This window comes from Trachurus japonicus, chromosome 6 (genome assembly GCF_045865225.1).
Source record: "Trachurus japonicus isolate A0001 chromosome 6, Traja_1.0".
Taxonomy (NCBI): domain Eukaryota; kingdom Metazoa; phylum Chordata; class Actinopteri; order Carangiformes; family Carangidae; genus Trachurus; species Trachurus japonicus.
This window is the reverse complement of record NC_140912.1, coordinates 32,958,543-33,101,628: the sequence shown is the minus strand read 5'-3', so window position 1 is coordinate 33,101,628 and position 143,086 is coordinate 32,958,543. Positions and strand designations below refer to the sequence as shown.

Genomic DNA, 143,086 nt, shown 5'->3' with positions numbered 1-143,086 from the left:
CCGTCTCTCTCGCGCGCGGCGCACACACACAGATACGCACACACACACACACACACACACAGTCACACATAAACACAGGCACATGGACAGGTGGCGCTGTAACGGTAATAAAAAAAAGCACCTTGCTTCGTTTGTGACTCGCTCACTCACTAGCCTCGGCTCAAATTACAATGCGGCGACTTTACGCGGCGACGTCACCGCTGCCGGCGGCGTAAAATGAAAGTACCGGTCCCATCTAAGCGCAGTATGGTACCGTTTTAAATGTGTCAGTACCCCGGTACCACTCTAGTACCGGTATACCGAACAACCCTACAGTGAGATGACCTAAGTCTTGGTGGGTTGATAGACGGTAAAATGACCGGTCCTTACTGCTGCTCTGTACATTGTCCAGTCGTGTCGTTGAACAGATGTTTTATCCTCCTGCGCGAGTCACACGTCACTGAAAACTCTGAATGATCTTTGTGACTTCTTCTCTCTATTATCTCAGAACAGTTTAAATCCAGACATTTTCTGATATTTCCTTTGAAATCGATACCAAATACTGCCAGGAGCATGGCTGGGAGTGAAAGCTTGCCTGGCGTAGCAACAGTAACCAAGGGGGGCGGGGCTTACGCGAAGGGTCAGTTGCATTAGGAATAAAGGAATTAAAAAAAATATTACGATTTGCCCTTGGTACTTTGTAATGTCGTCTACCAGAGGGAAGAAGTTCAAACTCCCTATTGAGAGGATGAGAGGGATCGTTTGCTATTTTGACATCTTTTTTCCTAAGCACTTCCTCCTCGTACATATACAACTTAATGGTTTCTGTCTCGTCCCTATGTGATTTTTGAGGCTACTGTAGGTTTACTATTCTCTGCAGCTTGCTTCTTCCTATTATGTTTAGATTACTGTAGCTACCACATTGCCATGGTAAAAGTTAAGTTAAATACAAAAAGAAAAGGAAGTGTGGTGAACAGAGTGAAGGAGAACAGGCAGCAGCAGGATCGGGTCTCGGTAGGAAGAGGAAGATAAACACTCTGCTGCTTTTCTTAACCTCCACTCTAGAATTACTAGTGTTGCCAAAATGGTCCACTACGTCTCCAGGGCGTGTGTGTGTGTGTGTGTGTGTGTGTGTGTTTGGAGATCTCCACCCTGGTGATAATGACAGAGTCGCTGTAACCCCGGCGCTGCATTCACTGACACCACAGGCTCGTAAAGAAAAAACAACCCACTCGTCGGCTGTGTTTTAAAAACCCTACACACACACACACACACACACACACACACACACACACCCCTCTAATTTTAGAGATGACGACACGGCACGAAGGGCTGAAGGGAGGGAGATACCGTTACCAGCCAGCCAGCAGCTGGTTGAAGGCTTTAAAGGGATAGTTCAACATTTTTGGCCCAAATTGTGCCCATTGCCATAATCCCTATAGTCATAGCAGTAGGTTCGTTATACCTTTTTAATTGTCGGTGCAAGCTGTTTTTAGAACGGCAGAGCAGAGCCGCGAGCTGCTCAGAGCTACGCTACAGAGGAGGCTCATTATGGGATTTCTTAGTTGGTTTCCCTCATCAAACTCATCAAATACACAATCCAACAACTCTACAACGCTCTGGTGGACAAGTTGTGAGCTGCACATTCACCACGCTATGAGATAATAACAGACGTTATGAGACAGAGTTGTTTTAGAGGGAAATTCATGCAAAACCGCTGATGCGCGTTGCCTTCAGGGACAGTTTTTCAGCAAACAGACTCTGTATTTACCTCAACAACACGGCAAAATGTCACTAAAACTGTTGCAGATACTGTTTAACCAAAAAAGAACAACTTTATTGATTCCCAGAGATACAAACAAGCTCCCGAGGAGTTTACTTTTGGTTTTAAAAGAGTCTCATAATGTGGATGAATCGTTACCCACTTGTTAATGGGTCCATTTTCGATAGATATATGGTTTTGTCTCTATAGTTATTTTGTTATTATTATTTAGTGGTCAGCTCGCCCAGCATTTCCTACTTTCGGTTTCCCGTACGCTGTCCGGCGGGTCATGGGAATAACACCGCCCGATCGCCTTGTTTGATCAGAACTACGACGGTATCTGATCGTCTTTGAAACCTCCGACTTTCATTCTTGATGAATGAAAACATTCTTGACAAATGTTTTCGCTTTCGTTGTGTTATTATCTCATAGCGTGGTGAACGTGCAGGTCACAACTTGTCCACCAGAGCCTTGTGGAGTTGTTGGATTGTGTATTTGATGAGTTTGATGAGGGAAACCAAGAAATCCCATAATGAGCCTCCATAGCGTAGCTCTGAGCAGCTCACGGCTCTGCTCCACCGTTCTAAAAATAGCTTGCACCGACAATTAAAGGTAACAAACCTACTGCTATGACTATAGGGATTATGGCAACGGGCCAATTTGCCGAAATGTTGAACTATCCCTTTTAAGTTACTACATCCAGTTGTTGTCCTAATACCAGGAACACTTTAGAAATAAATGGACAAAAGCATCTTGTGGTGTAACAAAGGCTGGAAACCACCCGCCCCGTTAGTTAGAGCCGTTTACACCATGTGCTTCCTCTGGTTCCTGCAGAAAAAGCTCTCGCTGCCAAACTCCAAATCCAAACTGGGTCTCTTAGTCCAGCGGTTCTCAACTAGTCTCACTCTGGGCTCCACATTGTCCCATGGTCATTAAGTCGCGACCCACTTTTATAGAATTCAAACCAAGAATTGTTTTTTTTTAAGCCTTTAAAAACTCATTTTGCTCTTTATTGAGCAAAGTGCATTTCAGAGCACATGAATGAAACTGAGGAGTTACCATGACAACTGCATGTATGGAAGTGAATAAAAAAACATAAAACTGCACAAAATGGAGACCAACAAAACGATATATTTGACTTCTAATGCATCTCTGCATTCAGAGCATATTCACAAAAGTGAATAAATATCAAATTGCACAAAATAAAGACCCACAAAACAAAACAAGATTCACTGCATTCAGGCCACATTAATAAGAAACTGATATCTTTGCATTCAGAGCAAATGGAGCAAATAATAAGAAACTGAGGAGGAGCATTACAACTGCATGTGTTCATGTGATGCGTGCCTTTCAATATAAGTTATTTTTCAAAATAAAAGACATGTCCAACATCAGATGTAGCGTAGCTCTGAGCAGCTCGCCGCTCCGCTCCTCCGTTCTAAAAATAGCTTGCACCGACAAATAAAGGTAACGAACCTACTGCTATGACTATAGCGATTATGGCAATGGGCCAATTTGCCAAAATGTTGAACTATCCCTTTAAAAGGCATTGAATTCATTAATCTAAAAACAAGGCCTTAATTGGCATTAAAATGTCTTAAATCAATTTTTCAAACGTCTTAAAAATGTTAACTCTTGGTAAGTGGTATTTTATGGTTGTAATTAGTCTCAAATCTCAAAATAATTGGTAACATTCAGACATAGAGAAGTTAGTGGCGGCCGTCACCAGCTCCCGAGTCAGTGGTTTTTTTTTTTTCGGACTTTTTATGCATTTATTTTGAAAGGACAGCTGGAAAGAGACACAATCCAATGTTCATGTAGCAGTCGCTTCACCTGGGATCACATAGGAAAGTGGGTCAAATTGAACCCTATGTGTAATAAAACCCTATGTAATTGATGAGGTGTTTTTTTTTTTCTTTTTTCTGCATTTGTGTTTATTATGAAGTCGGTCTTAAATTTCATTTCAAGTGGCTTTAAAAAAGTCTTAAAAAGTCTTAAATTTAACTTGGCTTAAGCTGTAGGAACCCTGTAGTAGATTTGCATTTTAATTCTGCATTTCAGAACACATTTTGTTTGAATGCAAAGTCAACATTCACCTGATCGGAGCAGGAACTTGCAAATCTCTTTAGATGGGGATGCATCATAGTATTTGCATCTTTATTATCAGGCTGCATGATGAGTGCATGAGCTGCTGCTGCTGACTGTTACTGTCCCCCTCTCCCTCAGGTATGGCTCCCTATGTCGACGGCAACAGCTGGAGAACGGCCATGTTTGACAAATGGGTAAGGACAGAGGACGCTGCTGCTGCATGGAAAAAAAGACTGGTGGTAGAAAATATGGTGACGCAACTGTGTGTGTGTGTGTGTGTGTGTGTGAGTGTGTGTGTGTGTGTGAGAGTGTGTGTGTGAGTGTGTGTAGGGAGGAGGAGGAGGTGTAGACATTAGACAGTGAGTTAAATTCTGTGGCTTTTCCAGGTCAGAAGAGACCAACAGCCCAACGACAGGGAGGATCCAGCTGCATGGACCAGCAGCTACGCTCCGCAGCCATGGAAACAAGAGGTGTGTGTGTGTTTGTGTGTGTGTTTTTTTGTGTGTTTGTGTGTGTGTGACCTCTCTTGAACTCTGCTTCACCTGCCCAGACCTGCCCCTACCCCGCTTCACTGTGTTGTTTCCTCTGTTTCCTGTTTGACCAGCGTCGGCAGCTCCGCTTCGTTTCTCTCCTCAGGTTTCCACTTCCACTTCTGTGACGTCATATTCATCAATCCACCAATCAGTCAACTGAACTTTAATTTTACAGCACTTTCATGCATAAATTGGAGCCCAAACTGCTTTACAATTAAAAAAAAAAAAGAAAGAAAATAAGGAAAGACCCCACCCCCACCACACAAACACAATCAGTGCTCATGTTACGTCCTGACAAAATGAGGAAAAGCTGTGTTGAATCTAAAAATGAGGAAACGCATAAAAGTAAATAAAATTAGAAACTGTAAAATAGAATAAAATCAAATAGAAAAAGACTGAAATAGATCACACAACATCAAAAGAAAACCTTCAGCTATGTTAAAAGCTACGATAAAATAATCTAAAGTAAATAAGATAATAAAAAATGAAGCAATAATCAGCTCAAAAGATAGATAGATAGATAGATAGATAGATAGATAGATAGATAGATAGATAGATACAATAGATACAATAGATACAATAGATACAATAGATAGATAGATAGATAACTTTATTCATCCCGAAGGAAATTCTTCTGCCAGGATGCTCCAAAGGGAAAGGTGCAAGGAAGATAAATAGGATACAAAGGGGAAGTACTGTATATGATAAAGTATATCCTATAATGTCTAAAACAATAGAATATACTACAAGTGCAAAGGGAGCAACCTAGACATCGGTTAAATACTGTACTACATCCTTTAAAAATGACATAATACTAATGCAAAAGGGTCAAAACATAATTTAAACATTTAAAAATGAGGTGTGTTGTTGTGCTTGGATATATAGCCTATATATAAAAGCCTGATTGACAGTATTTATTCATATTCCAGCTGTTTGCTGCTGTAAAATCACTGTCACGTACTGAACTGTAACAGTTTAGTTCATTTCAAAATTTAAAAAGTTTCCATCATCATTTAGCTTCAGCTTTTACTGTAGGAACGCTTTATGAAGATTTTAGATCTTTTTTTAGATACAAATTTACTGTTGATTGATTAACAGCTTTAGCAGCTTTAAAGGGATAGTATCATTTTTTTTAAAGTGGGGTTGTATGATCTACAAATAGCCCCTAAGTACTTTAATTGCAGTAGAAGACTCTCTGCACTCCTCCCGTTAGCAACGCCAGCCCATAATAGCCCTGCCCAGAGATTTACAACATACAGTGTTGTGAACAGACCCAAAGAAACGGCCTATTTTCGCGGCCTAAAAGAGGTTTTACGTGAAAAAAAATACCCAGTTCCATTGTTCGCTATAATATAATTTTTTCCAGCCCTTCAAAGTGCAGGAAAAACACAGTTTTTATTTGGACCTAACCAACTCACGTATCCCTCCGCCCAGGGTTAGCGCCCGCCGATCAGCAGTTGGTTAGCTCCAAATAAAAACTGTGTTTTTCCGCGAAAATAGGCCGTTTCTTTGGGTCCGTTCACAACACTGTATGTTGTAAATCTCTGGGCAGGGCTATTATGGGCTGGCGTTGCTAACGGGAGGAGTGCAGAGAGTCTTCTACTGCAATTATAGTACTTAGGGGCTATTTGGAGATCATACAACCCCACTTTAAAAAAAATGATACTATCCCTTTAAACGATCAGCATCATATTAACAACAACACATTTAGGGAACGTCTCAGACTTGTTGCTCATGTGTCTCATTTCAAACAGTGGTTTCCTTTAACTGCAGCTGCTGCTGCAGTGAATTCAGACTAAACAGTTTCTGCTTCATCCAGAAGCCGAAACGGCGTCCAGGTGAAGGACAGACACACAGAGACACACAGACACACACACACACACACACACACACAGACACACACACACACACACACACACACACAGACACACACACGTCCTCTCTGACCTTCCACAAACAAATGAAGCTCCTCAGATTCAAATGGATTTTAATAAGACGTAGAAAATGAAAGTAAAGAGTGAAAGAGAGTGGTGATCGGTGGTTTGACTCACTGAGCTGAACTGACAGTAACCTGATCAACAGGTGGACACACACACACACACACACACACACACACACACACACACACACACACACACACACAGAGGGTGAGATCAGATAACGCGGCCTCTTTAGCAGATGTCACAGTGGTGTGTGTTTACAGGACATCTGGGAGTGTGTGTGTGTGTGTGTGTGTGTGTGTGTTAGTGTGTCACACCTTCCTGTTGGCTTCCAGTGAAGTGATCATGTGACTCCATTGTTGCTCCACTTCCTGTGATCCTCCTCTTCACCTGTGAGTAAACAGATCTGACTCTGAGCTACCGACCGCTCCAGTCTGCAGTACAGACCGCTAACTAACCCGTTCACACCGGTGGAGATGTGAATACGTGACAGACGTGACAGTTGTTATAGTTTCTCTTCAGGTGGTTCTTTGCCTCCGTGTATAACACACACCTGCTCAAAAACAAATTATTGCCTTAATGCGACTAGAACTGGACAGCTGAAGTGCATGTTAACGCGTTAGTCGACTAATATCGGAGTTCTTCAGCTCCAGTTAGGACACCCAGATGATACGATTGGAATGAATGAATGAATTTATATTTATTTACGTGTCGTGCACCAATGAAGGCGCCCAGCCTATAAGGGCTTAGCTACAAGACACATTATCATCATATTTAGACACCAAACAAAATCATCAGAGCACAGACAAAACCAAACAAAAACAGAAACCACATGGGATTCACATAAATAATTCACTTTTTCTTTTTGACCAGGCACTTTTTATGAAAGTAGCTATAGTAAAGACTTCTTTTCTGAAGAACCATTCCAACTTTACCTCATCATCATCAACCCAAAACAACTCAGGCTTCACATTTTGCATTTTCTGAAACAAAAACTGCCTGTTCTGGCTTCGTCATATAACGGACAATGAAACACAAAATGCAGTTCATCCTCAATTACATTTAAATTACATAATGTGCAGAGTCTTTCATCCTCAGGTACTGAGTTAAACCGACCAACTTCTACTGCCAGAGGGAGAATCCCAGCCCTCAACTGGGCACATAAAGATCTCTTGGATCTATCCAATGGCAAAGTCACATCAGGTTCTGAACAATATACATTTTTCAGTTGGCAATAGGTTCTGAGCTTTGGTTTAAACCAGATATCATTAGCCCATGTTTCTTTATACTCAAGAAATAACTTATTTTTCACAAAATTAACATTACAACGCAAACCATTAGTGAAAATATGTTGGAAATCAGTTTTCTTCTGTGTGTGTTCACCTTTATCGGACTGAAACTGGACAACGCATGTGTTGATGCATCACAACAGTAAAGACGACAACACGTGGAGCACAGAAGCCGGTCTGAACCCAACATAGAAAACTTTTTAAAAAGCGGTGTCAGCACCGATTGAGCAGTGCATTTCACACAGTGCAACCAGCAAGAAAATGTGTTTTATAAAAGAAAAAAGAAAAAAGAAGAAGCCTATGGACCGACCCGACCCCGGTCATGTGTATTGGCTATAACCTACAGTGTTTTCAGCCTGAACCAGCTACATGTCTGGTCGGGAGCTGAAGTTGAGAACTCTAAGGCTACGTTTACACGGAAACGATCTGAACAGAAAACACAAAAGTGGCGTTGCGTTCTCACTTTTTATTCCGCGTTTAGACGTTTAGCGTTTTTGGGGAGGAAATCTGCGTGCACACGGTGACGCAAAAGACAGTGGAATTCAATGTTGTATGCACGCCAGACACACAAAACACACAACACCACCAAGTCTGCACGCTTCAGGTCGTAGCAATCGGAGCGGACTATTGCGTTTTCAACCTTTACACGGGGACGCAACGGCGGAGCGTCTTTAAGATTTCCACTCTGGAGGGTGGTTTCACTTTTTTGCGTTTTGAAGCCCCCAAAACGCTGTCGCCATCTAAACGAAAGGCACATCCAATTAAATATTTAGCCGTTTTCATCCACAAGCGTTGTCGTGTAAACAGCTAGGGCAGGGGTACTCAAATACATTTGTCGAAGGGCCAGAAATTTTCTTAACAGACACCTTGGGGGCCGCACATTCAAATAGGCCTAGATTGAAATTAAATTCACCTTTTTCGTCTAATAATTTATTTTTATTTTACTTGTAAGCACATAATTTTTATTTATACACTTCATGGTGTTTTGTATGATATAAAATGAAAAATCTTGACATTATCATATCATTTACATATCATGCTGGAGCTTTACACTGCTGACTTGTATCCTCAGACATGCCCTGTGATTTTCAACTTAAATATGACCTGACCATCACAGGACGTCTGACTCTGTTCTGAGGATACAAGTCATTGGTCCTGAAATGTGTGTTTCTCTTCGTCTTTCCACACATGGGCTTTTCAAACGAGGCAGAGCTCAGTGGGAAACAGTAGGAGACACAGGCCGATGGAACCGGGACACAACAGTGGGGGAAGCAGGTCGTGCAGCTGTGCGCCGCAGGTGTGCACGGAAAAACAATTGCGTCTCATCAAATGCGCGCGGCTACGGCTGTTGAGTTGTGAGCGTGCATGACGCGCGGCTACATTGAATGGGTTTGAGCGCGCGCAAAAGACGCTTCATCTGAACGGCCCCCCATACATGATGCACACACAGTTGAACCAAGACGGCGGTGAAAATCACCCACGGTCTCTGCAGACAGGCAGGGAAAACCCTGCAGTCCAGCCCGCTCCCCAAACACTCGCGCATGGTGATTTGGGTTCGTCGGCGTTTCTGTATCCCAGTGCAGCGCCTCACAGGCACACACAAACGCTCCGCACGTGTTTACATGTCCCAGCGCTTTGACTTACAGGCGCACGGAGCCCGAGAAATACAGTATACAGTAATATGTAAACTAGTAGAACTCAGTCGCGGGTCTGATTGGAAGGTTCGGCGGGCCGGATGCGGCCCGCGGGCCGCCTATTGAGTACCGCTGAGCTAGGGCCTGAGTTACTTATTCATGGGTTGCAGTGACGTCACGTCGAAGGGACCGCCGCCATATTTGTGTCCGATTTGACAGGTCTCCTCATATGACAGCATGCAAACCACAGGATGGAATGACAGTTTCTTGACAAAATGACAGGGTTTCATACATCCTGTCTGGGTTTATATCTCTATAACAACAGACTAACTCTATATTATCCCACTTATTACACAGTTTATGAATTAACTAATTAATTTGAGACGTAATGTTGATCAAAGTCCTTAGTCCGGTCACTTCTCCGCTGTTTGCTCCTCACCCTCCTCCTGTCGACTCGTGTAGTTGTTTTCAACGAGCTTTTGATAATCAATCAGTAGATTGATGAATTATCATGTAAATGTTACGATGTGGACATTTATGTCGTCCTGTCTGTCATAAGAGATGACGGTTACGGGACACGTTTGTGTCACGGACTCGCGGTGGCACAGACACAGCTGGTCACAGCTGTGACACTGCGCTGGCCCGTCCGCTCTGTCCACTCTGATCGCAGGTTTGGTTCCAGCAGCGGTGAGGGAGGCAGAGAGCCTCCACTCTCCCTCTAACAAGCTACAAGTCATTTTTCTAACATCACAATTAGTCTGAAGCTGGTCAAAATGAAACACAAGGTAAAAATCCTTATAGTTCTTCTGCCCTGCTCCGCTGATCAGAGCGGCGTCCCTAGCAACGGCCCGTTTTACTTAGCAACGGTCTGTTATACAGAAATAAAAGACCCTAAATGCAGAATCAGTGAGTAATTAATAAGAAAGTAATCAAAATGCAGAATTCAATATATCCATGTTATTAAAAAAAAAGTGAATCCCCTCTTTTTGTGAGACTTGTCACAGCCCATGCTGCCACTGATAGACTGCCTGCAGTCAACCATTTATTCCGTCTATAACTTTACGTCTTTTGGGATGGAATAAAACTGCAGTCCGGGGTTTCTTTGGCGACTGCTATCACAGTCAACAGCACAATATAATCCTGGCATCTTTCAAATAACGTCAATTTTCGGTCTCTTGCTGATTTCCTCCTACTACTCCACTTGTTCTGGTAACGTGACGCTGTGATCTGTGCCCAGATCGCCCTGATTCGGACACAAATATGGTGGCGCAGAAACACAGTGACGTCATGTGAATCTAATGAATATCCAGTTTTTTACTCAGTGACAGAAAAGTCAACTGGACACCTGTTTAGAGAGGATGAAAAGAGCTGTGATGTTTGATCCTTGAGGTATTTTGACCAAAGCATGTTACAGACACGTCTTTAAGAAACCTGGGAACTATTTTAATTTGTGGAAAAGGGGCAGAATATGTCTCCTTAGCCACTTGTTGAGGTGACCCCACTCTGCAGCATCTTTTTCCGTGATGAAGACAAGAGTTTGAGTCATTTCTCACGTCCCCTGGTCTGTAAGGGCCTCGAATCACTGGACAAGAACCAGCTCCCAACAGTCCATCCACACAACAAACTGTCAGCAGCTTCATGTGAGGATGTGATCGTCTTTGATTCATCAGCACTTCACTCACTGTGGTGGAAACCCTCGACACACACTCACACACACACAAATACACAGACACACACATCTCAAGTTTCAAATAAACCACAAAATCTGCAAATCTGCACAACAGAGGTAAAAAGTTGGTGAGCAAAGTGATTCATGTTCACACACACACACACACACACACACACACACACACACACACACACACACACACACACACACACACACATACACAGACACACACATCTCAGGTTTCAAATAAACCACAAAATCTGCAAATCTGCACAACAGAGGTAAAAAGTTGGTGAGCAAAGTGATTCATGTTCTCACACACACACACACACACACACACACACGGGACAAGGAAGGAAACCTGTTGGGTGAAAGTTAAAAGCCTTACTCTTATTTTTAGAGTATCTTACACTGTAAAAAAAGACTGTGGTATCACACTGGCATAAAAATGGTTTGCCAATAATGTTTTTTGTTTAGTTTTTTTTGTAAATTTGCAGTAAATGGCTGTAAAAAGAAAAGAAAGAAGAAAGGTTTTGGTTGTAAATCAGTTACAGCAATTTATTGTATTTTTTCTTTTCAAAGAAAAGCCGTTGACTGTAACTCAGTTTATGGTGTTACCTTAATACTACATTAATACGACAACAAGTTTTACAGCTTAGCAGGCAGTGTCGTGTCAGAGTAAATAAAAGAAAATGACTGTAAATGCAAAAAGAGTGTAAATGTTTGCAGACAGAGACTTCCTCTGTGTTTGCAGACTTCAGTGTGTTGACACAGCGCTCTGTTAAAACACAGCTACATGTCTTGGTAAAGATTAATCTGTCAGTTGTGTCAGTTGGTTTCAGTCCAGCCACTGGTACCAGAAGTTATTTGCTAAAGAAGCGGGAAAGTGCATGAGGTGACATCAACTGAACTGTAAAGATACAGTAGTCTGCAAGAATCTATCGCATTGTGAATTATTTGCAGCTAATTATTAATTAATGTGACTGGAACAGAAGATAAGATAACGCCGTGAACTGATTTACAGTCAACTGCTGCTCTGTAAACCCATAATCTTCTGTTTATGACGGTTAAGACTACACAAACACACACGCCGTAACATCGTATATGTTATGTAACGTTATCCACCGCTCCATTTATTGATTTATCGCCGGCTTCATTGGAAACAAATGCACATGGAGGAGAGGAGCGAAACCAAAACAGCGGAAAAGCGAGCGGACTTGCATAGTTCCACAAATCTTCCGTGTACTGTCAATGGATTCTTGTTGCGGCCTTGTAAGCTGATCTGGATTCTTTTAACTTCCCTTCAAACCTTTTAAACCTTTTAGCGATTCGATTTAAATTGCGATTCTACGATATTATTGCCGATTCTCTTGATTTTTAGTCTGCATTTTTAACATTTATCTGCACACAAATACTGTAGAAGCCTATAAATTAACATACTCCATTATAAAGTGAACTTAAACCCTTTTCAAAACCTGTATGTAAAAACCTGTACCTCTGTATGTAAAAAAGGCTAACAAATGCACATTGCACAATATTAAAAAAAAAATCAAAAAGAAAAATCAAATTTTTTGAATTTTTTTGAAAAAAAAAAATCAATTTAAAAATCGTCAAAAAAGATATTGCGATATTTATGTGAATCAATTTTTTCTCCCACCCCTATATCTCATGTTACAACATGAAAACCTGCGACTTATGTTCAAGTGCAGCCAATATATGTACAAAATGTATTTTCTTTTAAAATGTAGCTGGTGCGGCTTATACTCAGGTGTACTCAATACTCCTAAAATTATGGGGGTATTAGCAAATCATATAGTTGTTTGTAATAATTTATAATATTCCAAGGTTTTTATAGCTTTTCTGTCTTTCATGTTTTGTAGTAGCTGCATGTAATATCTGGTTTCTATTTTAAATTCATGAAAATGTGTTTTTTTGGATGACCATTTGCATTTATGGATTGTGTGATTGAGTTTGACACAGTTAAACACTGTAAAATGACATATGACAGTAAATGATTGTAGAGTGTTACTGTAGAAACCTCAGGACTTTGTCTCAGTGACGTCGTCCTCTGTCCTCTGTCCTCTGTCGTCCTGCAGTACATGGGACAGGTCAACCTTCACGTCTTCGAGGACTGGTGTGGCAGCTCTACGGACCAGCTCCGCAGGAATCCACACTACCCGCTGTATCCTCACGTAAGTCACATCTCTGTCTCAACAGCGACTCGGCTAGGGTTGCAAAATTCCGAGAATTTTCAAAGTTGGAAACTTTCCATGGGAATTAACGAGAATATATGGGAATTAACAGGAATATATGGGAATTAACAGGAATATATGGGAATAAACGGGAATAAATCAGAAATTTACAAAATTGAAGGTTGGCCCTTAACAGGGAACTTAAATATAGTTGGGGAAAATATATTGTAGCATAATCTTGGCTAAAACAACCAGATTTAATGCAAGTGCACTTGAATATCTATATGCTATTCCTCCATCACATGCACAGATGATTTCTTGAACCCTGGACTCCTTTCATTTAAAGGGACAACGAGGAGTTTTTGAAAGTGAAGTGTTTTCACACTACATTTCCCATGAGCCTCCGTGCACACGGTGAAATTCTTGGACCGGCGTAAGACGGACGAAAGCGAAAACATTTGCCAAAAATGTTTTCATTAATAAAGAATGAAAGTAGGAGGTTGGAAGACGATCAGATACCGTCGTAGTTCCGACCATAAACCGCGATTCGGTGGCGTTATTCTCATGACCGGCCGGGCAGCATCTGCAAAACCAAAACTAGGAAATGCTGGGTGAGCCGACCACTAAATAATAATAATAACAGTAATGTAGTTCATCCACATTAATATGAGACTTTTTTATAACCAAATAAAAACTCCTCGTTGTCCCTTTAACATTTTGAATGGGATTTTTTTTTTCAAACAAGAATTAAAACTTGATAAAGTCCTTTTAATTGTATTATTTTGCACGGATGTCTGCTTATGACAAAACTAAATACTTACAGATATATGTTTGGATATGATACAGCTTGTTTAAATTACCCCCAATTTCTAGTTAATTCCTATAAATTCCCAATAATTCCCATACATTCCCATAATTCCCATAAATTCCCATAATTCCCATAAATTCCCATAATTCCTGTGTAAAGTTTCCAATTTGGAATATTTCCAAAATTCCCCAGCTTAAATTTTCCGCCCCTTTGCAACCCTAGACTCGGCAAAACAACCTGCCATTGTTCCCTGTTTCTCAGGTATCGCTGCATCTGTGACGTTTCATTCCGTGTAAATAGAGACCGTCACGGTCCACGGAGCGCTCGGTTTTGAGAAGTAGTGCCAAAGACAATTCACAAATAGACAATCAAAGTGCTAAACCCTTCACCGCTTGGAGCCAAATATTTAGAAATCACAGAAGGTATTTCAACCAGTGCTGGAAGATGAACACGCTTTGGCTTCTGATTGATATCTGACTTCAAATATAAAACTGGTTTCTACAGCAGAGCTCGGTGCAGATGGGCAGTCAACACTCGCTGAGTCATGATCAGTCAACGATAACGTGAAGTGCTGCCATTGTTCAGGTCACTGCCACATCAAACGCTCTGCAGTGTTTTCAGAGAAGACGTTGCTGCACCGAGGTTATTACAGTTCAGACATTTTCATCAGTTTTTATTTGTTTGTTTGTTTTTATTTCATGTTAGTTTTAGTTGAACCAGTGATGAAGCAGTTTTAAATGAGCTCGGTGGTGTTTTCTTTCTGCATCTTTAGCCATTTCTAGCAAATCAGGAAATGCACGTTCAGCTTTTTTTCTTTCTTCTCGTGGTTTATATAGCAGCAGCTGATGGAGGCAGGATGCAGTGTTGAAGGGAGTTAGTTTTCCTTTGTTCATTGTAGTTTTTATTTAGTTTTGGTCTTTTTAAAGGGATAGTTCAATTTCTTTTTCAATTTGGACTAAGGGCTGGGAGAAGTTTCAGAGTCCTCCGTGGCTTCTCTGAGTTACAGTGGGGCTCCGTGCAGCACTGCATGTCCATATGACGGTTGAGAACGGAGCTCACTTTTCTTCATCCAAAAAGACACACCAAAAAAACATCCAAATACCTCCATGCTGCTCGTCTGTAATGTCCCTCTTGTATTGAAGCCCCAACATGAGAAATTGTTCCTTTACTTTACTTTATTTGTTTATTTGGATGGGACAGTGCACATCAATGTACATATAAAAACATGTAAATCTGCCGGATTATAGGATCAGTGCTAATTTCCATCCGCCGGTCTGTGCAAATCGCACGAGATTTGCACTGACACAGGCAAAGCAGTGAACTGAGACACTGGGAGCTTCCGCTACAAACAAGCTTAAAACATAGACCTATTTAAAACATAGACCTATTTAATTTTTTTCGGAACAATTTCTCATGTCGGGGCTTCAGTACAAGAGGGACATTACAGACGAGCACTATGGAGGTATTTGGATGTTTTTTGGTGTGTCTTTTTGTTACGAAGACAGTTGGTATCCATTCGCAACCGTCATATGGACATGCACTGCTACGCCGAGACCCCCTGTAACTCAGAGAAGCCACGGAGGACTCTGAAACTTCTCCCAGCCCTTAGTCCACATGAGGGGGAGTAGATAATGAGTGAAATTTCAATTTTGAGTGAACTATCCCTTTTAAAGCTTTCGTTTTTATTTTTCTTTCAGTTGAATACTTCAGATTTTTGCGTTTATATAGGCCTACCGAATTAAAACATGTTTTTCATACCCATGTTTGTCATCTTTTTTTCCCAGCACAGCCTCACCTTAATGATCTGATGATTATTATTTCACTTTAATCGACTTTATGATCATATTGGACCCAAAAATACACAAAGATCACTAAGAGTAGTATTAGCTGCCGCCATCTCGTCACGTTACATGTTTCTTCTATTGTTTTAAAACCATCATATCTCTGGTTTGACACGGTCTATCGATGTCAAACAAAAACTGGTTGAGAGTTTCACATCTGCAGTTTCCAGTGAAGTTGATGGCAGCGCTCCATGTGACCTTGTGTTTTTGTTACGGAGCTTTGAAAACGTCACGTGATCTGATCATCTGATTCACCGCTAGTTTTAGTCTTAGTTTTCCAACACACACAAAATAGTCCAAGCAAATGTGCCGGAGAAACCAAAAAAACCCTAAGGGCTTTTCAAGTGGTCCTCCAAAAGACAAACATTCAACATAAATTTAATTTACAGAATGAAAAAACAACATAAAACAATTTAAAAAAGAAAGAAAATCAATATTGTGTGAAAATTCAAGATAAACATTCAACATACATTTGTTAAGATAAACGTTCAACATAAATTCAGTTTACAGTCATGTGAAGAACAACATAAACCAATTAGAAAAAGAGAGAGAGAGAAAATCAAAGGTGATGTAAAAAGTATGAGGATTATGCATTGCTCAATTGGGCCAATAGAAAGTGAATTATTTGTTTCTTAAATTAATTTATACTTGTGCAGTTTCTAAGGTGGATTGGTGATGAATTCCAAAAGTGCGGAAATCCTCTAAAGCTAATTGAGAACTGAGAGACTTGAAAAAAGTGGGATGAAGATTATTTGCTGACCTAGTGTTGAAATTATGAATCTGGGAATTGAACTGAAATACAGTTTGGAAACAAATTGGAAGTAACTTGTGAATAGATTGATTGATAAACAAAAATACATACTATTTGAAAAGTATTTACAGCAAAAACAGGAAGAATACTCGAACCGTCATGGCTGCTTCTCCTCTTGACTCTTTCAGACCAGGACCGCGGTGCAGAAACTGGCCGTCTCGCCTCGATGGAGCGACTACGGCCTCAGGATCTTCGGTTATCTGCACCCGTACGCTGACGGTACCTCACCTGCTTTTACATCCAGTGTCTAGTCTGCTACCACACTGATGTGCCCTACATGTCCCCATGATGCTGTAGGGGTGGGCATTGCCAAGGACCTCACCATACGATACGCATCACAATACTTGAGTCACAATACGATATGATATTGCGATATCCAAATTTTGCGATTTTGCCAAATTTGGCTCCAAGAGGGCACTTTAACACACGTTTTGGCTCCAAGAGGGCACTTTAACACACGTTTTGGCTCCAAGAGGGCACTTTAACACGCGTTTTGGCTTCCAAGAGAGCACTTTAACACACGTTTTGGCTCCAAGAGGGCACTTTAACACACGTTTTGGCTCCAAGAGGGCACTTTAACACACGTTTTGGCTCCAAGAGGGCACTTTAACACACGTTTTGGCTCCAAGAGGGCACTTTAGCACGCGTTTTGGCTTCCAAGAGAGCACTTTAACACACGTTTTGGCTCCAAGAGGGCACTTTAACACACGTTTTGGCTCCAAGAGGGCACTTTAGCACACGTTTTGGCTCCAAGAGGGCACTTTAGCACACGTTTTGGCTCCAAGAGGGCACTTTCACACACGTTTTGGCTCCAAGAGGGCACTCTAACACACGTTTTGGCTCCAAGAGGGCACTTTCACACACGTTTTGGCTCCAAGAGGGCACTCTAACACACGTTTTGGCTCCAAGATGGCACTTTCACACACGTTTTGGCTCCAAGAGGGCACTTTAGCACGCGTTTTGGCTCCAAGAGGGCACTTTAACACACGTTTTGGCTCCAAGAGGGCACTTTAGCACGCGTTTTGGCCCCCATGAGGGCACTTTAACACACGTTTTGGCTCCAAGAGGGCACTTTAACACACGTTTTGGCCCCCACGAGGTCACTTTAGCACGCATTTTGGCTTCCAAGAGGGCACTTGAAGGCGTGTTTTGGCGTTTTGCCAGGGGCACTTTAGGGGGGGCGACTGCCCCCCTATCCCCCCCAACCCCCCCAATGCACGCCACTGGTCACAGGTAGCAGTACAGCGACACCTCGCGGAGCAGAGGTGTGGAAGTTGTACTGGATTTACGTCTGAAACATGATTTATTATTTGAAAAAAATCGAAATTTTGAATATCGATATTGTATCGCGATACAAAATATTGCAATATATTGCCGTATATGCCAATATTTTTGCCCACCCCTACCATGCTGTCTGTCCCATCATGTCTTTGTCTCTCAGGGGAGTTTGTGTTTGCTCTGAGCTCCGATGATAACTCCGAGCTGTGGCTCAGCACGGACGAGTCTCCCCTCAACCTGCAGCTGCTGGCCTGGGTTGGAAAGGTAAAAAGCCTGTCTGTCTGTCATTGTGCGTTGATTCATCGGTGCGTTAATCGTTTCCTCATTTCTGCCTCTGTGTTTTCATCTGTTTGCATGTGTGTGGTTGTTTGTTTTTTTTTTATCCAGGCTGGCACAGAGTGGACCGCGCCTGGTGAATTTGAGAAGTACGCCAGTCAGACCTCCAGACCAGTTCGGTGAGTTTACTGACGGTTCACTCAGGCGTAAATCTGTCAATTTGTAAAAAGTCTTTTCTCCACCAAAGAAGTTCCTGGTCCTAGAATTTAGGAGGAAGAAACTTTACAGGTCCACGGCAGAGTAGGACACGTTTATAAGAGTCTTGAGGCGATGTAATAGTGTTCTTCTTCTTTTACTATAGCTTTTTAAATGTGACGCTTATTGTGTCACTTAAAGGGATAGTTCAACATTTTGGCAAATTGGCCCATTGCCATAATCCCTATAGTCATAGCAGTAGGTTCGTTACCTTTAAGCTATTTTTAGAACGGCGGAGCAGAGCTGTGAGCAGTTGTTTTAGAGGTAAATTCATGCAAAACCGCTGATGCTCGTTCCCGTCGGGGGCAGTTTTTCATCAACAGTCTCTGTATTTCCCTCTAAAACAACTCTGTGTGGTAACGTTGTGTTATTCTCTCATAGCGTGGTGAATGTGCAGGTCACAACTTGTCCACCAGAGCGTTGTGGAGTTGTTGGATTGTGTATTTGATGAGTTTGATGATGAGGGAAACCAAGAAATCCCATGAGCCTCCGTAGCGTAGCTCTGAGCAGCTCGCCACTCTGCTCCGCCGTTCTAAAAATAGCTTGCACCGACAATTAAAGGTAACAAACCTACTGCTATGACTATAGGGATTATGGCAATGGGCCAATTTGCCAAAATGTTGAACTATCCCTTTTTTTTCTTCATTGTGTTTGATCGTTTACATTTCACCTGGTTGAATGTCAGTGTCGGCGGAGATTGGAGCTGAAATGACCTGCAGATATCACATTAACAACCTGATTCATGCTTCTGACAATGTGCCCTGTAATTAACAGCTCCAACTCTTTCACAAGAACTTTCACTACTTTACAATTAGTGCACATGAACCAGTATGAAATAAACCTTTATCTGTGTGTAATTATATAATTATCTCACGGATCAGTTTCCTATATGGGAATAGGATCGAGCATTTTCAAGAGTTTCTCCCATCAAGTCGAATAAAATAACATAAAATAAAACGTATCTACTTCACCAGCATCGATTATTCTCCTCTAGTGTCTTATCTCTCTGCAGCTCTGCTAACCACACTGACACGGACGCCTAAACACCAGCGTATCTAATCTAGAAACAGAAGTCTGATGGCTTACTGGGAATCGAAACAAGCAACATGAATGTGGTGGAAAAAATGAGACTAGTGTGTGGTTTACCGAAACAGGGCCGGCAGCGTTTTACACTGCACAGATAATGAAACTATCAGCAATTAAGATCAGCACCAGATTACAATTTTTCTAGTGCAAAAGTTTTATTTAACAAGTGTGTTGCAAGTGTTTGATTAGCAAAACAAATGACTGTGTGTTTTCTTTAAAGAAGTACATTATGTCTAGAAGTTGTAATTTAGGGCTAAACCCAATTTGTTCTTTGTTTTTCTTTTTCTTTTCTCCCAAAATAACATAAAGTTCATACAAGGTTACCATTAAAGTGCTGGGTACATAGTAGAGTCATATTAAAACCATTCTCATTACAAAGAGTTTACTTCTGTTACGTGACCATAGAATCTGTCTGTATGCCAACAACACTTTGTTTTACCCCTCGTCTTTCTTCAAAAAGTCAAATCTGAATTCCTATTCCTCCACATATTTTCTTATTTTATTTAAATGGTTACAGAAAACCCCCGAATTTGGGGCGTTTTTAAAACTTTTACCACTTTCTTCTAGATTTTTTAAACTTTTTTTTTTTTTAATTTTACCACTTTTTCTAGATTTTTTTTGTACTTCTTTTGAGAAATTTTACCACTTTTTCCTAGATTTTTAAAAACTTTTTTTTGAAATTTTACCACTTTTTCCTAGATTTTTAAAAACTTTTTTTTGAAGTTTTACCACTTTTTCCAGATTTTTTTTTAACTTCTTTTGAGAAATTTTACCACTTTTTCTAGATTTTTTAAACTTTTTTTTTTTACCACTTTTTCTAGATTTTTTTTTTCGTTTTACTTTGAGAAATTGTAATTAAAATTTTATTTTATAAATTTTTATTTTATTTATTTTTTATTTACCTTTTTTTCCAGAAATATTTTGAATAAATTCACGCTATTGGCAATAATTTGAACGTATACAACGTTCAAATTAACGTTCTTCAGTCTCAGAGCAAATATTTGTGTATTTCTGGTGTTTGCTTCAATATGTTGTCCATTGGGGGTCCGTGGTCTAATTTGTGTCATTTTAAGGGTCTTGTCTACTGTTTCTGTTGTGTGTGACAGGCTGTCTGCTGAGAGGAGGTACTTCTTTGAGGTCATCCACAAGCAGAACGACAGAGGGACGGACCACGTGGAGGTGGCGGTGAGTTTCTCTCTCCTCTCAGCTCCAGTCTGCTCTCCTTCCTGATCCTGACTCTCACTTCCTTTCTGCTTTGTTTTGTTTTGTTTTGTGTTTCATCACAGTGGCAGCTCCTGGACCAAAGCCTCAGGTTCATGGTGATTGACTCCAAACACATCTCCCTCTATGTTAGTAAGTGCTCAGAAGGCCACACACACATCACTCATCTACGTAACCCCGTTTCCACCCAGCTGGTTCCAGTGCTGGTCCAGAGCCACAGCCGGACTGACCTGGTGCCAGTTCTTTGCTGTTTAACGGCCAAAGCTCCGGCTGCTGGCTCTGAAAACTGTTTCCAGACAAGCACCAAGTCCTTGCTGGTCGATTAACGTCTCACCTCGCAATCAGCTGTATGACCATCTATAAAGATACTGTAGATGTTACCAGTATTTTATTACGTTTGTCTAACTGAATTAAAACTTCGCTCCTCAAACGTGGTCGACCAGACCAGACCAAGTCCAAGGCCGAGACCAAACCAATGCGAGACCATCTCCAACACCATCACTGTGTTCAGTCCCAGTCCTCATAATAATCATGTGTCTTGATATTCACATTATTCCTCCTCAGCTACAAAGAAAAGATTTATTTATTTAATTTATTTATTTGGTTCATTTCGGGCATGTCAATTAGTCATCATCATCACACATCATCTCAATCCAATTAATACAATACACATGACCGAAAGGGAAAGCGGGAGAAGCAAAAGCTTATCTAGTCCCGCCCCCAATACTCACATATTCATTTTTTCTGCATGTTACATTTTTGACATAACATTCTTCCAGTATGATATAAATGTACAATCTAAACCATATAAAGTTTGTATTGAACAGAAGAACACAGCACAGAACCTGCTGAAGTCTCCTCCCACTGTTCAAACTGGTGACACCAAGTTGTTACCATGGTTACACAAGCAGATACTTTAGTACAACTATTTGAATTATCTTAAAGGGACAACGAGGAGTTTCGGAAAGCAAAGTCTTTTCACACTAAAAGCAAAGTCTTTTCACACTACATTTCCCATGAGCCTCCGTGAGCACGGTGAAATTCTTGGACCGGCGCAAGACGGACAAAAAAGGTAAAACATTTGCCAAGAATGTTTTCATTCATCAAGAATGAAAGTCGGAGGTTGGAAGACGATCAGATACCGTCGTAGTTCCGTCCATAAACAGCGATTCGGCGGCGTTATTCCCATGTCCCACCGGGCAGCGTCCGCAAAACCAAAAGTAGGAAATGCTGGACAAGTCGACCACTAAAATAACTATAAAGACAGAACGATATATTTATTGAAAATGGACACATTAACAAGTGGTAACGTAGATTCATCCACATTGATATGAGACTCTTTTATAACCAAAAGCAAACTCCTCGGGGTCTCTTTAAAGTTATTGAATTACATGACATAAACCAAAGTGAGAGAGTAGATGTATAGAAGTAAGATGCCATGTCATGTGCAGCTGTGGTCTTGACTGGTCTGAGTCCAGCTCGACCAAGAGTGAAACAAGACCGAGACCTTGAAGACGCGGTCTGGAGTAACGCCAGTGGACCCGGTTCAGCGCTGGCACCAGCAGCTGTTTGTTGGTGGTCAGGGGGTTTGAGTGGATCCTGTCCAGGAGAGTGTCTCCTAATAATTGTATTTATTTATTATTTTTATGTACGTTTGGTTTGGTTTTGCTTGCACCTTACTTAAAGGGATAGTAGCATTTTTTTTTAAAGTGGGGTTGTATGATCTACAAATAGCCCCTAAGTACTTTAATTGCAGTAGAAGACTCTCTGCACTCCTCCCATTAGCAACGCCAGCCCATAATAGCCCTGCCCAGAGATTTACAACATACATTGTTGTGAACAGACCCAAAGAAACGGCCTATTTTCACGGCCTAAAAGAGGTTTTACCTGAAAAAAAAAAATACACAGTTCCATTGTTCACTATAATATAATTTTTTCCAGCCCTTCAAAGTGCAGGAAAAACATTATTTATTTATTTATTATTTGGACCTAACCAACTGCTGATCAGCGGGCACTAACCTTGGGCGGAGGGATACGTGAGTTGGTTAGGTCCAAATAAAAACTGTGTTTTTCCTGCACTTTGAAGGGCTGGAAAAAATTATATTATAGCGAACAATGGAACTGTGTATTTTTTTCAGGTAAAACCTCTTTTAGGCCGTGAAAATAGGCCGTTTCTTTGGGTCCATTCACAACACTGTATGTTGTAAATCTCTGGGCAGGGCTATTATGGGCTGGCGTTGCTAACGGGAGGAGTGCAGAGAGTCTTCTACTGCAATTAAAGTACTTAGGGGCTATTTGGAGATCATACAACCCCACTTTTAAAAAAAATGCTACTATCCCTTTAAGTGCAAGGTTAACACTATTACTATTATTATTTTGAGACGTTATTGTTACAGTCCATTTTGTACTGTCTCTATTGTCAATTAATGAGTCATGTTTTTTGGTTGTAAACATTTGATCACAAAAAAAAGACTCTGCTGTGATGCACGTTGTTCAACACTCAGTTCTCCTGTGTCTTCACTCCTTCACTCCACAGACGAGTCGACCTTGTCCATGGGCGACGCTGCTCATATCCCCCAGACGGCTGCGAGCCACCAACGCACCGCAGCCGCCGCCGCCGCCGCCGGGCCCGGCCCTGCAGCAGCAGCAGACATGAGGAGGGACGACCCACGAGACTTCCTCTACAAAGGTGTCTATCTCTCTCTGTCTAACTCTGTCTCTCTGTCTTCTGCTTTGTTTGAGTCACCCCTCTGTTTCCTCTGCACCGCGCCGGATGGAAAGTCTTGCGCAAGTTGTTTCCCCACTGCAACGTGTCGAGCACACGGCGTAATCTCCTGTCTGATCTGTGTGTGTGTGTGTGTGTGTGTGTGTGTGTGTGTGTGTGTGTGTGTGTGTGTCTGCAGTGCCTTTGATGAGCAGCGAGTTCCTTGGGGGTGTGTTGCCCGACTGCTCCTACAACCCCAGCTACACCATCAAAGACTTCCCTCTGCTGCGCTACCAGGGACTGCAGTTTGTGCGTAGTCATTCATGTCCTCTCCTCCTCCTCCTCCTCCTGCTGAAGCTGCACAACTGTTTTTGTTGTTGTTTGTTTGTTTGTTTGTTTGTTGTTGCCTCGGTGATGGCAGAAGGAGAAGAAGATAGTTCACCCAAAATTCAAATTTCACTCAGATTTCTCTCAAAAAATAAAATCGTTTAAAAATTATAGAAAAAAAGTGGTCAAAATTATAGAAAAAAGTTTGTTTTTTTTTATTCTAGAAGTGGTAAGATTTAAAAATAAAAGGAAAAATTAAAATAAAATAAAATAATAAAAAGTGGTCAAAATTTCTCTCTCAAAAAATAAAAAGGTTTAAAAATTATAGAAAAAAAGTGGTCAAAATTATAGAAAAAAGTTTTTTTTTTAATTCTAGAAGTGGTAAGATTTAAAAAATAAAAAGTAAAAGTAAAAATAAAATAATAAAAAGTGGTCAAAATTTCTCTCTCAAAAAATAAAAAGGTTTAAAAATTATAGAAAAAAAGTGGTCAAAATTATAGAAAAAAGTTTGGTTTTTTTTATTCTAGAAGTGGTAAGATTTAAAAATAAAAAGTAAAAATAAAAATAAAATACAATAATAAAAAGTGGTCAAAATTTCTCAAAAAATAAAAAAGGTTTAAAAATTATAGAAAAAAAGTGGTCAAAATTATAGAAAAAAGTTTTTTTTTTATTCTAGAAGTGGTAAGATTTAAAAAAATGAATAAAGTAGAAGAAAAGAAGAAAATTTAATATAATAATAATAATGAGAAAGAAAATTTCTCATTATCTACTCCCCCTCATGTGGACTAAGATCTGTGAGAAGTTTCAGAGTCCTCCGTTCCTTCTCTGAGTTACAGGGGGCTTGTTTGCAGCGGAAGCTCCCAGTGTCTCAGTCAGTCCCTCCAGGATTTCGCGGGCTTTTTTTGTGATTGATGCGGCCTAAAATGCCTGAATTTGCGGCCACATTTTGAAAAAATTGCGGTGAATGTTGCGATGTTTTAAGCCCTTTTGTTGCGATTAAATTGCGGGAGACAGCGAAAGTTGCAAAAAAAAGTTGCAGTTTTGTTCTGAATAATTAAAAATCAAAGGAAAATTGAAAATTTTAAAATGTCACAAATTAATGTGATGTCATGTTATACCAGCAATTTTCCACTTGTTAAGAAAGGCACAGGAAAATTATATAGAGTTGAAAGTTGTTTTACTTTTAATTAAAATGTCTGTTTAAAAATCGTGGTAAAAGAACTGTTTTATTAAAACAGTCCAGTTTTTGAATAAAAAGGGGAGGGTGGCTACTCAAGTCCAGGGCCAGGGCCTTAGGATGGGGGAAGGGGAACCTGGCCGCCGGCTGCTCCGCTCCGGCCCTGCAGTGGCGCACTCACTGGATTCCCCCTCGGCGAGTGCTGCGGGGTTGACACAGCCTCGGGTGGTCAACCAGGACAGCTCACACACTCAACACGTTCAACTCAGCTTGTGTTCCTTTACTTATCACTTTGTGCACATTGTATCAAGTTTCTTGCCGTCAGCCCAGCCACGCTGTTCCTCCGTGGACTCACTTTCAACCAGCGCTCCGTCCAGACTCGCACTCTCTGCTGTGTAACTCGTGGAAAGCACCGACAATTGGTCCAATTTGCGGAAAAGTTGCGGTGATTGTACAAAATTGCAAGATCGCAAAAATTCGCAGGGATTGGCTGAATTTGCGTTAATTGTTGCGATCGCAACATCGCAAATTCCTGGAGGGACTGCTCAGTTCACTGCTCTTACTGTGTCCGGCGGAACAATTTCTCATGTCGGAGCTTCAATACAAGAGGGACATTACAGACGAGCACTATGGAGGTATTTGGATGTTTTTTGGTGTGTCTTTTTGGACAAAGAAAGTTGGTATCCATTGACAACCATTACATGGACAAATACTGCTGCGCGAGTGAAATTTTAATTTTGGGTGAACTATCCCTTTAATTTGTTCCTGCACGTTGTTGCAAATCTAAACGAACGACAGTGACTTGAAATCCTCCTCCTGCAGAACCAGAAGTTAAACTTCACTCTGCACCTGTCGCTGTCGCTGGCACAACTTCTGCTCTTTCCTCAGTCAGTCTCGGGGTTTCTCCATCTCCGCTGGTTGCCCCGACAACGTGGTCATGCGCCCGACCAACCAGCAACCACAAGATGTCGGCCTCATTTAGGTCACATTTTTTTGAACAACCCATTTTGAATAGGTACTTTATTGTCATTCAAATACACAGTGTGCATAGAACGAAATTTGGTTTCAGAGATGTACACTGCTCAAAAAAATAAAGGGAACACTTAAACAACACATCTTAGATCTCAATTAATGAAATATTGCAGTTTAAAATCGTTATTCAATATGTGACCCGATCCATCAAAATGAGTCACAGTGACCCAAATTTCAAAGTTGAGATTTTGGTATCAATGGAAAGATTAGAAAATAAGCTTTAAAATGATACCCTAGTCAGAGTCAGATGGTTTTCAATTAGGCTCTTTCACTCTCTTATTCCGTTCTAAAACCTGAGAAAATAGCAGTTAAAGTTTTTGCCAGTGACTCTGGCATCTGTTCCTGTACCACGTGATTACACACAACCTATACGGCCCCTTGTTGTCATAGAGGCAGCATTCAATGGCCGTCGGAAAGCAGAGAATCTCACAATTCAGATGCTTTTTACAGCTCATTTCTATCATAAACGGTTCGGAAGTTGTCATGTTTTGTTGACATTTTGTAAAAGATGTGCAAGCGTGTACGTTCGGTTTAGCATCGATGCTACGCTCTGTTAGCATCGATGCTACGCTCTGTTAGCATCGATGCTACGCTCTGTTAGCATCGATGCTACGCTCTGTTAGCGTCGATGCTACTCGGTTTAGCATCTGTTTCTGTACCCGTCCCTGCTCGCCATAGAGGCACCATTCAATGACCGTCGGAAAGCGGAGAATCCCGCGATTCAGATGCAGTTTACAGCTCGTCTCTATCATGAACGGTTCAGAAGATATTTCATGTTTTGCACCGATGCGACGCTCATTTTCACAGGGTTTATGTTGCAAGTCAACTTTAATCATCATTTACGTGCCTTTTCTCAATTATCTGCACTGTGAAACTTTGGGAGATTGTTTTTGAATGTCATTGCTTTGAAATTAGGGTAAACTAATTTTTTTGATTTTCTATGGGTTTTCCACGTTATCAGCTGATTATCTAAAAATAGAACGTTGCGACATCCGACTCATTTTGATAGAACGGGTCACATATATAGTAGAGTGTGTTGAGAACAAAATCACATAAAAACGATCAATGTAAATCAAAATTATCATGGGTGTGATTATATACTTGTAGTTACAATGTGTTGTTTAAGTGTTCCCTTTATTTTTTTGAGCAGTGTATATATAAATATAAATAAATTAAAAACAAGACAAGTGAGGTCGATCGGTCAATAAAGTGCTCTATGTGCATAATATGTGCAAAAAAATAACTATTTTTATATTTAAAAGGATCACAGTTAAAATGTTAAAAGTGGCATGTGCAAAAGTTAAGAAATTCAGCCGTTTTGGAGGGAGACGATATACAATACAATAAATAAGAAGAACTCTAAATCTTTCCCTTTGTTTTAGTGCAGAGCAGAACAAGTAGATTATCAAGATGTTCACAGTTAATGACTAAAACATGAACTATCTAAACTCGTCCGTCTTCTTTTGTCCCGTATGTTTGACACTGTTGTTTCATTATTCATCTCTTAATTATTCTCTCTATGAATGAGTGCATGAAAGTGACTGGATGACTCGTATGTCGTCTCCTCAGGTTCACATGTCCTACATCTACCCCAACGACTACACCCGCCTCACACACATGGAGTCAGACAACCGCTGCTTCTACACCAGCTACATGAGGACGTGAGGCCGCACACACACACACACACACACACACACACACACACACCCATAAGATAAACCAATGGTTCTCAAAGTGGGGTCAACTTTTTCTTGAAATATAACCATCTTTTTTCTAGAATTTTTAAACCTTTTTTTTTAGATAAATTTTTACCACTTTTTATTATTATTTTTTTTTTTTAATTTTTTAAATCTTTATATGCAAAAAGGGGCTGCCTTTTCACCCGGCTGGTTCTTTGCTAAGGTGCTGGAGGCATCAAAAGTGTCCAAACTGAAGAAAGAGATCTTCGCACACTTAGATCTATGCAATTTCACTTTATATTTTTATATATTTTTAAAATCTTACCACTTCTAGAATTTTTTTTAAACCTCTTTTTTTTTTGAGAATTTTTTTACCACTTTTTTTATTATTATTATTATTATTATTATTATTTATTTATTTTAAATCTTACCACTTCTAGAATTTTTTTTTTTAACTTTTTTTTTTGAGAATTTTGACCACTTTTTATTATTATTATAATTTTTTTTTTTATTATTATTATTTTTATTTTATTTTTTATTATTATTTTTTTTAATCTTACCACTTCTAGAATTTTAACTTTTTATTTTTTATTTTTTAGTATTTTGGCCACTTTTTTCTAGAATTTCTAAAAAGTTTTTGGGAGAAATTGTACCACTTTTTTTTCCAGAAATTTCTCTATAATCTTTCCAAAAATTCACTCCATTTGCCCTAATTTGAACGTACATTATGTTCTTCAGTCTCAGAACAAATATTTGTGTATTTCTGGTGTTTGCTTAACATTTTTGTCCAATGGGGTTCTGCGGTCTAATTTGTGTCAATGGGCTCTTTGCACAGCTCCACTATGTCCTGGACTTAATGCTGCTCCTTTGTTTCCTGTCTTACATTATTGGACAAACTGATTAATCCAGGTGTGTCTGTGTAGTCACAATGGTCAGACACACCTGGATTAATCAGGTTGTCCAATAATGTAAGACAGGAAATGAAGGAGCAGCATTAAGTTCCAGAAGTAGTGGAGCTGTGCAAAGAGCCCATTTAGGGGTCCTTGATGTAAAAACGTTTGAGAACCACTGAGAGAAATGACAGATCAATATCTAGTAAGAAAGTCATATTCTATACAAAATATGTATAATGTATAATTTAGTTTTTTGTTTTCTTATTTCTAGGTTAAATTTTGACAGATACATGAGAATGGACCACACTGACCCGCAGGGAAATGGAAATAAAGGTATTTTCTTATCTTTTCTGGGCGAGATCAATATGTTAATGAAGTGATTTTCACTCTCTGCATGTTTTCTGTGTTTACTTCCAGGTTTTGGGAGGAAATCGGTCCCGGACGAAGACATAGGGTTTGAAAATGAAGCCTTTCAAAGGAACGGGGATGGAACAGAAAGGAGAGACAACGCTCTGTTTCCAGACTACGGAGACGATTATGACGATTACGTTCAGAAACGGCGGCGTCAGCTTCTGTTCGCACTGGAACCGCGAACCAACGACGAGTCCCTGAACTCTTCGGACACGAGGAGGAGAGAAGACGACGTCTCGCAGCCTCGGGCCACGGAAACACCTCGGCACCTGCAGACCAACAACCGCACACAGTCCAAACTCCGGGGTTTGGCGAGAGAGACGGTAAAACGGGTGACACCAAAGCCGAGAAAGTCAACAACAAAGAGACAAAATGTGGGATCGGTAAAGACGAGTGAGCGAGTGAAACAGCTCAAACACCAAAAACCACGTCGCACTCAAAGACCTCAGGGAATGAACCAAGCCCAAATCCAGAAAATCGGCGTCGACGCGAAGCCTCAAACCTCAGAGAGGGACCGGCGTTTACCTGAAAACCCCACAAAGACCAAACAGCACCACGTCGGTGAAACCAGAGAAGGAAACGCTCCCAGGTAAATCTGAAGAAATAAAAGAAAGACTTTTTCACTCCTGTCCTTATTTTCACACCTCTCTTACAGTACATCGTCCCTTTTTCCTGTTGGAGGGTAAATATAATAAACATATGAACAATGAACAAATGTGTAGCCTGAACCAAGGGGATCAGTGATCTACCATACCCATTGTCCTTACTGCACAAAGTCTGTTCTCAATGGAGATACAAAATTAACCCAGTTTTCCCAATAATTTTTAAAAGTCTCTGTTTTTAGTCTAGTTGAGAAAGTCAGCTTCTCCATTCTATAAATATTGAGCATTACCTCGACCCAATCCTCCATTCTTGGTGCATCAGTTTTAAGCCATTTTCTGGTGATGGCTTTTTTAGCTGCCACCAGCATTATCCGAAATACTGTATGTATTTTTCTCCTGACCTTGTAATCTCCTGGTTCGCTCACAGGTAGGGATGTCACGATTACTTGTTTTCACAATTAATCGCGGTATTAGACGCCACAATTAATTGATCGTAAAGATTCCTAAATACCGTCACTTTCTGAAAAAGATTATATTGGAACCATATCAGCAGTTGTGCACCAAAGTAAAGGAAGATGCACAGATACTGGTCCATTTATCTAAAGTAACACTTAATTGGTAGGAATTTAAATGTTAACGTGTCAAAAAAAATAAACTTAAACATTTGATATAGATGACAATTAATGACTTAAATATTTCAAACACTTCCCCCGAAGGATTAATAACTGGTCCTATATTAAGAGATTAGTAATGTAATTATATTTTGTCTATATTTGATTTTACACATTCATAGTGTTGTAATCGTGCTAATCGTAATACCATGATTATTTTTCTGACAATAATCGTACCAAGAAAATCTATAATCGTGACATCACTACTCACAGGTCTTCAACCGCGTCCAAAGGAGTCGACGGCGGCCGGGACCGGACACAGCTGAGGGACAAGGAGATAGAGATGAACATGCCTCTGCAGCAGGACGGAGGACACGACGTCCACCGGATCGCTGATCGCAGACGCCCGGTGGACAAACGATGGTCGGACCTGAGAGGAGGAGGAGCGGAGGAGGAGGACGAGGTGAGGAGAGACACCGCGGCGCAGACGCAGATGGAGACCGAGACGGACTACCTGTGGGACGACGAGGCTCGGACGCCGGCGCCGGAGATCCACCCGGCCGTGAACTGGAACCAGACCTTCCACGTGGACCAGCTGGACCTGCAGGCCCGGCGGACCGACGGCATCGACCTCAGCTGCAACGTCTCAGGAAACCTGCTGCTGGACCCCGAGGACGCTCTGTCCGTGGTCCGAGCCTTCATGGTGCAGCTCAACAAGAAGCACCCGGGGTCAGTCCTGTGTTTTAACCTCTGACATCAATCAGTCACATTGTATTTATATAGCACCTTTCAAAGTAAATGCCGTTCAAAGTGCTTTTCATTTTGATTGAAAAAGTATAAGTGAAACAAGAAGAATGACGTGGAGGCTCCAAAACGCTCTGGTGGACAAGTTGTGACCTGCACATTCACCACACTATGAAATAATGATGTTACATTATGAGTTGTTTTAGAGGAACTACATTCCAGTAGGGATGTGCACGGTTACCCAAGTACCCGGGTACCCGAGAAGGCAATCTGCTACTCGGTTATGAATTTATTATCCCGTTAACCTAGGATTTAAAAAACGGCACGTTAGAGCAACAGTCTAGTGTCGGATCAAACTACATTATCATGCCATGGTTCGGCTTTTTGTAGTGTTAAACAGTTTCGGATCAAGCAACGTGATTTTCTGCTGTGTAAAAGTGTTTTTCGATCGAACAAACATTCTGAAACCTTCCCAGTTGTTTTCTGAAAAGATGCGAGGCAGAGAGGACCGAAGGCATCAAAATGTAGTGTGGACTAATAAATAAGCACCGCTAATGATTTAAAAAAAAAAAAGAAAAAAGGTTTTCTCCTCCGAGGCAGCCGCGGCATAAATGCGCTGCGCTCAGAGCTCATGCAGCGCATTTATTCCCCGTCATAAAGATGCATCTGCTCCATATGTGCATCTTAAACTCTGGTCTCTACTCTTATTATCCACCTGATATTTTGTCTGACGACGCTGTGTGTCAGTGATGCGACTGTCTGACGGACAGAGCGCATTTATGCACCGGCTGCGCTCTGTCCGTCAGACATGATGTCATTTTATTTTTTATTACAGTATTCGGTTACCCGGGTACGACAAGGTTAGGATACTTGGTTAGAAAATTATTCGGAAATGCCCATCCCTACATTCCAGACACGGCTGCTGGGTGGAGGGATTTCAAAAGAGCAAGTAATTCTGAGTATTTGCTTCATGCGTCGTAATATTACATAATGTTACATGATTATCTCATAGCGTGGTGAATGTGCAGGTCACAACTTGTCCACCAGAGCGTTGTGGAGTTGTTGGATTGTGTATTTGATGAGTTTGATGAGGGAAACCAAGAAATCCCATGAGCCTCCGTAGTGTAGCTCTGAGCAGCTCACGGCTCTGCTCCGCCGTTCTAAAAAATAGCTTGCACCGACAATTAAAGGTAATGAACCCACTGCTATGACTATAGGGATTATGGCAATGGGCCAGTTTGACAAAATGTTGAACGAAGATGAACTGATCATTACAGAGACAGAGAAGCCAGAAATCCCAGAGTGGTAATACTGTACAGTTGTGTTCAAGGCAATAAAACTTGCACAAGACTCTTTCAACAGGCTAACACACACACACACACACACACACACAACAACAGAAACAGGAAGTGAGGTAATCCGCTCACCGAGGTGAACTGGTCTGGAGTCTGTTCAGGAACCAACATGGACAGAAAGTTAATGATCAACTGTTTGGGTCGTAAACTTCTATTTATAGCGATCAATCAGAAATGTACACAAATCTGACATCATCCGTCACTCCACATGTCAGATTCTAGTTTAATTAAATGTAGAAAATAGACTTTATATATAATCTCAAACTTTTATATATAATTTAGTATTATTTCATTAAAGAAAATAAAAAGTCAGTCAATTGAGAAAATGATCGTTATGTGACTGCAGGTTGGGACCACTTCATTTAAAATTAGTTATTCAAGTTAAATCACTTTTAGAAACTAGTTCACAGGGATAAAATGTGCGTGGTGGGGGGGGGGTTGAGAGAGAAATGTTTACCACTTTTTATTATTTTATTAAATTTTTTTTTTTCTTTTATCTTACCACTTCTAGAATTTTTTTTTAAACTTTTTTTTAGAGAAATTTTGAACACTTTTTTAGTATTATTCCTATTATTATTATTATTTTTTTTTTTTTAATTTGTAAAAACTTTTTTTAAGAGAAATTTTGACCACTTTTATTATTATTATTATTTTTTTTCTTCTTACCACTTCTAGAATTTTTTTTTTTGAGGATTTTGGCCACTTTTTTTCTAGAATTTTTCAACCTTTTTCTTTTTTTGAGAGCAATGTTTTCAGTCAATTGAGAAAACGATCATTATGTGACTGCAGGTTGGAACCACTTCATTTAAAACTAGTTATTCGAGTCAAATCGCTTTTATGAACTAGTTCACAGGGATAAAATGTGATTGTGCAGCAGATTCAGACGATTACGAGTGATAAGACCTGAAGCCGACGTCTCACACATGAATAAACACGTCGCCTCTAGGGAGCAGACACACCTGTGGTATTACAATTAAAACCGTTGTGTGTAATTTAACCCCTCCCTCTCCCTCTCCCTCTGCCTCAGGCGGTTCACACTGGAGCGCGTGGTGAACGTGGTGAAGCGAGTGGACGGTTTCCAGGGCGGCCGCTACCTGCTGGAGCTGCAGGTGAAGGAGTCGAGCAGCGGGCGGCTGCTGCGTCTGACTCACTACATCTACACGCTGACGCTGCAGGGCGGTCGCTACCGGCTGGCCCGCAGGAAGCCGGAGCAGCTGCTGTGCAACCCGGTCGGCTTCCGCTGGAACGCCGTCGCCACCGTGCACTTTGTAGTGCCAGGTAACTCACCGCCCGTCTGTAGCGGCCCACTTGGAATTACCACACGTGACGCAGAGAGCTTTGACTGGTGTTACTTTAATTCTCTCCTCTTTTCACCTTCTGACACCATGACACCGTGAAAACTATGAAAATGGACAGAAATACAAATGCCATAATAACAGATTTCAGTGAATAATATATAGAAATCATGTTCACATATTTAAACTTAAACAAATACATTTTTAGTAAACTTAAATAATGAATTTTACATTTTTAAATTGCTACGAGTTACAGCTTTTATTTAAATGAAAATAATGACATTTTCTCTTTGTTTTAAGTGAAATTAACCACTCTCTTTACAATGAATACACCGTTAGTCTCCTCCTACCTCCTTCTGCTTCCAAGGGCGCTAAAGGCCCCCACATACTCAGGCGTACTGTGCGCATACTGTGACCAGCGCGGACTCTGTGCGCACTGTCCGCGGACGTTTGAGCTTTCATAGTCGGGCATACATAGTCGGCAACATGAAACACCCTTTCATAAGTTTCAATACAGGCTACGACATGTAAATAGTTTGTCTGTATGTTTTACCAACTCTGGAGTAACGTGAGCAGCATGTCGTTCTGCTGAGACGGGAGCAGGAAGTCTAGCGTCGGCATAACAGGAAGTAACAAAATAAGAGTGGGTTCTTCAAAATAAAAGCACAAAAAAAACGTAAAGTGGCAGAACTGCATAAATTATTATAGACAAGATTAACTGCCATTTACACAGTCTACCTGTAGCCAAACCTCGTCTGATTGGCTCGCTCCTGTTTCGGCTTCTGCTGTTTACTTAAAGGGACATTGTGTAACTTCTCCTGTGCGGTAACGCAGTGAGGAGGAATGGAGTGTTACACTGATGCTGCATTCACCTGCAGTTGGGCAGACGGCCGTCGTCGGTAACAAACCAGATGTCATTTTAGTCACAGAAGTCCAGAGAAAGCCGGTAAAACGTGGGTCAGGTAAACAATACGACATCGCCATGACAACATATTGTCAGGTGCATTGTTTTGCCTCGTGCTGAAGGACCACTTGTTTACATAGAGGCTTGTTTATGCCGTTACGTGCAGCGGCTGTCGTCCGTCTGCCGTCTGCCCAATTTCATGTGAATGCAGCATGAAAAATACGACTGAGTTGCTTGAGATATACAACCACAACGCTAGATGGGAGGAATTCCTACACAATGTACCTTTAAACATTTAACATTAACAACACATTACACAAGTTAAACACACATACAGTCTGTCATTTGATGATATTATTATTATAGGACATTAATATTAACAGCCGTGTCCTCCTCCTAGTTTGTCAATATTTTATCATTGACAGACAGATTATGAGATTAATAATGTCATGTACCTGTAACAGTACAAACATCTCAGATGCCTTAACACAAACACTGATGCCAGGGAACAGCTGACACTCAAAAATCCTTTGGGAAAGTTTTAACCAGCAGAGCACCAGGACACAGACTTTTCCAAGTCTTTTTCAATGTGTAAAATGACAAATCTGAGAAAATTCAATAAAACAAACAAGATAGTTTAAAGTGCACCTAAAACTGTTGCTAAATTCCCTCCTAAAATAAATAAAGTGCATAAAGATAAGTATCAATACCTAAGCAAACAACCAGTTAGTTGTACAGTAAAGTAAATAAAGTACAACAAGATAAAATTGTCACAGCTACAGTAACAGTCAGATAAAAAAGATGCACAGATAGTAACAAAGAAATAGAGTGAGAGTGCTTTTTCCTTTGACTTTATCCAGAGCTACATACTGTATGTCCTGTCTGTTGAGCTAAGTTAAGAGTCCAGGAAGTTATAAAAAAAAATAAAAAATCTGGTTTTAGGGAAGTTTAAAAATAGTTCATTTATTTTTTACTTTATTTCCAGAGCTTTTATTACAGTACTGCATGTAAACACACATCAGTTAGTAATGGTGTGAGCTGGAGGGGAGGAGGTAGAGACAGTCTGTCATTTGATGATATTATTATTATAAGACATTAACATTGCGCAATAGATACCGGTTTTAGGACAAGCTGCAGCTGCTTTTATTACAGCTGTTTAATGTGATTTATGCATGAGCTCAGATGTGGATTTCACGTTTTCTGTCACTTGTGATAGACAATAAAGTTTGTTTTTTTAACTGAATTGAATAAGAAGAAGTAGAAACTGATAAGAAAATAATAAAATGAAACAAAATAAAAAGAAAGAACTCAACAACATCTTTACAGAGCAGATAATAAGTATCAATCACATTTTGTAGCATCGGTCGGCTCAGTCTGGAAGCTTCTAATCCAGTTCAATAATATCTAGATAATACCGGTAATCAAAGGTTTGTTCATGACTCTTTATCTTAACCCTCCTGTTGTCCTTCTGGGTCAAGGAAGAAAGGAAGGAAGGAAGGACGAAGAGAAGGAAGGAAGGAAGGACAAAGGGAAAGAAGGAAGGAAAGATAGAAGGAGGGAGGAAACAGATTGGGTCAATTGAGTCAAAAAGGAAGGAAGAAGTAAGGACGAAGGGAAGGAAGGAAGGAAGGACAAAGGGAAAAAAGGGAGGAAAGAAGGAAGGGGAAAAGGAAGGAAAGATAGAAGGAGGGAGGGAACAGATTGGGTCAATTGAGTCAAAAAAAGAAGGAAGAAGTAAGGACGAAGGGAAGGAAGGAAGGAAGGAAGGGAGGGAAAAAGGATTGTGGAAAGAAGGAAGGAAAGAAAGATGGAGGTATATGGGGAACAGGTCAGGTCAATTGGATCAAAAGAGCAAGAAGAAGTAAGGACAAAGGGAAGGACGGAAGGAAAGAAGGAAGGGAAAAAGGATTGTCGAAAGAAGGAAGGATGGAGGAAGGAAGGAAACAGATTGGGTCAATTTGACCCAGAAGGACGACAGGAGGGTTAAACCAAAACAGTAAAGTTGAACAGCGAGTCTTTTCTATATTCAACAACACATAATAAAACTCAATGAAACATCCTGAAGAGCTGGAACACACTGTACTGATCTGACTGTGATTGATTGATTGATTGATTGATTGATTGATTGATTGATTGATTGATTGATTGATTGATTGATTGGTTGGTTGATTGGTTGATTGATTGATGTTTTGTGTGTCTCAGTGAAGAACCAGGCTCGCTGGGTGCAGCAGCTCATCACCGACATGGAGGAACTGTTCAGAGAAACCGGAGACACCAACTTCAACCTGATCATCGCCGACTACAGCAGCACGGACATGGACGTGAGGCAGGCTCTGGAGAAGTCCTCACTTCACAGGTGTGTGTGTGTGTGTGTGTGTGTGTGTGTGTGTGTGTGTGTGTGTGTGTGTGTGTGTGTGTGTGTGTGTGTGTGTGTGTGTGTGTGTGTGTGTGTGTGTGTGTGTGTGTGTGTGTGTGTGTGTGTGTGTGTGTGTGTGTGTGTGTGTGTGTGTGTGTGTGTGTGTGTGTGTGTGTGTGCTGAATACACCTGTGTGGCTAACTAACTGAAGGACGTGTGTGTGTGTGTGTGTATCAGGTTCCAGTACGTGAAGCTGAGTGGAAACTTTGAGCGCTCTGCTGGGCTGCAAGCAGGCGTCAACCTCATAGAAGTAAGTGTTGCCGCGTCAACAAGAGGTGAAGTGATGATGATGATGATGACGGAGAAGAGGAAGATCAGCTCAACAATCAATAGACCGAATCTCCTTGTTGTTTACAACTACTTCCGGGTAGAAAACCAACATGAGAACAATAGTGACAGACAAGAATTTCGCTATATATCATATTTTATAATATATTTATATGATTGAAGAAACATTATTTCTGTGTGTGTGTTTTGTGTTGCTATGTGTTGTATTTATTCAGTTTGGGGTCTAGAAAGCATCAGTGGCTCAGCTGACAGGGACAGCTAACGGTAGCTAAGCTAACGGCGGTAGCTAAGCTAACAGCGGTAGCTAAGCTAACAGCAGGACGTCAGCTGTTAAAACCCTCCCGTTGTGGGACACGACATGAAACTACTCCAGTTAGCTCAGTCATGTTGGAACTCAGATATCCGCTGGAGAAAATATTTTTTCATGGAGCGTTTATTGAGTCACTGAGTTATTAAAGTTAAACAGGTAGCTAACCGTTAGCCCGGCTAATCTATGATAACCATGACTAATGGTGCGTTCCAGGCAACCCGTAACTCGTGTTTTTCCGACCTGTGAACTCGTACCAGTTCGATCTGGTACGAGTTCACGGGTCGGAAGTTACGAGTTTGACGGTCGTTATAGTAGCCTACACTTTCACGGGTAACAAGTTGGAAAAACACGAGTTACGGGTTGCCTGGAACGCTACTAAGTCGTGACTTGAAGTCGTAACTTACAGGTTCAAAACAGGGTATCCGCGGGGTCTTGAAAAGTATTAAAAGGTGATAAATCAATTTTGGGAAAATTAAGACCCTTATAAAGTCTTAAAAAGTCTTTTCACGACTTTATAAAGTCTTAAATATTGAAGGTATTTTTTCTGAATTAGCTGTCCAAGAGTTTGAGTTGTAAAAAACATTGCGGAAGTGTGTGAATTTATGTGTTTTATTAAAAAACAAAGATGAACCGGTTCATGAAAAAGAAAAGAAGATTGTTGTTTTTGTTTTTTTGAGGGTTGAGCAATGTTTTTTTTTCGATAAACTTTGCCTTTGATTTATTATCACAGCCTTTTTTGAATTCTGTTGTATCATAGTGGACTATAGTCTTTATCACAAAAACTAAAACTGTTAGTTAAAAGTGTTACTGATGTAAATGGTTACAGCTTGAAGCGGCGGTGAGGTATTAAAAAATGTTGCGAAGGTCTTGAAAAAGTCTTAAAAGGGTATTGAAATTAACTTCAAGATTCCTATAGCCTGCAAAAGCCTGCCTGGAACGCAGCATAATTACAAAAATGTGCACATAAATAGTAATGTTTGTCCAATCATTGGTTTTATAAACTTTACAAACACCAGATTAGTCTAAACAGCGATATAGTGACATGAAAAATGAGATATATCGAAACTCTCATCTGTCAGTATTGTTCTCATGCTGGTTTTAGTTGTAAACAACAAGGCGATTCGTTCTGTAATCGTGTGTTTGACCCTCAGGACGAGCACAGCATTGTGTTCCTGTGTGACCTCCACATCCGCTTCCCTCCCTCCATCATCGACTCGGTCAGGAAACACTGTGTGGAGGGACACATGGCCTTCGCTCCCGTGGTGATGAGGCTGCAGTGTGGAGCCACACCGGCAGAGGCCAGAGGTACACACACACACACACACACACACATACAGACACACACACACACACACACAGTCAGTCCAGGTTTTTACTGTGTGAAGAGAAACTTTACACTAATCGTCTTCGTGCTCTGACACGTTCACGTCTGATCGCCTTAAGCTGCTCACACACACACTCACACACACTCCGCCGCTCGTCTGTCGTGGTTACACCTGCTGCAGCGAATCACAGGTCGTAACACGCTGCAGGTGGAAATGTGTGTTGGTGTTTTTTTATAACGATCATTATGAACTGATTTCAACGCATTCAATTTATCAAACTGCCCTGAGGAGCTGGGAGACGCTGCAGGTGCCAGCTGGGTTTTTTTTTTTTTTTTAACTGAACAGTTTTTCATAATGTGCACCTGCAACTTAAAGGGATAGTTCAACATTTTGGCAATCAAATCGTTAAATACACAATCCAACAACTCCACAACGCTCTGGTGGACAAGTTGTGACCTGCACATTCACCACACTATGAGATAATAACACAACGTTACCAGACAGAGTTGTTTTAGAGGGAAATACAGAGACTGATGATGAAAAACTGTCCCTGAAGGCAACGCGCATCAGTGGTTTTGCATGAATTTCCCTCTAAAACAACTCTGTCTGGTAACGTTGTGTTATTATCTCATAGCGTGGTGAATGTGCAGGTCACAACTTGTCCACCAGAGCGTTGTGGAGTTGTTGGATTGTGTATTTGATGAGTTTGATGAGGGAAACCAAGAAATCCCATGAGCCTCCGTAGTGTAGCTCTGAGCAGCTCACGGCTCTGCTCCGCCGTTCTAAAAATAGCTTGCACCGACAATTAAAGGTAACGAACCTACTGCTATGACTATAGGGATTATGGCAATGGGCCGATTTGCCAAAATGTTGAACTATCACTTTAAAATATCATGAAGCCGACCTAATTTTTTATCATTGGGATGATTTTAATCTCTTATTTGATCCTGTTTCCAACTGTTTTGAGTTAAAAACTGTGTATGTGTGTCTGTGTTGCAGGCTACTGGGAGGTGAACGGCTTCGGCCTGCTGGGCATCTATAAGTCGGACCTGGACGTAGTGGGAGGGATGAACACCAGAGAGTTCAAGGAGCGTTGGGGAGGAGAAGACTGGGAGCTGCTGGACAGGTGTGTTCTCACCACACTGATTGCTGCTTTCTTATCTGTGGCCTGAGCTTTAATTGGCAGCAGGTCTGTGGTTTCACTTTCTCTGTATCAGTACAGATACTCTGAAATTTGAATGTCTGGTTAACCATAAACAGCTATAATAATCTATAAGGCAGACAACGACCTACTTCCACCTGCAGACAGGAGCTGTTCTCAAATAGAGAGGACCAACACAAGAGGCAAATGCAAATCTGTAATTGGAGTAAATTTATGGAATAACCTTTAAAACATGCACATCAGTCACTACATTTAAAAGGATGTTTAAAACTAGTGTATTCAATAAATATAAAATATTAGGATAAAGTAAGCCAATTATTAGTACTAAATCAAAGATTTTGCTCAGATTAATATTATTTATGGTTTTCAGTTTAGATTTAAAAACGATCATTTTTAAACTTGTGCCATCTGCTTATCTTGTTCCTTCCTTCTTGTAAATAGGGTGAAAGGCAAAAATAAGCTGTTGCTTCAGCCTACGCCTTTTCCACCGTACTTAATATAGAAATCCAAATTGTGTTATATCATGTTCTGTTGCACGGACGAATAAATGACTGCTACTTCATGTTGATATTGGGGTTTATAAATAAGAGAAGCAGCAGCAGCAGCAGCAGCAGCAGCAGCGTCCTGCAGGTGACTGATAACCACACTAGTGTTGTCAGAACGAACTTCGCTATTCAAACAGAATTCAAATTATTGAAAAAATGAGGACATTCGTATGTGGAAACTGACGTTCCAACATGTGACTTCTGCAACGACGCAACTCAACGTCGTGCATCGTGACATTTGGCACTGTTGACAGTATCATGAGACACACTGCAAAAACTCAAAATCTTTCCAAGAATATTTGCCGTATTTCTTGTCAAAATGTCTCATTTCTAGTCAACACTAATCTCTTTTCTCTTAAAATAAGACTCATCACCTAAAAATTAAGTTGTTTTGAGATAATTTTCTAATAATTTTTCAAATTTTTACCTGAGATAAGTGGAAAAATCTGCCAGTGAAAGCAGGTTTTTTGTGCTTGTAATAAGAAAGAAAAAATCGATCCACTGTCAGATTTTTCTACTTATTTCAAGTGAAAATATGTTTGAAAAAAGTAAAAAGTGTCTAAAAACAAGCTACTTTTTAATGTGATGAGTCTTATTTTAAGTATAATGAGATTTGTTTTGACTAGAAATTACATTTTGACGAGAAATAAGACAAATAGTGCAGTGGCGACCGACGCTGCACGTTCTTATCTGACATTTCAGCGAGGTGTTTTCTTATTGCTCTGGTGTAATAATTGTATATAATGAGCTAAAAAAAAAGACATTAAAAATTTGAATAGAATCCTAATATTTAACATAAGAAGCATTAGAAATTAGAATTTGATTTGTTGTGAAGATCGCCGGCCCTAAGCCACCACGCCCCTCTGCTCTCTCTCCGCTGCAGGATCCTGCAGGCCGGCCTGGAGGTGGAGAGGATCTACCTGAGGAACTTCTTCCACCACTATCACTCCAGACGAGGCATGTGGAACTCTCGGATGTCAGCCGGCCACAGCCACCCGCAACGGTGACATCGCCAAGGTTACAAAACCTTAGCAACCAGAGCACTTTAAGTCGGAAGCGTGACTCTTGCCGATACCTGCTGACTCGGACCGAGAGAGAGCGAGAGCGAGCGTGGCAGGATGTTGACTTTAAGCCAGCGAGGAGGAGTTACTACTGATGCTACACTGCCTTTATTTCACTGGATGGACTGTTGACTACTGAGACGGTACCGGCTGACGACTGCCACTGCCTGTCTGATTCCTTTTTCTTTATATATACGTATATATATATATATATATATATATATATATATATATATATATATATATATATATATATATATATGAAGATCCATGATTATCTGCACTACCAGCTGCCAAGACCTGATCTGATCCAAAGACACGATGATGTTCCTGTTACTGCAGCGCTCACTCCGAGGACGCATCAGCACAAGAGTCCTCCCGCGTCGCACGAGTCTTAAGTGGAGATTTGTTTCGTTTTGGTCAAAAGGAAATATGTTTATCTGTCTCCAGACGGTTTGTCGGGCAAATACAGCCTGATTTGCAATGTTGTAAATTATCAAAACTTTATATTTATTGTGTCAATGTTTGTAGGATTTTGTTTGTGTTTGTGTCGTCTTCTGTTTGTCATTGTCTGTATTACATGTGCCTTCTGCTGTGTATTCAGGTACTTTGGGCAATTCAGGAAAAACTGGTGAAAAAAAAACAATAAAATAAAAGAAGGAAAGGTCCATTTTAAAATAGACTTGGATTTTGATAATGTTTGTGTTTCAACCAGCTCATATTTTGGAATTTTATTGCTGTTTTACAAAAGACTGTGTTCACTTGTTTAGATGAATTTATGAATTTACATTTTGAAGCTTTGTAGTGAATTATTGTTTTTCACTGTCACAGTAAAACGCAGGAAATGTTCAGGATGAAAGACGATGTTGTGTATTTGTCATATTTTTTATATTGTTATTTAAAACAAAACGAATGGCAGCATTTTACCGATTTGTTCACATTCCGGTTCAACAAACGTTACCAAACCTGTTTCATTTCATGTCATCGAGGCGATGAAAACACAACATGTTTCTGCTGGTCCAAGAATTGTGTAATGTTTTTGTTTTTTTACATGATACCAAAGCAGTGGAGCCCTCTGAATGTCTGTTGGTTTCTCTTCACTCTCAGTCTGTTATATTGTGCTGTGCTTAGATATACCTCATCTCTCCTAAAGCCTTAATGCCTTGTACGGTACAGCAGTCTCTTCTCTCAGGGACAGAGTTTTTCCATTGTACATCGCCTTGACAAATCAGAGGAATATATTTCTTCAAAAAATGTTCCTGTTACCTTTGTTTTTCATTATGCTGTTGTAATGGAGGGTTTTTTATGAACTGCCATGTTATTCAGTTACTGAACTGAAATGAAATCCATCTGAAACTGTTAAAGTGAACTAATATTTAAAAACAAAACTAAATTTATGGACAAATAAAAGTTGATTTGTGTGCATGTGTTTACTTCCAGGTTTCAGTACCTTGCCTTTACAGACTTGATTGTTTGGGTGACAACGGAATGGATGTATGAACTACAAACTAGTCTTCAATGAAACCTCATCATCTAATATCAAATGTTAAATGGTGTAAGATGAAGTAACGACAGGTTAAGTTCTATTATTTGAGATGAAGGCGCCATCTAATGGAGATTATTACAAACAGCTGGAGGTCACACTACAGACTGTGGTACAGAGAAACAAAACATCTGAACGGGTGAAACGTCACATATCCTCAGATAAAAGTGGAAGTTAGTCCGAACAACAGCAGAGCTGCAACCCAGATGTGTCTGTTTCTCTCTAAGAAATGTATGGCAAGTTGTCATAAAATCACCCAATATGGGGTGGTGTTTAGCTCAGTTGGTGTGTTGAGGCTACAGTCCTCACTACAGGCGGCACCGGTTCGAATCCCACGTCGAGCAGCCCTATCCTGTGTGTCCCCCCCATCTCTGCCTCCCATTTCCTGTCTCTCTCTCTCTCCTGTCCATTAAAGGCAAAAAAAGCCCCCCCAAAATATACTTAAAAAAAATAAATTTAAAAAATCACGCAATATGTCACCAGACATTAAGGAATTATGTTAATTTGAAATACTGATCTAACTGACAAAAAAAAAGTAGTTTTACTTTCAGCATGCAAATCATGTTTATGTTTTGATTTTGTGTTTTGGCCTGTTGCACCACCCACCGCTGACTCCCAGTCACCAAGTTAGTGGCATTTCTGCATGTGGACAGCCTTCCTATTCGAAACCCTCACCCACGAAACTTCACCCAGGCGCGAACCTGCTGCAGCCGTGCCACTCCTGCTGACAGCAGACCGGGGGAGAAAAAAAAGAAATGTCTTTGCTCTGTGCTTTGGTTGGGTTTAGGCAATGAAGAACGGAGTTGGTTAAATTTAGTAAAAAAGATCAGGTAGAGACTAGACAGGCCAGATAGAGAGAGAGGTTCCATCGACCAGCAACAGCGGGGACGAATTGTGTCTGTCTGTCCGTTCGGACCCCGCTTTTCGGAATAGCAGTCTTTAGAAAAAATGGGAAACCCCGCCATTACGAAGAATGGAAGTTTATTTTCAGAAAGGCAGGGTTTAACCTTTCAACATCCAGGTTGCCAGTTACCACTGAGCTACAAGCACTGTGGATTATGTCATTGTGACATTGCCAACATTAACAGGGTATATACAGGAATCTTGAAGTTAATTTTAATACTTTTTAAAGACTTTTTCAAGACCTTTTCAATATGTTTCAGTACCTCACGGCCACATCAAGCTGTAACCATTTACATCAGTGACACTTTTAACTTAACAGTTCTAGTTTGTGATAAAGACTACAGACCACTACAGACTACAGACAGAATTCAAAATAGGTTAGGATAATAAATCAAAGGCAAAGTTTATCAAAAAAAAAAAAACATTGTTCCACTCTCAAACAACAAAAACAACAATCTTCTTTTCTTTTTTTATGTACCGGTTCATCTTTGTTTTTTAATAAAATGAATAAATTCACACACTTTTACGTTTTTAGGACTCAAACTCTTGGACAGCTAATTCAGAAAAAAATACCTTCAAAATTTTACTTTATAAAGCCATGAAAAGACTTTTTAATACTTTTTAAGGGTCTTAATTTTCCCAAAAGTGATTTATCACCTTTTAATACTATTCAAGACCCCGCGGATACCCTGATTAAAAGACCTTGCTATAGCCGCTTTCCCACTAAAATTATCAGGTCGACGCAGGTTTTTCAAACGCGGGTCAATCGGCATTTGGCTTGCCGAGTCGTTTTACACGGGTCGACGTGGGTCGATGCGCTGTTCCCACTGCCACCAAAAGCTGATTGTTAGGCCAGTGGGAAAGGGGTATAAGACTCTCACAAATGTCTTGACAAAAGCAGAAACAAAGCCTATAGACTGTGTGAGTGAGTTTCGGGGTAGCCACAAAGTGGGAGCAGGTCAGAAATTAGCGTGTAGCTATCTGGCAACCTCAAGTCTGGGGGGGAAGGGGAAGGAAAACAACATGGTACAGAATTTTGAATTTGACTGCAGGAACAGTTTTGGCCACAGTCTTACATATCGCTCCTTTAAAATGGTATTTTATTTTGCGTAGATTTCATGCGTGTGTCTTCATCCACCCTAACTCACTTCAGGCTGAGCCCCTGAATTATTTATTTTCTTGCCCTGACCTCTTTAGTTGTGTTCTACAGACACAGAGGGTTAGGGTTACACACAGAATCAAAGGTCAAAAAGAAGTAATGATTAATTTGAATTTGTTCAAACTCACCTTGTATTGTTTTCAGAGCTGATAAAAGCTAATCTACTGAGCTGCACCCACAGAGGTGGAGCTATACTGAAAGACAAGGAGAGCTTCAGTGAAAGCCAAAGTTATGTGAATGACAGCAGAGCTGCAGTTGAGACAAACCTCTGTTTCTTTTTACAGGAAAACTAAACTGAGTCCATCAGAGTTTTCTCAACATCACAGAAGAGTCTGAGCCGAACACTGGTGAGTAGCTGAGGAGATTCACTGATACTGATGAAAAACCCAAAGGTTCCCACCTGAACTGATTTGGTGACAAGGTTTAGAGAGCAATTTCCTCTGGTACAAATTTATTTTATCAATTCACAATGTTGTTACCTTTTCTTTTCTTTTCTTTTTTTTTTTTTATAATGTGGTGCAATTGCAACAGCAGATACCAGGTGGGTTTTCTCTTTATGACAGTTTTGTTTTCTCTTTACATTTCTGTCCTCAGTGTAGACATGGCTGCTGCCAGCTGTCTGCTGACTGAGGATCAGTTTCTCTGCTCCATCTGTCTGGATGTGTTCACTGATCCAGTCGCCTTACCATGTGGACACAACTTCTGCAACAAATGCATCACTCAACACTGGGATAGCAGTGATCAGTGTCTTTGTCCCAACTGTAAAAGGGTTTACAACACAAGACCTGAGCTGCATGTGAATACGTTCATCTCTGAGATGGCTGCTCAGTTCAGACACTCAGTTCAACAGAAACCCAGCAGCAGCAGCAGCAGCAGCAGCTCAGAGCAACAAGCTGCCAAACCAGGAGAAGTTCCCTGTGACGTCTGCACTGGAACCAAAGTGAAGGCCCTGAAGTCCTGCCTGGTGTGTCTGGCCTCCTACTGTGAGATTCACCTAAAACCTCATCATACAATGTCAGGTCTGAAAAGACATCAGCTGATGGAGCCTGTGGAGAACCTGGAGGACAGAGTGTGTCCACAGCACGAGAAACTGCTGGAGCTGTTCTGTCGGACCGACCACACCTGTGTTTGTGTGCTCTGCTCTGTTTCAGACCACAAGACTCATGATGTTGTTTCTCTGAAAGAAGGATATGAAGGAAAGAAGGTAGAGCTGAAGAAGACAGAGGTTGAAATTCAGCAGATGATTCAGAATAGACGACTAAAGATTGAGGAGATCAAACGCTCAGTGAATATTGGTGAAGAACGAGCAGACAGAGAAATAGTAGAAGGTTTTCAGGTCATCATTGCTCTGAAGGAATCTGTTGACAGATCGATCAAAGAGAAGCAGAGAACCACAGAGGAACAGGCTGAAGGCTTCATCAAAGAGTTGGAACAGGAAATCACTGAGCTGAAGAAGAGAAGCTCTGAGGTAAATCAGCTCTCACTGTCTGAAGACCACCTCCACCTCCTCCAAAGCTGCTCCTCCATCAACACTGCTCCTCCCACCAAGGACTGGACATATGTCAGAGTCTGTCCTCCATCATACAATGGAACTGTGGTGAGAACTGCGATTCAGCTGCAGGAAAAGTTCAATAAACACATGGAGAGGTTTTTTGCAGCTGAGCTGAAGAAGGTCCAGCAGTTTGCTGTGGGTGTGACTCTGGATCCTGATGTAGTCTATCCCAGACCCCCCCGGTCTGCCGCTAAACAACAGGCAAATGAAGAAGATGAATGTAGATGTGTCTTATCACAGCAGGGCTTCACTTCAGGTAGACTTTACTTTCAGGTTCAGGTCAGCAATTGGCCTACATGGACTTTAGGAGTGACCTCAGTGACCACAGTGAGAGGGAGACGTAACAGAGAAATCACAGTGAGTCCCAGCAAGGGTTTCTGGACTGTCAGCTTGAAGAGCAGAGGTCGGTTCTTTGCTTCTAGTGACCCACAAATGTCTCTAGGTCTGAAGTCTGAGCCTAAGAAGGTGGGAGTGTTTGTGGATTATGAGGAGGGTCTGATTTTGTTCTATGATGTTGATACTGGAGCCCTTATCTACTCTTTTAGCGGCTGCACCTTCACTAGAAAACTCCACCCATTCTTCAGTCCCTGTCCCAACAGTGGTGTCAAAATCCATGACCCTGCGTTTTGTGCATTACAATGAGCAGAAATCTATATGGTTATAATTGTATTTAAGCCCCTTCTCTGCAAATATTGATCTAATTTCTAAATTTGACATCATATTATGATGTTAAATTGCTTCTTCCACAATTTACTTACTTTAGCCTCATCAACTAATATTGAATGATAAGTGGTGTACAATGAATTAATGTTAAGTTCAAATTTTTGTGAAGATGCCCTCCAGTGGAATTTATTACAAACTACATCTGAAGGTTACACATTTGTTCCTGATTTTGATGAGCGACTTGATTTCATTACAATAAATACAATTAATCTACTCACTCAGTTCTAACATGATTGAAAATGAGTCACTGATTTTCTCATCTAGAATTGTATTATTTGGGATAATATGATGTAATGTTGAGATCTACTCATGAGTTTTGCTTCATATATGTATAGAAGAGTGATTTACACATTTTAGGAAGATTCATAAATGTATTTCTTTGTTCTGTAAAATGCATTAAGTAGTTTATTTGTTTTTATCAGTCATTTATTTTACACATTTTGTTTGTTTTGTGAGTTCTATTTGTACATGTAGAAAGATAAAAGATTTCTTGTATCCTCACACCCCTCGACTTCACTGGAAGTTCCTCTTATATCTCTCTGGACACATGTAATGTCCACACGTTCTGTTTTAATGCGTCCTCTTCATTTTACTTAATGTCAATATGTGATCTAATTTTACTTAAGGTCAAGTGAAGTTCTAGTTTTGGTTTAATTGTGTTTCAGCAAGTGATACTAAAAGTAAGGTGTTTAGACTAGAGTGAATGGGAGCTGATCTCACCCTCTAGTGGAGTTTATCACAAACTGCAGCTGCAGGTCACACAGCAACAAGTTGTGTATGAACATAGTCAGAATATAATTTGCTGTAATTTTGATGGTGATTTTCTGATGTAAATAAAAAAGTTTCACAGTTGAAGAAAACGTGTATTGTAGGACACTGTTACATTTCATTTAGTAAGGGTTAGTAAGCCCACACAAAATGAAAAAAAAAAAAAGTTTACAGTAACACATCACACAAAGGAAAAATAAATTAAATCCAAAGATTGGTGTGGCATTAAACTCAAGTTACATGAACATTCAGTCTGTTTTTTCTCTCTGGAATATTGAACAGTCCCTAAATTGAATTGCATGTTGCAATAAAATATTTAGGAATGTTGATTTGTTGTCATCATGATTCAGATGAATAAATCAATGTTCTCTTACCTGTGGGAGGAGATCTAGCAGAAGTAGACCTGCCCGCCCTGTGGGATTCCTCTGGTGGGTCATGGTCTTGACTGCTCCTAAATGAACCAACGTTGATGCAGACAGTTCAGACATTGGTTATATGAAAAGTGCCATGAGATAAGTTGACGATAAAAAAAATAATAGACTTGACTTAATTTCACTGTATGAAATTTCAAACCGGCAGTCCATGTCACAAAGGTTTGTAGGCTAATAAAAAATTTCAGTTTCAGTCTAAGAAATGCAATCAAATGATTCAAGAATAACAATTACTCTCCTCTCTGACTCTTCAGTGTTATTCATTGCAGGGTTTAGTATGTCTTCTCTGCACTGATTTCAATTATTTCAATTATTAGGTCTATTTAGAATGAGTTTCATCTTCTCATTGGTTCAATACACAAAGGTACAAAACAAAAGTCCAAAGATTTGTGTGCGATGAATAAAGTCAACTAACATGAATATTCAGTCAGTTTTATTTCTGTTGGATATTGAACTGTCTCCGAGTATTATTGTATGTTCATTGTCCATTGTCACCACAATTAAGAAGAACAAAGAAATGTTCTTACCTGTGGGAGGAGATCTAGCAGAAGCGGACATGCCCGTCCTGTGGGATTCCTCTGGTAAGTTTTTTTTGTTTGTTTGTTGTTTTTTTGTTTTGTTTTTTAGATATTTTGGTTATGTTTCTGGTTTGGTTAATGAGAAAAGGCACCTGGATATAGGCTACAGGACTTTTACTTATAACTTGCAGGGCTCCAGGCTAACTTTTTTTACTAGGAGCTTAGTGGCCCCTGGCTTAAAATTTTAGGAACGCAGACAGAAAATGTAGGGGCACAAATCGAATTGCAAAGCAAATATTCACATTTCCTTTTCATTCTTGATCCTCAAACACCTTGGCCTGTTGACAGATACTGGTACTGGTACTTCCTTATATTGCCCATGGGCCAGTCTAGAAAAACGTGAGCTCCGCCCACTGAGACTTTTCCTGAACTTTTTTTATGTCCTAATGTAAAGCACTTTGGCTTCCCCTGTGGTTTTTTAAATGTGCTATATAAATAAAGTTGATTGATTGATTGATTGATTGATTGACTGAACAGTGATAATCAAGCAGCCCCAGTGTGAAGTTATCAGCTGCAACAAGCAGCATAAATATTTATTTCCCCTGTGGTGCAGTTCATAGCCAGCTTCATCTTTAGTTTCGCCCCAAAAAACAGAGAAATACTCATCCTCAAAAACTGTTTTATCCTCAAACTCCACAGTTTAGTACTTTATAGTACAGTATAGTATAGTGTAGAAACCTTCCTCCAGCTGCCGTTCTGGGTGAGGAGGTTCCACCTGGCAGGAATCAAACCAACAACCCTGCGAGTGTCTGTGTACAAGGAGAATCCGGAGATCACGTAAGACGAACAAATGAACGCCTCCTCACCACAGAAGACACTGTTCAATCAAACCGACGTCTGACGTGTTTCTGTTCTCCTCGGTAGTCGCTCCACTCAGTGGGACAGCTCAGCTACGCTTTACCTGCACAACCTGCTGCAAGGTGAGAAGAACATTTAATGTGCTCAAAACTGTTGTTAAAGGGATACCTCACCCAAAATCTATAATTCACCAATTGCCTACTCCCGTCATGCCAAGGAAGGGTTTGGAGAACTTTCGGAGTTATCAAAACAATTTTGGAGTTCCAGGGGGGGAGTCCGGCTGGCATAGCTACTGTATAATGGCAGGAGGATAGAGTTCATTTTTGAATCGTCCAAAACACACACTATGAAACATCCAGATACTGTACCTCCATACTGCTTGTCCTACTGACCCAAGTGTCCTGAAGCCGCCACATGAAAAAGTTGTTCAGAAAACATTAATGTGATCTCTGTTTTGTAGCTCTCAGTGGCTCTATTGATGTTTGTGCGCATGCACGAGATTTGCTGCGAGATGTTTGTTCGTCGTTATAAACCATTGGATGTATGATGTAAACACGGAAGAACATCTCACAGCAAATCCTGCGCATCTTGCGCTGCCACTGGGAGCTACTGCTACAACAAGGCTAAAAACAGAGATCAAATAATTTTTTCCTTTGAGAAGTGGAGGGAGAAAGAGAAGCCATAGCTATTATGCTAGCTAAGTTAGCGGTTCTGTGGCACAAGTCGAATGGATGAGTACAGAGTACAGAGAAAGTCCCGTGTAACACGCTCACAGTAAGTCTGGAGATAGGAGGAGCCAGCACTAAGCACTCCGGTTGGTTTGCAGGAAGATAATTGTCGAGTCAGTCTTTTTATCAGTTTTGGACGACGGTGATGTTATTTACAGACATGCAGCAATTACAACCCTCAAACCTTTGGATTACATTTATCACTCTGCTCTCAGATTTATTACGGATTTATAAAGATATGACACCTGTCATTGTGTCCTGTATAAAAAAGTTGGTTGGTCCTCTCTCTGACAGACACACAAAGCACTGGTGTTTATTTTCAAGGCCCTGGTTTAGCTCAGTAGATAGAGCAGAGGCTAGTCCTAGCTGTAGTCGGCCTCATATCGAATCTGAACTCGGGTGGCTCTTTGCTGCATGTCATTTCCCCTCTCTCTGCCTCTCCATTTCCTGTCTCTCTCGACTATACTATCAACAAAACATAACAAATATATTTTCAAGGCCCTTATTGGTAAGCAGCCCCCATAGTACATTTCATCCCTACTAGAATGGCGCTCTGGATCTTACTCAACTCGATCCAGTGGTTTGATGTTTCTTTTTGTACATTCTGAGCTTGGTAAATCAGCCTTTTCATTTGATGCTGTAAGCCCTTGAAATATTCTCCAACACAATTTGGGACTGGAGAATTTCCCCTATCTTTCTGATTGTATAGGTGTCTGACTTTTGTAAATCACCCTGCAATTGTTTTTCAGTGGTATTGCTCTGATGTTGCTGTTTGTAAACTTGTAATCCCACTCAGTGACCAACGAGTTAAAATAAAGGTTTAAGTAAAGTACATATTCCTATGTGAACTTCGCTATTTGAACAGAATACTAATTATTGAAAACATGAGAACATTCGAAGGTGGAAAGTGATGTGAAGTGCCTTCTGCAACGTCGCAAATCAATGTTGTGCATTGCAACGTTCGGCATTGATCAAATGATCCCTTCACTCCATGTTTCATCATGATACAGATGTTTGTCTTCCGTACGGTTGTTGTTTTATCATGTTATTTCATCAATAAAAAAAAACATGTGAGTTGGATGTTGTCTGTTTATAGTTACAGTAACAAAGGTTGCAAAAGACACAAACTCAGCATGTTTCAGAGGCCAACTTTGGTCAATAAAAGCTCATGTACAGAGCTGTACTGAGGTGGAGCTACACTGAAATATAAGGAGAGCTTTATGTCAAGTCCAAGTCATTGTGAGTGTCAGCAGAGCTGCAGTCGACACAAATCCCTATTTCTAACTCCAGGGAAACTAAACTGAGTCCATCAGGGTTTTCTCAACATCACAGAGGAGTCTGAGCTGAACACTGGTGAGTAGCTGAAGAGATTCTCTGATACTGATGCAAAACTTCAAAGGTTCCCACCTGAACTGATTTGGTGACAAGGTTGTAGAGAGACGTTTCCTCTTGTACAAATTTTCAATTCACTCTTTTGCTTATATGTTACCTAATTTTCTCAGTTTCTTCCATTTGGTGCAAATGAAACGGTACATGTCAGGATGATTTTCTCTTTATGACAGGTTTGTTTTCTCTTCACATTTATGTCCTCAGTGTGTAGACATGACTGAGGATCAGCTTACGTGCTCCATCTGTCTGGATGTGTTCACTGATCCAGTCACCTTACCATGTGGACACAACTTCTGTAAGAAATGCATCACTCAGCACTGGGATGGCAAAGATCAGTGCTTTTGTCCCAACTGTAAAAGGGTTTACAACACAAAACCTGAGCTGTATGTGAACACGATCATCTCTGAGATGGCTGCTCAGTTCAGAGCCAAGAGCAGCAGCTCAAAGCAACGAGCTGCCAAACCAGGAGAAGTTCCCTGTGACGTCTGCACTGGAACCAAAGTGAAGGCCCTGAAGTCCTGTCTGGTGTGTCTGGCCTCCTACTGTGAGACTCACCTGGAGCCTCATCGGACAATGTCAGGTCTGAAAAGACATCAGCTGATGGAGCCTGTGGAGAACCTGGAGGACAGAGTGTGTACACAGCACGATAAACTGCTGGAGCTGTTCTGTCGGACCGACCAGACCTGTGCCTGTGTGCTCTGCACATATTCAGACCACAAGACACATGATGTTGTTCCTCTGAAAGATGAATATGAAGGAAAGAAGGTAGAGCTGAAGAAGACAGAGGTTGAAATTCAGCAGATGATCTGGAGAAGACAAAAGAAGATTGAGGAGATCGAAAGCTCAGTGAAGATCGGTAAAGAACAAGCAGACAGAGAAATAGCCAAAGGTGTTAAAATCTTCACTGCTCTGAAGGAATCTGTTGACAGAGGCCTGGCTGAATTCACCCAGATGATCAACAGCCAGCAAAGAACCACAGAGAAACAGGCTGAAGGCTTCATCAAAGAGCTGGAACAGGAAATCACTGAGCTGAAGAAGAGAAGCTCTGAGGTAAATCAGCTCTCACTGTCTGAAGACCACCTCCACCTCCTCCGAAGCTTCTCCTCCCTCAACACTGCTCCTCCCACTAAGGACTGGGCAAAGGTCAGAGTCCGTCCTCCATCATATGAGGGGACTGCCAGAAGAGCTATGATTCAACTGCAGAAAACGCTCAATGAACAGATTAAGTTTTTTGACACAGTCCAGCAGTTTGTAGTGGACGTGACTCTGGATCCTAATAAGGTTAATCCCAGACCCCCCCAGTCAAACAATGACTGTAGATGTGTCTTATCAGTGCAAAGTTTCACTTCAAGAAATTTTTACTTTGAGGCTCAGGGCAGTATGTGGACTACATGGACTTTAGGAGTGACCTCAGAGTCCACCATGAAGAGAGATATCACACTGAGCCCCAGCAAGGGTTTCTGGACAATAAGCCTCAAGTGTTACGGTCAGTACTTTGCTTCTGGTGACCAACCAGTCCGTCTCTCTCTGAAGTCTAATCCAGTGAAGGTGGGAGTGTTTGTGGATTATCAGAAGGGTCTTGTCTCCTTTACCGATGTTCATACTGCATCTCCTCTCTATTCCTTTACTGGCTGCTCCTTCACTGGAAAACTCCATCCATTCTTCAGTCCATGTTGGAATGATGGTGGTAAAATTCATGCACCCACTGTAACTACCAGTTAAATTACACGCACGCACGATGATGCGTGCGTGTAATTTAACTGGTAAGCAGCATTGCATCAACAGAAGTGCAAAAGCCTGCCATTCCATCCTTAAAGCAGATATCAGTGGAATGTTTTTGTTAATATAAGTCCTAAATAGTCCTATTTTCCGTCAGCAATCACTTACATGAAGTATTTCAGCCTAAACACGAGTCTCTCCGTCACTCTGCTCTGCTGTAACCCGAGGAGAAAATTTTCCTTGTGGGATACAAGTGTTATCCAATGAGGGGAGAGAACGGCATGAAGGGCTGTGTGTGCAGCCAAGGGATGCGCGTGAATGTGGTGACGTAGCACGAGGACCAATTGATGCCTGACAAGGGCGGGGGCTGCTAACTCATGGTGCGTTCAAGGAAACTCGTACTTTGTGTTTTTCCTTCCTGTGAAGTCATACCAGTTCGATCTGGTACGAGTTCACGGGTCGGAAGTTACGAGTGGCCGTTATAGGGAACTTTCACAGACAACAGGACGGTAAAAACACGAGCTACGGGTTACCTGGAACGCTACCAAGTCATAGTTGTGACTTGAAGCTGTAACTTACGGTTTCAAAAGCCTGCCTTGAACACAGCATTAGCCGAAACGGCCGTGCCACTGTTATCTGCTTTAATAGAAGATTGTCTTTCATGAGTTCCAGTTTATGATATAATTCATGATACACTTTTTTTTATTATTCTTTTTTTATGACTTTTTAGTGTGTGTCTCACAACTCTGGTCCTCAACACTTGTTTAATTTTGTCAAGGGGTGGGTAATGTGCATTATATAAATTACATATTTATGCATTCCCCCTGTACCCTTATGTATTTTTGTGTGTTGTGGAGTGACACCTTGATAAAGGTTATGTATCGATCGATCAATCTATCTATCTGAAGTTTTTGAGATGATACCACCCAATGAAATTTATTACAAACTGCAGAGGTCACACAGCCCTCAATCGGTTCACTTTACTTTTGTCCCTGATTGTGATAAGTGACTTTACTTCATTGTATTTCTCTCAGTCATGTTTATTTTGTTGTTTTAACATTTATCTACTTGCTTACTTTTCAGATTATTTAGAGTATAAATGTACTGAAATACTGATTTTTTTCATTTAGAATTGATATATCCAGGATAATATGATGTAATATTTAGATCTACTGGTGAGTTTTCTTCATAAATGTAATTCACACATTTTAGGATGATATTTGCAAATGTTTTTCATTCATCGGTTAAATAAATGGAATTATCAATCATTTATTACACATTCTTGTGTGTTCTTTTTGTGCAAGTAAAAAAAACAAAACACAAAATAAACCAAAATATGAGCTGCCTGAATATAAAGGCATAAAAACGATATAAATTAGTAGGGTATCACTAACATCTTTAGAAATATACATTTCCATGTGACAACACAACATTAAACTTCATTAGAAGTTCCTCTTGATCTACTTACCGTATACCGCTCTGGGCACATTCACAACTTTGTTTTAGTCCACTTCATTTTATTTAACGTTGAGTTGATATGTGGTGCAATGTGAGTTAGATGAATTTATGAATTTACATCTTGAAGCTTTGTAGTGAATTATTGTTTTTCACTGTCACAGTAAAATGCAGGAAATGTTCAGGATGAAAGACAATGTGTAGGCCCTATTTGCCATATTTTTCATATTCTTATTTAAAACAATGGCAGCATTTTACTGATTTGTTCACATTCCGGTTCAACAAACGTTAACAAATCTGTTTCATTTCACGTCATTGAGGCGATGAAAACACAACATGTTTCTGCTGGTCCAAGAATTGTTGATTGGTTTTTGTGTAACGTTTTTACATGATACCAAAGCAGTGGAGCCCTCTGAATGTCTGTTGGTTTCTCTTCTCTCTCAGTCTGTTATATTGTGCTTATGATATCCACCTTTTTCCGAACGTCAAAAACGTAGCCTGTTTTGCCGGTTTTGGAATGTTACGTTTACGTTTCCATGGTTTTCAGTAGCCGCGGTAAATGCATGGATTTTTTTTTTTTTTTTCCCCCAATGAAAATCTGTAAAACGCATGGATCATCACAGCAGCTTTTAACAGTGGATATCACACAAATTGACATCTGTGTTAAAAGCCAGCGTTAATAGATTCATGCGTTTACCGCAACTATGACAACGCCTGAAAACCATGGAAACGTAAACGTAAAATTCCACCAAACCGGCAAACCGGAAGCCAGTTTTGACCATAGATGACGTTCGGAAACTTGTGGATACCTCATCTCTCCTAAAGCCTTAGTGCCTTGTACGGTACAGCAGTCTCTTCTCTCAGGAACAGTTTTTCCATTGTACATCGCCTTGACAAATCAGAGGAATATATTTCTTCAAAAAATGTTTCTGTTACCTTTGTTTTTCATTAGATTTCAGTACCTTCCTTTTTCAGACTTAAATTGACTGATTGTTTGGGTGACAATGGGATGGATGTATGAAGAACTACAAACTAGTCCTCAATGAAACCTCATCGTCCAATATCAAATGTTAAATGGTGTAAGATAAAGTAACGACAGGCAGGGCCGGCCCGTGGCATAGGCCGTATAGGCAAATGCTAAGGGCGCCGTCCATCCAGGGGGCGCCAGCGCCACAAATGGGAAAGAAAAAAAAAAGTGTAACTTTCACTATAACTAGTTGGTATTATTTCTTAAAAAAAATAATCCCACGTTAATTTAAATGCAAAGCCTATTAAAAAGTAAAAATATAATATGTTACAACATTACTCACTAAGTCGCCCCCCCCCTCTCCCCACATGCCCATTGGTACGTGCCCTCCGCTCTCCCCGCAGTCACACACACAGCAGAGGTAGCCTACCTGTCTGCAGTGGGAATGCTTTCAAGCTGTTTTCTTGTTAGAAACGCCACATTTTCAATTAGATGTGTGGATACTTGGTTGCATTAATCCTCAAAGTCGGCGCAAATGCCGGCTCGTTTGCGCGACCGTCTCAATATGTTTTTGTTTATATTTCAGTCATTTTACGCCGCCCTTGACGACCTGTCAATCAAAAGAACAGCTGTGAAGCGCTTCGAACCCGCAGAATCGTTAGGAGAGAGAAACAGTGAGGAGGATGAAGGTGCTTCAGAGGCTGAAAGTTCTGACTCATTAGATGAGGTAGAAGATATTGAAAAAAAGAAGAGAGTTGAGACTTCAGCCTGCTCAGACAGCAGGGCCACAGCTCCAGCTCTGTACACAGACCTGCTGAGCTCTCAAACCAGTTTTTTTAACATGTCAAACAGCACCACAGTGACAACACATGTAGGGTAGGGGTACATTATATAGGTTAAATATTGTAAATTTTGTGTTTTTTGTCTGTTTAGTTGATATTTTGTTTGGAGAAAAAATGAACTAATTTCTTATTTAGGGCTACACACATCTCATGAAGTTTGAAATGTGAAGTCAATATTTAGCTTCTTTATTTTACATTAGAGACATTTGGTGAAAATAGAATGACAGATAACATTTATGCTCAAAAAGCAATTTCACAAAATTTAATTTTAACTTGTTTTCCACACTTATCTATTAGTCAAATACAGTATATTCCACTGCTTTTGTGAAGCTAAGACTTTCATATACCCATTTCAAGCACCACAACAGTTTCTTCTCATGACTGTAGAGAGACAAATTTTTTTCATGTCCTTACCCAGGATTTACTCAATGAAATTTTTTTTTTTTTTTTTGGGGGGGGGGGGGGGGGCCTGGGTGTAATCTCGTCTAGGGCACCAAAATGGCTAGAGCCGGGCCTGACGACAGGTAAAGTTCTATTATTTGAGATGAAGGCGCCATCTAGTGGAGATTATTACAAACAGCAGCAGGTCACAATGACAGACTGTGGTACAGAGAAACAAAGTTGCAGCAGCAAAACAACAGGCAGTTAATAAACTGAGATTTAATGCACCAATTTTGATGTTTACTACCCTCTTAAGTTTCTACTTGTTATGATTATAAATGTCCCCAATTTTCAGTCTTTACTCAGTGCAGGCATCAGAGTAGGATTTTAACGTGTCTACTTCACAGAGACAAGGATCACCCGATCAACACCCGAGTGACTGCATTAACTGAAACGTGGTTAAAAGATCACAATTTAAAGGGATATTTCAACATAGTCTGACAGTCTCTTTGAAACAAGTTGAAACAACAAGAAAGATTGGTGTGGCATTAATGAACTCAAGTTACATGAATATTCAGTCAGTTTTTTCTCTCTGGGATATTGAACAGTCCCTAAATTGAATTGCATGTTGCAATAAAATATTGAGGAATGTTGATTTGTTGTCATCATGATTCAGATGAATAAATCAATGTTCTCTTACCTGTGGGAGGAGATCTAGCAGAAGCAGACATGCCCATCATGTGGGATTCCTCTGGTAAGTGGGTCATGGTCTTGACTGCTCCTAAATGAACCAACGTAGTTCAGACATTCTATGAAAAGTGCCATGAGATAAGTTGATGATAAAAAAAATAGCCTTGACTTACTGTATTATTACATAATTTCACTGTATGAAATTTCAAACCGGCACTCCATGTCACAAAGGTTTGTAGGCTAATAAAAATGTTCTGTTTCAGTCTAAGAAATGCAATCAAATGATTCAAGAATAAAACCCAAGTCTCAAAAAAAAAAAAGACTCTCCTCTCTGACTCTTCAGTGTTATTCATCGCAGGGTTTAGTATGTCTTCTCTGCACTGATTTCAATTATTTCTATAGGTCAGTTTTATTTCTGTTGGATCTTGAACTGTCTCCGAGTATTATTGTATGTTCATTGTTCATTGTCAGCACAATTAAGAAGAACAAAGAAATGTTCTTACCTGTGGGAGGAGATCTTCGTCCAAGCCAGTGGCTGGAGTTTATTCTGGACTGGCTGGAATATTCCACAAATATTCGACACACTCTCTCTTGTCCGTCATGTGACAATGAGAAGCGGTACCGGAGGAGCGGCAGTAGATCGTTTTAAATCACTGACTGAAATAAAAGCAGCCGTCCATCATGTTTCAGACAAGATCTTCTCTAGGCTATTTGATTTTTTTTAAATTGAACAACTATTAATCATTAATTCGATCATTGCCCACGCCTATTCCCAATGTCAACATGTATGGTGATAAGTACCTGTTACCACATTAAGACCGGGGAAACCAAAAATAAATGTGTTTGAACAGGGTATACAGGAATCTTGAAGTTAGTTTTAGTTTTAGTTTGTGATAAAGACTATAGACCACTATGATACAGAATTCAAAATACGCTGGGATAATAAATCAAAGGCAAAGTTTTATCAAAAAACAAAACAAAAAACATTGCACTACAAAGACTACGTCACTACTCATTACAAGGAAAATACTAATCATAGCAATTTTCCACCACAGCTCCATTCTCAAAAAACAAAAACAACAATCACAACAGTCATCATGACATGTTCCTGGGGTCCGTTTAGTGAAAACTCTGGGTTTTCCGTTTCAGAAAGGGAGGTAACTCAAACCAGGGAAAGAGGAGTAACTCCAGCCCGTTTCACAAAGAGAGGTAACTGAAGCTCGGAGTCAGTTACTATGGCAACACACTCCGTGAACCTAACCTGGTTGGGAGTAGAGCACTGGAAAAGAGAGTAGCGACACCACCATAGACTCCCGTGGTCACTTTATTCTCCCCCTAGTGGCAGGATATGGGTATTGCAAATCCGCCCAAGAAACCCATTCACTCCAATGTATGTGTGTTGCCAACTTGCTTGTAAATTGATGAAAACTGCTGTGTTTTTGCTTTTAGGTGCCTTGGTCATATTAAGTTATGCTTATAATTTATTTATTTCAAAATTTAAATTGTAACATTAATGTGAACAACTTTTTTTTTTTTATAAACATAGATATAACACACAAAATAAAAGATGACAACACTTAAAAACCATTACAAAATGTGACAAAATCAAACCCAAAACGTATTATGTTAAGTTTTTCCTCCAATTTTGATTAAAAAAAAGATAATTAATAAAAACACACGGAGCTGTTTACAGTACGTACCGGTCACACAGCGGACAAACACAGAAGGGGACGAGCGAACGCTTTACCGTTGCTAAGCAACCACCAGCTGTCAAAATAAATAACATAAAAAACCTCGCATGGAAATAAAATAAAAGCCAGCAGCACAATAACTTGCTTGACCAAACAAACAAACTAAAGAAAACACAGGCTTAAGTGGCAAACAGTTAACTAACACAGTTGAATTTAGCGCGCAAACTGGTATGACACTTTAGTGCAGCCATTCTCAACCTTGGGGTCCCGACCCCAGTTGGGGTCGCGAGATGATTTCTGGGGGTCGCCAAATCATTTTGGAAAAATATAAATATGCAAAATTAATTAATTAATTAATGTAGCGTCCGACCGGACGTTAGAAGGACGACGAGCGACTCTCAAACACCAGTTACTGTCGGCCGTAACTACACCAAAACAATAACAACGAACCTGTCCACTTGTCTCATGTCTGCCCTTCTCATTTCACACAGACACCGCTCTCTCTCTCCTGCGCCTCACCTCACCTCATCACCACATAGGGCCATGCGTTCACAGACAGTCTGAAATCGCAGAACTTAAACTTAATCATTAGGCTACTTAAACATTATAACAGTAAAGGTCGTTACAGAGAGTTGTTTTAGTTGTTTTTTTTCGCTTCATTGTTTGTCCAAAATTCATTGTATCAAGCGGTATGGTTCTGGTCTGTGCGCGTGAGATTCTGGTAAAAACAGGTAATGGAGACACCTTAACTTTGAAAAAAAGTCTCAAATATCGCAAAAACATTTTTACGCTCTCATGACGTGATTTTCCAGACGTTATCGATATAAACGTGTATCGTAAAAGTGCTATTGAAACACTTATTTACATTTACACGTCAGTTGAGTTGTGTGTGTCCAGCTGTGTTGACTGGAGGGGATAAATGAATGACATGTTTCTTGGCATGCATTGCTGACCTGGGCATTGTTTCTTAATAAATTAGAAACATTTTTCTTGTCATTCCCCTTTTCCGTGCATGGTTGAAGGAGACTGGCTTGCATCCACGCTCCACTCGCTCCTGCGCCGACAGGTCCTCGCATGTCACATAAACCAGCCTGGGTGTGTGGACACCGCATCAACTCGCCACCCGCATCTATTTAAACTCCGTCACTTTGTTTTGTTCTTTTGCCCTGATGAAAACCTCCAGGTCGAAACATTGGCCATGGAGACAAAACTACAGCAGCCAATAGATTTTTTCAGCGCAGGGATCAAGAACTAAAAAGGCAAAAAAAAAAAAACCCACCGCGGACAGCGCTGCGCTTTATCCATCATGCGTTCACACTGGCGTGTGTGTGTGTGTATTTGTGTGTGTGTGTGTGTGTGTGGGGGGGGGGGGGGGTCGCGGACAGAAGTGCATGTTAAATTGGGGGTCGCGACTCAAAAAGGTTGAGAACCACTGCTTTAGTGGACTTATCTTTATCATTTAAAACAGCAAGCATTCGTGACACAACAATTAATGGCCACTATATGTTAATATTTATCTGTAAAAGGGTCCACGATGATGCTATTAACGTGGGTGATCTATAAATTTCCTTAAATTATTGAAAATACCAGGGGCGTCTCTAGGATTTTGACACATCCGGGGCTTAGCCCGGAAGAGTGACACATGCAATATATGCATGTGTTTTTTTAAATTTTTAGGCATAGAGACATTCTCCATCATTGGTGAAAAAGGTGAAAACGATGCAATCCACAGATCATCAAATGAATGACCCATTTTGAATTTAGTTCTATGTACTGACATTAGCTAGCTACGTAACAACACATTGTGTTTCCATTTAACACATTAGCAGCTACAGTAAAAGAGGCAGGCTGTGCGGGATCCCTGTCTGCTAACTAGCTGCTATCATGCATGAAAAAGAAAATAACCAAGATGGTTCGATGTTATAGCACATTAACTTCAGCAACTTTCCCCTCTAGAAGAAGCCCAAACTTAGTTATTTCTAGGTACACAATTCTCACACCCTACAATTGCATTTACAGATGCCAATAATTACAGATTGCTTTTTTTCTCATGTAATATCAACCAGAGCAATATCAACTAGCTGCTAGCTAGCTAACGTTAGCTACTGTACTACCCTCTTGTAGTTCCAGCTGCAACACTCTTTTCGAAATTATACATTTTTACATAATTTCTATTCCCATTACCTTTTTGATTGCTGACCACCTTTGGGGGAAAACATGGAAATCTTTTTTGTGGCATCTTGATACACTTTAGCTGCTACTAGCTACCAAAAGACAGCTGCAGCTTGCTGTTGTCAAACCTGCCTGCTGTCAGGTATTTGTTGTCAAGTTAAATGCGCCGCTGTTTTGGGTGAATGACGTCAAGTGCGACCGGAGGTGTTAACCACTTGTGTGCCAAAGCCAAAGTAGTGGCTTTTTAAAAATATAATTAATTGTTACTCAAACCTGTCCAAAAACACTGTTTTATCGAAGCATCAACATAAGATAACCGTAGTTTGAGGATGTGATCTTAAAGAAAAAAAAAAAAAAAAAAAAATTTTTTTTTTTTTTTTAATTAATATTCGGGGCTAATTAAAAAACATCCGGGGCTTTAGCCCCGAATGTTTTAGCCTAGGGACGCCACTGGAAAATACCGCACTTACTCATTCACCAACACTGCAGAGATGCCAGCTCTTGGGCGCATTTGCAATACCCATATCCCGCCACCAGGGGGCGTTTCCACTTGACCAATGCGTGTCGCTACTCTCTTTTCCAGTGCTCTAGTTTGGAGCAGGTTTTTTCTAACTCTGAGTTTCTTTTTTTTTTCTTTTTTTATTCAAAACTATGTTTCACATTACAAAACAGTTTTTCAGAATAAAATGCAATCTATAAAGCACATCTATATTATATTATATGCCAGGGGGATTTTTTTTTACAAGTTTATAAAAAAAATGTTCACATATATTGAAAGTCTTAATCACTTTCTGGTTGCTTGAGAATTTGATGGAGGTTATGTATTGCTTGAGCTCACCGCTAAGAGCAATAAAGAAACAGGGCCGTAGCCAGGATTTTTGAAATACCGAGGTCATAGTCGTGGTGCGCGGGGGGGTGGCGTCAGAAATTCTGGGCAATTTTATATTAAAAGGCTTCAATCTGGTGCACTTTGACAGATAAAAACTACACACATCATATTAGATTAATGCCATTTTTATGATATTATCATCACTAGTGATCATCCAGAGAAGACCCAACTTCACTGAATTCTGATGAGAACACACCATCCATTACAAACAGTAGACTAGCTCCTCACATTCGTAGCAGCCACAGAGTAGCAAAAATATTATATTATAAAGTTTAATTCCAGCTCGAAAAAAAAAAGAGTCTGAAATGCAATGGTCCGGGGGCCTCATTTATCAAAGAGCGTGTAAAAGTCCTCTTAAATTTTCAGTACGACGGAAAGGCAAAATGTGCGTACGACCAAAAAATATACACTCTTTTCAGATCTATCAAACTCCGCGTACACACGGCTGCACGGTATTTCCCTTGATAGATCACACCGGACCTGAGAAAAGCGTGGATGAGAACACGCCTCATACCCAGCCCCCTAAACGGCCCCATACAACCATATGTGGTCAATGCAAATCAGTTACGTGCATATTAAGTAGCCATGTGCACTCTGGAAACGTGTGGAATGACGTCAGTGGAAGACGGTGAAGACAACAGACGGACGGAGAGCGGAGAAAGAAGCGGAATTTCTCTGAAAGCGAGATACACGGTAACACGGCAATATCAGTCAGAAACATCATCTTGCATTGAAAGGCTACAATAAAAACAAAAAAACCTCCCAAATCTAAATTAAACAGAACAGAAAGAAGAAGAATCATATTTATTCTGCCCCTTATTTTAGATTATGTCATAATAATTTAAAGCAGGGTTTCCACTGCCAGTCAGTACTACTTTGCACCCCTTTCCACTAACCCCCAACTTCCGTTCACTGGAAGATTTGATTTTCATTTGTGCATAGCTATATATTTAAAAAAAAACAAAAAAACATTGAAGTCCACCAGTCTGTGACTTTTCCCAAAATGATGTTGGGCAGCACCCATTTTTGTTAAATACAATAAATATTATTCACACAAAAAATATCGATCATGTTTTCTCATTTGCTTTGATTTGCTCCGACATTATTGGGCTTGCTGCTTGCTTGTGTGTGTCCAGTCTGGCTACGTAACACACGCACGTCGCAGTAATTATTTTCCAGACTGGACAGACGGGTTGTGGAAGAGGTGTAGCCTACATGCAGGGGAAAAATATCAATATGATATCAAAAGAAAACGAAATTCGTTTTATAAAGCCAGTATTTAGGAGCAAACTAGTGTAAATGCACAGGGGAAAAATCTGAGTCGCTGTGCTTTTCATGTAAAGTGCCGACGTCAACACGTGTGCGGTGGTGGTGGTGGGTGGTGGTGGTGGGGGGGGGGTGGTCATCATCACCACCACTTGCTACTTCAAACAGTGTCCGCGCTCCTCTCTCCCTCTCACGCTGCAGTTCTCTGACTCTGCAGCGGCGTCGCCAATTCCTCTTGTTCTTCAAAAAGCGTGTAAATGCCGGTACGCCATGGTCGGACTGGTCGTAAATTTTTGCACTTACTCCCGACAAGTTTTGGTTTGATAGATCCCAAATTAGGCGGAGAAAAGTGCGTACGCACAAAATGGGGGAAAGAGCGTGTAAAAAAGCGTGTATCCACAATGATAAATGAGGCCCCGGGTTGTTAACATAAAGATGAACAGGTTTCTAGGGTGAAGTGTGCACTTTTTTTTACCATAGCTATAGCCTACTATTTTTGGGTGACTTCCTTCTGGAGCGTCAGCTGTGTTCCTCACTTTGAAACAGGCCCAGAAAGTTTGTTTGCTTTTCCTTATAGTTACCACAAACATACATCTGACTGCTCCTTGTTGCAGCAAATTTTGGTTGTTGGTTTGTGTAGTATTTCACATTTCTATGCATATTTTTTATGAGTAAAATATTGGTGTCAAACTTCATTTCGGTTGTATGGTCTTCTTTGAATGGGAACATATGAAGAGGTCTAGGTGAAATCAAAATGAGCCAAAAACAGTTGTATTTGGATGGAGTGAATATTATGACACCGGCTATTAGTGAAATATAGCCTAATTAGTTTTCCAAAGGTCAAATTCCACCTGGACATACGTATGGTGGTTCATTTTTTTTAGCATCTACTTTTACACAGTTAGCCTACACATTACTTATTAATTTGCCTGATATCCCATGATTCAAAGGTAGATTTTACTCTAATGTGATTTTTGTTAGTATTCTTACTAGGCAGAGATGAAAAATTTACATTTTCTACTGTATCCTACTCCAGACATGTCTGTAGTAATCTCACAGGTCTTAGCTTTCTTTAAATAAATAAAAAAGACTGAAATAAAACTAATGGTTGCCTAAACTTTACACCGTATGCTCTTTGTTAAATCTGTCCAAAATTTTTTAGAAAAAATTTCAGTCTTTGTTTGTGAAATATTTGTGCTCGTGCACCACATATGCTCACATCTTGTGCATCTCCTGGGGGCTAAGCCCCCCCTGTCCTTAAAACTTAGTGACGCCCCTGTCTGTAAACATAAAATGTATCGTGTCACTGTGCTTTTCACATAAAGTTGATGGAAGAATGGACAGTGCAGTAGATGCCCCCTCAGTATAGTATCTGTAGGAAGGAGGTCTCTGCTCTCCCCCACTTAGCTCAACTAGTGCATAGTGCAGGACACAGACAGTAAACGGCGCTGAATTGACGCTATTAAACAGCTGTTTTCTCCGCATACATGAGGTTCCGTCCCGAAATAATACAGCGCTTCAAGTGCACGTATGTACGAAACCTTTACAGTGTAACAACTGGTTGGAAAGAGCAGTTTATCTAGAGCCAACCGACTCACTCAGTAGCCTTCTCCTCCATGCACACAGGCTCCGCGACGCGCTGTATCACTCGCTTTTTCCGAATGAATCGCCTTTTTTCCCGCGACCAGTAAACAAACACCAGCGTACGTGAGGGCGTCAATAAACAAGAGCATTATAGGCCTACCGGAATTGTTTGGACAAGAGAGGAGAGTCACTCAGTCACCTTCCATCTGTCCTCCATAATACTTTGCACTTTTTTTTTTTTTTTTTTTTTTTCATTCATTAGGCCGAAAAAAATACCGAGGTCATGACCTCGGTGTCCTCAATGGTAGCTACGGCCTTGTAAAGAAAGTTTTTTTTTTAATGAACTTACATTTGTGAATATGAAATGTTTCCATTAAAATAATAAGGTTGATAATAAAAGTTATGTTGGCTTTTTCCTTGTTTTGTTTTTTAGATCAGGGAGCCCAAACAGTAGTACATTCCTCCAAAACAAAATAAAATCACCATCAACATTGATAGCAACAAAATTACAAGTATCACTCCATAGTTTTTACACAATAGGGCAAAGCCAAAACAAATGGGTCACAGACAGTTTCAGTATGTACAGAACAGAAAGTACATTTCACGTCAATGTCTTTTTAAAATATTTTTACAATGTGGTCATTGGATGGATAAAATCTATGAATAATCTTAAATGAAATTTCTCTCACTTTATTAGTTAACAGGTATCGGTTGGGTAAGAGCCAAATCTTTTTCCAGTCGGTGTCCTCCATAAATTTGTTCCAGTATGAGATCACGTATGGAACTGGTGGCATCCCTTTTAAACAGGAGTCTTATTTGCCAACTCAGAGTTTCTCCTTTTTTTCATTTTTTTAAAATTTTTTAATGAAATCTTTATTTCACATTTGAAAAAGTACAGACAATCAGAATGTTCATGGAAACAGACACCGACAGATAAAGGGTCAGCATTAAAGCAGATATCAGTGGAATGTTTTTGTTAATATAAGTCCTAAATAGTCCTATTTTCCGTCAGCAATCATTTACATGAAGTATTTCAGCCTAAACACGAGTCTCTCCGTCACTCTGCTCTGCTGTAACCCGAGGAGAAAATTTTCCTTGTGGGATACAAGTGTTATCCAATGAGGAGAGAGAACGGCATGAAGGGCTGTGTGTGCAGCCAAGGGATGCGCGTGAATGTGGTGACGTAGCACGAGGACCAATTGATGCCTGACAAGGGCGGGGGCTGCTAACTCATGGTGCGTTCAAGGAAACTCGTACTTTGTGTTTTTCCTTCCTGTGAAGTCATACCAGTTCGATCTGGTACGAGTTCACGGGTCGGAAGTTACGAGTGGCCGTTATAGGGAACTTTCACAGACAACAGGACGGTAAAAACACGAGCTACGGGTTACCTGGAACGCTACCAAGTCGTAGTTGTGACTTGAAGCTGTAACTTACGGTTTCAAAAGCCTGCCTTGAACACAGCATTAGCCGAAACGGCCGTGCCACTGATATCTGCTTTAAGGAATAAAATAAATATAAATAAATAAAATATATAAAATAGAAAAATATATGTAACTGTAATATGTAATGCATGTATTGAAATATATGTACTGTGTAAGTAAATAAAGGAAGGGTTAGGGAAATATAATATATAATATAGCCTTGTTGACTAACTCTGGCCCACTTACAGTTTTTCTTTTAACTCTGTTGATTAGTGGTGCACTGTCCCTATGAAATAAACTAATAAATGAAATGAAATGAATAGTATAATAATATAATATATAATATAATAAATAAATATAATATAATATATCATATATCATATATAAATATAAAGGAAGGGTTAGGGGAATATAAAGGAAAATAATATATAGATTATAGCTGCTGCGCAGCGATGGGTCGGGTCCGGGCTACTTTTGGGCAAATTTAGGCAATTCTGAGCAACAAACAGGAGAATAGGAAGACAAGACAGTTGTCCTTATAATGTCCAATTTGCATCAGTTGAGGATTGAACCCACAACCTCGGGAACCAAAAACCGTTGTCTATCGCACTGAGCTAATTGACAAATTGCATTCAACAGTGGCTTCACAAATTGAGTAAGCCATTCACTGTCGTGTAGGCAGAAAAAGAAAAATCCGTTTTTGAGGTAAAATAATGATATGTATTTGTCAAACATCTACTATGAGTCTAAGATATTAGGAGCCTTCGCACATGGTCCAGTCCAAGCTATTTGGATTTTTAAATTTAGAAGCTTGCTGTGATGCCACCATTAGGACAATTGTCTTGTGTTTCGTGTTGAGAACATTTGACATTTTGATCTGTCATCATCACCCTGGCTGGGTCTTGAACTCACAACCTCTGACACCAAGAACCAGCGCTTAACTCAGTGAGCTAATTATCTGGTGGTGAGACATGGTGTGTGTCTTCTCAAATAGACTCAGGGAGTCAGTGTCCGGGCAGCAGTTGTGAACGCAGATTTCTGTTATCTAAACAAAAATCTGTTAAAGCAGAAGTAAGTGGTCCGGTCGTTTTCGCTAATGCTGCGTTCCAGGCAGGCTTTTGAAATCGTAAATTACAGCTTCAAGTCACAATTTACGACTTTGTAGCGTTTCAGGCAACCCACTCGTGTTTTTCCGACCTGTTTTACCGGTGAAAGTCACTATAACGGCCACTCGTAACTTCTGACCGGTGAACTCGTACCAGATCGAACTGGTACCACTTCACGGTCGGAAAAATACGAGTTTCCTTGAACGCACCATAACAGTCCTCGTCCCTACGTCGCCACGTTCACGGCGTTCCTTGGCTGCACACACAGCCCTGCATGCCGTTCTCTCTCCTCATTGGATAAAAACTGTAGGATACGATAAATGTTTTCTCTTCGGCTCAGAGCAGAGCAGAGGGACTGACAGACCCGTGTTTCAGTCTAAACACTCTATGTAAGTGATTGCTGTCGGAAGATATAACTATTTAAGACTTATATTAACAAAAATATATCACTTACTTCTGCTTTAATACATAAATTGCATTTAGACAGCAAAATAGCTTGAGGACATCTGCCATTTCGAACTGTCATCATCATCATCTTCACCCTCGCTGGGTCTCGAACTCACAATCTCTGACACCAAGAACCAGCTCCTAACTCACTGAGCTAATTGGCTGGTAGTGAGACCTGCTGTGTAGCTTCATTTATCCACTCAGGTGAGTCAGTGCCCGGGCAGCTGTTGTGATGAAATGGTCAAAATGTCAATAATTCAGTCATCTAAACAAAAATCTGATAATACATAAATTGCATCTTGACAGCATGGAAATGTTGGTGATTTGTTTTTAATGATAAGTGTTTTGCTTCATAAGAGAAAATCTGATGTTTATAAATTCCACACTCACATTGATTGCAGTTGTTCCCATGAGAGCAGAATTCAAAATGTTCTAGAAAATTCAGTTTTTGAATTAAAATTCTGATATTTGCCAAACTTCATCAACCATGACTCCAGAATATTCTCATTTTTTTTCAGGAAGTTTGAAAATGTATTTAGCAAGAATTTGATGGTATATGTTTATAGTACCGTTTACAGTCAAACGTTTTCATGCACTGTCGGCTCAATTTTTGCTTAATCAAAAATCCGAGAAACAAGTTTTGTGGAGGACGGTCTGGAGATGATCTGTAGCAAGTTTGGTGACAATTGAGCAAAAATTGTGGGAGGAGATACATTTTAAAAGTTTTACAGTTATTGAAAAAAACAGAGTGATGGACTTCATAATTTGTAATAAGTTTAAGTTGACAAAAGTTTCAGCAGTATTGAGGCTACATTGTGGTGAAGTTTCAACACTGTAGCATGTACTGTTGGTTTGGTAGGAATTTTTAAAGTTTTTAAATTTAAACGCTTATTGTGCCCCCCCTGGGAGGGGGGGGCACATGTCCTTGGAGTTGAGTGAATCTGGCATGGGACTGAACCTTTGTGCAAAGTTTGGTGAGTTTTCGCCCATGGGAAGTATGACTTCCTTGGAAGAAGAAGAAAGAAAGAAAGAAGAAGAAGAAGAAGAAGAAGAAGAATTCCTAGGAATACAATAGTGTCCTGGCAGCTGCGCTGCCCGGACCCTAATAAGGCACTTCTTATTCTGGGGTAAGTGAAAATGAGTTCAAGTATATCAGTGTGCGTTCACTTTTCTTGTTTAGCATCAGTGACAAGGTTTTTATATAAACATTAAACTCATCTGTGAAAACATTAAAGTTAGGAAGGGACTTGGAGAATTTCTTCTAGTGTATGTGGAACTTTCCGATTAGAATCATGAGATTTATTATGAAGTTATTATGAGTTTTGTTGTATACAAAGTTTTCCATGTCTCTCCAAAAAACAGATGACAATGGGCAAATACAAAATAAATGTAAAATTGTTTCTGGTTCATCTTTACAAAAAGTGCACATTTCATCCACTATGAGTTTCTCCTTTTTATCTGATACTTTTTTCTTTTTTTTTTCCATTTAAAAACTTATTGAACTTTTCTTTTAATACAACTTTATTGACAACAAGAGTATACACAGGACTGAAAACAGTTAGATGAAATAAGTGTATGCAACATTAATACAACACAACCAAACCATCATAAACACGCCAGGGGATGACAACAAGACAGAAAAAACATAATATTAATTAATAATATTTTGTAAAGCTTACAAAGATCATACGTTTTAACAGCTTTTTTATTCTCACAATCACAGAGGGAGGAAATATAACGTTATTGACCAACATATGCAGACAGTTCCAAGAAGTTTGGCTTCTTACCAGAAAATTTTGACTTATGTATATAAAATTTGGATAAAATAATTAACAAATTAATCATATAAAACTGAGAATTTAGTTTTTTATCATATTCAGTGTAGCCAAACAAAACATTTTTCCAGCATAAATTAAACTGGGCTTTTGATCTGATACTACGTGATTCTGCGTCATACGTCACTCACCGTGAGAAGTGGGAGGGGCGAGGCTTTTTTTCTTTTCTTTTTTTTGCTGGTTGCCATGGTGAATCTATTATCTTTGTTCAGGGTCAAGTTACCGCAGAGTTGATTGAACGAACTGTTATCACCTGTTCTGAAACCCAGAACTCTTTTTCCTATCTCAGAGAGAAATCAACTCAGAGTTTAGACCAGGATTAGACCGTTTGCTGAACCTGCTTTGTGAAACGGACTCTGCCCCGTTGATTGTGGCTCGACTTGGGCGGCCATTTTCACTACTCGGACCCCCCGTCAGACGGTGCAATTTGAACACATTAGCGCGGCCACCACAGAGACGCATTTATTATTAATGGTAAATACTGGATGCGCTGGTTGATAAGTTTCGTTTTTATTAAACGTGTTGGCAGGAAAAGTAGTGATATTTTGCCCAAAAAAAAAAGTCAACACACCTACCTGGGAACAGCGACCTCTGGCGGACTGAACCGGTCTTTCTCCATTACCTCGCCGGGGTTCACCGACTGTTAGCCTGCGGGTGCCGCCCAGAAACAGGTACGAATTAATTTAAATTACACGATAACTGTGTTGTTGAGTTAAGTTAACACAAAACGACACCCATCAAATCCCCGCTAACGTTTACAGCATTTTCTCAGCTTCTGTTTTGAGTGATTTTAGCAGCTACAGCTTGATAACTTGACGCCCGACGAGCTAACGTTAGCTTAAACAGGGCTAGCCGCAGTTAGCTAACGTTAGCCGCGGCTAATCGGTCAGGTGTCACTGAGGTCAACGTCGAGAATTTGACTTTGATAAAGAGTGTTAAAACAACAAAAGGAAGTGAGCTGGTTGTGTTTTCTTACAGCGTGTGTGGGTTTCACAACGAGGCTGTCGAGATGGATCCACAAACGATGCTGAAAATATCCATCCTGAAGGTGAGTGAGCTCTAACGTTACTCTGCAATTAATAACATAAACTAACCTCAACCGTTAACCGTTGACACATCAAAATTTGAAATTTAAAATGCACGACCGTTAAAACAGGTTTTTTTTTGTCGATCAACGCTATGTTTTTCCGTGTCTCTTTTATAACGATCTTTTTAGATGTTGTGTGTCGTATTAAATGAAATCTAGCCACTTACACCAAATATTTAAGTTGTTGTCTCTAAATATAAATATAAAATTGATGTTGTCATAAAATGTTCGCCTTTATTGTGTTGTTGTGACACAAAACCAAAACAAACCAGCCTATGTAAGCCTATCCACCAACTTGTTTTGAAAGTGCAAAATGTATCTTTCTCATCTTTTATAAGGACAATGTAGGTGTGTAAAAGTGAACTTGTTGTTTTGAAGTAGTGCATGTCATAGCACTAAGCTTTGGCACCAAGTGTAAGTCATGGAAAAACAAAAAATTTGGCCATACACAGTGTGTTTATTTTGAGATTTAATAATAAGTTTATTTGTATCAGGGACAATGTACAAAATAACATTAGTCTTGAGATGAGAAGAGATGCCTTGTACCGGATTTAGCTTACTAGCTACTTTCCATCCGTAGTCCCTGGGCAGGTTAAGTAAAAACAATAGAAAGCTAAGAATGATCAATTTACATAGCGTTCTAAACATCCATACACATATGTATACACCCTCTCACACATCACAAAAACTCAGGACATATAGGCCTATTTCATATCAGAAAGAAACATACAGTTATTAAAATACTTCACACTTTGCCAAGGTTAAAAATAATTTAGGCTCATGATTAATGCTGACATGACTGATTTCTTAGGATCCATTGTTTGACTTCCCGGGAGAAAACATTGAAGTCTGTACAAAGTTTCAGATTAGTTGGAAGATTGTTCCATGGTTTGACAGATTTAAAAGAAAAGGCAGATTGAGCAAAGGCAGAGCTACGCTTAGGAATATTACAATCTCCACTTGAGACAGATCTTAAAGCTCTGGTGGAACGCTCAGAGCAGAGTTTAACAAAGGTTTTCATTTGTCTGCATTTATATGGAAATCAATAAATCTTGTTTTTGTTCATTATATGTGGAAAACTGCAACTTTTTTTTGTTTCAGTCATCAGTCATCTGCTTAATTTAGAGCTTTTTTCTTTCTCTGGCCTCTGCAGGTTGAAAACCCGTCCTGTCTCTGGGGCCGGGTCGTCGGCGGGTCGGGCAGCGACGCGGAGATGGCCGCAAAGTACGACAATCTGATGATGGAGATGAATCTCTTCTATCATGACGTTACCCAGGACCTGCGCAAACTGAAGCCCAGGTCGATAGAGGAGGGACAGGTACAGTAGGTCACACAGCAGTTCATCCTCAACTCTGTGGTCTTCTTTGGTGGCGTGGCGAGGTGGGAAGTGTGTGTGACCCTGTTTTCTCTCTCAGGTGTGTGTGGTGTACTGGTCGATCATGAAGTCCTGGTGTCGGGCGGTGGTGGAGTCGATCGTCATGGACTCGATGTCCTGCGCAGCTCGTTGCATCCTGGTCGACCACGGAGAACGGATCATCGTCCCCTCGGACCAGTAAGACCACAACAACACATGTTTAAGTCTGTATAAAGTGAAACTAGATTTGTTTTCTCAGTTAGTCACATCATAGAGTGATGTTTTATTAACCATCCTGCCAAATTTGAATGCAAGAAAAGTCCTTTTATGTGAAATTAGGTTTTAAAATCATGACAGAATGAAACAGTTGTCAAATTTCAAACCAAACGACGTCTATAATGGATGTTGCTAACTGTTATATCAGATCAATGCAGCTATGTCCAGCTCTGATTCTGGATATTTCAAATACACACTTAGCAGCGAAGAAAGAAAGTAGAAGAAGGAGGATAAGAAAAGTAAATAAAGTCTGAAATAGAGGCAGAGTGGTGCAGGTCGTAGCCAGCTTCATCTTTAGTTTTGCCCCCAAAAAACTGAGAAATCCTCGTCGTCAAAGGCAAGGCAAGGCAAGGCATCTTTATTTATATAGCGCATTTCATACCAAGGCAGCTCAATGTGCTTTACATGAAGACAAAACTTTTTTTTTTTTTTAAAGAACAGCATAAAACAGCATCAAAACAAAAAAACACAGTTAAAGCAGAAGTAAGTGGTCCGGTCGTTTTCGCTAATGCTGCGTTCCAGGCAGGCTTTTGAAATCGTAAATTACAGCTTCAAGTCACAACTTACGACTTTGTAGCGTTCCAGGCAACCCACTCGTGTTTTTCCGACCTGTTTTACCGGTGAAAGTCACTATAACGGCCACTCGTAACTTCCGACCGGTGAACTCGTACCAGATCGAACTGGTACGACTTCACGGTCGGAAAAATACATGTTTCCTTGAACGCACCATAACAGTCCTCGTCCCTACGTTGCCACATTCACGGCGTCCCTTGGCTGCACACACAGCCCTGCATGCTGTTCTCTCTCCTCATTGGATAAAAACTGTAGGATACGATAAATGTTTTCTCCTCGACTCAGAGCAGAGCAGAGTGACTGACAGACCCGTGTTTCAGACCAAACACTCTATGTAAGTGATTGCTGTCGGAAAATATAACTATTTAAGACTTATATTAACACAAATATATCACTTACTTCTGCTTTAAAAGCAGGAGCAAAAAAAAAAACGTTTTACCCTCAAACTCCACAGTTCAGTACTTTACAGTTATCAATCTTTTCATATTGCCATATTCAAACTTATTTAATATGTTTACAATCAAATCTCGTTTTTGTACACAGACTTTAACTTTTTGTGTTTTGTGTTGCTCTCTGTCCGTCCAGGATCCGTGTCCCTGTAGAAACCTTCCTCCAGCTGCCGTTCTGGGTGAGGAGGTTCCACCTGGCGGGAATCAAACCAACAACCCTGCGAGTGTCCGTGTACGAGGAGAATCCGGAGATCACGTAAGACGAACGAGTGAACGCCTCCTCACCACAGGAGAGACACTGTTCAATCAAACTGACGTCTGATGTGTTTCTCCTCTCCTCGGTAGTCGCTCCACTCAGTGGGACAGCTCAGCCACGCTTTACCTGCACAACCTGCTGCAAGGTGAGAACAACATTTAATGTGCTCTGAACTGTTGTTAAGGCGAGACACTACAGGCAAAACGTTGTGTTTACGTGCAGATTTTGGGCTGTTTTCCTCTCTAACATGACTTTCTTCAGACTAGAGGGAAAAAAATGGTAGAAAATCCACATTAAGGTTTTTATTTTACTTCATTTTGTCTCTTTTGTTGGTAGATTTCTGCTAAATTCAAGTTCAAAGTTAGTCTGACCCATGTCGTGTCAGGTATCATTGTAAAGCTCTCTCTCCTGAACAATAATGTTGGCTGCAAAATGATAATTTCCTTTGTATCAGCAACAACTTGTAAAAGTACGATTGACAATAACAATTTATGGAATTTTACAGTCCAAGTCTTTAAAGGCTGTTTTCTCAGAAAGAGTTTTTCAGACTCAGACTCTGAGCTAGAAATCTCCACTTCAGCAGCACTTACAGACACCAAACCTTCCACTTTGATCCCTTTCTATATTCTGAAGGTTTTTACAGAGGGGATTGTTGATATATCATTCACAGCCTCATTTATGCAACATTTTATTACTAAAAACATGGAGACATTTGTTTTTTTTTGTAGGGCTGGTGACGGTATTTTCTCATTTACAGAGTGATAAAAAGAGATATCCAAAATCCCCTCTTTAAAAACTTCTGACCCTAATGTGTCAACAAAATAAAACAAGACTTTTGAAAAGGGCTTTATCCATTGGTCAGATTTCTGTTCTAGAAATGTATGCAAACTAGCGCATATTTGATTAGATATTGCCTCATTTACACATTAAAACATACAATTTGACAAAACTTGTAAAGCAAAAAATACTTGTATTAATGTAAGTGATACATTTGGGAAGATTCATGGTGATTCTGTATCAGTTTAATTAATTTTAACACTATTCACCTGCAGCGTCTCACTTTAAAATGTGTTTCCCAGTCTTGTGAAGTCACTTTTAAAAGTTTCTGTCTCTTTTTTTTTTTAAAAAACTAAAGCATCGACGTGGACGGAGGCCATGGTGCTTGGATCTGAGTCGGAGTCGACCTCCATCGAGCTCTACCTGACCGTCAGGGACATCAAGGTGAACTTTGACCCCATAGAAACATGCACATAAACAAATGTATGTGTGTATGAGTTTTATGCATGTTTTTTTTCGCTGGTTTGTTTTGTCAGATCTGTGTGAACGACGACCTGGTGGCCAAGAAGTTTGCGTATTACAGCAGAGAGTCGGAGTTGGAGGAGGTCAGCTGGTTGGACGAGGTCGACCGACTTCCCGTCATGTTGTCCCGGAACGTCTTCACCCAGACGGCGTCGCACAAACCTGCAGCACAAACACAACCAGCAGCACAGACACAACCAGCTCCCGGTGAAAACACAACCTCTCCTCCTTCTTTTTCTTCATCTTCTTCTCCTTCCTCCTCTTCATCTCCTCTTGTCCTTCTTAAGCCCTACAGCACAAGATTACCATGGGGACCTCTGGTAATTTGTAATAATTGCAGAGGACGTCTGTGATCTTAATCCCGTGCGAATGCGCCATGTCAGTAATTTGTAAAGTAAAAATTCCCCCGCAAATGACCTACTATATTTCACCAAAGACCGACGTCCCGTGGTAAAACTAGTCCCGTGCGAATCTGCGTCTCGGTAATTGAGGGGCATTTTTTGTTTTCTACTTCTTTCCCGTTTGAAATTATGAAATTATGAGCGGCAATTTTAGGTGCAAATACAGTCTGGTCTCGGTACTGGAGACCCATTTGAAGAAACAGCTCAGATCCATAAAAAGAGCGAAATTTCGGAGGATATTGACATGCGGCTTTTTAATACAAATGCCATGACGGCCCGTTACTGCGACAACAACTGCACTCTGTTGCAAAGTCACGTTGCTGCTTTGACATTTCATTTACATTTGCTTTGCTTTGCTTCGCACATGGATGTGACAGCAGCTGATGTTAGGACGTGCACAGCTTTGACGTCATATGGAGCCTTAATGTCAGTAAACTCGAGTAAAATACAGACTTCACTTATCCCGTGCGAATGCACCGCAAGAAACACAGACATGGGGGGGTAATTTACAAATCACCAGAGGTCCCCAGGTAAAACTAATCCAGTGCGAATAGGGCTTTATTCTTCTTCTTCTTAATGGTTCTGGAGAACTTAACTTTAATCGACTCACCTGTTTGATTCTTCACCTCATTTATATTCACCTTGTTTCCTCCCAAACGCAGCTCTGATCTCGCCCCCAGTGATGTCACAAGGCGTGTTTGCAGGCGCAGCGTGTGATTGGTTGACAGCACCGTCTCTACTTCAGGTCAGAAGCTCTGACCACTGAGTTTTTTTGTTTTTGTTTGTGTTTTTTGTTACTGACCTCTGACCTCTCTGCTGTTTCAGAACCAACATCGTGAGCTGACGACCGGAGACGGAGACGGCAGGTCAGCCGTCACAGAGAAGGTGTCTCCAGGCGGCCAATCAGAGAGGAGCTGTGGTCGTGCTGCTGCTGCTGCTGCTGCAGAGAGGTGAGCTCACATTGGGTTCAGTCAGAGACGCCGGGGGGCTGTTGCACTAAAAAGAGAAAGAAGATTAAGCCGGGGTTTTTCCGGTTATCCTTGGTGAATTCAGCAATGTAATGTCAAAATAATCTTTTTTTTTTTTCCCCCAGGATTTGATTTCAACAAACACATTAAGTGATTGCCGATCACAATCATTAAATATTTTTTTTTACAACAATGGGATTTTTTGTGCAGAGTCACCCAGGTGTCAAACTAAGTTAAAATAGTTAAGAATTTTAAAGGAATCCAGATAAAGAAAACACCAAAGCTGCCAAAACATTACATACACAGAAAATGTAAATATGTATGTAAGGTCCATTAAAGTGTTATAGTGGCAGTGATGTCTGTGGTGGAACAGTTTGTGCAACAGCCCTCAGGTAATACGTATGTGTGAATCTAAAACAACTTGTTGTCGTGTCGTTTCAGTGACGACACCGACTCGTCTCTGGCTGCAGCTCTGACCAGCAACCTCAGTCTGTACAAGTGAGAGCTCGTCACACACACACACACACGTAACACACACACCAGCACCTCTCACCTGACCTCTCATACACCTCCTCCTCCTCTCATTCAGGTGTCTGAAGTTCTTGAATCCAGGCAGCAACAACAGCAGCTGCAGCAACAACAACCAGCAGCAGCAGCAGCTTCCTCCCACTGTGAGTTCACTCTGCTTCTGTTCATTTCATTTAATTTATTCGTTTTATTTCATAGGGACAGTGCACCACTAATCAACAGAGTTAAAAGAAAAACTGTAAGTGGGCCAGAGTTAGCCAACAAGGCTAGTTTTCGTCCGTTGTCCCTGGCCAGATGTTAAAGGCAACCTAAAAGCCAAAAAAAGGGGCAACAATTAAGTACTTTCAAAACACAACTTACATAACAATCTACCTAGTAAAAGCTCATAATAACAAATAAAACAGGTAAGAAGTCTGACATACAGCATAACAAAAGCTCATGGCATGCAGACATAACATGCAGACAGGGAGAAGAAGAGCGAGAGAAAGCAAGAGAAGAAAGTGCAGCTAGAAACACATGCAAGTAGCACACAGAGCTAAAACATTAGCACAAACAATATCAGACATTACAAGGCAGGACATGAAATGTCTGTGGTTCTCCTCCTCTACTTCTGCTCAACAGGTTCATATCTAACATAACATCACAACCTGGTGACTCTCTGTCTGTCTGTCTGTCTGTCTGTCTGTCTGTCTGTCTGTCTGTCCGTCTGTCCTTAAAGCTGGAGGACTGTGTGGAGACGACGACCGCCGCCGCCTCCAGCAGCAGCTGCACGCAACAGGAAGTGAACGGCACCAGCATGTCTTCAAAAATCCTGTCAGGATTGTCAGGACTGTAAGTCACAGGTTTCATCCCTGTTTGTTCAGTTCAACAGACGAGGAAAAGCTGCGGGAATTTAAAAAATAAAGGCGCGTCCGACACATGATAATGATTATATATCAGTTTCTCTTTATTGTCACTTTGTGTGTTATTTCTGTGTGTTTTGTTTTGCTGCACAGTTTGAGCCCTTTTCACAACAGTGAGGCGGCGGCAGCACCAGTGGAGAACGCGCTTCATATGAGGTGAGGAGGCTGCAGACTCTCCCTTTGTCTTTCTTAAAGGGATTGTTCAACATTTTTGGCAAATTGGCCCATTGCCATAATCTCTATAGTCATAGCAGTAGGTTCGTTACCTTAAAATTGTCGGTGCAAGCTATTTTTAGAACGGCGGAGCAGAGCCGTGAGCTGCTCAGAGCTACGCTACGGAGGCTCATGGGATTTCTTGGTTTCCCTCATCAAATACACAACCCAACAACTCCACAACGCTCTGGTGGACAAGTTGTGACCTGCACATTCACCACGCTATGAGATAATAACACAACGTTACCACACAGAGTTGTTTTAGAGGGAAATTCATGCAAAACCGCTGATGTGCGTTGCCTTCAGGGACAGTTTTTCACCAACAGTCTCTGTATTTCCCTCTAAAACAACTCTGTCTGGTAACGTTGTGTTATTATCTCATAGCGTGGTGAATGTGCAGGTCACAACTTGTCCACCAGAGCGTTGTGGAGTTGTTGGATTGTGTATTTGATGAGTTTGATGAGGGAAACCAAGAAATCCCATAATGAGCCTCCGTAGCGTAGCTCTGAGCAGCTCACGGCTCTGCTCCGCCGTTCTAAAAACAGCTTGCACCGACAATTAAAGGCAACGAACCTACTGCTATGACTAGAGGGATTATGGCAATGGGCAATTTGCCAAAAATGTTGAACTATCCCTTTTAAAGTCACTGCATTGAGTCAACGTGAGCTCCTTTTTTAAATGATTTGTGTCGATGCAGCTCCAGTTCATCGTTGGAGTCAGAACCAGCGGAGGTGGGGAGGACGTGGAGGAGCGAGGAGGACGTCATCTGTTCACGGTGAGGGAGGAGGAGGAGGCACGCTGCCCCTTTTCTATTAGTTTATATGTGTTTGTAGTGTGATATTATGTCTTTAACCACTTTGCAGAATCTGTAATAATTATAGCGATGATGATAATAATAATTTAGATCTAACAGGATAAAGGTAAAGATTAGAAAGATGAAAATGTGGATAATAATGTGAGTTTCGTCGTGTCCTCAGGCTGCTGGAGTGGTTGAACCCGGATCCTCTGAACAGCGACCCAGGTGCTGCTGTTGTTGCCGACGACGACGACGTGGTAGGATGTCTGATTTCACCCTGAACCTGACGCAGCGTCACGAGACAAACTGACTTCATATGCGCTGTCTAATGTCTCTGACCTTTGACCTCAGGCCGTCCCCAGAGACCCCCGGAGGAGCGGCGTCCTGGTTCACTCGGCGCTGCCCGTGGAGCCCTGCTCCGGTCTGGACGACGCCCCCATCACCGACGCTCTCCGCTGGGTAAACAACAACAACAACAAGGAGCTCTGAGTTTAGTTGGAGGTTCAGACAGAGACTCTGAAGAATCATGTTTTTATATTTATTATTACACATAGGGCTGACCCGATTATCATATTTTGATAATCGAAGCTTCGCGGACATAAAATCGTTTTTAATCGAAGCTTCGACGGCCGGGGGGGTGCGCGATCGTAGCGGAAATAATGAAAGTGATGGCAAACAAACACTGCATGTCTCCAAAATCAGGCAGGTTTCCAGGATGCCAAGTAGCCTACTCATTGTAACGTAACAATTGCCGATGAGAGCTGGTGTCAAAAAGGAAAAAAGGAAGAGAAAAAAACAATCGATCACGGACTTCATGATCGATTACCATGGCTTCGATTTTTTTGGGTCAGCCCTAATTACATGTATTATTTTTGACTGATACCGTGGAGACAGTTCCAGCTACAGAAACAAAACGTCCAGTTTTTCTCTTCAACACTAAGATGAGCTCACACAGCGTCTTTAAGGTCTTTGCACACTGAGTCCGTTGCGTTTTATTTGCATGCGTTTTTATTTTGTGTTCCAAATTTCGGAGAGGGAGACAAAATCGTCACACAGTGATGCACTTTGTGGTTCTCTCACTTGTAGAGAAATGGAAGAGAAACATTAAAATATTGTGTCCATCCTGAGAGGACGCAGTAGCGAGGGGATCTGCTGCTTAATGAGCAGTGGAACTATCATGATCACTTCAACTGTTTATTATAGGATGTCAGTGTCCAGTTGGATAGATATTGATTATTAGCTCACACAGTAAACAGAAGACGGACAATTTCCATGATCCTGAACAGCGGCTGACACACACACACACACACACACACACACACACACACACACACACAGACACGCACACACACACACACACTCACTCAGCAGTGATCCCCCCCCACCCTCCCTTCTTTCTCTCTCTCCAGCCTCCAAACACTGATGTGATTGGTCAAAAGACTTTTCACGGATGCGAAAAACGCATTAAGTCGAACCTGTTCCGAAAACTTTAATGACGGACGAAAGTTTCGGACTCGGTGTGTAAACGTGATCGACACAACATGAGGTCGAATTTATTTTTTGACGTGCGGCAATTTCGGACGAAAGAAACTGACTCGGTGTGCAAAGGCCTTTACTCTGATGTCAACCTGCTCTGGTTGAAGCTGTCGGTCGTCGTCTGGCAGCTGGAACGGGAAAACTGACAATATAAATATATAAAGCAGCACAGTGTCACCTCATCCATCCATTCATTCATTCATTCATTCATTCATTCATAAAAACCTTTGACATAATGCAGTCACGGCATCATTCAAATCGTTGTGAACTTGCATGACGTGCGTCTACATTGAAAGTAAAGGGTCTGTGCGAGCAAAAGACGCTACATCTGCATATACACGCATGCTTTAACCGAGGATCGGCAGAGAAAACTCTGCATTGTAGAGTCAGCTGCAGCATTTTCTCTTTCATTAATAAGAGTTTTGATGTAAAGCTTTTGATGTAGTTGATGGTGGAAATAACCTGACGTGATGCATATTATGATGACAAAATATTGAAAGTACGTTTTACTTTAATGTCACAATAGCACCTGAATCTCCCAAGAAATTACTATTGCAACGGAAAAAAGCGAAATGGCCGTTATTTATTCACATGTAAAAAAAACCAATCATGTCTGATGTGTTTGCAGGTGCTGAGGAAGAAGCAGTACGGCGCTCTGTCCCCGGCCGACTGCTACAGCTGGCCAGCTGTGGCGCGAGGCTTCAACACGGTGGTGGTGTCGCCCGGCGCCGAGCAGCCGCTCAGCTACCTGGCGCCGCTGCTCACACACATGCTGCTCAACTCCGTCTTCAGCTCGCTCACCTCCAGCTCCGGGGTGAGTCTCATTCATCCTCCTGCTGCTGCTGCTGCTGCTGCTGGAACATCTGGACCTCCACCTCCTGTCTGGTTTAAAGGAGCATTCCAGGCAAATTCAACAGGAGACATTTAAAAGAAAATGTAAACATTCATTCTGTTAGAGCTGAATTATTAGTAAACTAGAGCCCCAGGTTGAATTTGGCTGGAATTGCCCTTTAACGCAGTGGTTCTCAAAGTGGGGTCCAGGAACCCCAGGGGTCCTTGAGAGGATTTAAGGGGGTCCACAACCTTCTCTTGAAATTTTACCACTTTTTTCTAGAATTTTAAACTTTTTGAGAAATCTTACCACTTTTTTTTTTTCTTTTTCTTTTTTTTTTAGAAATTTTACCACTTTTTTTAAAAAGATTTTTTATTTTATTTTTTCAGATTTTCCTTTTTCTTTTTAGAAATTTTACCACTTTTTTTAAAGGTGTACAGAAAAGAAAACTGAATTTGAGCCCACTCTGGGTCATAAAATTAGTGTAATAACTCATCTATCAGACGATGTAGGCCAAACTTTGTGCAAAATTCTATTTTTGAGTAAATCCGGGATGAAAGTGTGTATTTTTTTTTTTCGCATTGGATAATGCAGGCGCACGGATTATACGTCAGCCTGCACACGATTCATCAGCCACTGATATTGGATCCGTAATCCGTCATTCAAACGTCTGAGACACACACACACACACGGAGCTCGGTCTCGCCCCAAGCTTTGAATATCCCGCCCGCTCGATAACGACCAATCAAATTCGTTTTCCTTACTCGGGTAAACTCGTGTTGCAGCTCGTGACAACTTGGCACGACAAACAGGACAAACGGCCATTTCTGTACAACTTTTTAAAAGATTTTTTTTTTTTTTTTTAGAATCTTACCACTTTTTTAAAAAGATTTTCTTTTCTTTTTAGAAATTTTACCACTTTTTTTAGATTTTTTTTTTTGTTTTTAGAAATCTTACCACTTTTTCCTAGATTTTTTTTGAAATCTTAACACTTTTTTTTTTTTTAGATTTTTTTTTGTTTGTTTAGAAATCTTAACACTTTTTTCTAGATTTTTTTCTTTCTTTTTTTTTTTTTTGAGAAATTGTACCACTTTTTCCAGAAATTTCTCTACAATATTTCCAAAAATTCATGCCATTGGCCCTAATTTGAATGTAGATTGACTAAAACGTTCTTCAATACAATTCTACAAATATCTGTGTATGTTTGGTGTTTGCTTCGGGGTCTGTGGTCTCGGGGTCCTAGATGTGAAAAGGTTTGAGAACCACTGCTTTAACGTGTGTGTGTGTGTGTCGGTCCAGCCCATCGCGGTGCTGCTGTGTCCCGGCTGGGAGCGCGTCCAGCGTGTGTTCGACCTTCTGGACGACGGGAAACTGGCTCGCATCCTGCACCCGACGTCGGGGCTGCTGGGCGCCGGCGCCGACGAGGCCAAGACCTTCAGGATCCCCAAGAACTGTGAGCAGAGATCAGAGATCGGAGTTCGGTCCGCGGTCGACCGTGGTCGCCGACCGATCAGAGAGGTTGTCATGGAAACGCCTTGTGTTTTGCAGGTCTGGTTCTGGTGACGACGCCGTTCAGTCTGGTCCGGCTGCTCAACGTCCACTGCTTCATGTTCCTGCGTCTGTATCACCTGGTGCTGGACCAGGCCGACCTGCTGTTCACTCTGGCCCCAGAACAGGTGAATGAGTCTATCTATCTATCGTTCTATCGTTCTGTCTGTTTCTCTGATTTTAGGAGAAATCTACTGACGAAAGAGACAAAATCAAGTAAAAAATAACCACCTTAATGTGGATTTTCTACCATTTCTTTTGACTTTTCTGAAAGGATACATGTTGAGGAAGAAAAATAGCCCCAAATCTCAAAATTGATCAGTGCATGAGAAAACAGTGTTTTTGCCTGTAGCAGGGTTTCCGTTGTCCTGTAATTACCGGACTTTGACCGGTAAAATCTGTCGAAGTCCGGTATTTTTTTTATTTTAGGTGGTCAATTGACGGCATTAACAGTAAATTACGTCCGCCATGAATAGATTTTTCGACCAGCGCAACATTGTTCCGTTCATTCAGCTCCGCATACAGTGTTTCCTATTCATAGACCAATTTGTTTGTTTGCAGCGGCACAGAACCAAGACCAAGCGCCACAAATTGATTCTGCTTTTTTTTCTATCAACGCGATATCACTCCATTCATTCATCTCCGCGTAGCGCCGCTCTGTTTTTGCATTCTCTCTCTCACACACACACAAGCGCGCATGCATAACAGCAGTGCGTGGTAAAAATGAAACACGAAAGTCCTAATGCGAAACAGTTTGGACCTTCTCTCTGTCTCTCTCTCTCTCTCTCTCTCTCTCTCTCTCTCTCTGTCGGTCAGATGGCGACCATCCTGCAGCATTTCCAGAAGGTGACGTCCAGCGAGGAGAGGGCCTCGTGTCCTCAGCAGCTGGTCGCCGTGGCGAAGCGATGGACCAGTCAAATGGAGGCCCTGGTGACCAATCACATGCCGTACCCCTGCATCGTCATGACGGTCCCCGAGGAAGCTGCTCTGTACGGCGACGTGCAGCAGGTCGGTGGCTGCAGCACTAAGAACAGGTTTCTATCTGTGAACGTGGAGCTGTGTCTGAGGTGTAGAGAGCTTAGAGGCGTCGGTGTGTGTGTGTGTGTGTGTGTGTGTGTGTGTGTGTGTGTGTGTGTGTGTGTGTGTGTTTGTCCTCAGATCATCCTCATGACTCAGGAGAGCAGTAAGATCTCAGAGCTGCTCAACACGCTGGACTTGAACCCGCCCGTCGGACAGAAGACGCTGATCATCACCGGCTCCGTGGAGGAGGTGGAGGCCGTGTGCAAGGTGAAAGATTTCCTGCTGCACTTCACTTCAGTTTGTCTCTGCTGCAGATTCATAATTTAAACGTTATTTTTTTAAATTAAGAAAATAGACACTCTAACAAACCTTATGTGTGAATTTGGGAACTCTATGATGAAGAGAACTGAAATCGATGATGATCAAAAACTGTTTTGTAGTGCCCCCCCATGGTGGTTTTGTGAATAGAACAACAATATTTATCTTTGACCCAGAAATGTAAGTGTCAGAGGAGTGACTGGCACAAACAAAACAGCGCATATTTCATAAAAGACGCTACATTTTATCTCCATTTCTAGAAAACAAGTAGCGATTTTGATGAAAACTGGCCACTGTTTAGCTTGAGATTGCTCAGGAATGGAGGCATGTAGAAATAAACAGTTTGTCCCCATTGGAAGCAGAAAGTTTCACCTTTCAAGCTATAGGAGCTATAATATATATATATATATATATATATATATATATATATATATAGAATATGCTATGGCAACAGTAGTCTAAACTGCTGGCGCCAGGATTAAAGCTTTGGAAAACAGCTTGGCACTCAATGAGTTAATTACCGTAAATTCTCTGATGAACGCGGCTCTGGATCCGACAGTTTCCTTTATATTTTGACTCTTTTTAACACTAACGATAGAACCATGCGGTTTTTCTGTCTTTGTTGAGCACCATGCAGATGTAAAGTAGCTCTGAGCTAACTCTGGTACAGTGGATTGAACAGACATCAAGTTTTTCAGATTAATTATACAAATATACATATACTTTTGTAGAACAATTTTCATTATCTTTAAGTCATTAAATTACATCACAGAAACCAAAGTGAGTGAGTGACAGAGACATTTTTGGTTCAATAAAACAAAGATGTGACTGCAGCTCTGGTTTTGAGAAGAAATTCAAAGTCCGAGACGACAAGTCCCTGAGGTCTCGGTCCAGATGTTGGTCCAGATGTTGTTTGTGTGTCTCACAGCGTCTCTTCTCTCCTCTCTCTCCCTCAGGCCGTCCACAGTAAGTCCGTCCTCTGCCTCCAGGCCCATGAGAAGGCCACGCATCAGTTTGACTTCGTCGTTCAGCAGTGGAGCAAAAACGTCGGCGCGGGAACGCACGTCATTCTGGGTAAAACGGAGCAGAGCTGAGATAGATAATAAATATAAATCTATCCACCACTTAATTTTCCCATGATCCATTGCGTCACACCACAACGGAAGTAGGTTTTAGTAGCATTCTAGCGAGCGGCTAACTGGTAGCATTAGCCACCGGTGTAGGTACCAAATGTGGGGGCTCCGGGCTGCCAAAACCGTTGTGACTAAATCTGATGTTTGTTAAGTCTACAAAACAAATTATTGAACAAAATTTACTATTTCTGTGTGCACGTTTTTGTAATTAGTCATGGTTATCGTAGTTGTTAGCTTTGCTGCTGCTGACAGCTAACGGCGGTAGCTAAGCTAACATCAGGACGTCAGCTGTTAAAACCCTCCCGTTGTTGGACACGACATGAAACTACTCCAGCTAGCTCAGTCATGTTGGAACTAGGATATCCGCTGGAGAAAATATTTTTTCATGGACCGTTTGTTGAGTTATTGTTTATTGACACTGCTAACGGCTAACAGCTAACGGTTAGCCCAGCTAATCTAAAATGTTTGTTCAACAATTCGTTTTATAGACTTCATAAACATCAGAGTAGTTGCAACGGTGATGTAGTGACGTGAAAATGTGACATAAAGCTAAAACCTCGTCCGTATTGTTCTCATTAAAATTACGTGATGATTATAAATAAAGTCATCACGGCCAATGTCTATCAACCAGTCTATGCTATCAACAATTGACCCTTTGTTGGCCTTCTGATTGGTTGCTGATCCACCAATCAGAGCGCTCCTCCCCATGTCACGTGTTGCGCAACATTCTAAGGTTGGACAACCCTGGAATGAAACCCTATGAAACAAGATAGGTAGACAGCAAGTTTTTCGGCAAAAACTACTTTATAATTTTTCAATATAGTTAAAATTAGGGGTGGTTAATTGGCCCAATTTCCCGATTCGATTCGATTACGATTATTGAAGTCTCGATTCGATTACAGACCGATTTTCGATTATTAACGATTATCGATTCGATTTTCGATTATCAATGATTATTGTCATGATTATTATCAGTCAGTTGCTGAATTATTATTAGCCTATTTTTATTTATTGAAAACCACATATTAATTTTCTCTTTGTGCGTTGATTGCTTGTTGGCTCATTTTTTGATTCTTGGATTTTTTGTTACAATAAGTTACTTTAACTGATCATGGACCCTTTGTATTTTTGGACGTGTCACAAAGGAGATTTAAATTAGTAAGTCACTTTTTTTGAAAGACAGATGCAACACATATTTTACTGTAGGCTTTAGATAATGTACACATAAAAACAGAACACAACACACGTAACTAGTGATCAAATAATATTGCTCTGGAACAACCAGCTTGCACACATTTTACTTTAGCCTACTGTTATAAAAACAGAGCAAGCTGTGTAACTTCAACTTCAGTGATCAAATCATTGCTCTGGAGCAACCAGATTCTTATGGAGGAAGACCAGCTGGTCCTCATGTTGTGACGTGTTAACAGCGCTAAAGCCAGAATTAAAACAGTTTTTAGCAGCTTTACTGCTACTGTTGTAGCGATGCTAATTTCTGTTAGCCCGTCTATGGTGTTTTACATTATACAACGTTAGCATTAAGCTAGCGGACTTTATGCTTCAAAAGCAAGCTCACTGCTGTCTGTCCCATAGAAAAACATGACAGCGGCAGCCTAGTTTGGAACATGAACCACGTGACCGCGCTGTCGGCGACATCAAAAGCTGTCGCCACTCAATTGTATCGATCTTTGTCTCGCTCCGGCACCGTTAGCACCTTGTTAGCACCTACACACTTGCTCGCTGGCTCAGTTACACAGCCTCTTGTTATGACAGACAGACCGCTCCACCTTGTGGTTAAATCCTGTATGACATCCAGTAACAGGAGGACTCGCCTTTGTATTACAATTTGAAAAATATAAAAAAAAAAAAAAATTGAAAAAAAAATTTTTTTTTTTGAAAAATATAAATAATCGATTTTTGGAAAATTAATAATCGATTCATAATCGGTCATTTAATAATCGCGATTAATCGATTATCGATTTTTTTCACCACCCCTAGTTAAAATGTGCCTGGGGTTCCTGCAGTAGCAACTCACGATATCTGGAACGTATTCATGGAGTCATTTTTATCCCATTCCCCAAACCTAAGACATCAATAAACATGTAGGCTACTGTATACATATTACTTTAACCTTCTGTTATGTATTTAGTTGAGCTTAATAATAGGGTTTGGGGGTGGTCCACTAGGGGGAGCTCTAGGCATAGGTCAGGGGTTAATTGCATAGGTTTGTTTGTTGTTGTTGTGCAGTCCTCATGAGAAGTGAGCCCGTTTTCCCTGGCTGTACTGAAGTGCTAAGCTCATTCATTCTCCAGTCCACTCTCTGGTCGTGTTCATAAACAGAGAAGATCTAATACCTTCAAAGTTATCTCGCAAACGTAACATTACCGCTACTAATGTCTTTTGAACTTTGTGAAGTTTTACGAGGAGAAACGGGAGATCGGCGGAGATTAGCTTGTAGCTAACGTTAGCTAGCGTCGTTAGCTACTAGCTAGTGAGTGACCAAAACAATGATTTTCCCCCATTTTTCGGAAAAGTCAGGTAATGCCCGTTCAACCGCTATTGAGCCACATCTGTCCTCTATCATGGACACTATTTTTCTGATGTATAAGTTAATTCAAATTTTCCTTACGGGGTGTTCCCACCAAACGCGATGAACGCGATTGAATCGCGCGTCAAATGAAATCGCGTCGCGCTAGACGCTCCAGTTTTGACGCTGGTTCAATATGCAAAAAACGCCTCGTCGCGGCATCGCGTCGCGCGACGAGCCCGCCCAAACAACAACATTTCTCCCACTATTTCATTCTCTGGCTGAGATAACCACCGTCGCTGCACTGTTCCTGTCCCTGTAGATGGGAGAGGAACAGCGGTGTGTGTCTCTGGCTGCAGGAGGAGGAGGAGGAGACGGCTCCGTGAACTACTGTGTGACTGACCGCCTGTTGAGTGCTTTGGGACGGGGCGGCCGGCTCGCAGCGCCCGCTGGTTGAACACAGCAGTGATAACGGGCTTTCAGGTCCGAATCTCCAAACCGGAAAAGCAACAGTGAAGAGCTGTGGCTTTGCTGCCGCTAATGGGGATCTGAATAATAAACTAAACTAAACCAGAAAACTTCTAATATTGTCAATAGACTCGCTCTGACTAAACTGCCAAGGGAACACCAGTACGTCCGTACGTCAGCACGTCGGTGACGATCTCGAAGCTGATTGGCTGTCGCGGCGCGTCTTCACGCGAATTCGCCGCAAAAGTTCAATTATTTGAACTCGAGCGATGAAGCGTCATCGCGCCGGGCGACGCGATGGAGGCGATTTTTCGCGGCCAACGCGTCCATCGCGCCGCGCTATCGCGTCCATCGCATCGCCCGGCGCGATGACGCGACTAATCGCGTGTTTGCATTGACTTTACATGTAATCTCGACGCGCGATGAAGCGTCATCGCGTTTGGTGGGAACACCCCGTTACAAGCAATTTAAATCTGCCTAATTTTCAATGGTTTCCAATGGGAGTTAACCCTTCCGTGACCATTGTTTGTCCAACCTAGCAACAGTAACCGTGGGGGGGCGGGGCCTTGACAAAGGGTCAATTAAGTAATGGTGGAATGGATCGTCATGGCGACACCCAGCGTCATTCTCCGGAAAGTGGTGGATACCTGTAGCTGCTGTTGTTGTAGAGAGTTTCAACCTCTGACCTCTGACCTTTGACCTCCTGCAGTGACGACCAACGAGTGTCTCCGGTGTTTCGGCATCAGAGACGCGACGTGCGTCGTCCACTTCGACTTCCCCACGTCGCCCAAAGTGTTCGGCACGCGGCTCTTCTGCCTCGCGGAAAACTTCAGGAACCTGGCGGAGCGGGTCAGAGGGAGCACACCGCTGTCTCTTCTACTCCTCTTTCTGGTTTCTCCTCTTTCTACTCTTCCTCCTCCTCTTTCCTCTTTTTTTCTCCTTCTTCCTACTCCTTCTTTTTCTCTTCCCTCTCTTTCTCCTCCTTTTTCTTCTGGTTTCTCCTCTTTCTACTCCTCCTCCTCTTTTTTTTCTCCTTCTCCTCTTGCTTTTTCTTCTTCTCCTCCTCGTCCTTTTCCTTCTTTTTCTCTTCCCTCTCTTTCTCCACCTTTTTTTTCTCCTTCTCCTCTTCCTCCTCCTTCTTCTCCCTCTTTTTCTCCTCTTGCTTTTTCATCTTCTCCTCCTCCTTCTTTTTTCTTCATCTTCTTCTACTCCTCTTCCTCCTCCTTCTCCCTCTCTTTCTCCTCCTCCTTCTCTTTCTCCTTTTTCTTCTCCTTCTTCCGCTTCACCTCTTCCTCTCTTTCTCCTCCTTTTTTTATTCTCCTTCTCCTCCTCTTCCTTCTTCCTCTCTATCTCCTTTATTTTCTTCATCTTCTTCTCCTTTTTTTCTTCTCCTCTTCCTCCTCCTTATTCTCCCTCTCGTTCTCTTCCTCCTTTTTCTTCTCATCCTTCTCCCTTTCTCCCTCTCCTCCTCCTTCTTTTTCTCTTCTTTCTCTTTCTCCTCCCTCTTCCTCCTCCTTTTTCTCCTCTTGCTTTTTCTTATTCTCCTCCTCTTTCTTCTTCTTTTCCTCCTCCTCCCTCTCTTTCTCCTCCTCCTGTTTTTAAATAATGAACTATAGTCATGTGATCCAGCTTTAACGTTCCTCCTCCTCCTCCTCCTCCCCCTCCTCCTCCTCCTCTGTCGTTCCAGGACCAGACCCCGTGTCGTCCCCGTGTCGCCCGCTCCGTGCTGCTCATCTCGGAGAGGAACTCCCGCCACGTGGTCGGCGTGCTGCGTTACCTCGGACGCAGCGACGCCGTGCCGACGCCGGAGCTGCTGTCCTTCGCCCGCGGGATCCGCTCGGCGCGGGAAGACCGGAAGACCGGAAGACCGCTCTGCAGCTACATGAAGAGCTACGGGGTCTGCAGGTGAGAGGGGGGGAGGAGGAGGAGATGGAGGAGAGAGGAGGAGGAAGAAGAGGGAGGAGGAGGAGGAGCAGGAGAAGGAGGAGGAAGAGGAGAGGGGAGGGGGGAGGAGGAGGGAGGAGGAGAGAGGAAGAGGAAGAAAAGGAGGAGGGGGAGGAGGAGGAGGAGAGGGAGGAGGAGGAGGAGGAAGAGGAGGAGGAGGAGGAGGAAGAGGGAGGAGGAGGAGGAAGAGGAGGGGGTAGGAGGAGGAAGAGGGAGGAAAAAGAGGAGGAAGAAAAGGAGGAGGGATGAGGAGGAAGAGAGAGGAGGAGGAGAAGAAAGAGGAGGGGGAGGGAGGAAGAAAAGGAGGAGGAGAGAGGAGGAGGACGAGGAGGAGAAAGAGGAGGAAGAAGAGGGAGGAAGAGGAGGAGAGGGAGGAAGAAAAGGAGGAGGAGGAAGAGGGGGAAGACTTTAATTGCAGTAGAAGACTCTCTGCACTCCTCCCGTTAGCAACGCCAGCCCATAATAGCCCTGCCCAGAGATTTACAACATACAGTGTTGTGAACAGACCCAAAGAAACGGCCTATTTTCACGGCCTAAAAGAGGTTTTACCTGAAAAAAATACACAGTTCCATTGTTCGCTATAATATAATTTTTTCCAGCCCCTCAAAGTTCAGGAAAAACACAGTTTTTATTTGGAGCTAACCAACTCACGTATCCCTCCGCCCAGGGTTAGCACCCGCCGATCAGCAGTTGGTTAGGTCCAAATAAAAACTGTGTTTTTCCTGCACTTTGAAGGGCTGGAAAAAATTATATTATAGCGAACAATGGAACTGTGTTTTTTTTTCCAGGTAAAACCTCTTTTAGGCCGTGAAAATAGGCCGTTTCTTTGGGTCTGTTCACAACACTGTATGTTGTAAATCTCTGGGCAGGGCTATTATGGGCTGGCGTTGCTAACGGGAGGAGTGCAGAGAGTCTTCTACTGCAATTAAAGTACTTAGGGGCTATTTGTAGATCATACAACCCCACTTTTTAAAAAAATGCTACTATCCCTTTAAACCTCGGTGTCTCGTCTCCTCTGCAGAGACGGCAGCTCGTGTCCCGACCGCCACAGGTTCATCTCCCGTCTGGATCGGTCTGAGCTTCCTGCCGCCGGAGTCATCGAGGTGAGGACGGTCACAACTTTATATTTTTTGTATATTTGTAATTTTTTTTCCCCCAGTTTTTCAAAGTAAATTTCTGAGTTAACACGATTTAAAAATTCTGCAAGAAGCTCCTGCCTGCAAGTAACGTTTAACGTATGGTTTAAAGCGATAGTTCAACATTTTGGCAAATTGGCCCTTTGCCATAATCCCTATAGTCATAGCAGTAGGTTCGTTACCTTTAATTGTCGGCGCAAGCTATTTTTAGAACGGCGGAGCAGAGCCGTGAGCTGCTCAGAGCTACGCTACGGAGGCTCATGGGATTTCTTGGTTTCCCCTCATCAAACTCATCAAATACACAATCCAACAACTCCACAACGCTCTGGTGGACAAGTTGTGAGCTGCACATTCACCACGCTATGAGATAATAACACAACGTTACCAGACAGAGTTGTTTTAGAGGGAAATACAGAGACTGTTGATGAAAAACTGTCCCTGAAGGCAACGCGCATCAGCGGTTTTGCATGAATTTCCCTCTAAAACAACTCTGTCTGGTAACGTTGTGTTATTATCTCATAGCGTGGTGAATGTGCAGCTCACAACTTGTCCACCAGAGCGTTGTGGAGTTGTTGGATTGTGTATTTGATGAGTTTGATGAGGGAAAGCAGACAAGCAAAGAGAGCTTACACATATCATAGATCTAATAGATCCATGATGAAGTGGAGGCTGCGGTTAAACGTTACTAGCAGGTCTGAGCTTCTCACAGGATTTTTGTCAGAAAGAAAATTACTAAAAAACAGGGGGAAAAAAACATAATTACTTCTAAAAACAGATCCTTTTTTTTTTTTTTTCTTTCAACTGTATGAAATACGCTTTCATATCAAATAACTTTCACCAGCTTCATTCATGTTGATATTTTTACCCACCTCTTTAGTGGATGGAAACGTAGCGATAGAGTGACTCTGTGTCGTCCTCAGCTCGTCCCCGTCTACATCAAGACGGCGTCGCTCTTCTACGGCCGCATCGTCAGGAAAGACGGCGGCGGCGGCGGCGGCGGCGTCCCGTTTGACGTCCTGGTGTCCGAGATGGCGTCGTTCTACGCCGACAAGAAGCCGGGAGCCGCGGAGATCCTGGAGGGAGCGATGTACGCCGTGCAGGAGGCCGAGGACGACAAGGACGTCTACCACAGGTCTGACGGCGGCATCGAACAGGCGATCGCCACACACAGGGTTCTTACGGATCCTTAAAAAGTCTTAAAAGGCATTGAATTCATTAAAGGTGTACAGAAATGGCCTGGTTGTCGTGCCGAGTTGTCACGAGCTGCAACACGAGTTTACCCGAGTAGGGAAAACGAATTTGATTGGTCGTTATCGAGCGGGCGGGATATTCAAAGCTTGGGGCGAGACCAAGCTCTGTGTGTGTGTGTGTCTCAGACGTTTGAATGACGGATTACGGATCCAATATCAGTGGCTGATGAATCGTGTACAGGCTGACGTATAATCCGTGCGCCTGCATTATCCAATGCGGAAAAAAAACTACACTAAAATACACACTTTCATCCCGGATTTACTCAAAAATAGAATTTTGCACAAAGTTTGGCCTACATCGTCTGATAGATGAGTTATTACACTAATTTTATGACCCAGAGTGGGCTTAAATTCAATTTTCTTTTCTGTACACCTTTAATCTAAAAACAAGGCCTTAATTGGCATTAAAATGTCTTAAATCAATTTAGAAATGTTAACACAATGGTGAGTGGGATTTTATGGTTGTAATTAGTCTCAAATCTCAAAATAATTGGTAACATTTCGACATAGAGAAGTTAGTGGCGGCCGTCACCGCTAAATTTCTCACCGCCACCAGCTCCAGAGTCAGTGTTTTTTTTTTTTTTTGACTTTTTATGCATTTATTTTGAAAGGACAGATGCTGAAAACTCGTGCGAGTTTGTAGTTTTCACCAAAGTCCGTACTTTTAATGGAAACACACAGAACTCAAATTTCTTTTAATGCGCTTCGTATGGAAACATACGAACGAGCAAGCGTGTCCTTTTTAGTTTATCATCTCCTCTCCACAACTACACAGCTGTTAAATGATGTCACTCCCCCTATTCATGTAGCAGTCACTTTACCTTGGACCACATAGGAAAGTGGGTAAAATTGTCCCTAACCCTATGTATGTGATGACATTTTTTCTTTTTTTTTTTGCATTTGTGTTTATTGTGAAGTCTGTCTTAACTCATTGAGTGCCAACCACGTAATTTCTCGTTTTTCGTTCCCATGCATTGAGTGCCAAAAACGAGATTTTTCGTTTTTTGCTTTTTTTTTTTAATTATGAAAATAGACCCTTTCATACACATTATATGTAAATTTGGGGACTCTACGACGAGGAGAGTCACATGACAGCTCATGATCTGGAAGTTTTTATCATAACTCAGCTTCTGCAAACGGAGTTCTGCATGTGGATGCAGCGCAGCTGCGCCGCAGCTGCTCTGCTCTCACCTGCGCTGCTGCTCCAGCTGCTCGGAGCAGAAACAGGAAGCTCTCAGACTGTCCCGCCCGCTCTTCATCTGGAGCAACACCGTGTCCTCCCCAAAAGTCCCCCCGTGGTAAAATCTGATGGTCTCTGGACCAAAGCAGACCGGCACCACCGACCCGTACCACAGACGGACCGCGACCACCGGCGGGACCGGTGTTCGCGAGCCGCTGTGGCCGACAGACCCTCACGTTCCGCGGCGAGAGGCTGTGACACGGCACGGTGCGTCTGTGTTATTGTTGTTTAGTGCCCCCCCCCCCCCCCGATGGTGGTTTTGTGAATAGAACAATAATTGTTGTATATATTTATCTTATACGAGCCCTTTGATCCAGAAATGCGAGTGTCAGAAGAGCGACAGACACAAACAGAGCACCTTTCATAAAAGACGCTCTATCTCCTTTTCTAGAAAAAAAGGAGGGATTTTGGTGAAACCCAGCCATGTTTAGCTTGACTTTTCTCAGGAACAGAGGCACGTAGAAACAAACGGTTTGTGGCCATTTGAAGCATAAAGTTAAACCTTTCAATTGAGCTACAGTATGTGTTGGTGGCAATAATAATGAATACACTATGGCTCTACATAAAAAGTCAAAAATGGTCTAAATTGCCGGTACACTTGACTAAAACTTTGGAAAGGAGCGCGGCACTCAATGAGTTAAATTTCATTTCAAGTGGCATTAAAAACGTCTTAAAAAGTCTTAAATTTAACTTGGCTTAAGCTGTAGGAACCCTGCACACAGAAGTCAAACAAACAAAACAAACCAATAAAAAACTCTGCTGCTCTTCCAGGGTGAAGGTCCTGTCCGTGCCGCTCCGACCCGACACGCTCTTCTTCCGGGTGCTGGTTCGGTTCCTGGACGTGGGGAAAGAGGAGGAGGTGAAGTCGCATCAGATCCTGCAGCTGCCGCCGCAGTTCCAGGCTCTGCCGCCGCAGGCCGTGGAGATGGTCGTCTGCCGCGTCAAACCGGTCGACGAGGAGGTCGACTGGCACCCCAAGGTTCATGTTCATCCACCAACACCAACACCAACACACTTCACACTACTGACATTCCCAGGACAACATCACAAGAAGCTAGACAGATATACAGCATTTTAATACTGTTTAGAGGCGACTTCATGCTTTTAAATTAATAACTTCTCAAACATCAAATACACAATCCAACAACTCCACAACGCTCTGGTGGACAAGTTGTGACCTGCACATTCACCACGCTATGAGATAACTAGAAAATTTCCTCTGGGGAAATGTTGAAAGGCCCACGGGGCTACTGCCGGTTTTGCCATCTCTGTCAACATGGGAATCAAACCCACGATCTTAAGGTCAAGACAGAGCTGATCAGACACACGACTGCTTGATGAAAAACTGTCCCTGAAGGCAACGCGCATCCACGGTTTTGCATGAATTTCCCTCTAAAAGTAGCCTGACAAGCCAGACTATATCACTAAAGGCCAATCAGAGCAAAGAGCAGGATGACGTTAGCCTGACAAGCCAATTAAAATGTATGTCGCCATGGCGTTAAGCCCGCCCAACGACTCTCTAAACAGATAGAGCGCTGTGATTGGTGAACACAAACGGTGTCCGACACTCAAAAAGTTCCTATGGCTCGTTTCTAGACCTACGGAGCAAAGAGATTTACTGCCGCTAGGGTGCAGCTAGATTTCTAGGCTACTCTAAAACAACTCTGTGTGGTAACGTTGTGTTATTATCTCATAGCGTGGTGAATGTGCAGGTCACAACTTGTCCACCAGAGCGTTGTGGAGTTGTTGGATTGTGTATTTGATGAGTTTGATGAGGGAAACCAAGAAATCCTGTTAGCCTCCATAGTGTAGCTCTGAGCAGCTCACGGTTTTGCACCAACAAATATAAGATATATAAGAAATATAAGATTGAGTTTGTCTGAATGCCGTGGGGCTAAACAAGAAAATGATACAATTTCACACAGTTTGTGGAGCGATTATCATTAATTTTGCTTTATAGTAACGCACAAAATACCCCACCAAAAAAACAACAATACTACTTCATAACGTGTCCTGTCGGGGGATTGTCGTGTCCTGCAGGTCACCAGAGCCGTGAGCCAGAAGATCCGAGGTCTGCAGCACCGGGCCAGAGCCGTGCTCAGTCTGGGAAACACCGTGTTCGTGGATCCCATGGTGAGTTCAGCACTTAAAGGGATAGTTCACTCAAAATTGAACTTTCACTCATTATCTCCTCCCCCTCATGTGGACTAAGGGCTGGGAGAAGTTTCAGAGTCCTCCGTGGCTTCTCTGAGTTACAGGGGGTCTCGGCGTAGCAGTGCATGTCCATATAACGGTAGCAAACGGGGCTCAATTTTCTTCGTCCAAAAAGACACACCAAAAAAACATCCAGATACCTCCATGCTGCTCGTATGTAATGTCCCTCTTGTATTGAATCAATGCAAATCGCGCGAGATTTGGACGGACCAGGAAGAGCAACACTGGGAGCTTCCGCTACAAACAAGCTTGAAATATAGACTTATTTCGGAACAATTTCTCATGTTGGGGCTTCAATACAAGAGGGACATTACAGACGAGCAGCATGGAGGTATTTGGATGTTTTTTGGTGTGTCTTTTTGGACGAAGAAAAGTGAGCCCTGTTCGCTACCGTCATATGGACATGCAGTGCTGCACGGAGCCCCGCTGTAACTCAGAGAAGCCACGGAGGACTCTGAAACTTCTCCCAGCCCTTAGTCCACATGAGGGGGAGGAGATAATGAGTGAAATTTGAATTTTGGGTGAATTATCCCTTTAACTCCTTCCTGTCCGGTGTAAAAACAGTCAACCTGTCGACCGTCTGCTGCTGTTTTTAACAGTAAGTGAATCTGTCTCTGCTCTCAGGTCCGCGTGACTCAGGTTCCCGGTACGAAAACCGTCATCAACGAGCACAACGTCCAGTCGCTGATCATCAACACCGGGATGGGAATGAGCAACCCGAAGCACGTGGAGCTGCTGAGGGCGCTGTGCAAAGAGGAGGAGGAGGAGGAGGAGGAGGAAGAGGAGGAGCAAAAGGAGCAGAAGGAGCAGAAGGAGGTCTGCACTAACCAGGACGGAGGAGACGCCTCTGGGTAAAGACACTCGGCTGTAGTGGGTGAACTGGAGCTTAGTGTTGGGGTTGGTTTAGTTCATTTATTTGTTTCAAAGTAAATTAAAACAATTTAATACAGAAAAGAATACAACAGAAACAGAAAGAAACAAAATTATGTTGTCTACCCCCTTTTTTTTAAGATAATGTTTGTATCAAAAACAAAAGAAGAAAAACAATCGAATAAAATGAACGAAAATCATCCGCCATCAGCTCGTCATCCTGGAGAATTCCTGAGCCATGCAACACAACATTTTTTTATACCATTCGTGAACTTGTTTTTTTTTTTTTTTTAACAAATATTAGAGCTGCAACAATTAATCGATTAATTCAATTCAATTCAAATCTTTATTGTCATATGCACCGAAGACAGCGCCACACAGTACAGTGAAATTCTTACTCTTAATTGCACAAGAATTGATTATTAAATTAATCGTCAAACTATTTTTATAATTGAGTCATCAGTTTGAGTTGTTTTTTTAAGTACAAAAGTCAAAATTCTCTTATTTCTACAGAAGAGCATTATGGCCAGCAATGGAGTTTTTGGGGGTTTTTTTAACTCTGAAATTCTGACTTTTTATCTCAGAATCTTAAAAAAAACAATCTCTGTTGTTGGCCCTAATGCTCTTCTGTAGATTCCAGCTTCTTAAATATGAATATTTCTGGTTTCTTTGTTCCTTTATGACAACAGGGTATCCGCGGGGTCTTGAAAAGTATTAAAAGGTGATAAATCAATCTTAGGAAAATGAAGACCCTTAAAAAGTATTAAAAAGTCTTTTCACAACTTTATAAAGTCTTAAATATTGAAGGTATTTTTTCTGAATTAGCTGTCCAAGAGTTTGAGTCGTAAAAAACATTGCGGAAGTGTGTGAATTTATTTGTTTTATTAAAAAACAAAAGATGAACCGGTTCATGGAAAAGAAAAGAAGATTGCTCCACTCTCAAAAAACAGGTCATGACATCAAATTTATCATGTATTTATGGGATGAAAGTGCTTCATGTGTCGTTTTTGCAGAGAAATTCAGTGTTTCAACCAGGGGGGCGGACGAAAAAATCTACACAACGTAGTTATTGCAGTATTTTTGCATGGCGATATTGTATCGATCTGAACAGACTAAGAAGTTTATATCATTTAAAGGAAACAGATATCAACAAAGTTTTCATTTGGCGGCGACATTTGCAGTTTGAAAAAAAGTGAATACATCACAATATATCGCAGCAGCATATTGCAATATTTTTATTATCGCAATAATATCGATTTCTATTCTTGTTTAGTTTGTTTTGAGAACATGTGACACAACAGCAACATCCCATATTGATCCGTCCCGGTGTTTGACTCAGTTTGTCGACCTGTTGGTTTTTAAACAGGAGCAGAGATGCAGGAGAAGTTCCCCACACCGACCTCCTCGCTGCTCCTCCCCACTGCTGTGAAAACGGTAAAAAAAAATATAGGAATTAACTCCTCTCAGCTTCAACACATTTAATCCTGATAGAGTTAAAACATCTCTTTGTGTGTATGTGTGTGTGTGTAGGTTTGTCTGCAGGTAACGGTCACAGCAGCAGCGAGCAGAGCAACTCTAATGGAACAGACAGCGACGACTCCACGAAAAGGTGAAAAACAACTCGTCTGATTATTGTAAACAAACGGTCACTGTGACACCTGACCAACACCTGACTGACACCCAGGGTTCGTACGTTTAGAAAAAACACTGGAAGAGTCCTGGAATTTTAAATGTCATTTTCCTTCTTAGAAACTTCAGTACACCCCAAAAGTTTTGGAGAAGTCATTGAATTTCAACAGCCCTATTTGGTTGATTTAAAATGGATAAATAAATAAAAATCCTCCCATTCTTGCTCTTTTAAACAGTATCAATAGAACCATTTGAGAGGATTTTCCATCTTTGCAGAAGGGTTGGGGTTAGGGTTAGTTTTATTCCTCTATTTCATTTATAGTCAGGGCTCCAGACTAACTTATTTTACTTGGAACACAGTAACCACTAACTTAAAATTTTGGGAGCACAAGTAGAAAATTGAGGGGTGCACAATGTTAATTGACATTAACTCATTGAGCGCCTAAAATGTAATTTTACGTTTTTTGATTTAAAAAAAACTCTTAACACTCTAACAAACCTTATGTGTGAATTTGGGAACTCTGTGATGAACAGAACTGAAATAGATGATGATCAAAACCTCATGAAAACTCACAATCTGGACATTTTGTCATAATTCGGCTTTTGATCGTTACCACATTGGGTTGAATCAGTGGCGCATGAAACCCTGTAGGCGACTAAACTGCCCATATCTTTAAATCTACTGTTATGGCTTGCTACCACGAGTTAGTGACTGGTTCAAAGACCAGTGGGGCAGATGGACCATCACCTCCACTGCGAGAGGCTGTGGCACAACAGTGTTTTGCTCGCCTAGCAGTAGTTGTGTTATTGTTGTTTTGTAGATTTGCAGATTCTTAAATGTCGTTCTTTCCACATTTTACCTGTGTCAAAATAAAATAAATGGTTGCACATGTGCTAGTAGATGACATCTCAAACTTCAGGGGCAAATTGCCTCCGTTTAGGGGCAGACTAGAGCCCTGAGAGTCATTGAAACCTGCTGCAAAGTCATAGAAATTAGTCGGTTAAACTGTGTAGGAGCCCAGTTCACCTGACCGCCGCCTGTCGGTCTCAGTTTCCATCCTCAGGTGCGCTGGCACCAGACGTCGGACGCCGTGACGGTGACGGTGAAGCTGACGAGTCCGGAGAGTCAGCGCTGCGACGTCCTGCGGGACCGAGTCGTGTACAGGTGTGTGAGGAGCAGCAGCAGCACCCCCCACTACCCCCACCCCCACCCACTCTACATCACAGCCCGTCACAGTCAGTGGAGCTTCACCTCCAGGGCGCTGTACACCGGGGGGAGCGGGTACATGTTCAGCAGGGCCGGACTGTGTGTGACATGAACACACACACACACACACAAGTTTAAACCAACACACAAAGCACAGTTCATAATGAAACCACTTCATCCACTAACGTTAAAGTGATTCTGTTGTTATGTTATCATGGGAGACAAACTGTTCATCCACAGATCAATTTTCATTCAGATCAACTGCTCAGTTCTGAGACGCTGTTGTTTCAGTTCGTAGATTAATTCACTACAGTTGTTTTCTGTAAAAAACTCTTTGAGTTTAGTTTTTGGAATAAAATGTTTTAAAAAATTTGTGATGTAGTGTCACATGGTTATTGCTCAACAGCTGCACGTCATCGACATCACAGTTTTTACAGCTGACAACCTCATTATGCTTCTGCTGCTAAATACCAGACAGTTTGATAATTATCCAAATAAACTTCAAACTAATTTTTACAGCTCACAAAACATGAAATGCTATGAAATAATCATGTAACATTACGAGACAGAGTTGTTATTGAGTCAAATGCAGCCGGAACTACATTCAGAGTGGTTTCAAAAGTGAAAGTTTAGAGCAGGGGTACTCAAATACATTTTTCGAAGGGCCAGAATTTTTCTTAACAGACACCTTGGGGGCCGCACATTCAAATAGGCCTAGATTGAAATTAAATTCACCTTTTTCGTCTAATAATTTAAATATTTTTTATTTTACTTGTAAACACATAATTTTTATTTATACACTTCATGGTGTTTTGTATGATATAAAATGAAAAATCTTGACATTGTCATATCATCATTTACATATCATGCTGGAGCTTTACACTGCTGACTTGTATCCTCAGAATAAGAAAAAATCCACACAATAACAGTAGTTATATTATTAACATATCCTCAGACATGCCCTGTGATTTTCATCTTAAATATGAAAGGAGGCTGACCATCACAGGACGTCTGACTCTGTTCTGAGGATACAAGTCATTGGTCCTGAAATGTGTTTCTCTTCTATAACACACATTCTACATCTCGGAGGCGACGTCTTTCCACACACGGGCTTCCTTCACCTTTCAAACGAGGCAGAGCTCAGTGGGAAACAGTAGGAGACACAGGCCGATGGAACCGGGACACAACAGCGGGGGAGAAGCAGGTCGTGCAGCTGTGCGCCGCTGATGTGCACGAAAAAACAATTGCGTCTCATCAAATGCGCGCGGCTACGGCTTTTGAGTTGTGAGCGTGCATGACTCGCGGCTGCATTGAATGGGTTTGAGCGCGCGCAAAAGACGCTTCATCTGAACGGCCCCCATGCATGATGCACACACAGTTGAACCAAGACGGCGGTGAAAATCACCCACGGTCTCTGCAGACAGGCAGGGAAAACCCTGCAGTCCAGCCCGCTCCCCAAACACTCGCGCATGGTGATTTGGGTTCGTCAGCGTTTCTGTATCCCAGTGCAGGGCCTCACAGGCACACACAAACGCTCCGCACGTGTTTCTATGTCCCAGCGCATTGACTTACAGGCGCACGGAGCCCGAGAAATACAGTATACAGTAATATGTAAACTAGTGGAACTCAGTCGCGGGTCTGATTGGAAGGTTCGGCGGGCCGGATGCGGCCCGCGGGCCGCCTATTGAGTACCGCTGGTTTAGAGTATTTGCATCATGTGTCGTAATGTTACATGATTATCTCATAGCGTGGTGAATGTGCAGGTCATAACTTGTCCACCAGAGCGTTGTGGAGTTGTTGGATTGTGTATTTGATGAGGGACAGGGGACCTGTACCGTTCACTGAGCAGCTCACGTCCCTGTCCTGCCGATCTCAAAACAACATGCACCGATAATTAAAGGTATTCAGAAAAGAAAATTGAATTTGAAAAATTCTATTTTTGAGTAAATCTGGGGTGAAAGAGGGGTAGGCCTAGTTTTTTTCCGCATTGGATAATGCAGGCGCACAAATTATACGTCACGTTACACCGACACAAACTCTCCTCCGTCTCTACTCCACTCTCCTCCTCCAGATCCCTGCGCTCCATCTCTTAGCCTCACTAGCTAAGTTAGCAAGCTATAACGAAGCAAGCCTACTAGCTAACAGTTAGCTACGTTAGCTAAACACACTCAGACCGAGCTCGGTCTCGTCCCAAACATTGAATATCCCGCCCGCTCGATAACGACCAATCAAATTCGTTTTCCTTACTCGGGTAAACTTGTGCAGCAACTCGTGGAAACCCGTGGAAGGAGGCCCGACAAACAGGACAAACGGCCATTTCTGAACACCATTAAAGGTAATGAACCAACTACTATGACTATAGGGATTATGGTGAGAGGAGGATGTGACTATATCCCTTTTAAGAATTAGTTGAAACTGTCCTGATGTCTTTGGTGACACCTGGATAATTTGTCCTGATCAGACACATGTCATGAGCTGCATCCTGTGTCAGTCTGATTTAGCTGTGTGTGTGTTTATAAACATGTTAATGAGCTCCAGGTGGATAAACCTTAACAAGCTCTGGTCTGAGGCTCAGAGGTTACTGCAGCAACTTGAGGTGGTTGCCAATGACGATAGAGGCCCCCCAGACTGAGGCAGACACAAACGTGGAGAAAAAGAGCAATTTTCTGCCTCTGCACTGGTCTCACATTTGGGCTTATTCTGACAAAACGGTAGCTCCTATCAGAAAAAAACACAGACCATCATCACTGTAAGGACTTCCTGAACGATTTGGTGTGATTCTGGTGTTTCTACAGTAAATATTTTGGAGACACTTACGAGTTTAAAACAGGGGTCCGTTCTGCTTCTCTCAGAAAATCTTTGTATTGGAGTCAATGAGGAGCAGAGGCAGATGTGGCCGCACTTAGAGGCTGACAATTCAAATTCTGTAAATCTCTCTGATATTTTGAGCACATTGTGAGAGACAGAACAAGTTTGTCTAGAAATTTGGAAAAAATCATGTGTGTAGAGCGTAAATTGTGTCCGGGAGGAGTGTGGAAAGAGAAAAATTGGAAGATTTTTCTTTTTGGCTCTCTCCCACTCTGACCGATGATGTCACCCACTCTGACACGAACATTCCGTGCAATACACACCCATTATAACGGACAGACGGACTGAGGTTTACCTGAAGATGGACAAATGTAGGTTTACCTGAAGACGGACAGACAGAGATTTAACCGAAGACAGACAGAGATGTCCCTAAGGACAGACAGAGATTTAACCGAAGACAGACAGAGATGTCCCTAAGGACAGACAGAGGTTTACCTGAAATTGGACAAATGAAGGAAATAGACGGAGATGTCCCTGAAGACAGACGGAAGTTTACCTGAAGACAGACGGAGGTGAAGATAAATGGAGGTTTACCTGAAGATGGACAGAGATGTTTACCTGAAGACGGATGGAGGTTTACCTGAAGATGGACAGAGATGTTCCTAGTAAGGACAGACAGAGTTTTACCTGAAGATGGACAGACTGAGGTTTACCTGAAGACAGACTGAGGTTTACCTGAAGACAGACTGAGGTTTACCTGATGACAGACTGAGGTTTACCTGAAGACAGACAGTGGTTTACCTGAAGACGGACAGAGATGTCCCTAAAGACGGACAGAGGTTTACCTGAAGACGGACAAAGATGTCCCTAAGGACAGACTGAGGTTTACCTTAAGACGGACAAAGATGTCCCTAAGGACAGACTGAGGTTTACCTGAAGACGGACAAAGATGTCCCTAAGGACAGACTGAGGTTTACCTGAAGACAGACTGAGGTTTACCTGAAGACGGACAAAGATGTCCCTAAGGACAGACTGAGGTTTACCTGAAGACAGACTGAGGTTTACCTGAAGACGGACAAAGATGTCCCTAAGGACAGACTGAGGTTTACCTGAAGACAGACTGAGGTTTACCTGAAGACAGGCTGAGGTTTACCTGAAGACGGACAGAGATGTCCCTAAAGACGGACAGAGGTTTACCTGAAGACGGACAAAGATGTCCCTAAGGACAGACTGAGGTTTACCTGAAGACAGACTGAGGTTTACCTGAAGACAGATGGAGGTTTACTTGAAGACAGACTGAGGTTTACCTGAAGACGGACAGAGATGTCCCTATGGACAGACTGAGGTTTACTTGAAGACAGACTGAGGTTTACAGTGGGTACTAGTTTCATTTGGACGGTTTCACGCGAGATTCACGCGTGAGTCACGGGAGGCTCACGCGGATTTTTTGTGGAGGAGTAATTGTGTTTTCACCAGAAGCTGCAATGTGCCAAAACAACCGCCAGGTGGCATCTGTGAGCAGCAGATCGCCTCTATAAGACAGCAGCACGGAGCAGTGAACACGAATGGGGAATGCAATATAATAATAATACAGTATAGTTTTTCAATGAGAAAAATGTAACGACGGCAGCTATACGTCTCACTCTCTTTTATCGATCCTCTTGTCAGCTCCAAACACACCCATCTGCACCGTGATTACGGACCACAGCGTGGTTTTCCACACAGCAGTTAATTAACTCAGTGGGCGATGCTGCCGGTGTGTTTTTAAAATGAGCCAACTACTGTACAGTAGTGTTCATTCCCCACCTTGTTTGACTGAGAGTGTAGCTGGATGATTTCTCATGAATGAACGGGCAATAGCCTATGTCACTTTCGGGCTGGGCGATAAAACAGGATATCCTGAAATAACTTTCCCTCGATAGAAATAGGCTACAAGATGTGTGGGTTTCATTCATCCATGTTTTGACAGACAACACAAACAACCAGTGACAGGGACGGACTGGCCATAGGGCAATATGGGCAAATGCCACAGCAGCCGCGACCGAAGATGCAGCCGTGCTGATGTGACCGCAAAAAAAAAAGTCAGTCGGGGTCAGCTGGTTTACAGCCGGCCGACTCTGAAACACTCAAGACACAATAACATTAGTAACGCAAGAAAGGTATAGTTCACTTAGTAAAGCAGCTCTCACTGTAAGCAAAGATTTTATTTCAGTCTGGGATGCCAACGTGCAGTTTTAGTGAACAATGCATTTTCTCTTATCATCATTATTATGATCACTGATAGGCTATAGCCTATATGTGCGGCTATATATCGTATGTGTGTGTTTGTGTAATGCAGGGGTGCTTTAAAAAAAACACAGTTGTCTGGACAGTAGGCATTTTTCTCACAACCGACCTCAAAAGCGAGGGCAGGTCCGCCGAAGCATCATTCCGGGTGTTGTCTTTGCTGCCGCTCCACAGAGCTCACATGGCTACTTAATTATGCACGTGCTGACCATATATGGTTGTGCTGTGCTGAGGCATTCTGGGGGTGGAGTATGAGGTGTGTTCATGTCTGCACCATTCTTGGGTCCGGTGTGATTTATCAATGGAATATTGCTGAGAGTTGAGATGAGAGATGGTGAAACGCTAACATGATTACCTATTAAAAAAACACCATCTCTGATCTCTGCCTGCACATAGACAGACACAGGTTCACATACAGACAGGGGCGCACGGTAAATGCAGCTGCAGCGCTATTAAACTAGAGCAACAGCAACTCTCATATTTAAATTGTGTTTTATATTGATTTCATATATTTCACTGATTGCAATTAGGCTATAGAATGCTAGTGTGTGTGTTTTATTGAAAGCGAGGCTGGGTGAAAATCGCTACAGTGTGGTTTATATGCAGCGGTCTGTAGGACCAGCTTAATAGACACATCAGCGACACATTAGCACCTTAGACCAATAGGTGTGTTTGTGGATACTTCACTAAAGTAGGCTACAGCCCTGCCCCCCACAGAACTTCACACAGCTGTTCAGTCAGCTTAGAAAAACCGGTTCTTACAGTAGCTACCTCTCCTCACACTTTTCATAAGCCGGAGGACAAAACTGTAGGCTTCATTGTTTCGTTTCATTTCATTAAGTGAAAATCATCTCTGAATTATGGAATTAAAAATAAAATAGGCCTATCTTTAAAAAGCCTTAAGCCTAATAGCATTATTTTTATTCAAATGTGACTGAGACCTTTATCTACCTAAACAGAGGGTAACATGAATAAATATCCTGTTTTGTATTTTTCTGGAAACTGTTACATTATGTAACTTGACCGCGGCACTCTCTCCCCCCTCTCTCCCTCCCGAATTGGGCATATTATGATAAATATAACTGTAGATGAAAACAATAATTGAAGAAAAAGATAAGCTATTGTCGGCCCGAGGTATAAATGCCCAGAAATCGAATGTTTCATTTGTGTAAGTTGTAAGCTTCAGAAACCATCACACATGGAAAAGTCACGGACTGAGAGACCTGTAGTTTTAATGTAAACAAAGTCATTTACGTAAGAAAAACACAAACGTCTGTGTGAGACCATCTGGGTGGTTCTAGTGTTAACATTAGCCTAATGAAGAATGAAGAAAACACGTTACAAATGAACTATGACCGAATTGACAGCAGCAGGAACAGTGTGCACTTATCTCAAGGAAATTTAAATCGAATGCAACTGTAACTTGTAATCTATCTTATGAGGATAAGAGGTGAAACGTCTTCCTAGACAAATAACCAAGTCCAGTTGCATTCGATTTAAATTTCCTTGAGATAACTATGACTCCGGGACAAATGAGAATATTCACAGGCTTAGTGCATGTGCACACGCCGGCCGGAGTCAACTCGCAACAATGTAGCTTTCCCTCGATTAAAGTAGTTCTGTCATCATCTCCCACTTCGTACCGGATAAGAGACAGCACCCGACAGATATGCTAAATGTTTGGATGCAACAAAGTCACTGTTAACAAAATCAGCATCTAGTCTGTCCCTTCAAGAGCAGTTGCTGACAGATGTGCATTATTGCTCCGCTCGTGAGTCCAGCAGCATCGGGTCCAGGCTGCTGGCACGGACATAGCGATCGTGGGCTATGAGTGGATTGTTACATTCACCAGAACTTGCAGAACTCAAACTACTCAAACATGGAGCCACCCAGCCAGGCTACAGGAGAGATATGCAGGGGACCCCCAAAAGGCTGAGAACCACTGATCCTGTTGAACGTAGGCTACTGTAACCACTGTGAAACAATAAAAAAAACAACATTGATCTGATTGACCGGCGTAGCGGTCCCTCTCTCCACTCACTCTCTAGCTCTCTCGACCACAGCTGCAAATGAAGTACCTATGGCCTATGAACAGCGCCACTCTCCATTGCAGCTACGTTGTGGTCAAACATGGAATTATCCCAAAATCTTTTGAGCTGCATCTCAGTACGATGCTTCCACCTAGTGGCTACAGTGTGACCTACAATTTCACGCAACGCGTGAATCACGCGTTACGTGAGGGAAACGTCCAAATGAAACTAGTACCCACTGTACCTGAAGACGGACAGAGATGTCCCTAAAGACAGAGGTTTACCTGAAGACGGACAGAGATGTCCCTATGGACAGACTGAGGTTTACCTGAAGACAGACAGTGGAGGCCTCGACAAGAACGACAGAAACCAGGAAACAGTTTGATCACATTAACTCTGTCTCTCTGTCTGTGTTGCGTTCAGGGGCCGGGTGGACGGTCGGTCCTACAGAGCCGAGCTGGAGCTTAGAGCCGAGGTGGTCCCGGACCGCTGCTGCTGGGAAATGAAGTCCAACGAACCGGTCATCAAACTGGTCAAACAGCAGCCGGGACAGTGGGACAAACTGACCAGGAACAAGGTACTGGAGTCAATACATTGTTCTACATTACATTTATAAAGATATATTCAAATATAATTTATTCCAAACAAATTTTCACTTTTTTATTTTCTGTTTTCAGAACATTTTTGTGAGTTACGACATGGAGCACATTGAAGAGGACGAGGACGCAGCGCCTCGAGGTGAGAAACATCGTCTCTGAAAACAGGAAACATTGAACATAGAAGTGTGTTTTAGTGTTTTGTTTGTTTTTAGCCATAGTAGAGTGATGCAGTTTTTTGTAATTTCAGGTCAGTGGTTTGTGGAGAACACGGGAGAAGAAAACTCGTACGTGGTCTCGGAGACCGACAGCGACAGCGACTGAAGACGAGGGAACGGAAACAAACACGACACAACAACTCCTGCAGTTCCAAGTGTTGTGACTTTATAGTTTGAGTTCATTTGATATTTGAGTTTATGAAGTTATAAACGTCACAGCTGTTGAGGTAACTTCAAAACTACAACAACAGAATGAGATTAGTTTTTTTCCCCTCTCGTTCACTTTAATGTTTTACATCAGAGGAAATATCATTAGTCTTCATGAACCTGAGTGATGTGTGGTATCAACTGGTGTTTCTATTATTTTGTCCACCACACTGCCCTCATCATCTTCAGGTCTGGAGCTCCTCAAGTTCATGTTATTTAGATTTTTTTACACGGTTGCGTGAAGCTTAAAGGGATAGTTCAACATTTTTGGCAAATTGGCCCATTGCCAATGGGATTTCTTGGTTTCCCTCATCAAACTCATCAAATACACAATCCAACAACTCCAAAACGCTCTGGTGAACAAGTTGTGACCTGCACATTCACCACGCTATGAGATAATAACACAACGCTACCAGACAGAGTTGTTTTAGAGGGAAATACAGAGGCTGCTTGATGAAAAACTGTCCCTGAAGGCAACACGCATCAGCGGTTTTGCATGGACAACTTGTCCACCAGAGCGTTGTGGAGTTGTTGGATTGTGTATTTGATGAGGGGAAACTAAGAAATCCCATAATGAGCCTCCGTAGTGTAGCTCTGAGCAGCTCGCGGCTCTGCTCCGCCGTTCTAAAAATAGCTTGCACCGACAATTAAAGGTAACGAACCTACTGCTACTATGACTATAGGGATTATTATGGCAATGGGCCAATTTGCCAAAATGTTTACTAACTATCCCTTTAAAACACGATCATCGCTTTTTGCTTCATTCTCTCTTGAAAAGATATAAAAGCGGTGACGTCATGATGATGATGATGAACATGTCTCCATAGCAACGTGCTACTGATCAGATCAATGCACAACAATGCTGAGTCATATTATTATTATCTTTAGCTTCCTGTGACCTCGATCATTTGTCAGTCAAACTCAACACTTCCTGTAACCCTTTCAAAGTAAAAGCCCTCCAGGTTGTGCATCCTGCAGCTGCTGCTCATTGTAAATAGTTGTGAATCGAACTTTTGTTACTGTCGTCACTTCTCTCTCACTCTTAAATGTAACCTAAACATAAATTGTATCACACCACCACCTGAGCGTCATTCGGTGAATTGTCTCACTTCCTGTTTCTATTGATAGCTTTCATGTGACGTCACGGCCCGTATGGAACGCCCCCCTGGCGGTCAAAACAATCCACTTCCCCGCTGTCCGCGGCTTAGGACAAGGCAGAAAAACACACACTGCTCCCTGCTGCTTCAAAAATACCGGTGTTATGGCCCAACTGGTGTCTGATTTAACTGGTTACCGTACCGAACAACAGCTGTGCTGCACTTCCGTCCGCAGATTTGTCACGAATTCACAAATCAAGCCGCAGTTCACATGTTACTGCAGCCATATGCTTCTGTGAATGAACCTGTTCCGCCAATCTACAGACAGTCAGCGCCACACTACTCTCACTCTGCACAACACTGCACAGTATGACAAAGCCTGTCATGTTAAAGTTACGAACTAATGGAAAAAACTCTGAAAATACGCTAAACAACACCGGTCATCGTCCTCGCCGCGCCGCGGTCGGCCCCGACTCCCGTTACCGTGTCGCTGCCGCCGCGGGCGGTACTGCTGCCGTGTCCGGTGGCGGGCGGTCCCGTTACCATCGCCGCCGCCGGTCCTGCTGCTATCGGACCGCCGTCATCGTTGCCGTCGGTAGCGGTGCGTAGCAAAGCTCCGGGGGGTAAAGGGGGGGCAGCTGGTCACCGTGCAGCCCAGCTAAGGGCTCTGGTTTGTGGGTGAGAGAAGCAGGGAGCCTGGGCTCAGTGGGCTGGAGCTCAGACTGTGGAGCTCAGCGGAGCTGCGGTGCCAGGACGGTTCCCACACAGGAAAGTTACAGGTACATTTCTACCACTTCAATGAGTCCAGAAACATTATTTTAAGATCAAAAAACTAATCAGAAACCAGTTGAGCCATAACACCGGAAATATTGGTTGCAAGCGGTGGAGGATGATGGATTCTCCACCAGGTAAATGTAAACATTGCCCAACTGGAGCCATGGTCATCTTAAACAGCTGGTATACAGCAGCTGGTGTTGAATATGGGTCACAAGTGCCCAAAACTTCAAAGTTGTTTTTATATCTTTCTTTCTCGGCTGCTGGCAGATGATTTAAGTCATTACTCGGTTGTTTGTCCATAGAAAGTCCGTTGCGGGGCCATTTTGGAATGTTGCTTTTGACCGCCAGGTCCCTGGGAAGTCACGTGACTGAAAGCTATCAATTGGTGACGACATCCCTCTCTCCCTCTCTCTATATCCTGTTTTCTCTCTTCACTGTATCTAACGTTCGGTTCTTCCTCCGCCTCCTTTAGTAATATTGATATATGTCGCCTAATCAAAGTAGTGATGATGCTCAGTGTACTGGAAGTGCTCCTCCTCTTCCCCGCAGTTCCTAGAGAGAATCAAATAAATAGATACAAATCAGGATTTCACATGTTGCGTTCATGGACGGGGAAAAAAAAAATCAGTCCAGAAGTTAGAGGATGATCCAAATTTGCCATCAAGACTAAGATATTAAAAAAAAAATATTAAAGGTAGGGTCTGGAGTTTCAAATTTCACTTTGAATTTTGGGTGAACTATCCCTTCATTTTTAATTTAAAGTTTATAGGTCACTTCCTGTCGTTTAAGATATTGGTGATGACGAAGGAAAGAAAATGTGGGGATGTCTAAAAAATAATGAGTAACTGAATCAAAAGTGTCAAAAATTTTATTTGATTTAATTTGAACATTTACTGCCGAATGTTATTTAAAAGAAAAAAATTGAGGTTTAAAGGAAGTTATGCAGATGAAAAGTTTTTTTGTTTTGTTTTTTTAATGATTGTTTTGTTCAAGTTAAGTTTTAAAGTGTTTGGAAGCTTTCGCTCTGATGTGATGTGTTGTTTTATTTATTTATTCCTCGAGTGTTTCTGTTTAGTATTGTAATATTGTACTTTTTTATTGAGGATGAAACCTGATTTTTCTGACAAGTTTTAGGTTTTTGTTTTCTAGATTCGGCTCTGTGCGAATGTTTTGGTTTGTTGTGATCTTGTGTTTATCGAGTGGTCGAAGCTAGTTCCTGTTACATTAAAGAGTTGAATCTGGTTCTCAGACCTCCACTAACAGAGCAGTTTTAGTTCAAGTTAAAGGGATAGTTTAACATTTTTGCAAATTCGCCCATTGCCATAATCCCTATAGGAGAATAATGTTGGTCTCACTGTGGCAGTTGCATTAGTTTGTTTGAATGAAAAGTGAGCAGGGCTGCCTCTGCTACGTACTGAAATCACCACATTTACGTAAATAAATAAATGTTTTACAATGAACCGATTAGTCTAATACATTTTATTTTGTTAAGTCGACATGGTTACTGTACATGGCAAAGATTATTACCACTTTATGACTTAAAATTACTCTGTATTTCTATGGGAGTCCTATGGCCGTGTCGCCACTCTGTTATATCAATTGCTTTGGTTTGCTCCGATCAAAAAGCCACAAATAATGCTCAGAACAGCACCAAACGTTATCAACAGTACAAACAAGGTCCCAGCCCATGATACAAGGCATCAAACATCTGTTAGCTTAGCCTGGTTTCTATTGAAAAGAGACGAAAACAACTCACCCACTCTGCTCCAGTTATACGCTAAGTCGGGAGAAGGGAAGCAGTGAAACACGCCGCCTCGACCAGAGCGATTGATATAGACCTTTTCAGAGAGTATAAACAAATACAGGTGTTACCAAGGATACTAATTAAGGCTCCATTCCATTTAGTGTACCAGAGCGTTTTCTAATGAGCCACACCTGTCTTTGTTTATACTCTCTGAAAAGGTCTATAACAGAGTGGCGACACGGCCATAGGACTCCCATAGAAATACAGAGTAATTTTAAGTCATAAAGTGGTAATAATCTTTGCCATGTACAGTAACCATGTTGATTTAACAAAATAAAATTTATTAGACTGATCTGTTCATTGTAAATAATTCTTAATAATTTAAGGACATTTCTAGACCACCCACGTTAATAACATCACTGAGGACCCTTTATAGATAAACATTAACACATAGGCGAGTAAAAAAAACAAAAAAATCAGTTTTTTACATGAATGTTTCAATCTACATTTTATAATAAACAAATTGTAAGTGTAATTTGATATGACCAAGACACCTAAAAACAAAAACACGGCCGTTTTCATCAATTTACAAGCAAGTGGGCAACACACATACATTGGAGTGAATGGGTTTTCTGGGCGCTTTTGCAACACCCATATCCTGCCACTAGGGGCACAAAACCCCTTACCACGGGAGTCAATGCAAGCGTCATTACTCATATTCCAGTGCTCTAGTCTAGACGTAGCGCTCGCACTCTTCCAGTGACGACGCTCTGGCCAATCAGTGGAAAAAGCTAGTGGAAAAGCAGACCGTGCCGTGCCGCGCCGCGCCAGTGGAAAAGCGCCATAAAATGGATGGATAGATGGATAGATACAGTGTCATGCAAAAGTTTGGTCACCACTGGTTTAAAATGTCTAATGTGAACAGTTAAGCAAGTGGAAGATTAAACGATCTCCAAAATGCACAAATAGGTTTATTTTAAGCAATATCAGTGTATTATTTTTTCTACGAGGTACTAACTGTGCAGGGGGCCCAAGCCTTTGCTGAGGGTCCTTTTTCCTTTTCTCACATTTTGAAAATGTAAAAGATGAAAATAAAGAAATGTGTCATCTGTAACTTTATACCTATTGGAGATCATTTCATCTTCCACTTGCTGAAGGGTTTGCCCAATTTAAAATAAAATACGTAGCACAGTATAGTTTTATTTGTTCATACTTGCCTTGTTCATCAACAGCTGGATTTTCTTTCCTTTTATTTTATACATGTTTATGTTATAAATACGTGGTTGTTCCTCTGGTTGACGAACCAACCTCAGTAGCTGTTGAAAGGTGTAATAATAAACATTTTTTCTGTCTAATTCTCAAATAATAAAAAAATAAATAAATCCCTGTTGTGTTTTTTCTTAATGCTGATTAATTTATGTTTCACTTTAACACTGGTAATGTGAGCAAACAAACAGCATACAGTCAATAGTCATGTGTTAAAGTTAAATTCTACAGTTAATAATGGTACAGTTTTTACAACAATGAGCTTTAAAATCCTAAGTATGGGAAAAAGTAAAAGTTGTCAAGGTTGACAGGAACCAGAATTCGCTTTTCTATGGCGACGGTAAGAGCGGGAAAAGCTGGTGGTGAGTCGAAACAAAAATCATCTATAGATTAGATTATATACTAGTTATCTTTTAAACTGTCTTATAGTAGGAAGGTTAAGCCCAAAAAATCGGCCTTTGACTTCAAGTCATGATGCAAAGGTCCCCTTTGGCCCCCATGTTTTAGAAATTGGCCGCCGACCATATTGAAAGGCCCATATCTTTGCTTCTGTTGTGGCTATAATAACTCATTTGGTGTCAAAGTGTACATTTTTGGAGGTCACTGAATCCAATAAAATAGGTTTCAAGACAAAAAAAAACAATGATGTTCTCCTCACCACGACTACTTTAGCTAAAATAAAAATGCATGTCATATATACAATGTCCATATAAACTCAGGCAGATCCCCTAATTGCCTTCAGCTCATGGATCTTAGGTATCTTAACTGATGAAAATCTTACTTGGAAGAGTCATATTCTGTCTATTTCTAACAAGATTGCAAAGAATATTGGAGTTATCAGAAGAATACATCAACTCCTGCCTGGTAAAATCTTGATTAATTTATATTATACGATGATCTATCCTTTCATTTCATATTGTAATATTATTTGGGCAAGCACTTTCAAGAGCTCCATCAACTGTATTCTCATCTTACAAAAGCGATTAATCAAAATGATAACATTTTCTAGCAGATTTACTAGATCCACACCTCTGTTTCAATCCCTGAGTATTCTTCCTGTTTTTGCTGTAAATACTTTTCAAATATGTATTTTTGTTTATCAATCTATTCACAAGTTACTTCCAATTTGTTTCCAAAGTGTATTTCAGTTCAATTCCCAGATTCATAATTTCAATACTACATCAGCAAATAATCTTCATCCCACTTTTTTCAAGTTTCAACTTTCTCTCAGTTCTCAATTAGATTTAGAGGATTTCCGCACTTTTGGAATTCATTACCAATCCACCTTAGAAACTGCACAAGTATAAATTAATTTAAGAAACAAATAATTCACTTTCTATTGGCCCAATTGATTAATGCATAATCCACATACTTTTTACATCACCTTTGATTTTCTCTCTCTCTTTTTCTAATTGTTTTATGTTGTTCTTCACATGACTGTAAACTGAATTTATGTTGAATGTTTATCTTTATAAATTTATGTTGAATGTTTATCTTGAATTTTCACACAATATTGATTTTCTCTCTTTTTTTAATTGTTTTATGTTGTTTTTTTCATTCTGTAAATTAAATTCATGTTGAATGTTTGTCTTTTGGAGGACCACTTGAAAAGCCCTTAGGGGTTTTTTTTGGTTTCTCCGGCACATTTGCTTTATCTACTGTATACTTATATGTCTTTTTGTTGTTCCACTTTTTAATATGCTGTTTTATATATCTTTTATGTGCTAAATAAAAATACAAATACAAATACAGATGTGATCTACAGCTTCTGAGCTTCTTTTAAATGTATTTTTCTGTTTTTGATTTGAACATTTTAATGTTTTTAATCATTCTTATCGTCTTTTACTGTCTTATTTCTTTCTTTTCCTTTTTTTATGTATTTTTCTGTAATTTTAATGTATATTGACGTTAAAGGCTGCAGTTCCCCTCCTGTCCTCTGGGGGGAAACATGGCGGCGCGCTCTCTGCGACTGGATCAACTGAAGAGACGGAGAGGAAGAGATGTTAAACACTTGGAGGCAAAACCAAAACAAACAGGAACAGAAGCGACGGGTCAGTTTGTGTTGTTAATATAAAAACACGTGGGAACAAACAGACAACACAGTTTGTTAAAGGTTTATTATAAACTCTAATGAGCTGCAGCAGATGGAGACTAAAGCCCCGCTGCTGGTGAACGCTGTTCCTCCCTACGGACACGTTATAGTCGGAGAGAAATGGAGAAACTCTTCTTTAATACAAAGTCTGAAAGGTAATTATTAATTCATTTAGCCTGTTTCACCTCAGCTTCACTTTTAAATCACTATATTTAATACCAATCCTGCAGGATATCGGCCTATATGTTGTTTTTTTCCCCTGTGATACCAAACCCGGAAATGTAATTGACAAAAATCTCTATTTAATGTTGTTTCGCTGCAAATAAGTCTTAATAAACTTTATAAAGTGAAACTCTAAATGTTTTCTTGTGTGAACAGGTCCAGTGTTTAATTCGGCTCAGAAACCTTCAACTAAAAATGTCTCAATAAAGTAATAAAAGTACAATTTACACAACCACCACCACTGCAATGCCATAGCAACTGTAGGGGAAATATGAGACTTTGCATTTACATAAGCATAGGTATTAATGCACATATGAACACTGTGTACTAATAATGAATAATATAATAATTATATGTATATTTCTTTATTAAAACTGTGTTAAAAGTTTTCTGCCACTTAAATGTGAATATTTGCTGCTTTCCTTCATCCTTTTTTAACGTTAACTTCAATTTCTTTAATGAGTAATAAGTAGGTAAATTGAAGGTTTTAATGCACAAATGAAAACTGTGTACTAAAGCACAGAATAAACACCTGTTTAATAATGAATTATAGAATAATTATATGTATATTCCCTTATTAAATCTGTGTTAAGAGTTTTGAATCAGTTTCTGAGTAAGAAACCAGAAGTTTTCTGCCACTTAAATGTGAATATTTGCTGCTTTCCTTCATCCTTTTTTAACGTTAACTTCAATTTCTTTAACTAGCAATGAAGTCTGAGATGATAGTAATAATTATATGCATCAATCTGGGAAATAAATAATGTTTTTATTCATAAATAAGTGTATTCACATGGCAGAACACTTTTTTCCCCCTATTTATTCTATTTCTATAGTATTTTATCTCATGACATATATAGTGTATATTTCTTTCTTACTTTTCTTACCTCTGTTTTATTCTACTCTACCATTACATTCTATTATGTTAATTATATTGTATTATATTATACTAAATTATATTCTATTATATTACAGTACATTATATTATTATATTATATGAATGGATGAATGAAGTATCTCTAAGTCTAAGAGAGATGAAGTGGAGGTGATGTGCTGTTGACTCCTGTTTCAACTATTTTTATTGATTTTTAACAGTGAATTAACAAACAGACACACAAACAATAATAATAATAATAAAAATATATACTATATATATGAATAATAAATGTGCTGCCTCCTGTGCTGCAGGTGGAGGAGTGAAGATCCAGTTTGAGAGCGAGCTCGGCGTAGCAGATTTCCACCTGGCCAGTAAAACCTGCATCCTGTACGTGTCCGAGTGCGACGTCATCGCAGCCAACAGCTACAGGAGGAAACTGGTCCGCTACAGGAACGTGAGTTTAACTGTTTTTTACTAAAACTTAGGGAAGTCCTGCTCTTAGGTAGGTGGACTTATTTTACCTGTTTTTTTACTTTATGCACTTTTAGAGGACCTTTAACACCCTGCAGCACTAGTAGCACTTCCTTGTGTTTTTATGTATTATTTTATTGGTTTGATGGGGAGGGGTTCTCAACTAGTCTCACTCTGGGCTCCACATTTTCCCATGGTCATTAAGTCGCGACCCACTTTTATAGAATTCAAACCAAGATTTTTTTTATTTTAAAGCCTTTAAAAACTAATTTTGCTCTTTATTGAGCAAAGTGCATTTCAGAGCACATGAATGAAACTGAGGAGTTGAATAAAAAAATATCAAACTGCACAAAATGGAGACCAACAAAACGATATATTTGACTTCTAATGCATCTCTGCATTCAGAGCATGTTCACAAAAGTGAATAAATATCAAATTGCACAAAATAAAGACCCACAAAACAAAACAAGATTCACTGCATTCAGGCCACATTAATAAGAGGAGGAGCATTACAACTGCATGTGTTCACATGTCTCGTGTGCCTTTCAATATAAGTTATTTTTCAAAATAAAAGACATGTCCAACATCAGATGTGCATTAAATATTATTTACTTTTTTGACCAGTTGTCCACGACCCACTTTTGGGTCCCGACCCACCAGTTGAGAACCACTGATGTAAAGCACTTTGGGTACCGTCTGGCTATAGAGAATGTGAAGTTACGTCACGCCGTGGGACGTTGGGCGCCATCTTTAGAGGATCGCGGATGTAAACACTTGCTCGTCTCCCTAAAAAAAGTTCCTCAAAAGTCGCTTAAAAGTAATCATGGTGGGACAGTACTGCTGCGTAAAAAAATGCCACAGTAGTATATATTAGCACTAATACCAAAAACAAGATAGTTCACGATGTCTGGATCAGTCAGTGGAGGGAGTAAATCTGGCTCTTGAATCCAGTCCCCACTCTCTGTTTACGTTTGCGTTCCTCCAAAGATGGCACCGACGTCCCACAACGCAAAGCGGCGTGACGTCAGCTTCACATTCTCTATTGTAAAGGGCTAATTACAAATAAAATGTGATTGATTGATGTGATTGGTTTCTCTCTGCATCATCGTGTGTCCAGGCCGGCAGCAGCTTCCAGAAGTTGGTGCTGGTGGAGAACACGCGGCTCAGCGAGCAGTACTTCTCCGCCGTGCAGAAGTTCGTGGTGTTCGACCTCGGCCTGACGCTGCTGCCGGTCGGCGGCCAGACGGAGGCGTCGCAGCTCATCGCTCAGATGGTGAGTCAGCCATGAGGATTAAAGGAATAGTTCATCTCGTCTTTTCCTCCGCTTTTTTTTTCAGGTGAAAGTCACTGCTCAATCCCCTCTACCATTGTTAACCCTCCCCGGAGGTGAAAGTTCACCTTAAACATGTCAATTCAACTACTTTAGTCCATTTTTTAACATCGTAAAAACATCAACTGTCTTTTGCTACGGACTGCAACAGTCCGTTGTCATGGATACATGACAACAACTTCCATTCATACCAGCCATACGTGCCTGACGCGGAGTGATAGCCTACGCTGTGATAAGGCTTTAGAATAGTAGAATGGTATATGCTCATTATACCACGGTTAACAACCAATCAGATTGCCGGATTTCCCCTTTCCGTTTTATAATTCCAGATAAACGGGGGTTAGGGAGGGAAGTCCAAGTAATATATAACATTTTAAAAATCACAATGATTACCTTCCCTGTAATTAATTACTTTTATCAAGTAGTAACTCCGGCAAAAACTTGTGTTGTATGTCTGATTTGGTCTGTTTTGTCCGGTGTCCAGGTGCACGGCGACAGCAGAGAGAACCCGTTCCGGCGGTCCAGCTCGTCGCGGCTGCTGGACCCGGTGGTTCTGTCTCTGGTGCAGCAGGTTCCCGGGGTCGGTCGGGTCAAAGCTCAGTCGCTGCTGCAGCGTTTCCCCAGCGTCCAGCAGCTCTGCAGCGCCGCGCCGGCCCAGCTGGAGGCCGCCGTGGGCCGCGCCGCCGCCCAGCAGATACACACCTTCTTCCACAGACCCACCGACAACAACGCCACCGGGACGTGAAGCGGAGTGAAGACAGTCGGACTGAAAATAAAACACAAAAAAGCAATACAATGCACTTTGACGGAAAAGGTGTAGGCTGAAGCATCTTATTTTGACTACACTTCTTAAAGGGATAGTTCAACATTTTGGCAAATTGGCCCATTGCCATAATCCCTATAGTCTTAGCAGTAGGTTTGTTACCTTTAATTGTCGGTGCAAGCTGTTTTTAGAACGGCGGAGCAGAGCCGTGAGCTGCTCAGAGCTACACTACGGAGGCTCATTATGGGATTTCTTGGTTTCACCTCATCAAACTCATCAAATACACAATCCAACAACTCCACAACGCTCTGGTGGACAAGTTGTGAGCTGCACATTCACCACACTATGAGATAATAACACAACGTTACCACACAGAGTTGTTTTAGAGGGAAATACAGAGACTGTTGATGAAAAACTGTCCCTGAATGCAACGTGCATCAGCGGTTTTGCATGAATTTCCCTCTAAAACAACTCTGTGTGGTAACGTTGTGTTATTATCTCATAGCGTGGTGAATGTGCAGCTCACAACTTGTCCACCAGAGCGTTGTGGAGTTGTTGGATTGTGTATTTGATGAGTTTGATGAGGGAAACCAAGAAATCCCATAATGAGCCTCCGTAGCGTAGCTCTGAGCAGCTCACGGCTCTGCTCCGCCGTTCTAAAAATAGCTTGCACCGACAAATAAAGGTAACGAACCTACTGCTGTGACTATAGGGATTATGGCAATGGGCCAATTTGCCAAAATGTAGAACTGTCCCTTTAAAAACCAGACTCTGCAGCGTTGGCTTCGTTAATTTGGAGATTTTTTTTTTCCATATCCAGGATAAAAACATAAATATCAACGTTCATCATCTTCACATGTTTAACGAGGCTGAAACAGGTTCGATTCCTCGAGGTTTAGACTTGTTTCTTCATGATGGGAGTGGACCGTGAACGCACCGCGGGGCTGTTTGTGTTCGTCTGCAGGTCTTTGAACAGGACTTTATGGCAGATAAGATAAAGTTTAATTTTGTATTTAATAGAAATATATATACTGTTTCTTTTTACTTGAATGCTGTAGTTTCCAGTCTACAGACTTTTTATTATTGAACTTTGCTGTTAACAGTGGTAATAAATAAAGACAAATGAACATAACGATGATTCTGGTGTCATAACATTAGCTGCTGTCACAACAAATGATCTAATGTTACGATGACTTTACCTTGAACAAGGTGTAAAATATTAGCTGCTAATTTTGAAATCTATACAGGTCATAATTCAAAAAGTGAAACTAATACATTATATAGATCCATTACACACAGAATGAAGCATTTCATGTCTTTATTTATTTAATTTTGTTTAATTGTAATGATTATGGCTTAGACCTTAAATTCTGTATCTCAAAACTACTGGAAAATGACTTTTCCATGATATTCTAATTTATTGAGATAAACCTTTGTTTTATTTACTGTATAAAACACAGTTTAATTTATAAACTGCAGCATTGAACAGAATTTCCTGCAAAACAAACAAAGAAAAGAAACTTTTAATAAACTGAAGTTGCTTTGTTCGACTTCAACTGTCAAAGAACAATAGAATATATTTTTATTCACTTTTACTCATATGGACTTTTAGTATTTCAGTATGTTAACTTATTACTAGTTGTCTATTTATTGTATTACTATAGTACTGAAAGCAACACTGCATCTTGTTCCTCGTGTTTCAAGGTGTGAATGACAATTAAACATCTAGATAAAGATTTGATTAAGATCCTCTTATAATAAACTTTATTTCTATAGCACCTTTCAAAACAAATCTTACAAACTGCTGATTTTCTTTCCTGTTTTCATTCATCACAGCCTATACGACCTTAACCCTCTATGATACCATGTTGCCCTCAGGCGACATACCACTTTTTGTCCTGTCACATCTCCACAATTCATAAAAAAGAGAGGAGACCTTAGAGAACCAATAACAATGCTTTAATTTATCACATGACTTTCAAGAAGCCACTGAAACCCTTTTTTGCAGACATTTTCAAAGGAAACAGGTTTGCCATTTTGCTCCACTGAAAACATACAGTAACTTCCTGGCCCTTTTTCATCTGGAAAAAAATATATTTACACTAATAGATTAGTAAAGTTTAATTTTTAATAGTTCCATGCAATTTATTTACTTATTAAATAAATGAAACTTGTTAACATGCACCTGTTGCCCAAAAGCAACAACGTACCATTATAGAAAATTGCAATGTTGCCTTGAGGCGACAGTGGACCATTATGGAATCAATATTGCATTATGAGACTATGGTAGTGTGTGTTTAGGTGTAAATATAATGTTCAAAAACATATAATTCATCATAATTTTGTTTTTTATCCTTAATAAATGTGATTTTGGATGCAGTAAAGTAAACATCAGGCTATAGTATGATGATGATGAGGAAGATGAGAATGAGAATGTGGATGAGGATGAGGCCAGTGAAGGTGAAAGTCTACAGAGACTGCTGTTTCTAATACAGTATATGATGAACAGGCAAAAAATCCCCAAAACTTCCAAAAATAAATAATTAAAAAAAAATTCTTTAGATTATGTTTATTTAGTCTATTTTGAGACATAAAAACAGTCCAAACATTTTTTTCCCCACTGGCGTCATAATGCAGCGTACCATAGAGGGTTAAAATAAAAACTCGTGCAGGTGCAGTGTGTGTGTGTAACGTAAACACCGGATCAGGACGGTGTCCGTGAACGCACCACGCCGAGTCCTGGGGTATTTAACATTCTGCCCCGGACAGCGGCAGGTTGTTGCGCAGGCGCAGCCCATTGAGTCTGCATGAATACGGAGCGAGGAGAGGACAGGAGCACTGGGAGCACTGGGAGGACAGGACAGGAGGACAGGAGGACTCACAGGACCGAGACTGGGACTGGGACTGGGACTGGGACTGGGACTGGGACTGGGACCGGACGGCAGAAGGACGGACATGGACAAGAGGAAAAAGAAGAAAGAGGAGGAGGAGGAGAAGAGGAAGAAGGAGGAGAAGATCCCGGACAGAGTGACGCTGAAGAAGGAGATCGGGCTGCTGAGCGCCTGCACCATCATCATAGGTGAGGCAGAGAGAGAGAAAAATAAATTCAGTCAGTCAGAGCTGCAGCTGCTCTGGGATCAGATCTAATAGAATAAAATAAAATATAAAACACATTAATGACAGTTTTTAACCTCATTAACAGAGTTAGAGTTTTTTAAAAAAACTCCAACTCCACAGAAGGAGGAGGGAAAAAGTCTGTGGTGATAAAAACTGAGCTGAACTGAACGACTGACTCCATGTTTGTTTGCATGTGGACTCGGGTCAGACTGAGCTGGTTCTGGTTCTGGTTCTGGTTCTGGTTCTGGTTCTGTGGATGAAGCAGCAGTAAGAGGAGGAGGAGGCTGGAGTTGGGTTAGAATGAACCGCAGGGACCTTAAACACACCACGGCGCAGTAAATAGGAGCATCATGCAGGCTGATGGATGTTTGTATTGAAGCTCCTTCAGAATAAAGGTAGATGTTTGTATTAAAGTTCCTTCAGAATAAAGGTAGATGATTGTATTAAAGTTCCTTCAGAATAAAGGTAGATGTTTCTATTATAGCTCCTTCAGAATAAAGGTAGATGTTTCTATTATAGCTACTTCAGAATAAAGGTAGATGTTTCTGTTATAGCTCCTTCAGAATAAAGGTAGATGTTTCGATTTAAACTCCTTCAAAATAAAGGTAGGTGCTTGTATTAAAGCTCCTTCAGAATAAAGGTAGATTCTTGTATTAAAGGCCCCATGGCATGAAAAATGTGATTTTGGTTATTTTTTCGTGCTTGGGGAGGTCTCTGGGCCATGTATATACTGCCCCATGCATCAAACTGGTCATAAACGGAGAAACGCACACCGCCCATTTGTAGGAACATTCTATTTAAGACGAGCTGATAGCACTTCCTTCTTTCTGTGATGTCACACACAAGGTAACTCCGCCCACCGTGACCAGTTGTTTTTTTTTCAATTTGTATGAATGCAGCTTAGGTTTCAGTTACTTGCCTGTGATTGGCCCGACCACATGCCACTTAAAAACAGTCAGCCAATCAGAGGAGAGGTTCTCATTCTCTCTTCTGATTGGCCAAATGACCTGTGCCTGCTAGAGCTCCAGAAAGAGGCAACAGAAAGGGGCAGTAGAAACGATATTAAGCAGATCACAGGTACTCAAAACCAATGATACATCTTGTTAGGGATATCAGCAGGTAAATAAACCCAGAGAAAAGTGCACAGCATGGGGCCTTTAAAGCTCCTTCAGAATAAAGGTAGATGTTTCTGTTAAAGCTCCATTAAAGCCTTATAACCAGCCGTCAGGACTTCCTGTCACTTTGTGATGTCACAACAAAGCATTCATCCAAAGCCCCGCCCCCTGACCACTTGGACCCAAACATCCATCCTACAACAACTTGCAGAATTTGGTTTCTCTGAGTGTTTTATTTAGAAATCTGCTCTTTTTTCCCATTGGATCACTGTAAAAAACAGTCGTGTTGGACTGGGAAAAACCTTCTTCAGGGAGAACATGCAAAACTCCTTCCTATAGGAAGACCTGGTGGGAATCAAACCTGCTGATAGGCTTTAGAGTGGGACCAGAACCACTGGAGCACCGTGCCACCAACGGAAGAATCCGATCAACAGCGAACTGGTTTCTCCGTCTGATTCGCTGTGAAGGATACAACAATCTCCTGGTTGTTGGGGGGTTTGGGCCGTGTTGTAGTACTCAGACCAGTCTTGAGACCACATGTTTAAGGTCTTGGTCTTGGTCTTGTATTGGTATGTTCTGGTCTTGGTCTTGGTCTTTGTATGTTCTGGTCTTGGTCTTGGTCTTGGTTTTGATTCGGTCTTGGTCTTGTCTTGGTATGTTCTGGTCTTGGTCTTGGTCTTTGTATGTTTTGGCCTTGGTCTTGGTCTTGTCTTGATTAGGTCTTGGTCTTTGTCTTGTCTTTGTCTTGATTAGGTCTTGGTCTTGGTCTTGGTCTTGTCTTGGTATGTTCTGGTCTTGGTCTTGGTCTTGGTCTTGGTCTTGGTCTTGGTCTTGGTCTTGATTTGGTCTTGGTCTTGTCTTGGTCTTGTCTTGGTATGTTCTGGTCTTGGTCTTGGTCTTGGTCTTGGTCTTGGTCTTGGTCTTGATTTGGTCTTGGTCTTGTCTTGGTGTGTTCTGGTCTTGGTCTTGGTCTTTGTATGTTTTAGCCTTGGTCTTTGTCTTGTCTTTGTCTTGATTAGGTCTTGGTCTTGGCCTTGGCCTTGGTCTTGGTCTTGGTCTTTGTATGTTCTGGCCTTGGTCTTGGTCTTGTCTTGGTGTGTTATGGTCTTGGTCTTGGTTTTCGTCTTGGTCTTGATCTTTGTATGTTTTGGTCTTGGTCTTGTCTTGTCTTGTCTTGTCTTGTCTTGTCTTGTCTTGTCTTGTCTTGTCTTGTCTTGTCTTGTCTTGATTAGGTCTTGGTCTTGGTCTTGGTCTTGGTCTTGATCTTGGTCTTGGTCTTGGTCTTGGTCTTGGGCTTGGTCTTGGTCTTGGCCTTGGCTTTGGTCTTGATTAGGTCTTGGTCTTTGTCTTGGTCTTGGTCTTGGTCTTGGTCTTGGTCTTGGTCTTGGTCTTGGTCTTGGCCTTGGCCTTGGTCTTGATTAGGTCTTTGTCTTTGTCTTGGTCTTGGTCTTGGTCTTGGTCTTGATTAGGTCTTGGTCTTGGTCTTGGTCTTGGTCTTGGTCTTGGTCTTGTCTTGTCTTGTCTTGATTTTGTCTTGATTTGGTCTTGGTCTTGGTCTTGTCTTGGTATGTTCTGGTCTTGGTCTTGGTCTTGATTCAGTCTTGGTCTTGTCTTGGTTTGTTCTGGTCTTGGTCTTGGTCTTGGTCTTGGTTTTGGTCTTGGTCTTGTCTTGGTCTTGGTCTTGGTCTTGATCTTTGTATGTTTTGGCCTTGGTCTTCGTCTTGTCTTGTCTTGTCTTGTCTTGTCTTGATTAGGTCTTGGTCTTGGTCTTGGTCTTGGTCTTGATTAGGTCTTGGTCTTGGTCTTGGTCTTGGTCTTGGTCTTGATTAGGTCTTGGTCATGGTCTTTGTCTTTGTCTTGGTCTTGGTTAGGCCTTGGTCTTGGTCTTGATTAGGTCTTGGTCTTGGTCTTGGTCTTGGTCTTGGTCTTTGTATGTTTTGGTCTTGGTCTTGTCTTGTCTTGTCTTGTCTTGTCTTGTCTTGTCTTGATTAGGTCTTGGTCTTGGTCTTGGTCTTGATCTTGGTCTTGGTCTTGGTCTTGGTCTTGGTCTTTGTCTTTGTCTTTGTCTTTGTCTTTGTCTTGGTCTTGGTCTTGGTCTTGGTCTTGGTCTTGGTCTTTGTCTTTGTCTTTGTCTTTGTCTTTGTCTTGGTCTTGGTCTTGGTCTTGGCTTTGGTCTTGATTAGGTCTTTGTCTTTGTCTTGGTCTTGGTCTTGGTCTTGATTAGGTCTTGGTCTTTGTCTTGGTTAGGTCTTGGTCTTGGTCTTGGTCTTGGTCTTGGTCTTGGTCTTGGTCTTGGTCTTGGCCTTGGTCTTGGCCTTGGTCTTGGTCTTGATTAGGTCTTGGTCTTGGTCTTGGTCTTGGTCTTGATTAGGTCTTGGTCTTGGTCTTGGTCTTGGTCTTGGTCTTGATTAGGTCTTGGTCATGGTCTTTGTCTTTGTCTTGGTCTTGGTTAGGCCTTGGTCTTCGTCTTGATTAGGTCTTGGTCTTGGTCTTGGTCTTGGTCTTTGTATGTTTTGGTCTTGGTCTTGTCTTGTCTTGTCTTGTCTTGTCTTGTCTTGTCTTGTCTTGATTAGGTCTTGGTCTTGGTCTTGGTCTTGGTCTTGGTCTTGGTCTTTGTCTTTGTCTTTGTCTTTGTCTTTGTCTTTGTCTTTGTCTTGGTCTTGGTCTTGGTCTTGGTCTTGGTCTTGGTCTTGGTCTTTGTCTTTGTCTTGGTCTTGGTCTTGGTCTTGGTCTTGGCTTTGGTCTTGATTAGGTCTTTGTCTTTGTCTTGGTCTTGGTCTTGGTCTTGATTAGGTCTTGGTCTTTGTCTTGGTTAGGTCTTGGTCTTGGTCTTGGTCTTGGTCTTGGTCTTGGTCTTGGTCTTGGCCTTGGTCTTGGCCTTGGTCTTGGTCTTGATTAGGTCTTGGTCTTGGTCTTGGTCTTGGTCTTGGTCTTGGTCTTGGTTAGGTCTTGGTCTTGGTATGTTCTGGCCTTGGTCTTGGTCTTGGTCTTTGTATGTTTTGGCCTTGGTCTTGGTCTTGGTCTTGGTCTTGTCTTGTCTTGTCTTGTCTTGTCTTGTCTTGTCTTGTCTTGTCTTGGTCTTGGTCTTGGTCTTGGTCTTGGTCTTGGTCTTGGTCTTTGTCGTTGTCTTTGTCTTTGTCTTTGTCTTGGTCTTGGTCTTTGTATGTTTTGGTCTTGGTCTTGTCTTGTCTTGTCTTGATTAGGTCTTGATTTGGTCTTGGTCTTGTTCTTTGTATGTTCTGGCCTTGGTCATGGTCTTGGTCATGGTCTTGGTCTTGGTCTTGGTCTTGGTCTTGATTAGGTCTTGGTCATGGTCTTTGTCTTTGTCTTGGTCTTGGTTAGGCCTTGGTCTTCGTCTTGATTAGGTCTTGGTCTTGGTCTTGGTCTTGGTCTTTGTATGTTTTGGTCTTGGTCTTGTCTTGTCTTGTCTTGTCTTGTCTTGTCTTGTCTTGATTAGGTCTTGGTCTTGGTCTTGATCTTGGTCTTGGTCTTGGTCTTGGTCTTTGTCTTTGTCTTTGTCTTTGTCTTGGTCTTGGTCTTGGTCTTGGTCTTGGTCTTGGTCTTTGTCTTTGTCTTTGTCTTTGTCTTTGTCTTGGTCTTGGTCTTGGCTTTGGTCTTGATTAGGTCTTTGTCTTTGTCTTGGTCTTGGTCTTGGTCTTGATTAGGTCTTGGTCTTTGTCTTGGTTAGGTCTTGGTCTTGGTCTTGGTCTTGGTCTTGGTCTTGGTCTTGGTCTTGGTCTTGGTCTTGGTCTTGGCCTTGGTCTTGGTCTTGATTAGGTCTTGGTCTTGGTCTTGGTCTTGGTCTTGGTCTTGGTCTTTGTATGTTTTGGCCTTGGTCTTGGTCTTGGTCTTGGTCTTGTCTTGTCTTGTCTTGTCTTGTCTTGTCTTGGTCTTGGTCTTGGTCTTGGTCTTTGTCTTTGTCTTTGTCTTGGTCTTTGTATGTTTTGGTCTTGGTCTTGTCTTGTCTTGTCTTGATTAGGTCTTGATTTGGTCTTGGTCTTGTTCTTTGTATGTTCTGGCCTTGGTCATGGTCTTGGTCATGGTCTTGGTCTTGGTCTTGGTCTTGGTCTTGGTCTTGGTCTTGGTCTTGGTCTTGGTCTTGTCATGATCTTGGTCTTGGTCTCCATCTTGACTGGGTCTTGGTCTTGGTCTTGGTCTTGGTCTTGATCTTGATCTTGACCTTGATCTTGATCTTGGTCTTGATCTTGACCTTGATCTTGATCTTGGTCTTGATCTTGGTCTTGGTCTTGGTCTTGGATTGTAGATGGTCTTGCCTCCATCGCTCGGTTTGGATCTGGATCTGGGACTAGTTGACTAGTTGAATCTGAACCAGAAAGAGAGAGGCTCTTTCTCTTTCTCTCTCTGGTTCAGATTCAACTAGTCTAACTGGGTCACAAACCTTCTTTTCTCTCTGGTCCAGAACCAGAACCAGAACCAGAGTACGATGAAGCAGCTTCACATCCTGAACCGGGCTCCTTTAGCATCAGGAAGAGGAGGAGGAGGAGGAGGAGGAGGAGGAGGAGGAGGAAGTGTAGCGGTCCCTTCGCCGGGGCTGCTGGGTAATTTATGTGTGGTTATGTAACGGCGGTCCGTCTGTGCCACTTGGCTGCCTCCTGCCGTGCTACTGGAGCCGCCGGAGCTGAATGTGTCGGATGTGCTGCTGCTCCTCTACACTGCATACTGAGGCTGAGGCCTGAGTGATGGGCCTTTACCTCCTCCTCCTCTAACTCACTCTGCTGCTCCTCTACACTGCATACTGAGGCTCTGGGGCTCTGGGCCTGAGTGATGGGCCTTTACCTCCTCCTCTAACTCACTCTGCTGCTCCAGAGCTGCTTTGTGTTTTTAACGCCCTCTGTATAGACTCACAGGAGGAGGGGGTTTTAATGTTGGAGATGATCCGGCTCATATGGATCCACCTTAAAACCCAAACCAATGGGTCACATCATGTGGAAAGTTTAAACATACAGAAATATATGACACATGTGGCTTTATATAGAGGATAATATATTAAAGGTACTTTATTTGTCACATATAACAGCTAGTACAGTGAAATTCTTTCTCTGCATTTAACCCATCCCTGAGGAGCAGTGAGCAGCCACGGTGCAGCGCCCGGGGACCAACTCCAGATTATAAGCCAGTGCCTTTGGTCAGGGGCCTTTGGTCAGGGGACCTTCTTACTGTGAGGCAACAGTGCTAACCACTGTGCCACCGTGCCGCCTATTATCACACACACACACATACTGTATAGTTATATACCGTACTTTCTGGACTATAGAGCGCACCTAAGTATAAGGCACACTAGCTAAATTGTAAAAGAAAATACAAATATAGGCTGCACTTGAATATAAGTCATGTAAAGCCCTTTGAGACAAACTGTTTGTAAAAACGGGCTATACAAATAAAATTGCCTTGCCTTTTCACTCACACGTTTACCTGTGTTGCTCATTCCACGAATACACGGCTCTTACAACTTGTACCTCGTTGTAAAGGCGACTAATCAGGCTTTCCAACGATATAAAGTACAACATCAATTGGTTTTATTAAAGGGGAGAAATGATTGACTGAAATAACGTTTCCAAACTTTTTTGAAGAGTTAAATATGTTAATATCTAGTATGTTTAACTATATGTAAATCTATTTAAAACAATGTGTTTTTCCTATGATTACATGTCTGACATTTTATATTTAATATAAGCATAGCATACATATACATATGCATGAACTACATACATAGATTTTTTTTTATTGGTAAAATCCATGTATGTGTTATATATATATATTATGCATTTATAAAGAATCATACACAGCACATGATATTTTCAAGTATCTATTATACAGACATGTGTATGTGGTCCAGACACGTCACTGTATCAAACTGTTCCAGTTTCTAACAGGTTTCATGTTTATTTTCTACGTGTATAAGTGTATATAAGAGAAATGTGATTCAGTTCAGAGTTTTTTTCATGATTCAGCTGCTATTAACAAAAAAAACCGTCATAAATTACAACAATCTGAATCAAAACCAACGTCTCAGGACTTTAAAGCTGAAACGTCCTGAAGATGACGTTGGTGCTGAAGACAACTACAACTTCCTTCTGTGTTTCTTTCAGGAAGTTAAATTAAAGCAGGATGTTGTGTAACTTCTCCTCCTCAGGAAACATCATCGGCTCGGGGATCTTCATCTCTCCTAAAGGCGTGCTGGAGCACTCGGGCTCGGTGGGTTTGGCGCTGGTGGTCTGGGTGCTGGGCGGCTGCATCGCCGCTCTGGGCTCGCTGTGCTACGCTGAGCTGGGCGTCACCATCCCCAAGTCTGGGGGCGACTACTCCTACGTCACGGAGATCTTCGGAGGCCTGATGGGGTGAGTGAAGACGGGTTTATGAATATATTGATATAGTATATATGCACAGTAATAAATTTGATTTCAGACACTTTCATCTTTTTATTCCTATTATAAAAGGAAAAAAAATTGTGGTTTAATTTTCACAGTGATATGTTTGGAAGAGATTGATCAATGAAAGTTTTGAGATAGATATACACTTAAAGGGATAGTTCAACATTTTGGCAAATTGGCCCATTGCCATAATCCCTATAGTCATAGCAGTAGGTTCGTTACCTTTAATTGTCGGTGCAAGCTATTTTTAGAACGGCGGAGCAGAGCAGCGAGCTGCTGTATTTCCCTCTAAAACAACTCTGTCTGGTAACGTTGTGTTATTATCTCATAGCGTGGTGAATGTGCAGGTCACAACTTGTCCACCAGAGCGTTGTGGAGTTGTTGGATTGTGTATTTGATGAGTTTGATGAGGGAAACCAAGAAATCCCATAATGAGCCTCTGTAGCGTAGCTCTGAGCAGCTCACGGCTCTGCTCCGCCGTTCTAAAAATAGCTTGCACCAACAATTAAAGGTAACGAATCTACTGCTGAGAAGAGGTAATATAGTAGTTTATTCCAACTTCATGGGAAACAGTGTATATAAAACAACACATGAGGCGTTCAGGGAAAAAAAGATTTTTTGGGGGGTGAAAATATTGAAATTCTGAATTTCAACAGTGATTTTATTAAAGGTTTCTCTCTGTAATAATCAATATTTTCTACTAAATAATCAGAACCAACAATCAAAATGTTTACATTTATTTATAGGAACTACAAACTGCCAACCCATCCAAACCTCACAAACACTAATCAGACCCTTATCTCCCAAAATGTTGAACGTTTCCTTCAAAAGATAACAGTTTTGTGTTTGTTTTTCTCAGTATTTTTTCACACATAGGTTTTATTTTAGGGATTTAAGAAGTACAGTTTCTTTAATTGTGTAGTTTTCATTGTGTCGATACCAAATGACAGAGGAAATATACTGGAATTAAAAATCACATGTAAACAAACCAGTTTATAATACAAAGACTCATTGTTGTCGATGTTGTTGTGCAGGTTCCTGCTGCTGTGGAGCGCCGTCCTCATCATGTACCCGACCACGCTGGCCGTCATCGCCCTCACCTTCTCCAACTACGTCCTGCAGCCCGTCTTCCCCAACTGCGTTCCTCCGTACATGGCCACCCGGATGCTGTCGGCCACCTGCCTCTGTGAGTTTAAAACACAGACACACAACCAACCAACCGCTGCAGCGTGGTGCGTTCAGGTGCAGGCTGCATTAACGGCCACTTCCTCCACTTCCTGCTCTTAGCGCTTCCTGCTGCTGTTTGCATCTTTCATGAAGGACTATTTGAGCCTCCTCTCCTCTCCTTCATCCTTTTCTCCTCCTCCTCCTCATCATCATCACCACGACACCACAGGTCGTCCGTGGTCACGTGTAAAGTTTCTCTTATGTAACTGCAGACGCTTTTAAAAACCTGTTTTATGGCCGTGGTAAAAAATGCAAGAGGAGGAGGAGGAGGGGTGGGAAGACAGGATGAAGATTTACGTTTCTATAGTTTCTGGTGGTGAAATAGCTGCTCCTGATAGTATATATGTGTGTGTGTGTGTGTGTGTGTGTGTATATACATATATATATATATATATATGAAGAGTTCATTTGCAAAAGCAGATAACTCCATTTTAAAAAAAATTCTAGAATCATCATTTTTTATTTTTTATTTACATATGGTGATATCAGTCAAACCATGAGTGACTTTGAGATGTAACAAAACAGACACATCTCAAAAAAATAAAGTTTTATTGAAAACAACACTATGCAAAGAATAATTACAAAGCCTCAGCTCATTTTTTTCAAAATGGCACTTATCTGTTTTTGTAAATGAACTCTTAATGTATATATACACACATAATAGGGATAGGGTTAGAGAGAGTTAATGCTGCTTTAAATACAACTGAACTCCTCTGAGGTCTGAGTGAAGATGTTTATACTAATAGACTGAAATGGGCTCATTAACCACTCAAAGCACTTTACAACCCTCCCATTCACATACACACACATCAACACACACACACACACACACACACACACACACACTGATGTTACATAAGAAGAAATTCCAAGTACACGTCAACACCCTGATACATTAATACAGTTTAAAGGTCCCGTAAAGTGTAAAAGTAAATCAGGACTTCCTGTTACTTTGTGATGTCACAACAAAGCCCCGCCCCCTCACCATCCAACAACAACCTGCATGATTTGGTTTATCTGAGTGTTTTATTCTGAAATCTACTCAGTTTTTTTATTGGATCACTTTAGAAAACAGTCAGCCAATCAGAAGAGAGGCTCAGAGCCTCCTCCTCTCTTCTGATTGGCTGACACCGACCTGTTGGTACTAGAGCTCCAGAGAGAAGCTGAGAGAGAGAGGAGATGGAAAACTACCCGGAGATGGTTTTTAGATCTTCTCATGGACACCGTTTGATCTTTTGTTTTTGTTTATTTGTTTCATCACCGTCCAAATTCTCTAAATACTGAATTTTCATTTTGACCAAAGTCTCATTCATAAATAAAGACGTGGAGGTAGTAGAGATGTCGAGGTTTCAGAGGCAGCTCATCCGCTCTGGATATAAATATTCAGAGGACCAGAGGAATTCGACAATGTTGTTCCTGAAGTATCTGCAGATTTTATGAAGTTGCAGCTCCTCAAAAATGTAGATGTTCATGTCAAAAGGTATTAACTAAAATAAAGGAAACTTCTCTGCAAGGACATCTCAACTGTTGTGTGCCGCCCTGAGCTGACGTTACGTTACCTCGTGTCATTGTGTAGCCGTCGTGCCGCCGCCTAATTACTCGGTGTCTTCCTCCATTGATCCACAGTTTGTCTGTCGGAGCAGCGAGTGAATGACGACCAGACTTCAGCGTGTGACTCTTCGTCTCCTTCACACTTTGGTTGTTTTTTGTTTTTTTTAAAGCTGGCTGCTGAAATGTGAGCGATGCCCGGCGGCCTCCTCTGGTAAGGAAGAGGAGGAGGAGGAGGAGGAGGAGGAGGAGGTGTGGGGGTGGGGGGGAGGGACTCGCCACGTTTTGTTTGCCCCCTCGCAACGGAAGTGTTTTTGTTTTGTGGGGCTGACAGCTCGTCTTTGTGCCGGGGAGCGAGGCCACCATGAGAGAGAGCGGGGCAAAGCCGGTGACAATGATGGACGAGGTGAAACAATCGCCCCCTCCCTCACTCGCCCGTTTCCCACATTCCTGCCTCCCATGGCAACGGGCTACTGCCGCCCACCGCCGCCACCGAGCGACACCGGCACCGGGACCCCAGTGTTGTAGGGATGGAGGGATGTTGACACTGATGTATTTAAAGGAGCACTCCACCACTTTTTTAAAAAGTCAATGAGGTGATGGTTTGTCCACACACAGAGAAAAATAGAAATACAGAAATGTACTCAAAAGGGTACAAACCCTTGTCGCTCCAGGCGTACCTTTTTTAGAGACAATTTTGTACCCATTGGTGCCGGTACATTTTTGTACCTTTTCAAAATGCACCAGTTTAAGTAACTGTACTTAAGTACAGTACTTGTACAATATATACTTGTACTACTTGTGCTTGTACATATATACCCTGGGTATACATGTAACCGGTGTGTGTGTTTGCTCTTGGACCTGCCCTGAGCAAGGGTCGATCCCACAACCTCCTGCACCGGAGGCGACGATGCTAACCGCTTCGCCAAGACCTTCTCCTTACTGGTACCTCGTGACTGGGGCACACCTGCAGACCTCCTTTACATATATTTACAAAATAATTACTAGTTGAATGTTTAATTATTATCCCTACTTTCCTACTTAAGCTACTATTTTTTTCTAACACACATTTATGTGCCTTTTCTACCCCCAAAAGGTACACATAGGTACTCTAGAGTACAATAATTGGCCCTATAGGCTACAGTAGGACAGAACTGTACCTTTAAGTACAGAAATGTCCCCCTTCTGTACCCCTATTTTACTCTGTGCAGAATAATCCTGATGATGTCATTGTCACCGTGGTTGGTGCATTGTAGGAAATGTAGGATTATATTATTAACACTGTGGAAGTATCAAAGTGTTAAAGGGACAACGAGGAGTTTTGGAAAAGCGAAGCATTTTCACACTACATTTATGAGACAGACTCATGTTTTCATTCATCAACAATGAAAGTCAGAGGTTCGAAGACGATCATATACCGTCGTAGTCCCGACTATAAACGGCGTTATTCTCATTACTCGCCGCGAAACCGAAAGTAAGGAAACGCTGGTCGGCTCGCCCAGCATTTCCGCCACCACTAATAATAACAAAAAATAATGATAGAGACAAAACGATATATTTATCGAAAATGGACCCATTACCAAGTGTGGGTAACGTAGATTCATCCACATTAATATGAGACTTTTTTATTGTCGCAGAATTTTTCGTTCTGCCGCTGGAGAAACTCCTCGTTGTCCCTTTAAGTCTTAAGAAACGTAGCCGTCAAAGGTTTAGTAACTTTCCCTAAACGTTTGTACCAAATACAAAGAAACTCACCTCACATTCACAAAACTGTTAGTTCGCCATGACCTTGGCCTTTGACCTTTGACCTTTTGTTCTCCAACATCTAGTTCAAGTTCATCACTGAGTCCAGTTGGACATTTGTGCCAAATGTCAAGAGTTTCCCTCAAGGTGTTGCAGAGATATCGTGTCCCCAAGATGTTGACGAACGTACCTATCTACCTACCTACGAACGGATGGAAAACCCAACAACATGCAGCAGGTGGTGGAAGAACAGTGACCTCATTCCCATCTCAGGAACCAGGAACCTTTTTAAGGGACTCATTTATGTGTGTTTGGACCACAGGAAGCAGGATCTACGTTTAGTTCCAGGTTATATCGATCTACCCCCCCAAAAAAAAAGTCTCTGGTCTTGCGGTAGAAACCTCCCAATGGTTCAGGATCAGGACCTTTAGGGCTGTGGTCTGCAATGCTGCTCATATACTCGCCAACTGTTTTGTTTTGATTTGCGACAGTTTTTTCATGGTGGTTCGAGTCCAAGAAGACTGCGTACAACAAATGGACCAACAACAAGATGAAGGTGTTGCTCAGCAGTTATACAGAAGAAGATCCAATCCAATGGGAACTGGAATCGACGATCCGTAATGAAAAGGCCTTTGGAGTCATTGTTGTTGTAAAGCTTTAGTCTTTTTCTTTCCTCCACCTACTTTCATGGACTTGCAGTGCATTAAACTCCATTGCTTTTTCCTACATCCTCAACCTGATTTGCGTATTGTTAACGAGACTTAAAGCCACTGTGGAAATGTAGGAAACATTGGGCCATGGGAAGTTTTTAGTTCCTGGAGCTAAAACTTCCAGGTCTTGTCCAAATGCCAAATGCACCTGATGACGCTACGTTACTGATAGATCCGATTAGTCAGAAGCTTGTCCATTGCCTTTAACTGATCTGAGGTCTGTGTGTTTCAGTGCTGCTCACCTGGGTGAACTGCTCCAGCGTGCGAATGGCCACCAGGATCCAGGACGCCTTCACCGTGGGGAAGCTGATGGCTCTGGGTCTCATCATCGTGGTCGGGCTGGTGCAGATCTGCAATGGTAACGTTCACTCATTCACTCACGACTGTTTATGAGGACAAAATAAAACCTGAATGAACATGAATCAAACGTGTTATTTATCTCTCCCAGGGAACTACGAGGCTCTGACCCCTCAGGTGGCCTTTTCAATGGAAAGGACACCGTCGGTCGGGCAGATCGCTCTGGCCTTCCTGCAGGCGTCCTTCGCCTTCAGTGGCTGGAACTTCCTCAACTACGTCACGGAGGAAGTGGTCGAACCCAGACGGTGAATATTTCATAATGATGCAATGTGGCAAATGCTCAGCTTCCATCTTTACCCATTTATTTTTCCTGCTCGTCCCCACGTTTCGAGCATTTCAACCTTTTTCAGGTTCATTTCACTTTTGATTTGGGTTAGATTTGATTTGTCACATTATCAGTGTTCATTATTTCCATTTTACTCCCTGCAAAGCATCATCATCTCTTCTTGCAGCAGGAAACATAACACTCTCTCAGTGTCTGTGGATGTTGGTGAAAATCCAAGCTGTCTTTTTAAAACTCCCATACAGTATAAAGGTAGATGTTTGTATTAAAACTGTAGACTTCAGAAACTGAGTCTTAAAACCAACCGTCACAACTTCCTTTGACTTTCTTATGTCACACCAAAGCCCCACCCGCCTCTACCTGGACCCACCATCCAACAACTTGCGGAATTTGGTTTTTCTGAGTGTTTTATTCTGAAATCTGCTCTAATTTTATTGGATAATTGCAAAAACAGTCAGCCATTTAGAAGAGAGGCTCAGAGCCTCCTCTCTTCTGATTGGCTGGCACCAACCTGTTGTTACTAAAGCTCCAGAGAGAAGCTGAGAGATCATTAAAGCCACAAATATTTGCTGTTTGACTCCCCTCTTTTTCATTTGTGGTGCCTTTTGATCAACTTTCATGTTTGTTTGATTTTTTTTATTTTGTTTCATCTGTGCATGTGTGTGTTTGTGTGTGTTTGTGTGTGTGTGTGGCCTCGGTCAGGAATCTACCTCGTGCCATCTACATTTCCATTCCATTGGTGACCTTTGTGTACACGCTCACCAACATCGCCTACTTCTCCTCCATGTCGCCCGAGGAGCTGCTGTCGTCCAATGCTGTGGCTGTAGTGAGTAATAATGTGTCTCAACCATGAGCTCGTGTCCAACAGTCAGGAACATAACAGGCAGCCAAACCAGAGGTCAAAGGTCAGAGGTGGTAGCAGATGTTAGGGCTTCAGTGGAATTCATCTAGTCCAACACCAGTAGAGGTTCTTGTCCTACAGCGAGTTTCTGAGTGATGAAACGTCTTTGATAGCTTTTAGATTTTGAAATTGATTGGCCAATCTCAGTCTTAGGTTTCAGGATATCTATATCTATAATAATATTTCCTGCCATGTATGATATTTATTTATTATTTATTGGATAACTCACACTCTCTGTGTCATGTTGAACCTTCTAACTAAATGCCGACATAGCTGCATCAAAGTTCCTGGTTGTAGTTTTTAAAGATGGCCAATTGACCCACCGTACGTCTTCTCCTGTTGAACCAACCTCACAGATGTTCTGGTTCTCATGTGTAGAAGCACTTCATTGATTGTTCCTGTCATTATGCTACTCAGACGTTCGGGGAGAAGCTCCTGGGAATGTTCTCCGTCATCATGCCCATCTCCGTGGCTCTGTCCACCTTTGGAGGGATCAACGGTTACCTGTTCACCTCCTCCAGGTGAGTTCTGCTCTGTCGATCTGCCTCTTCACGCTCTGGTTGTTGGTGATTCTGCTCCAACATGGTCGCTGACTCTCTGCCTGGTGCCTCTGCCCACAGGTTGTGTTTCTCAGGGGCCAGAGAAGGCCACCTGCCCAGCCTGCTCGCCATGATCCACTACAAGAACTGCACGCCCATCCCTGCTCTCCTGGTCTGCGTAAGTACAGGCTCATCTCGTTGTCTTCTCCGATGGTGCATATTCCAGTTTGTTGCCTGCTTTAATGTTTGTTAGTTCATCTCAGACAGAAATATAAACATATAGTATGAATAAGATATGGACAGAGAGTCAAGTACGCCAATCAAGATCAGATGAAAACTTGCAGGATTTGGGTATTCTGAGTTTTCTGCACTTTTTTTATTGGCTCTGTCCGAAAACAGTCAGCCAATCAGAAAAGAGGCTCAGAACCTCTTAGGACCGTTTGAATGATTATGTTGCGTGTCACCGTTTGCAGCAGTAGTACTTTGACTCTGACTGGAGGCCTTGCTGTCTTTTGCAGTGCACTGCCACGATTGTTATACTCTGCATCGGGGAAACACACAACCTGATCAACTACGTGTCCTTCATCAACTACCTGTCGTACGGCGTCACCATCGCAGGCCTGCTGTACTACCGCTGGAAGAAACCCAACCTGTACCGACCCATCAAGGTACCGCCAAGACACACATCCTCAAATCCATCTTGAGTACGTTATTAGTCCGAGTTATGGTAACCGTTTGGTTCCATGTGGTCTTCAGGTGAACCTGCTGGTTCCTGTGTGTTACCTGATGTTCTGGGCTCTGCTGCTCGGCTTCAGTCTGTACTCTGAGCCGGTGGTCTGTGGCGTCGGCCTGGTCATCATGCTGACTGGTGTGCCCGTCTACTTCTTGGGTGTCCATTGGAAAGAAAAACCAAAGTGCATCTACAACTTCATCGGTGAGTTGACAATAGTGCTTTATGGGTTTCAGGGTTTCTGCAACACTGACCAAATCCTACTTTTTAAGACTCTCGACCCATGTTTGGATTATTGAACGAATCCTTTAGAGGCTTTTGACAGGCATTAGATGACTGATTTTGTCATGAGGGAGTGGCTAGGCTGTTGCTTTTTGAAGGCTCCTTTTAATGTGACCTTCTTCCCTGGGCCCAACCAATCCCAAGATTCATAGTGTAGCTGTAATGACAACAAACAAGTAGCCTGGGTTTACCCATTCTGCCTTGTGCACAAATTTATTCACTCTGCAAGTCAGCCTGGAAACCACCAAATCAACTTTGTTGATAGCTTGTCGATCCAACATGGCGGAAGGAAACCAACATGAGGAAAAAAACGATAAATGTTGCTCGATGCAGCATTAGAAAGTGTTTTAAGTAGAAAAAATGAACGGGTGGACCAAATCTCAATCTACATTGAGATGAGGTCTGGTGTTAGCCAGGCTAACAAACAACACTGACAGAGTCCCGGTCCCTGTTATATTGTAAGTACTGGGTTTTGACTCAGTTCAACAGCAAAAGGTACAACAGGGACCTTAAAACCTTTTAGTTTTAGAGAGTGAATGTTAAGGTTAGTAGGTATAAGGACCGATGCTTTGTGACACATGTGACCAAACCTTCTGATTTTGGTTCGACCTTCCCGATGCATGACGGCCACAAAGGGTTTGGGGTTTGGTTGTCTCACAATCTATCTATGCCTGAACGTCCTATACCAACAATTATTACTAATTTTAAATGATAAAACCTTCACTTTAGAGAATTTGGTTCCTTTTTGGACCATCAAGGATCCTGGGATTGTCCACCGTGGCTGATAAACAACTTGTGACTTGTGTCTTCCTGCAGAGCGGGCGACGTACGTGGGCCAGAGGTTGTGTTACGTGGTCTTTCCTCAGATCGACCCCATCGAGATCGGCACTCCCTCAGAATGGACTGACCGGTCATCAGGCAGGAGCAGTTTGTCTGCCCACTCTTAAAACTCTAAACTTCTGAATATATGAAGATCTTTTGTTTTTATTCCGTCACTTTGTTAAGTCCAGACACCTCTTTGTGGTGTGGGAGCTACCCATCTGACCTTTGACCCTTCCTGAGACGTTTTGTTCCCCCCCCCCTTACAGTCGAGTGGAAACTCCGGTGCTCTGGGCTGGCTGCACTTTTTATTTTTCTGCCTTTTTTTTCTACTAAGTCGTCAGATACAACAACAACCTAATGCCAACGGTGTCGCACTGTGAAAATGACTTTTGTATTTTATTTGTTTCTTCTTGTGTAACATGACAGAACTGTGACTGACTGACAGCGTGCTGTTACTTCCTCTGAATGTTGCTGGTGTTTTTTTCTCGTGCCTTAAGGCCTTTTCACACTCAGTCCCTAACAAACCAATCAACAGTCAGTATTATACACACATCTGGTGCAAAATATTTAAAATTCAGCATCATTAAAGTCCAACACTAGTGTTTGGTGATCGGGCCCAACTCGCTGTCTGTGCTCCAGTTCATTTCAAAGGTGTTGAGGGCATTTCCAGTGGTAATCAATGTTTACCTCAGATATCAGGTCTCTTATGATCAGTTCATTTCATACCATCAATACTCCCAACTGCAGTGTGTGGATGTTTATATTCGTTTTTGTTCAAGAATCTATTGTTTTTTCAGTGTTCATTAATGATTCATTCATTAATTTCATTTTAAAAATTCTCTTTACAATTAAATTAAATCAAAATTCAGACGTACCGCGGCTTCCACATCGCTACCCGGAAAGGAACAATGCAGAAGCCGCGGTAAGTCCAGATCAGACAATACTTTCGACCACAGAACAAATTAGTCCGGAGCCCATTAATGAACATTGAAGAAAACGACAGATTCTTGAACAAAAACGAATATAAACGTCCACATGCTGCAGTTGGGAGTATATGGTATGAAATGGAGTGATCATAGGTGACCTGATATCTGAGGTAAACATCAATTACCACTGGAAATGCCCTTTAAGGCGGGTGAGCAGGCATCAATATCATGGGCTGGAAAATGAAGCTGCAGTTCCTCTCCTGTCCACTAGAGTGAGTCAGTTTTCATAGACTCCCATGTTAAAATGAAATCAACATGTTTACAGCCTGTCAGACACTGCCAAGATGGCGACGGTTGAACAGCTCACTCTGAGCTTCACAGAGGCGGCGTCCATCTTTATTTACAGTCTGTGTAACGGTAGCCTGGGTGTCAGGTTGAAACAGGAAGGGGGAAAACATTTTCTCAGGTAGCTCTTTTTTCCTCATAAAAATAAACTCCAAACAACCATTTTTATCCCTCCTTTTGCTGAAATGACGCACATATATTATAGATCAAATCTTTGAACTTGTATAATTTTCGTGCCGAACATCGGGACTCAGTGTGAAAAGGTCTTTACTGTAGAAAATGTATATTAAAATATTGTTTATTAACTAATTCACTATATATATAGATATATTAGATTTTAATATATGTGTCAAATGCCTTTTGTTTTGTTATTGCATTTGATTCTATGAGAAGCACTTTGGTCTTCCGTCGTCGCCACGCCCCCTTGAGAGCGAGGGCTGAAGATGAAGGTGAAGCTGAAGCGCCGTCGTCCGTCATCGCGTTCACTTCACCTGCTGCTGCGTCTCTCACCTCAGACCACATCGCTCTGGTTTTGCTGTAATTCACTGATCTACTGACACTGTGATTGTAATAAGATGTAAAAATATTATTGTTTTTAGAAAGTTAAGAGTTTAATTCTAATGTGAAGTCATGATAATGTAATCTGAGACAGAAGAACTGGTTCTTTTTTACAAATACTGTCCATGTTGTGACACTTTAATGAATCTGTAACGCACAAATCCTCCGTGGTTTTCACTCTGAACAACTAGTAGACTGTTAGTAACTTGGAAGTTCAAGATGGCCGCCATTTTAGGCAAGGAATTTTTTATTTTTTCACGATGAAGAAAGTGAAATTTAGTGTAAAAGAAGCAAAAAATATTAGTTACAAAACATCCTGCTAACTAGCCTAGCTAGCGCTTACTGGTTAGCTTTGTGTTCGCAAATTAACTTAGCACTTGCAAATTAGCATAGCGTAGCTGAGCGAATATGTTTCCTGTGTGACTTTTCAAATTAAAAGTCCTCAGAGGGATAAACACACCAGTTTGGTTTTTTTTAGAGCAGTTGACTGTTTTAAAAAAAGAAAAGAAAAGATTGTTCTCTCCTTTTTTTCAGTTGTTTGACAATAAAAACATCTACAACAAGGTTTTTTATTTTTTTATTTTGACAAACTCTTGAGCAGCAACATCTCCTAGACTTTTGGTTGTCATGGTTGCTATAACAATGGACATAGATAGTTGGCTTTAGGAAAAGTTTTAGGCTATTAGTATTGTTCTTCCTCAACATTAGATAACCTTCATTGTCATGGTTTCGATAATAACGTGGTTGTGAATAATTAGAAAAACACATGGCCTCTTTGTCTTAACGTTTCACTCCTGTAATAATCACCATGACCACTAGATGTCGCCTAGCAACAAAGTCTCACAATGAGCTAAAACAGTGGATTTTTTTTATACTGGTAGTAGTAGTATTTTAAAACAAACAAACCTTTGTACTATCAGTTCCACTGCCACTGTTTTAATTCAGACGATCTGTGTCTCTAGAGATTTCTCACCACTATTTTTTTTTTACCATTTAGCCTACTGTATTTTTCTTTTCAATTGGCATCTCATTTTCTGCAACTGAGTGTTCCCTTCCTTTGTGCATTGCATTGTGGGACGATACGACTGCCTAAAACCACTGCCACAGCTTAATTTGTTCTGTTTATACGATAAATCTCACGTTTTCTCCTTTATTTCTTCTGCTTCTGTTGAACTTAGAGACTCTGAAAATGTTTTATGTGTTTTAATGTTGTGATTCTTCTCAGTAGCCTACAGTTGATGCCCCTCCCACCTCTCAGTCTGAGGATGTTTCTGTTGCTCTCGCTCAACGGCTGGAAATGTCATTTTTGAACTGTCTAAATGTGTAAAGCTGCAGCTCACATCTACAGTGCAGTACAATGTTGTTTGTTTGCAGCTGAATTTGACATCAGACTCATAAACACACATTAATCAGAGGGATTTACTTTTCTGTCGCTTCTGTTTTTCCAGCAAATCCAGTTTACTTTGATGTAGCACTTCAAGAATCAGGTCACAGAGAGTATATTGATTATTGATCACTCTGTATCCGTTTTTAAGCCTCTAGGTCAGGGGTTTTCAAAGTGTGAGAGAGTGAGCCCCCTCTTAAAGAACAAAGGGACAGCTGTGCCCCCCAGAAACAGTTGTGAAGAAGAAGAAGAAAAACACATTTTCAACATCTTTGTGTGTTTAAAGATCTTATTAACACATTTATTATCAGTTACTAGGCTATAACCAACCATAACCATTTGGTTTATTTCCTGTAGGAGTTGTTGTTGCTTAGGCTACAAGCTTATTTCTCAGCATATTAATTATCATGACAACATAGCAAAGCATTGACAAATAAGACTGATGTGAACATTGACATCAAACTGCTGTACCACTGGTCCTGCTGGATACCTGACGCTCGCAGCATACCTGACATGATGTGGCACACCTAAGTAACGACGCTCCTCTTTTTTAAACCGGAATTAGATTAGATTAGATTAGATTAGATTAGATTAGATTGCTTTATTTGTACACGCAGGTAAATTTGGCTCAAAGTGAGAGACATTCATACAAAAACAATACAATAAATAAGAAACAGTAAAAATACTGATTGATCCACAGCCAACGTAGTGCTACATTCAGCCAAGCCTGATACCAACATACAATACCTAACAGTGTGGCGTTGTTGCCTTGTCTTTTCACCGGCAGCCCCACCCCACCTTGTTTGCATGAC

At 41.4% G+C, this 143,086-nt stretch overlaps 7 protein-coding genes and 1 long non-coding RNA gene across 8 annotated transcripts in view; all 8 read left to right on the top strand.

Annotated features, from left to right (window-relative positions):
* Positions 1–42,918, top strand: part of b4galnt3b (beta-1,4-N-acetyl-galactosaminyl transferase 3b) — a 51,074-nt gene extending 8,156 nt beyond the window's left edge. The window contains exons 2-21 of the mRNA XM_085780495.1: positions 3,968–4,023; positions 4,216–4,299; positions 12,991–13,086; positions 16,675–16,765; positions 17,988–18,088; positions 18,212–18,279; positions 20,548–20,626; positions 20,728–20,794; positions 23,199–23,351; positions 23,566–23,675; positions 27,472–27,563; positions 28,746–28,807; positions 28,892–29,474; positions 30,372–30,827; positions 33,225–33,475; positions 36,599–36,752; positions 36,990–37,062; positions 38,562–38,715; positions 39,735–39,861; positions 41,326–42,918. Of these exons, the coding sequence (XP_085636621.1) occupies positions 3,968–4,023; positions 4,216–4,299; positions 12,991–13,086; positions 16,675–16,765; positions 17,988–18,088; positions 18,212–18,279; positions 20,548–20,626; positions 20,728–20,794; positions 23,199–23,351; positions 23,566–23,675; positions 27,472–27,563; positions 28,746–28,807; positions 28,892–29,474; positions 30,372–30,827; positions 33,225–33,475; positions 36,599–36,752; positions 36,990–37,062; positions 38,562–38,715; positions 39,735–39,861; positions 41,326–41,449 (2,981 nt within the window). The 3' untranslated portion in view covers positions 41,450–42,918. The remainder of the gene's footprint in view (positions 1–3,967; positions 4,024–4,215; positions 4,300–12,990; positions 13,087–16,674; positions 16,766–17,987; positions 18,089–18,211; positions 18,280–20,547; positions 20,627–20,727; positions 20,795–23,198; positions 23,352–23,565; positions 23,676–27,471; positions 27,564–28,745; positions 28,808–28,891; positions 29,475–30,371; positions 30,828–33,224; positions 33,476–36,598; positions 36,753–36,989; positions 37,063–38,561; positions 38,716–39,734; positions 39,862–41,325) is intronic.
* A 2,744-nt stretch (positions 42,919–45,662) lies between these two features.
* LOC146986508 (E3 ubiquitin-protein ligase TRIM39-like) lies at positions 45,663–47,302 on the top strand. The gene has a single exon (XM_085780494.1). The coding sequence runs from the start codon at positions 45,665–45,667 to the stop codon at positions 47,300–47,302; it is 1,638 nt and encodes a 545-aa protein (XP_085636620.1). The 5' UTR covers positions 45,663–45,664.
* Positions 47,303–52,288: 4,986 nt separating this feature from the next.
* LOC146986507 (nuclear factor 7, ovary-like) lies at positions 52,289–53,797 on the top strand. Its single transcript, XM_085780493.1, has one exon. The coding sequence runs from the start codon at positions 52,289–52,291 to the stop codon at positions 53,795–53,797; it is 1,509 nt and encodes a 502-aa protein (XP_085636619.1).
* A 17,281-nt stretch (positions 53,798–71,078) lies between these two features.
* Positions 71,079–108,641, top strand: tdrd12 (tudor domain containing 12). Its single transcript, XM_085780248.1, has 36 exons — positions 71,079–71,211; positions 71,519–71,588; positions 72,781–72,945; positions 73,043–73,179; positions 74,416–74,535; positions 74,625–74,680; positions 75,671–75,756; positions 75,849–76,041; positions 76,898–76,980; positions 77,061–77,185; positions 77,645–77,701; positions 77,793–77,874; positions 78,450–78,562; positions 78,727–78,789; positions 79,544–79,621; positions 79,824–79,896; positions 79,994–80,101; positions 81,807–81,992; positions 83,310–83,463; positions 83,559–83,686; positions 84,375–84,566; positions 84,717–84,845; positions 85,853–85,970; positions 89,734–89,873; positions 90,712–90,929; positions 91,990–92,071; positions 93,025–93,236; positions 95,366–95,573; positions 96,635–96,727; positions 97,433–97,659; positions 99,045–99,112; positions 99,209–99,287; positions 100,359–100,472; positions 108,062–108,215; positions 108,316–108,376; positions 108,485–108,641. Exons 2-36 carry the CDS (start codon positions 71,550–71,552, stop codon positions 108,556–108,558), a joined length of 4,215 nt encoding a protein of 1,404 aa, XP_085636374.1. The 5' UTR covers positions 71,079–71,211; positions 71,519–71,549; the 3' UTR covers positions 108,559–108,641.
* Positions 108,642–109,391: 750 nt separating this feature from the next.
* Positions 109,392–111,129, top strand: LOC146986505 (uncharacterized). Its single transcript, XR_015036076.1, has 2 exons — positions 109,392–109,773; positions 110,909–111,129. It is a non-coding gene; the product is annotated as an uncharacterized LOC146986505 (long non-coding RNA).
* A 4,488-nt stretch (positions 111,130–115,617) lies between these two features.
* On the top strand, positions 115,618–119,277 carry faap24 (FA core complex associated protein 24). The gene is made up of 4 exons (XM_085780634.1): positions 115,618–115,790; positions 117,043–117,185; positions 118,320–118,475; positions 119,017–119,277. The coding sequence occupies exons 1-4, from the start codon at positions 115,688–115,690 to the stop codon at positions 119,275–119,277; spliced, it is 663 nt and encodes a 220-aa protein (XP_085636760.1). The 5' UTR covers positions 115,618–115,687.
* A 10,379-nt stretch (positions 119,278–129,656) lies between these two features.
* On the top strand, positions 129,657–135,540 carry LOC146986503 (asc-type amino acid transporter 1-like). The gene is made up of 3 exons (XM_085780492.1): positions 129,657–129,886; positions 130,954–131,105; positions 135,380–135,540. The coding sequence occupies exons 1-3, from the start codon at positions 129,657–129,659 to the stop codon at positions 135,538–135,540; spliced, it is 543 nt and encodes a 180-aa protein (XP_085636618.1).
* Positions 135,541–135,578: 38 nt separating this feature from the next.
* LOC146986502 (asc-type amino acid transporter 1-like) lies at positions 135,579–139,635 on the top strand. The gene is made up of 7 exons (XM_085780246.1): positions 135,579–135,749; positions 136,490–136,613; positions 137,106–137,209; positions 137,309–137,405; positions 137,746–137,895; positions 137,984–138,161; positions 139,056–139,635. The coding sequence occupies exons 1-7, from the start codon at positions 135,634–135,636 to the stop codon at positions 139,184–139,186; spliced, it is 900 nt and encodes a 299-aa protein (XP_085636372.1). The 5' UTR covers positions 135,579–135,633; the 3' UTR covers positions 139,187–139,635.
* Positions 139,636–143,086: the final 3,451 nt, after the last annotated feature.

What these genes read in the sequence shown, in the direction of transcription:
- LOC146986508 (XM_085780494.1), top strand. Translation starts at nt 45,665, where the DNA reads ATGACAGTTTTGTTTTCTCTTTACATTTCTGTCCTCAGTGTAGACATG.
- LOC146986507 (XM_085780493.1), top strand. Translation starts at nt 52,289, where the DNA reads ATGACTGAGGATCAGCTTACGTGCTCCATCTGTCTGGATGTGTTCACT.
- tdrd12 (XM_085780248.1), top strand. Translation starts at nt 71,550, where the DNA reads ATGGATCCACAAACGATGCTGAAAATATCCATCCTGAAG. An exon ending in TCACCGACGCTCTCCGCTGG is followed by an intron (nt 80,102 to 81,806) that starts GTAAACAACAAC and finishes ATGTGTTTGCAG; the next exon opens with GTGCTGAGGAAGAAGCAGTA. An exon ending in CGAGGACGCAGCGCCTCGAG is followed by an intron (nt 108,377 to 108,484) that starts GTGAGAAACATC and finishes TTGTAATTTCAG; the next exon opens with GTCAGTGGTTTGTGGAGAAC.
- faap24 (XM_085780634.1), top strand. Translation starts at nt 115,688, where the DNA reads ATGGAGACTAAAGCCCCGCTGCTGGTGAACGCTGTTCCTCCCTACGGA. An exon ending in TTTAATACAAAGTCTGAAAG is followed by an intron (nt 115,791 to 117,042) that starts GTAATTATTAAT and finishes CCTGTGCTGCAG; the next exon opens with GTGGAGGAGTGAAGATCCAG. An exon ending in CGCAGCTCATCGCTCAGATG is followed by an intron (nt 118,476 to 119,016) that starts GTGAGTCAGCCA and finishes TCCGGTGTCCAG; the next exon opens with GTGCACGGCGACAGCAGAGA.
- LOC146986503 (XM_085780492.1), top strand. Translation starts at nt 129,657, where the DNA reads ATGTTGTGTAACTTCTCCTCCTCAGGAAACATCATCGGCTCGGGGATC. An exon ending in ATCTTCGGAGGCCTGATGGG is followed by an intron (nt 129,887 to 130,953) that starts GTGAGTGAAGAC and finishes GTTGTTGTGCAG; the next exon opens with GTTCCTGCTGCTGTGGAGCG. An exon ending in GCTGTCGGCCACCTGCCTCT is followed by an intron (nt 131,106 to 135,379) that starts GTGAGTTTAAAA and finishes TGTGTGTTTCAG; the next exon opens with TGCTGCTCACCTGGGTGAAC.
- LOC146986502 (XM_085780246.1), top strand. Translation starts at nt 135,634, where the DNA reads ATGGAAAGGACACCGTCGGTCGGGCAGATCGCTCTGGCCTTCCTGCAG. An exon ending in TACCTGTTCACCTCCTCCAG is followed by an intron (nt 137,210 to 137,308) that starts GTGAGTTCTGCT and finishes CTCTGCCCACAG; the next exon opens with GTTGTGTTTCTCAGGGGCCA. An exon ending in ACCTGTACCGACCCATCAAG is followed by an intron (nt 137,896 to 137,983) that starts GTACCGCCAAGA and finishes TGTGGTCTTCAG; the next exon opens with GTGAACCTGCTGGTTCCTGT.